Source organism: Zalophus californianus, chromosome 6, assembly GCF_009762305.2.
Source record: "Zalophus californianus isolate mZalCal1 chromosome 6, mZalCal1.pri.v2, whole genome shotgun sequence".
NCBI classification, from domain to species: domain Eukaryota; kingdom Metazoa; phylum Chordata; class Mammalia; order Carnivora; family Otariidae; genus Zalophus; species Zalophus californianus.
This window is the reverse complement of record NC_045600.1, coordinates 31701407-31845585: the sequence shown is the minus strand read 5'-3', so window position 1 is coordinate 31845585 and position 144179 is coordinate 31701407. Positions and strand designations below refer to the sequence as shown.

The window sequence follows — 144179 nt, the reverse complement described above, 5'->3', positions numbered from 1 at the left end:
TGTGTCAAAAGTCATAAAAAAAAAAGTCCATAACTGGGGAACCTGGGTGGCTCAGTCAGTCGAGCGTCCAACTCTTGGTTTTGGCTTGGGTCATGGTCCCAGGTTGTGAGATCGAGTGCTGCATGGGGTTGTGCTGGGCATGCAACCTGCTTAAGATTCTCTCTCTCCCTCTCCCTCTGCCCCGCTCCTTGCTCTTTGTCTCTCTTTCTCTCAAATAAATAAATAAAATCTTAAAAAAAAATTTGGTCCTGTCACCCTATTGTGGGAATTTATCCCAGGAAAAGACCTCCCAGGCTCCCATCTTTCCTAGAAAGGGCCAAATTCATTCCCACATGAGACTTTTCCCTTGTTGTTTCCTCTGTGTTTCCCCAGATTCGCTTGTGGTTGGATGTCCATTCAGGTCTCAGCTCAAATGCCACCACCTCTGAGAGGCTGCCCATGGTCACCTGTCTAGACTTGCTCCCTCTCCTCACACAACCTCCTGGCACACATTAGGAATGCACATTTTAGTCCAGAGGATAAATGTCCACTTGTGAAACCAGCACCTGGTCTACTTAGGTAAGGGATGTTATTCAACTTACCTTGGAACCCTGGCAGCTACTTCTGCAAAGAAAGAGTTCTTGCTGGCTTTCAAGACTCTAAAAACCTGGCTGAGTGGGAAGTCAGGCCAGCCTGGGGCCAATCTGACTGTCATTTCTTCCAGCAATCTTTCAGATGCAGATACTGCAGGCAGGAAAGTTGCCTTCCCACTAATACGTTTTCCTTCTTGGCTTCTAAAACAAAGAAGAGGTAAAGAAAATTCAATGGGTGAGAGTCTCTGTCAAAATAACACATAGGCAACACTTAATTAAGATGAATAATTTCAGCACTCTCAAGTCAGACAATGGAAATATTAAGAGTTTCCACCAAAACATAAACTGGGCCAAGCGGGCGGGGTCTCCAGAAGTTTCCAAGAACATTTCCAGTTGGGGGAGTCAGGGAGCAGCTTCTTGCTTAGGGGCGGGGGCAGTTAACTAATGACTTGGTTATTTCACGCATTAAGCTTGCCGCCTGCGCATTTGTATTTCAGATGTGCCTTTTCTGGCAGACACCGATAACTGCCTGCCCAGGAGCCTTTCCAGCCCTCTCCTCCATTTTCTGCTTCCCGCTATGGACAGTGAAAAACCCCAAAATTCACTTTCCCAATCTCCCCAGCAGCTAAGGGTGACCCGTCTTTGCCCAATGAGAAACAAGGGGTCATCTGTTGTAAGGATCTAAGAACGTTTTCTCCCCGCTTGACAAAAGGAGAGAAGTCAAAAAACAAACTCCTCGCATTGGCCCTGCACCTCATTCCCAACTTTTGATCCCTGTCATGTGGGTGAATGATTCCAGGAGCTATGGCAGCCATCTTGCTACCATGAGGTGACCAGCCTAAGGATCAAAAAAAACCTCTAATAATGGTTTGTCCTCAATTACATCACAGGGGGTTGCTGAACCTACCCTGGATGTACCCTGGAATCTAACTCCCAAAATAAATTTCTTTACAGTTTAAGTTAGTTGTTCTCAAAGTTTGTGGTTAAGTTAGCATGTTAGAATCACCTGGGAAGGGCGCCTGAGTGGCTCAGTTGGTTAAGCAACTGCCTTCAGCTCAGGTCATGATCCCAGGGTCCTGGGATCGAATCCCACATCCGACTCCCTGCTCAGCAGGGAGCCTGCTTCTCCCTCTCCCTCCGCCTGCCACTCCCCCTGCTTGTGTTCTCTCTCATTGTCAAATAAATAAATAAAATCTTTAAGAAAAACATTTCCTTTAAAAAAAAAAAAAAAAAGAATAACCTGGGAAGTTTTTAAGATTCCTCATGCCCAAACCATAGCCCCTACCAGTAAAAAATCAGCATTTCTGGGAGGACTGCAGAAGGTAGGGTGGTACTCAGGCATCAGTACTTTAAAAAATCTGGTGATTCAAAGGTGTAGCAAATTTGAGACCCAATAGCATAAGCCAGTGTTTACGTGCTTACAAATCACCTGGGAATTCATTAAACTAAGACTGATTCGGTAGGTCTGAGCCTCGATATTTTTAGCAAGATCCCAGTTGATGTGGATACTGCTGGTTCAGGGACCATACTCTGAGTATGGAGCATCACTGTTACAGTGGCTGAAGGCATCCTAACTGGTACATCCTTTTTCTAGAGGCAAAAGTCCATCCTCATTATTTCACTGGTGTGGGTGGAGGGAAGCCCTCCGGGAATGGCGAGACAGCAGGAAGGGCCTCTCCCTGCCAGGGGTCTATTAGCCACTCTGTGTCACCAGGCCCCAGCCAGAGCTGATGGGTTCTTAAGTCAATGGCTCATCCAGTAGTAAGCAAAATCCTGGGCTGGAAGGCTGGCTGTTTGCTGGTGTCCTATCCTGGGTGCTGCCCCAGCCAGGCCAGCTCTTATGACCCACCCAGGCCTCTGCAGCCTTGGGCAAAAGGGCTCTAACTAAAGCTTCCCCTTTATTTGGGGAACTTCCTCCACTAGCCTCCATCTCAGCTCTGCCCCTGGCTGGTAATAAGGGGGTGCTGCTTAAGGTAGCATCTTTCTCTTTGGTCGCTAAAAGTCAGGCTTCCAAAAACAGTCAAGGTGAAATTTCAGGCCAGAGAGAAAGAGCCTTGGCAGAGGCCCTCCGTCCCCTTCAGAGTCGTCTGCATATTTACCTCTCCTTACCTCTTTCCTTCCAATCTCCAGGACGACATGCCAGCCTCCCGACTAACAGAACAGTCCCCGGGGTACTTCTGCAGCTCTGAAAGCTCTCAGCAAGGTCATCGGTGCCCACCACCCCGCCCCGGCTTTCTCCTTCTCCCTGCACTTCCGACTGGCTAGTCTACAGCTCCATTTCCCTGTTCCCTTGTGTAGCAAACACCCTCGAGGAGATCTGTCTGCCCTTCCATCTGTGTCTCCTGCTGTCCCACGCATGCCTGCGCTCAGTCTCCTGAGGCCTCAGTCCCCACCAGCCTGCTGAGGCTCTCTCGTCCAGGTCACCCATGGCCTCCAACGTGCCGGTCTAAAACGTTCTCCACTGTGAGCAGCTTTGGGCACAGGTTAGCCTGCCCCTTTCCTGCCGGCGTGCTTTCACTTGGTCAGCACGCCTCACCCACTTGGCTTCATCTTTCCTCTCTCGCTTCTCTTGTTCGGTCTCTCGGGCTGGTTCAGCCTCCTCTTGCGGACCTCCGTGGTAGAGGCCCGGCGCTCGGTGCTCTCTTCCCTGCTCCTCCCTTCTAAGTTTCTCCAGGGACCCCATCTCTCCCATAGCTGTCAGCTCCAACTGCAAGCCATGCCTGACCCCACCCCAGATCCGGACTCACGGCCTCCCATCACCAGCCGCACGCCAGTATCTCCCTGGGGGTGGTCAATGGGCACCTCAAGTGTCATGTCTCCCAAGCAGAATTCTTAATTTCCCTTCACCAGCCCCATTGACTTGGAAACTCAGGGGGCAAACTAGGAAACAGCCTTGCCTCCTCCTTCCTCACACCTGCCTCTGTCCCAGCATCGAATTCTCCTGTCAACTTTCCCAATAGTCGGCAGCTTTCAAATCCCTTGCTCCTTGCACCTCCCAAGCCAACCTGTGGCCTCCTGTCAGACACACAGCAAAAGCAGGGCTCCGTGGGCCACAGAGATGCAGCCCTGCCTACCTCTGCACCCCCATTTGCCGCCATACTCTCCTTCCCCACAGGGGAGCCGTGCGACCTCCTTGTCACGCCTCAAGTTCCTCAAGTTCCTTCTGGCCACAGGACCTCCTGCAATTCCCTCCCTCAAATCTGCTGGTCCCACTCCTTTCCCTCAGGCCTTTGTTCGGTGTCTTCTCTTCAGAGGCTTCCCTGGCACAGGAGCAGAAATAGCTTACCTTTCCACCCCAACCACTCTGTCTCTCCCCTTGTCTTGCTTCATCTTTTTTCCTGACGCCATTGACTTGATTGGATTCTGTACTGATGTGTTTGTAATGGTTTTGTTGTCTGTTCCCCTTCTTGTCTGTAAACCCCACCAGAGCAGGGCCTTATTTGCGTCGTTCACGGCTAACTTGAAGAGCCAAGCACAGTGCCTGGCCCACAGCAAGGGTTGAATGAATGAATGAACATGTATTGCCTTGGCCACTTGGCATATACTGTGAGGAAGGTGCCTCGGCTCAGGCTAATGCACCTAAGAGACCACATGTCTGCCTCAGAGCTGCTTCTGGAGTAGAAGCTGGGGCCCGTTCCCAGGATGGTCCTGTGGTCACCTGATCCATTGCTGCCGCCCCCGGGGTCAGCCTCCCAGGGATCCCTCAGTCAGCCCTGGGGGCCATTTGGTGGCCTTGGTCTCTTTCATTCGCAGTCCTGAGGCTCCGCAGGCCTGGGAGCAGTTGGGTCAGATCTGTGGCCTAGGCGCAGGAGCTCCCGGAGCTCTCCTGAGACTGAAAGCCACCCCCACACTTTCTCTGTCCTGCGTCCAGCTTCCCTGGGGGTTGGTGTGAGTTCCTGCACCGGTCCTTTCAGCCCAGGCTGAGAGGTTAGAGAAACCGACCTTGGAGGCTGCCCTAGGGTGAGCTGATTAGCCCCCGGAGCACATTAGAGGAAGTAAATAAATGGATGGATGGGTAGATGGATGGATGGATGGATGGATGAGTAAATTAGTAAAAGCTCCTCTTGCCTCTCTGTTTACCACCCTGGAAATTCTACCCTTAGAAATTCATCCTTGGGGCGCCTGGGTGGCTCAGTCGTTAAGCGTCTGCCTTCGGCTCAGGTCATGATCCCAGGGTCCTGGGATTGATCCCCGCATTGAGCTCCCTGCTCTGCGGGAAGCCTGCTTCTCCCTCTCGCACTCCCCCTGCTTGTGTTCCCTCTCTCGCTGTGTCTCTCTCTGTCAAATAAATAAATAAAATCTTTTAAAATTTTTTTAAAAATCAACTATACTTTAAAAAAAAAAAGAAATTCATTCTTTTGGGGCACCTGAGTGGCTTAATCAGTTAAGCATCTGCCTTCGGCTCAGGTCGTGGTCCCAGGGTCCTGGGATCGAGCCCTGCATCAGGCTTCTTGCTCATGCTCTCTCTAGCTCTCTCTCATGCACTCTCTCTCACAAATAAATAGATAAAATCTTTAAAAAAAAAAAGGAAAAATTTTTTTTTTTTTAGTCTCCACACCCAGCATGGGACCCAACATGGGGCTTAAATTCACAACGCTGAGATCAAGATCTGAGCTGAGATCAACCGTTGGACACTCAACCAACTGAGCCACTCAGGTTCTCCAGAAATTCATTCTTAAGGAATAAGAAGACTGTGGCTCTACCTCCTGCAAGAAGTCCCCCAGCCCCCACCCTCGTACCCTGCCTGGGCCCTCCCTCAGCAGAGGTGCCTCCTCATCCCTCCAGGGCCTCACCCCCTCCACCTCTACACCAAGCCAGGTACCCCTGGGGGCCGGACCTGCTTCTTCCTCACCGTGGTGTCCTTCAGAAGTTCCTCCACCTGGGGCGCCTGGGTGGCTCAGTTGGTTGAGCGACTGCCTTCGGCTCAGGTCATGATCCCGGAGTCCCCGGATCGAGTCCCACATGGGGCTCCCTGCTCAGCGGGGAGTCTGCTTCTCCCTCTGACCCTCTTCCCTCTCGTGCTTTCTGTCTCTCATTCTCTCTCTCTCAAATAAATAAATAGATGAAATCTTAAAAAAAAAAAAAGAATTTCCTCCACCTTACTGTGCAAATAAAATCATAAGAAAATAAGAAAAAAGAAATCCCTCAGGGATGGGTCAAAGGCATAGATTGATCTGGTTTGGGGCCTATGCCTGTAAGCTGTATTGTAAGCTAACACTCCTGTCTTCTAACACAAGGACCCTCAGGTGACACCGGCAGGGACTGTGTAAGCGACAAGGCTGCCTTGATTTGGCTGGTCTGGGGCACCCTGGGCCTCAGGACCTGAACGCCCTCTGCCTCCGCCCACCACTTCGCCCCCCCCCCACGGACTCTCCCACTCAGCCAGCCCGAGAACCACTGGCTTTTTGGGCAGGCTAATAGGCGCTGACTGGAACGAAGGCCCTGGGTACGTGGGCATCTCTCCGGACGGCCTGAGTCACTGAGCCGCGCCGCCAGCCGTGAACAATTCAGCCTGGAGAGCGCTTCTGAAGAAGCCCGGTGCCAGGCCCTTGCTGGTTGCTGGGGAAATGCAGAGAGCCATGGTCCCTCTCAGAGTTTCCAGTCACCGTAGAAGGTCAGAGCTCGGGAAGTAGCTCGACAGCCACGCTGGGCGCTGGTGATGAAGCGCAGGGTAAGGGGAGGAAGTGGCTGGGGGCGAGGGGCGCTGACCAGTGCCAGGCTGGCTCCAGCACTAACTATCTGCCGGCTGGCTCAGGCTGCTCGCGCCACCCCCAAACCTGCCGGGAGGGCCTGTTATGGGAGGGGAAGCAGGGTCCACAGAGTTGAAGGTTCTGGCCCTGAGCCCCGTGTGTCTTGACTGCTCTTCTGTCTCTGTCCAGATGCTATGTGGGAGCAAACAGAGAGCCCAGGGAGCCAGCCTCTGACATTGGACCCTGAGGGTCGGAGGGGTCTTGGAGGCTTGCTGCCCAGGGGTTAGGATCCCTCCATCAGCTGGGGAGTCAGGAGGAGCCCCAACGCCCTCAAGTCCCCTGTGTCCATGTGCCCCCGATCACCCAAGGTCCTGGCTCGCTCTGCCTGCTCTAAGAGCCCCGGATACTCTGGCCTTCCCTCCCCTACCAGACTGTGAGACCCATTAGGGGTGGGGGACAGGATTCCCGCTTCCCCACCTCTATTGTCCACCCCACCTCTCCGGGGCAGAGCAGACACCCAGCCAATCAGGCCCTGGGGGCTGTCGGTGTCACAAGACATCCGAGAGGGCCCAGGGGCTGCAAAGTTGGAGGTGGCCTTGGATTGGAGAGGCAGCATAGAGAAGCCAGGGGTCGACAGCCCAGCCCAGCCTAGCTGAGTGACCCTGCACTTAAGCTGTCTGTGCCTCAGTGTCCTCAGTTACAAACTGGAGAAATACACTGTTGCACCTACCTGCAGGCATTGCTGTGAGCAACGCTGCTGGGAGAGAGAGCGTGCAGAGCACCTGTACAGCTCAACACATTACCATCAAAGTACTGTCCTGTCACCGGTACTGACATCATGTTACCGTCAGTGGTGCCTAGTTCCCCGTCGGGCTCTGGGCCAGCCCCAGTTACAGACCTTGGACTTTGAGCTTGGGCTGCTTGCCTTGGGCTTCTTTGGTCTTTTTCTTAATCCTGGGGGTGGTCAGGTGTTGGGCTTGGTATCCACAAAGCCAGTGGTGCTCAGCCTTGGCTGCATGTTAGAACCCCCCGGCAACCTCGGAAAAATCCTGATGCTCCATTAAATAAAAATCTGTAGCAGTAGGAGCCAGGCATCAGTACTTTGTGAAGCTCCCCAGGAGATTCCAACCAGCAGCCGAAACTGAGACCCAGGGCTTGATGCTCATTTCTCATGCACCCGTGAGACAGTACTCCAACGGTTGGAGGCTGGTTTGGGGGTCAGACAAGTGTCTCTTGACCTACTAGCCACATAACCTTGGGCAAGTTCCTTAAGACTTCTCTGAGTCAACTTCCTCATGTATAAAACGGGGGGGGGGGGGCAGTATCAACCTCACAGGTAGGTTTTGAGGAATAGCATCAAGTTAAATAGGGTTCTGATACGTAATGGGAATTCAATATGTATTATTATTTATAGGCATAGCTCAAAGCTCCCCTCGTTGGTTGAGTATACCTTCCAACAGGCCCGAGAAGATGTTACCCACCCTCCCCACACACATACATTTTAAATTTTTCCCCCTGAAGCTGCATGAATCCAACTGGGACAGGACTTTCTCATTTGGAGTCTTCAAATCCCTGGGTTAGGAATGGGGAGAGGGTCCCCCACGCATTCACCCGGGAAAAGCTGCACAGCCTGATTGAAATGTTGTTTCCTTGCTTTGGGCTAAAATGATCTTATCTCATACTGATTGGAAGCCCTGGCAGTTAAATGCCCTTGATTAATTAAGATGCCAAAATAGATCAATGATTACCTCTTCCATGCATTTTTCCTCCACAAACCTCTCAAAAATGAGGATTTCTAGAGAAAAATCCTGGCCATAGGAGGGATCACTGGTAATGGCATGGTTAGGGACCCCTAGACAGGACAGGATCAATCAGAATGTGGTGGTTTCGCCAATCCATATCCAGGTGTTGGGGCTCAGGTTAAAACTAACATTCTGGGGGCGCCTGGGTGGCTCAGTCGTTGGGCGTCTGCCTTCGGCTCAGGTCATGATCTCAGGGTCCTGGGATCGAGCCCCGCATCGGGCTCCCTGCTCAGCAGGGAGTCTACTTCTCCCTCTCTCTCTGCTTTCCCCCTGCTTGTGCTCTCTCTCTCTGTCAAAAATAAATAAAATCTTCAAAAAAACAAAAAATAAACAAACAAAAACAATAGGATTCCTTTAAAAAAAAAAAAACTAACATTCTGTTCTGGCGGGAAGGGCTGATTTTTGTCCTCCGAGGAAGGGTCAGGAGGCCAGACCCACAGAACTTGTCTACCCTGCTAGGCCAGAACTAATGTCTGAGCTGAAGTGTGGGAGCTGAATTATAGGGAAACCGTCATGGTAGAGCCTCTGCCTTAACAGACATGATTACTATAATAGATGCCATCTCTGAGCTCCTACCATATACCAAGCATCTGACATACCTTCTCTTGCTAAGTTCTACCAACAGCCCTATGAATTAGATACTAATGTCCCCAGAGAGAATTTCTTCATTCATTCATTCAAAAATATTTATTGAGGGCGCCTGGGTGGCTCAGTCGTTAAGCGTCTGCCTTCGGCTCAGGTCATGATCCCAGGGTCCTGGGATCGAGTCCCACATCAGGCTCCCTGCTCCTTGGGAGCCTGCTTCTCCCTCTGCCTCTCTCTCTCTGTCTCTCATGAATAAATAAATAAAATCTTTAAAAAATATATTTATTGTGCTCTCACCATATACTCAGCTCTTTTTGGGGGCGAAAGCCAACACAGTCCCTGCCTCATGGAGTTTACAGTCTAGTGGGGGAGACTCTTATTACTTGGACAATACATAGATCAATGTATCAGAATCCTTTTGGCAATATGTCAGATTGAGCTATTTCAGGTTGCCTTTCCCTTGCTACCATCTGCTGCATAGAGCATGAGACAACACAGCTGAGCTCAAAAGAAAAGAAAATCCTCAGATTCCAGAGATAGTGCATGAACTCAAATCCAGAGTAAGGAATGGGAGCTCAGCCTATGATTCATGGGGTTTTGACTAGACAAAGGCTCTACGGCCTGGAGCCTGGCGTTCTAAGGCCCTTTTAGAGACAGGAGGTAGCCCCAGGCTGTCTGAGGCAGGAGAGCTGGAATTCATCCCCCTGAACTTATCCTTTTAAGGCTTGGAGCCTTAAAAAGAACCCTAGTCAGGGAAGGAGGAGGCTGGGAAAATTCTACCAACCTGACCTGCAGAAGGAGCAACACTTTCTCAGCATCCTGGGCTTGGGTGGGAGAAAAGTTCCTATGAAAGATGGAAGGTCCAGGCCTGACCCACATGGAAGACAGAGGTGGACTGCTCCCACTGCATCCCTATCCCTCGGCGTGCCACCAGTCCCAGGACTCTTGTGCCAAAAGTTAACATAAAAATTAGTTCAGAACTTAACACCCTGACCGAAGCAAACCCCAACGTACTCTGTAAGAACATTTTCACAATGTAGGGCTCACAAACATCCCATAGGAAAAGCAACTCCCGATGAAGATGAGTTCCCAGTCAAAATTACAAACCACACAGGGAAAGAAACTATCGATAAGAGATCATCAGTAAATACAAAAACAAAACAAGACAAAAAATGTGGAAGAATTCATCCTCTCAGAAATAGAAGTAATAGACAAATCTAAAAACAAAATAAACATTTTGAGTGATTATAAAGAATTTTTTAAAAGAAGGGTCACCTGGCTGGCTCAGTCGGTGGAGCTTACGACTCTTGATCTCGGGTTTGTGGGTTCAAGTCTCACATTGGACGTAGAGATTACTTAAAAATAAAATCTTAGGGCGCCTGGGTGGCTCAGTTGGTTAAGCGACTGCCTTCGGCTCAGGTCATGATCCTGGAGTCCCAGGATCGAGTCCTGCATCGGGCTCCCTGCTCAGCAGGGAGTCTGCTTCTCCCTCTGACCCTCTTCCTTCTCGTGCTTTCTATCTCTTATTCTCTCTCTCTCTCAAATAAATAAATAAAATCTTTAAAAAAAATAAAAAATAAAATAAAATCTTAAAAAAAAGAAAGAAAAGAAATAATGAGAGAACAGGATAAGAAAAAATTGATGGAAACCAAGCCAAATAGAAATTCTAGAAATGAAAAATACAGTTTTAATAAATTATTGACGAAAATTAATAGGTGAAACATCAGAATAAGACATTTAGCAAGTTGGGTTATACCTCTGGGAAAAAATCACTCTGCTAGTACACAGTGAGAAAATGAAGAGAAGAAAAATATGAGAGCAACCATGGCTGAGAGATATAGAGAAAGAAATGACAAAATCTAGCACACCTTACCCAGCATATCCAGGAGAATGAAGAGTGTATGGGAAGGGAGCAATATTTGAAGATGTAATGGCTGGGAATTGATAAACCCTCAATCTTCAGAGAACAAATACCCAGAGTCCCAAGAAAATAAACAACACAAATTCACACCTTGGGCACAGGGTGGAAAATCTGGAGAACAGGAAAGCCAAGCACATAGTATTGGATAGTATGGTAGTTCTGTGAAGGAGAGGTACCTGGTTCGAGGATAGCATGTAAGTATGGGGTGTGGAGGGAAGGGTGTGCTCATCTTCCCTAGGGGTCAAGGAAAATGTGATGATTAATTTTACATGTCAACTTGACTAGGCTGTGGTACCCAGCTATTTGGTCAAATGCTAGCCTAGATGTTGCTGTGAAGGTATTTTTTTAGATGTGATTAACAATCAGTGGGTTTTAAGTAGAGCAGACAGCCTTCCATGAGGTAGGTGGGTCTCATCCAATCAGCTGAAGGCCTTAAGAGCAAAGGCTGAGGTCTCAGAAGACGGGATTCTGCATCAAGACTGCAACATAGAAACCCAGCCTGCAGTCCCCGTGGAATATGGACTCAGGACTGCATCATGAATTCTTACCTGAATTTCCACTGTAAAAATCTCTGGTTTGGTAAGTTTGTCGTTTCTCTCCATTTTACAGGAACATAAATCCCTAACTATTAACCCCCTAGAGCGATTCTGTGTTCACTAAAGTTGGAGAACCACTAAGTGAGAGTATGGCAGGTGCCTAAGCAGAGGTCTGGGGCCTTCAGAATAACCATCCACCCTGAGTTGACCATGATCATGCTTGCTGCAGGATTTACTCCACTCTCTTCAGCGTGAAGCCTGACTTGTTCATGGATATGTTTGCTGCTCCAGAGTCTGAAGGAGACAGTGGGGGACTGAGTTCTAGAGCCAGTCTGAGGGGCCTGTGTACCTAACATGTCTGTCCTGGAAAACCTGGGGTGGTGACACATGACACAGGCCCCAGGCCCTCGGGGTACCAACCTGGCACCTCTACGGCCGAGGATTGGGGCTGGCTTTCTGAGAGCATATCTCTCAGAAAAGGAGAACAGGAGCTCCTGGGGCGCAGGCAGAGATCCAAATTTTAATATCTTTTGTTTCTAGCATTGTGTTCCTTAGCACTAAAAAGCTCAGTCTATAATGCAAGGGAATGGAGAATGAAGGGAAAGAGGAACCGCCTCATCTTCCACCTCTAAGAAGAGTCAAAGTACAGAAATCCTTTTGCATAAAGCTGACATGCAGCCAGAATGTGCCAGAATTATTGGAGTATTGATGTGCTTCCATTCTGCTTTGTAATTAGTCCCAGTCCCGAGCTTGCCCCACCTTAAGTGTCCCCAGTGCTCTGGCTGCCCCTGCCCTTCCCTGGAGACCCTCACCCTCAACCAGGACCTGCCCCAGCCCCTCAAGCTAAGTTAGCTCTGTTTGGTCACTGCCCTGGTGTGCCAGGAGCTGTGTGGAGTATCACCCCCGGCATGGGGTTTCTGTACCCGGATGGGAATGTGCCAAAGAACTGCTTAGCCAAGACCATGGGGGCTGACCCATATGAAAACAGCCACAGTGAAATCAGGAGACACTTAGCATTCTTGCCTCTCATGTCCAGGGAGCGGACCTGCGCCATAGTGGAAAAACCCTTGACCTTAGAGCCAGAAGACTTGGGTCCTGCTCTGGTTCTGAATATCCTAGCTGTGTGACCTTAGGCAATTTACCTAACCTCTCTGACCTCCTGAAAAATATCCCTTGCACAAGGTTGCCAGGGGGTTGAACATATTGAAACCTTGGGAGCTCGGTCCCTTGTCTCAAGGTCCTGAGCTAAATCCAGACCTATAAATATAGCAACAGAGATTCTGCCCCCGCCTGCTGGCTCCTGCTGTTCCCAGAAGTACTCTCAGTCTCTGGTGATGGTTACCAGGATGCTGGCTGTAACCAGGTGCTCCCTTGGCCAAGGACACTCTTCCCTCCTCCTCCGAGGGCCTGTGGATAACAAGCAGGGAAGTGACTGGAGGGGCTGCTGGCAACATGCCTTTTCTCTGCCCTGCATGGCTCCTGGTGAGTGGGGCTCATTGTTGGGGGGCAGAGGGGGGTGGTCACCCCCCACCAGGACTCATCATTATGTGGATTGTCTAGTCTTCCTCCAGCTCATCCCACCTAACACCCACCAGCCCCTACACCTCCAGACACACTCCGGAACAAGCAGCACGTTCAGACATACACTTGCATATTCACGCACACTCACACATACACCCCCACACACCTACACTCACCTACTACACCCTCACACTTACACACACATTCATACACATGCTCACACATGCACACGTACTCACACACACCTTCAGATGCACACATATACACACACCCTTACACCCATATTCCCAAGAACATGTAAAAAATGCAGTACATGAAATAATTTTAGGTTATTCATATATTTTCAAAAATCTTTAATAGTTAATGATTTATTTTAATATGTAATAGAGAAAAATGACAAGCCTATCAAACTGGGACTTCACAGCAATGATGGTTTATGACACAGCTAAAGAAGGTAGGGCAAGATTTAAGTGAAAGGGCATGAGTTGCTTTAAAGGAAACTGTTGAGTAGATCGGTGGCAAAGTTGCATGAATGATCCCCGAAGGCCCTCGGTTTGGGGAAACACGGTAAGAGTGGGAGTGGAGGGCTGGGGGCTCTGCATGGGGCATGTGGGGAGTGTCAACACCTCAAGATGCAGAGGAAGAATGCCAGCCATGGAGGGAGACTCAGGGACTCTTCTAGAAAGGGGGAGAAATTTATCAATTTTTTTCCTTTAGGTTTATTGCTTTCTGTACCCCATCTAAAAAATAACTTGCCTCCTCCAAGCTTGTGAAGATGGTCTCCTACATTTTCATTCAGGAGCTTTAGAGTTTTGGCTTTTATGTTTAGGTTTGTGATACATTTTGAACTAACTTTTGTGTATGGTAGGAGATAGGGGTCAAGGTTCGTTGTTTTCTACAAGAGTAACTTGTTGTTGGGGGCACTTGGGTGGCTCAGTCATTGAGCGTCTGCCTTCCACTCAGGTCATGATCCCGGGGTCCTGGGATCGAGCCCCGCATCGGGCTCCCTGCTCAGCGGGAAGCCTGCTTCTCCCTCTCCCGCTCCCCCTGCTTGTGTTCCCTCTCCGCTGTGTCTCTCTGTGTCAAATAAATAAATAAAAAATCTTAAAAAAAAAAGAGTAACTTGTTGTTCCAGAATGCTTTGTTGATAAAACTTTCTTGTACCCACTGAATTGCCTTGATGTCTTTTTCAAAATCAATAAACTAGATTTTGCATGGATCTGCTTCCGGACTCTCCTGTTATGTATTTGTGTAGTCTGCCAATACCACACTCTCTTGATCATCATAGTCTTATCATAAGTCTTCAAATCAGGCAGTGTGGAGTTCTACTAGTTTCTCTTCTTTTTAAAGTGATTTTTGGCTATTATTGGTCCTTTGCAATTTTTTAAAGATTTTATTTATTTATTTGAGAGAGAGCACAAGACCAAGCGTGAGCACGAGGAGGGGAGGAACAGAGGCAGAGGGAGAAGCAGGATTCCCTTGAGCGGGGCTCGATCCCAGGACCCTGGGACCCTGACCTGAGCCGAAGGCAGCTGCTTAACTGACTGAGCCACCCTGGGGCCCCGGTCCTTTACATTTCTATATAAATTTTAGAATCAGCTGTCCTGATGGGACTTTGCTTAGGATTGCGTTGAATCTATTGCAATGATTTTGAGGAACTCTGATGTCTTCACAATACTGATTCTTTCAATCCATGAATGGCATATCACACTACTTGTTTTGTTCTTTAGTTTCTCTCAGGAATGTGCTCTCATTTCCAGTGTACGGGGCATATATATCTTCCACTTAGATGATTCCCAGGTGTTTTATGCTATTATATATCATTCTATTAATATATGATACATGTATAATTACATATGTATATTAGATCGTATGCATCTTTTAAAGTAATCTCTGTGCCCAGTGTAGGGCTCGAACTCAGGATCCTGAAATCAAGAGTCGCATGCTCTACCGACCACGCCAGCCAGGTGCCCCAGCTTGTATGCATTTTTAAAATGACGTAAATGGCATCGTGCTGTGGATCTCATTCTGTTTCTTAAGTTTTACTCTCAGTCCTATATTTTCAGACCCATCCGTGTTGCTCTGTGCACATCTAGTTCATTATTCGCAGCGAGTGCATCACACTTCTGATTGATATTCTGCATTTGCCCCTTCAGCTTTACTCTCCACCTCTCTCCTTCCTGCTCCATGCCCTGGGTTCCCTTGCCCTCCAAATTCCCAGTGGCTTGGCCCATAGGGGCACAATCAGGAGAGAAGAGAGCAGGAAGAGAGAAGAGCAATGTCGGGGTACTTGCCTCACTCCTTGCTAGGCCACAGTTTGTCCTCAGCTGCGTTCCTCTCCCTAAGGCCGCAGCTTCTGTCAGGTGGCCCACCCTTAAAGCTACAGTTCTGGTTGATTTAGGTTGTTCTTGCCACTGGTCCCTCTTATTAGATCTTGGGGCTGTACCATTCCTTATTGGTCTCCCTGAGCCGTGCCCACGTCTTGTAACCAGTCTTTTCCTTAAATTGTCTTCATTCACCCCTCTCAAGCCTGCATCTGGTTCCTGCCGGGACCCAATTGATACAGTAATCAATGGTGGACATGGACCACACTTTACTTCTTCACCCCATTGAAATGGACCCTCAGATGCCTCTGGTTCTCCACCATCCATAAACACTGCTACACGGAACGGTTTCCTGCAGCCTTCTACCAACTTAGGCACCGGCTTGAGAATCCATTTAGGATACTTGCCAGGAGCATGTCCTAGGGAACCTTGGCCTCAATCGACCAGGCACTGTCTGGTTATGCTTCAGAACAGCAGCTGACCTGCTCACCAGAAGTTCATGGGCGTTCCTGCTTACCCACCTCCATACCAAAGCCAGGCATCACCTAGCTCTCCCATATTGCCAGTTGATTAGGTGTAAAAAGCGATCTCATTGTTCTTCTCATTTGCATTTCTCTGATTACTCATGAGTTTGAATATCTCTTCAGATGGTTTTTAGCCTTTGGGTTTCCTCTTTTGCAAATTTCCGGTGTATACTACTTTATCACTTTTCTTGGGAACTATTTAAATTCTTTTTTTTTTTTTAAGATTTTATTTATTTGACAGAGACACAATGAGAGAGGGAACACAAGCAGGGGGAGTGGGAGAGGGAGAAGCAGGCTTCCCGCTGAGCAGGGAGCCCGATGCGGGGCTCAATCCCAGGACCCCCGGATCATGACCTGAGCCAAAGGCAGACGCCCAACGACTGAGCCACGCAGGCGCCCCAGGAACTATTTAAAATGTAAGCACCATGCAGGCATCAGTAGGCAAGCTTGGCCTTTGGGCAGACTGTTTATAATCTTTATATGAGGCAAAGGTTTTCCTTGCCTTTCCTCCACGCTTTCCTCCCAGTGGACACCCCTCCCCTACTTTGCTGCCTAACCCTCTCCCCTGCTCCTCAGCATTGACCTTATCAGTACAGTGACTGGCTGAAAAGTCACTCCATCTCAGACACTCAGCATAGGAAATTGGCATCTAGACCTTGACTCACTAATTTATTCATTTAAATAAGCTGGACACTAGGCAAACCTCTGGGTTACAGATGCATGCCCTTGAGAAGCTCCTAGGTAAGTATAATCCAGTGAACTCATACTATGCAGGCAGACTGGGCTAGATATGGTAGGGACAGAGAGGTCATTGTGAGATAAAATATGTGAAATCATTCTGAATAATAAATAGAATCACTTGTATTTATTAAATCCTTAGAATGTGCCAGGCACCATGCCGACTGCTTTACATACATTATTTTGTCTGATCCTTACAACAACCCCAGAGCAGTGTTTCTCAAAGTGCAGTCTGCTGGCCTCTGGGGATCCCCAAGACCCTTGCAGGGGATCCCTCAAGATTAGGACCACTTGCATACTACTAAGATGTTATTTGCCTTCTTCACTGTATGGACATTTGCACTGATGGTACGAAAGCAATGGTGGGCCCAAGACGCTGATGTGTTAGCAGGAGTCAAGGCAGTGGCACCAAAGTCTACTAAGGGTCATGGCTTTCTCGCCACCACACATATGCGGAGTCCAGTTTCGCTGAGGAGTGTCCTTGACAAGGCAGTAAGAATTATTATCTTGTTAAATCTCCCCCTGAGTGCCTGGCTTTTGACTATTCTGTGTGACAAAATGAGAAGCACACAAAAAGCACTGTGATTGCCTTCCAAAGTACAGTAGCTGTCTCAAGGAAAAGTACCCGTGTTTTTGAGCTGTGACCCCAATTAGCCACCTGTTTCATGGAGCATCATTTTGACTTGAAAGAGAGTCTGACAGACAATCATGGTATTCATATTTGGATATTTGGCAGACATTTTCTCAAAAATAAACAAAATGAGCCTGCCACTTCAAAGAGAACAACAGTAAGAATTTTGGAAAACTTGTATCTGCCCCTGTGAACTTGACAGCTTCCTGATGCTTAAAGACTTTTCTGATGAAATTGGTGGTATTAGCCATGTGATTTTTTTTATGTTGATAACAAATGTGTCACCTTTTAGAAGATTTGCAATAAAACAATACTTTCCAAATGACAAATGCACGGAATTGCAAGATTGTGCATGGGTAAAAGATCCACTTAAAGTACAAGATAGACCCATGGATTTCAATGGGACAGACTATGAAAAGATTTTTGGATAGTTTCAGGTTGCACATTGCAGTTGACCTTTAAGAAATTCCCACTTGCTGATTTTTGGTATAATGTCAAAGAAGAATATCCACGATCATTTGAAAAGGCCACTCTAATACTCCTGCCTTTTCCAACTGCGTATCTGCGTGAGGTTGGATTGTCTTCATATACTTCAACCAAAAGTACATATCTCAGCAGACTGAATATAGAATAAATAATGAGAATCTAGCTATCTTGTATTAAAAAGATTTGCAAAAAATGTAAAAGAACATCGTTCTCATAAATATTTTTGTTTTGGAGAGCACCAATAACTTTTAAAATTAAAAACGTTAACATGCAACGGGTCGGCTATTGTTATATTTAAAGGAATAAATAAATATGTTTTAATTTCTCAGTTGTAATTTTTAATATGATACATATGGAAAAATAAAAGCATAGCTATAATAATAGAGTAAATTTGGGCGCCTGGGTGGCTCAGTTGGTTAAGCGACTGCCTTCGGCTCAGGTCATGATCCTGGAGTCCCTGGATCGAGTCCCGCATCGGGCTCCCTGCTCAGCGGGGAGTCTGCTTCTCCCTCTGACCCTCCCCCCATCTCACGTGCTTTCTCTCTCATTCTCTCTGTCTCTCAAATAAATAAATAAAATCTTTAAAAAAAAATAATGGAGTAAATTTTCGGATAAATAATTATTCAGCTATAACCTGCATAAATAAAGTTCTTTGTGGGTCCTGAGATCAAAACATCCGAGAACTGCTGCCTTAGAGGTGTTGTTTTTTTTTTTTTTTAAGACTTATTTATTTATTTATTGAGAGAGAGAGACAGAGAGAGAGAGAGACAGAGAGAGCACAAGCAGGGGTAGAGGCAGAGGGAGAGGGAGAAGCAGACTCCCGCTGAGCTGGGAGCCTGACATGGGGCTAGATCCCAGGATCCTGGGATCATGACCTAAGCTGAAGGCAGACGCTTAACCATCTGAGCCACCCAGGCGCCCCTTTAGAGGTGGTTATTAACCAAAATCTACGGATGAGGGGACTGAGGTTTAGAGGTCACACAGCCCACGGGAAGTGACGCCAGAATCCAAGCTTTGCTGACCCACGGCACAGGGCTGCCTTACAGTATGTCAGCAGACAAGGGAAACACCTCTCACAGCAGAGAAAGATCTACAAGGAGATTCTGTGGGTCCCAAAGAGACAGCAAGTACATCTGAATTGGGGTGAGGGGTCTGCGTAAGGAAGTAGGGAAAGCCTTTCAGAACAGGCGACGCCTGAGCTGGGATTTGAAAGACAGGTAGGATTTTGACAATTCAAAAATTATGAGAGACTCCGTGAATCAGTTTGTTTTATCTTAACAAAGTCCAGACTTGGGATCAATGAGGACAATCTGATGAACTCTGGCTATTGAAAGGTGTGATCGGAGTTCAAGAGTCACCGGCTCCCTCCATTTGTGTAGCCTCTGCCACTCCCTAATGAAGCACTTCTGCACGTATCATTTCATTTGATCTCTATAAAAGCTTTGGGTGGGAGGTTGGCAAGTGTCACTGTTCCCATTTTATAGAAAAGGAAACTGAGGCTCCAAAAGGTTAAGTAAGAAAGTGATCCCTGTAGTTAGTTAACTCCAGTGTGGAGACTGATGACTTAGGAGACAGGGGTGGGAGGAAATTGTGGTTATTGTACACCCTTTTGTCTTCTGACTTTTATACTGTGCATGGGCTAACGATTCAAGCAAACACATGAAATGGCTTTTATAAATGAGGTCACATAACTTTCCCAAGGTCACAGAGCTAATAAGTGGTAGAACCAGGATTCCAGCTCCAAGCATTGAGTTCCAGAACCACATCTTAACCATAATGCTTTCTGCCCTAAATAATGCTATTTTCCAGCTTTAAAAACTATGAAACATGGACAAAAATGGAAAATATTTTGATCATTATTAATAATAGAACTGGATAGAGGACTTTGTGAGAGGCTGAGACTGGGCCCGTCAGGAGCTGCTTTTGTCTAATCAATAATGGGAAGTCAGGCCAGTTAAAAGGGCAGGGGACACCATCCTTGGACACCAGGGAAGGACAGCTCCTCTTCAGCCCCATCCTGATCAGACACAAAAAGAGCGAGAGCAGGTGAGAGACAACTGACCGCTGAGACCTACCGGCGGGGAGGTGGGACTGCAGTTCACCAACTTACTAGCTGGTTCCCAAATCCAGATTCCCTTCTGTGCTTTTAACCACCCTCTGGACCTGACCACCCCCCCCTTTTTTTTTTGAGAGAGAGAGAGAGAGATCATGCTTGCTCATTAGTGGTGGGGGTGGGGTAGAGGGAGAGAATCTTTTTTTTTTGTTAAGATTTATTTATTGGGGCACCTGTGTGGATCAGTTGGTTAAGCAACTGCCTTCGGCTCAGGTCATCATCCCAGGGTCCTGGGATCAAGCCCCACATCAGGCTCCCTGCTCAGTGGGGAGCCTGTTTCTCCTTCTCCCGCTCCCCTGCTTGTGCTCTCTCTCTCACTCTCTCTCTGTCAAATAAATAAATAAAATCTTTAAAAAAAAGATTTATTTATTTGAGAGAGAGAGAGAGCACACGCCCGAGCAGGGGGAGGGGCAGAAGGAGAGGGAAAGGGGAAGCAGAGTCTGCTGAGTGGGGAGCTCATTCCCACAACCCTGACCCTCAACCCCGAGATCACAACCTGAGCTGAAACCAAGAATGGGACCCTCAACTAACTAAACCACCCAGGCACCCTGAGGGAGAGAATCTTAAGCAGGCTCCATGCTGAGTGTAGACCCTGATCTGGGGCTTGATCTCACAACCCCGAGATCACAACCTGAGCCGAAATCAGGAGTCTGATCCTTAACTGACTGAGCCACCCAGGCACCCCTATTAAAGATTTATTTATTTAAGTAATCTCTAAACCTAGCGTGGGCTCAAACTTATAATCCCGAGATCAAGAGTTTCATGCTGCACCAACTGAGCCAGCCAGATGCCCCTGGATCTGACTTTTTTTTTTTTTAAAGATTTATTTATTTATTTGAGAGAGAGAGAATGAGAGAGAGAGAGAGTACATGAGGGGGGGGGGGTCAGAGGGAGAAGCAGGCTCCTTTGCTGAGCAGGGAGCCCGATGTGGGACTCGATGCCGGGACTCGGGATCATGACCCAAGCCAAAGGCAGACGCTCTACCAACTGAGCCACCCAGGCGCCCTCTGACTTTTTTTTTTTTATGTTATGTTAATCACCATACATTACATCATTAGTTTTTGATGTAGTGTTCCATGATTCATTGTTTGCATATAACACCCAGTGCTCCATGCAGTACATGCCCTCTTTAATGCCATTTAAAAAAAAAGATTTTTTATTTTTAAGTAATCTCTGCACCCAACATGGGGTTTGAACTCATAACCCCAAGATCAAGAGTTGCAGACTCCACTGAATGAGCCAGCCGGACGCCCCTGGACCTGATTATTTTAACTTGTGACAGAGTAAATGGGTTTCTGCTCCTGGAAACTAAGCCAGTCTTGACTGAGTCCCTGCCGTAGGTAACTGCTGGGCCATTCACTTCGCTCTCCTGCTTGACACGCTCCTCCAGCTGGGATTGTTGCGACGGTCTCCTAGTTGGTCTTCCTATTTCAGACCTCGCCCCTTGGTTTCTTCTCCCTGCCGTGGCACACACAGGAGATTCTGTTAAAATGTCAACCGGGTCTTGTCATTCCTTTGCACAAAATGCTCTAGTGGCCCCATCTCACTCAGAGCAAAGGCCGAAACCCTTCCTGCGGATCGCAGGACCTGAGCAATCCGACCTCATCTCCCGCCACTCCTCCCCCGCCCAACAACAGCCACAGGGGCCTCCTTACTCCTCAAACACCAGCTGTCCTCCTGCCTCAGGGTCTTTACACTTGCTGTTCCCTCTGGCTGGGACGCTCTCACTCTAGAGGCCTGTGTGATTCACTCCCCTACCTCCTTAATCTTTACTAAAGCATCATCTTTTCAGTGAGGCCTTCTATAACTACCCTGGTTAAAAATGAACCTCCCGGGGCACCTGGGTGGCTCAGTCGGTTCAGCGTCTGCCTCCCTCAGGTCATGATCCGATCCCAGGGTTCTGGGATTGAGCCCCACATCGGGCTCCCTGCTTGGCGGGAAGCCTGCTTCTCCCTCTCCCACTCCCCCTGCTTGTGTTCCCTCTCTAGCTGTCTCTCTCTGTCAAATAAATAAGTAAAATCTTTAAGAAAAAAAAAAGAAAGAAAATTGAACCTCCCAACATTTGAAATCGCATTACTTGCTTTATGTTTTTTTTTTTAAAGATTTTATTTATTTATTTGAGAGAGAGAGAATGAGAGATAGAGAGCACGAGAGGGAAGAGGGTCAGAGGGAGAAGCAGACTCCCTGCTGAGCAGGGAGCCCGATGTGGGACTCGATCCCGGGACTCCAGGATCATGACCTGAGCTGAAGGCAGTCGCTTAACCAACTGAGCCACCCAGGCGCCCTTGTTTTATGTTTTTAATATAGCACAGAGTATCATGGAACATACCATAGAGTGTATGTTTATTCTAAGTCCTGCTTTACTATCACATAAACTCTATGAAGTTGGAGATTTTTGTCTGTTTTGTTCTTTGATGTACCTTAGTTATCTAGAGCAGTGACTGCTATATAGTGTGTGCTCAATCAATGTATGTTGAATTAATGCATTATCTCATTTAATCTTCACCACAACCAGGAGAGGAAGGTCCTGGCATCTCTCATAACCCATGGTTAAGTGGCTATGTACTTGTCGAATAAGCCCACAGAACTTGGCTTATTGGATCAGAAAACTTTCCCTATTGGTCACTTCAAGGAGGGGTGAAACTATGTCTCAAATGCAAATATGTCACCTGGATAGGTCATCATCAACATATCATCAGTCATCAACACCTTGGCAAAGATTCACTTTTAAACTATAATTCAACTTACTGGATTTTTTTTATGGATAAGCTAAGAGCTGTGAGAATTCCCAAAATGAAGCAGAAACATAGAGCTATTGAGGCAATAGTGGAGATACTATTGATTCATAAAAATAATCAGAAAGAAGGCAGGAAAATGAACAAAGAAAAGTAGAAAACAGGGGCGCCTGGCTCTCTCAGTCGGTAGAGCATGAAAATCTTGATCTCAGGGTTGTAAATTCAAGCCCCACACTGGGATAGAGATTACTTAAAAATAAAATCTTAAAAAAAATAATAAAAAAGAAGGGGCACCTGAGTGGCTCAGTAGGTTAAGTGTTCGACTCTTGATCTCAGGGTCTTGATCTCAGCTCAGGTCTTGATCTCAGGGTCTTGAGTTCAAGCCCCACAGTGGGCTCCAAGACGGGCATGGAACCTACTAAAAAAAAAAAAAAAAAGAAAGAAAAAGAAAAGTAGAAGACATGTAGTAAGATGATGATACATTTAACCCCAAGTGTATTGATATTTACATTAAGTAAAATAGTCTAAATATTCCACTTAAAAGGCAAAGATTGTCATTTTATTGAAAAAGAGGAAGAAATCCACTTTATTGTTTCTTTAAGTTTATTTACTTATTTTAGTAATCTCTACACCCAATGTGGGGGTCAAACTTACAACCCTGAGATCAAAAGCTCTAACTGACCTAGTCAGGCACCCTTAGAAGTCCACTTTAAATATAAAGATATAGATACATTAAAAGTGATACAATGGGAAAAGACATATCATACAAACACTAATCAAAAGAAAGCTGGATTGTGAAGATAGTTTTATGGGTGTATACACATATCAAAATTTATAACCAAATTGTATATTCTAAATATGTACAATATATTATATGTCAATTATGTCTCAACAAAACTGTTAAATTAAAATAAAACTTGGGGTGCCTGAGTGGCTCAGGCAGTTAAGCATCTGACTCTTGATTTTGGCTCAGGTCATGATCTCAGGGTTGTGAGACTGAGCCCCACATCCAGCTCTGTGTTGGGCATGGAGCCTGCTTAAGATTCTCTGTCTCTCTTCCTCTGCCTCTCCCTACCCCCTCTCTCCCTCTCAAATAAATAAATAAATAAATAAATCTTAAAGAAGAATGAACACTGAAGCATTTTTAAAAAAAATAAGCTCTATACCCAGCATGGGGCTTGAACTCATGACCCTCCAAGATCAAGAGTTGCACGCTTGGGCGCCTGGGTGGCTCAGTTGGTTAAGCAACTGCCTTTGGCTCAGGTCATGATCCTGGAGTCCCGGGATCGAGTCCTGCACCGGGCTCCCTGCTCAGCGGGGAGTCTGCTTCTCCCTCTGACCCTCCTCCCTCTCATGCTCTCTCTCCCATTCTCTCTTTCAGATAAATAAATACAATCTTTAAAAAAAATAAAAAAGAGTTGTATGCTCTACTGACTGAGCCAACCTGGTGCCCTGAAGCAATTATTTTAATATCAGAGTACACTTCAGAATAACAAATATTACCAGGGATAAAGACGGACCTTTCAAAATGATAATGGATCAATTCATCAAGAAGACATAACAATCCTAAATGTATATATACCTAATAATGGGGCTTCAAAACATATCAAAGGATAAAAGGGAGAAATTGGAAAATCCATAATTATAGCTAGAGATTTCAGTATTTTTCTCCGTAATAGAATAAATAAAAAATAAGAATATGGAATAACTTGATCTAATTGATATTTATAAAAACATATCAAAGGATAAAAGGGAGAAATTGGAAAATCCATAATTATAGCTAGAGGATTTCAATATTTTTCTCAGTAATAGAATAAATAAAAAATAAGAATATGGAATAACTTGATCTAATTGATATTTATAATACACACTTAAGAACAGCATTATATAAATTCCTTTTTAGTGCACATGAAACAGTCAACAAAACAGACCATATTCTGGGCCATAAAACAGTCAAATAAGTGTAAAGTGATTGAAGTCAATCAGAGTATATTCTCTGACCACAAGGGACTTCAACTAAAGACCAATTAGAAAGATTTCTGGGAAATTTGTCAAATATTTGGAAATTTAAAGAACACTTCTAAATAAACCTAGGGTCAAAAAACCCTAAACCACAAAAAATCCAAGGGACACTAGGAAATATTGTGAATTGAGTGAAAGTATAACATATCAGAATTTATGGGATACAGTTAATGCAATGCTTAAAATAAAACTCATAGTGGGGAGCCTGGCTGACTCATTTGGTAATACATGTGACTCCTGATCTCAGAGTCATGAATTCAAGCCCCATGTTGAGTACAGAGCTTACTTAAAAAAAAAAAAAAAAAGATTTGGATATGTCAATTATATCTCAATAAAACTGAAAAAAATTATAAAAACTCATAGCATCAGGCGCCTGGGTGGCTCAGTTGGTTGAGCGACTGCCTTCGGCTCAGGTCATGATCCTGGAGTCCCGGGATCGAGTCCCACATCGGGCTCCCTGCTCGGCGGGGAGTCTGCTTCTCCCTCTGACCCTCTTCCCTCTCGTGCTCTCTATCTCTCATTCTCTCTCTCTCAAATAAATAAATAAAATCTTTAAAAAAAAGAAGACCTTTATTCTAAAAAAAAAAAAACTCATAGCATCAAATGCTTATATTAAAAAAATTAAAGGATCTCAAATCAATAAACTAAGTTTGCACCTTAAGAAACTAGAAAAAGAAGAGCAAATTAAATTAGCCCAAGTAAAAAGAAGGAAACAATAATAATGTGGAGATTAATGAAACAGAAAATGAAACAACAGATTAATGAAACAAACAATAGAGAGAATTGATGAAATCAAAAGCTGGATCTTTGAAAAGATGAATAAAATCCATAAACATCTAGATAGCTGATCAAGAAAAAAGAAAGGAGACATAAATTATTTCTATAGGAGAGGTGCCTGGGTGACTCAGTCGGTTAAACATCTGCCTTTGGCTCAGGTCATGAACCCAGGTTTCTGGGATTGAGCCCCAGATCGTGCTCCTTACTCAGTGGGGAGCCTGCTTCTCCCTCTCCCTCTGCCCGCCGCTCCCCCTGCTGGTGCTCTCTCTGTCAAATAAATAAATAAAATCTTAAAAAATAATAATAAATAAATAAATCAATAAACCCTTCCTGCCAAAGTGCAAGACTTACATATTGAAAACCACAAAACAATGTAGAAAATAATTAAACAAGACCTAAATAAAATTGAAAGATATTCCATGTTCATTGATTGAGTTAATATTGTTAAGCTAGCAATACTCCTCAAATTGATCTACAGATTCAGTACAACCCTTGTCAAAATTCTATTGGCCTCTTTTGCAGAAATGAACAAGCTGATCCTAAAATTCATATGGAAATTCAAGGAACCCAGAATAACCAAAACAATTTTGAAAAGGAAGAAAAGGGGGTACCTGGGTGGCTCGGTAAGGAGTCTGCTTCCCTTCTGCCCCTCCCCCCACTCACCCTCTCTCTTTCTTTCTCTCTCAAATAAATAAATCTTAAAAAAAAAGAAAGAAAGAAAGAAAGAAAAGGAAGGACAAAGTTGGAAGACAAACACTTCATGATTCCAGAACTCACTACAAAACTATCATAATTAAAGCAATGTGGTATTGACAAAGGATAGACATGTCTATCAATGGAATAGAACTGACAATCCAAACATAAACTTATACCTCTATGATCAGTTGATTTTCTGTAAGGTTGTCAAAACCATTCAATGGGGGAGACACAGTCTTTATAACAAGTGGTGCTAACTGGATATGCACATTTAAAATAATGAAGTTGAATTCCTATGTCACACTATATTAAAAAGTTAGCTCAAACTAGATCAGAGATTTAAATGTAATAGGTAAAACTATAAAACTCTTAGATATAAATGCTTGTGACCTTAGCTTATGTAGTAGTTTCTCTAAGGTTTTTTTTTTAAAGATTTATTTATTTATTTTGAGAGAGAGTGAGAGCAAGCAGGAGGAGGGGCGGGGGAGAGGGAGAGAGAGAATCCCAACCTGACTCCCCACTGAGTAGGGAGCCTGACTCTGGCTCTATCCTACACCCCTGAGATCATGACCTGAGCTAAAATCAAGAGCCAAGGGCTCAACCAACTGAGCCACCCAGGCACCCCTGTGTAGTAGTTTCTTAATTATGATACTAAAAGCACAAGCAACCGAAAGGAAAAAATTGAATTAGATTATTATGCATCAAAGGACACTGTCAAAAACGTGGAATCGCAACCCACAGAATGGGATATTTACAAATCCTGTGTCTGATAAAGATCTCGTATCTAGAATACATAAAAAACACTTACAACTCAACAATAAAAAGACAACCCAATTTAAAAATGAGCAAAGGATTTGAATATACATTTCTCTAAAGAAGATATAAATATGGCTAATGTCATTAATCATTAAGGAAATGCAACTCCAAACCACAATGAGATACCACTTCACACACACTAGTATGACTATAATAAGAAAATGGAAAATAACAAGTGTTGGCAAGGACATGGAGAATTCAGGCACCTCATATATTGCTGTTGGGAGTATAAAATGGTGCAGTCTTTTTGAAAAACAGTCTGGCAGTTCCTCAAGAAGTTAAACAGAGTTACCATTTGAACTACCAATTCCGCTCCTACCCGAGAGAATTGAAAATACATGTTCACATGAAACTTGTACATGAATGTTCATAGTGGCACTATTTGTAATAGACAAAAAAATGGAAACAACCCAAGTGCCCATCCTGATAAATGGATAAACAAAATGTGGCATATCCATACAATGGAATATTATCCAGCAATAAAAATGAATGAAGTACTAATACATGATACACATAGATGGATCTTGAAAATATTATGCTAAGTGAAAGAAATCAGACACAAAAAGCCACATATTATAAAATACCCAGAGGGGCGCCTGGGTGGCTCAGTCGGTTAAGCGGCTGCCTTTGGCTCAGGTCATGATCCCAGGGTCCTGGGATCGAGCCCCATGTCTGGCTCCCTGCTCAGCAGAGAGCCTGCTTCTCCCTCTCCCTCTGCCTGCCACTCTGCCTACTTGTGCTCTCTATCTCTCTGTCAAATAAATAAATAAAATCTTTAAAAAAAAAAAATAAAATAAAATACCCAGAATAGGCTAATACATACAAACAGAAAGTAGAAGTGGATAAACAGAGGATTGGAGGGGGGGGGGGCGCCTGGGTGGCTCAGTCGTTAAGCAACTGCCTTCAGCTCAGGTCATGGTCCCAGGGTCCTGGGATCCAGCCCCGCATCGGGCTCCCTGCTCAGCGAGCAGCCTGCCTCTCCCTCTCCCACTCCCCCTGCCTGTGTTCACTCTCTTGCTGTGTCTCTCTCTGTCAAATAAATAAATAAAATCTTTTTAAAAAAAAATAGAGGACGGGGGAAAGAGGGAATTGGGAGGTATGAGGTTTCTTTTTAGGAAAATAAAAAAGTTCTGGAATTAGATAATGGTGACAATTGTACAATGTCGTGAATGTAGTAAAAACCACTGAATTATATACTTTAAGATGGTTAAAATGGTGAATTTTATGTTACATGGAATTTATCTCAATATAAAATTGATTTAAAAAAAAATCTTCCCACAAAGAAAACTCCAGGTCCAGACGGCTTCAGTAGCAAATCCTACCTAACATTTTTAAGGAAGTAATAAGATCAATTCCACACAAAGTCCCTCAGACAATGGAAGAAAAAGGGCCACTTCCAAGTTCATATCTTAAGGCAATACTACCCTGATATCCAAGTCAAACAAAAGATTTGATTAGAAGATTATAAGGAAATAAATTAATCCCTAAAGAACATAGACCCTTAACAAAATTTTAGCAAATCAAATCTAACAATAGATAGAAAGGGAAATGAGGCATGTCCAAATCAGGTTTATCCCAGGAATAAAATGTTTACCATTAAAAAATTAATCAATGTAATTCCCTATACTAGCACAATTTTTTAAAAAACCCCTACATGATCATCTCATTAGAGTCATAAAAATGTTGACAAAATTCAAAAGCCATTCAGTAAGCGAGAAAGAGAAGGGAATTTTCTTAACTTGATAAGGACATTTTTTTTTTCTTTTTTGGTGGGTGCCACAGTGTGGAGCCCAACACAGGGCTTGAACTCACGATCCTGAGATTAAGACCTGAGCTGAGAATAAGAGTCAGATGCTTAACCAACTGAGCCACCCAGATGCCTGGGTAAGGACATCTTTTAAAAAACCTTAGGATGCCTGGGTGGCTCAGTCGGTTAAGTGTCTGACTTCAGCTCAGGTCATGATCCCAGGGTCCTAGAATCAAGTCCCGCATCAGGTTCCTTGCTCAGTGGGAAGCCTGCTTCTCCCTCTGCCTGCCACTCCCCCCTGCTTGTGCGCTCTCTCTCTCTCTCTCTCTGACAAATGAATAAAATCTTTAAAACAAAACAAAAACCTTTAGCTAGGGGCACCTGTGTGGCTCAGTCGGTTAAGTGTCTGACTTTTGGTTTCAGCTCAGGTCATGATCTCATAGCTGTGAGATTGAGCCCCAGTACTTCCAGTACAATGTGGAAAAGTGGTGAATCAGACATTTTTGCCCTTTACCTGATCTTTGGAGAAGAGCATTCAGTCTTTCACCATTAAGTATTATGTTAGCTGAAGGTTTTTCTTTTTTTTTAAAAGATTTATTTATTTGAGAGAGAGAGAAAGAAAGTGAGTGGGGGAGGAGCAGAGGGAGAGAGTCTTCAAGTAGACACCCCGCTGAGGACGGAGTCCGACGGCGCAGGGCTCAACTTGGGGCTCGATCCCATGACCTATGAGATCACAGCCTGAGCTGAAACCAAGAATCAGATGCTCAGCTGACTGAGCCACCCAGGTGCCCCTTACTATGAAAATTTTATGAACACCCAATTAAATGGACAGATATACCATGTTTATGGACTGATGGACTCAATATTGTTAAGAAATCAATTCTCCTCAAATTAAGCTATTTGTTCAAAGCAATTCCAATAAAAATGCCAGTTGGCTTTGTTTGTTTGGAGAAATTGAGAAGCTGACTCTAAATTGTACATGGAAACAAAGTATGACGAATATTCAAAAGAATTTTATGAAAGAAGAGCAAATTTAGAGGACTTATATTATCTGATTTCAAGACTTATTACAGGGGCGCCTGGGTGGCTCAGTCGGTTAAGCATCTGCCTTCAGCTCAGGTCATGATCTCAGGTCCGCTTCCCTGCTCAGTGGGGAGTTTGCTTCTCCCTCTCTCTCTACCCCTCCCCCCTGCTTGTGCTCTCGCTCTCTCTCTCACTCTCTCTCTCTGACAAACATAAAATAAAATAAAATAGGGACACCTGGGTGGCTCAGTCGTTAAGCGTCTGCCTTCAGCTCAGGTCATGATCCCAGGGTCCTGGGATGGAGCCCCGCATCGGGCTCCCTGCTCAGCGGGAAGCCTGCTTCTCCCTCTCCCACTCCCCCTGCTTGTGTTCCCTCTCTCGCTGTGTCTCTGTCAAATAAATAAATAAAATCTTTTAAAAAATAAAATAAAATAAAAAGAAATGCAATTTTTTTTGTATATTGACTTTGTATCCTATGACCTTGCTAAAGTCACTTGTTAGTTTTGGCTAAGGAGATGGGCAGGCAGGACAGGCAGGAGAGTCGAGTGGGGGTCATGCATGGGGCTGCCTAATTTAGATCAGGTGGTCAGGGAGAGGTGACATTTGAATAGATTTGAAAAAGGCAGGGAAACAAGCTGTGGAGAGCCAGGCCTGGAGCTCTCTGAGAGAGGAGTTAGCTTCTCCCAAGGCTGCCCGGAATCTGTACTCACAACAGTGGTGGGAGCAGAAGCTGGGGGCTGAGCCCAGGTGTGCCCATCTGAAACAGCCTGAGGGAAGGGGCTTCTCTGGGGTGGGGTAATGCAGGCTGTACCTCTGAGCACCCAGACTGATGCTGGTAGTAGGCTGACTGCCTGGGGGAGCAAGTGCCTACTGTCTACTGTAGAGTGGTGCATGGAAAGTCACGTGTCACTTCCCTGGGGTGGCAAGGACACCGGCACCCTAGCTGGGGACCTAGGAGCCTCCCTAATGTCTACTGGGACACAGCTTGTGTCACAATATGGTCCTTTTATACACTCATTCAGTTATTTGTCATCTGCCTGTGTCATGATCTCCATAGGGACAGGCACACAAAAGCAAGCAAGTGACCCCAGTTTCCATGTTATGAGCAATCTGGCAAGCCCCCTCTCCTCCCCCTAACCCTGTGAGTCCCCTGGGATTCCTGGGGAGGAAGTAAAAATGGAGAGCCAGATGCCAGAGCACATAGGTGGTTCAGGCTCTGGGAAAAATACTTGAACAGGGGCTGATTCATAATTCTCATCCCACACAGTGAAACTGGAGACTACGCTGCATATTCTTTTTTCATGTAATTCTCACGACTGCCCTATAGGGTAGAGTATGCTATTGCCATTTCCCAGATGAGGAAGACCCAGCTCAGAGTTTAGGTAACTTCTCCAAGGTCCCACAGCTAATAGGTTGCACAGCTGCTCTCCAGTGCCCAGTGTCTTTCTTTCCAAGCTCATGCACACCTGCCAGGATGCTTGGGGGGCTGAGCTTTATTTTTATTTTTATTTTTATTTTTTTGGGGGGGGCTGAGCTTTAGAATGGGGTTTGCAGCCGTCGGTGTTTGTCACGGCAGTGGGGTGGGATGGTGAAGGTGAGCTCCGATAGGTGTCCTGAGGGGCTGTTGGCTCCTGTTAGACACCAGGAACCCTTGGATAGGAGAGGGGACTAGATTAGAACCTGCTTCACGCGTGGGCAGCCATCTTGCCCTAGAAACACTACTACTCTGAGGATCACACAAGGGCTGGCCAAAGACCCCAGACACAAGGGCAAATCCATTCAAATGGAGGAAGGATCCTGTGACAAAGGGAATCATCGGCCAAGGACCTAGCTTGGAGCATCTGATGACCTCGGGGGTGGGGGTGGGGTGGGGGAGGTGGGGGGGTACGGCACACCTAGTGAGTCATCAAACATAAAACACCTGGTGCTGCTGTGGCTAACTCATAGTAGGTTCTCAATCTCTGGTTGCTATTATTATAATAAAGACTTCATTTCCTTATGCAAAAATTGAATTGGAAGCAGAATTTCCTTCTGAGCTGAGACCCAGAGAGCTCTCCAGGGCGAGGGCTGTGGAAACCAGATGAAATTTTTTCCTAATGGGGGTTCTGTGGAAGCTCAGCAAGTAGTTCTATCAAATTAGCAGGCCCAGTGGACACGAGGGAGCAGATTTCTTCCTGAGCCTGGGCCTTGCTTTCCCTCGTCCCTTGGAAATCAGATTATGAGGAGGGCAGGGCCAGGGAGGAAACTGAACTAACACAATTACCAGTCCTGGCTTGTCCCCCTCAGCCTGGGAATTGGGCAGGGAGGAGAGGGAGAAGGGGGAGGAGGGGGAGGCAGAGCCTCTCTCAGGAAGCTGCAAATCCAAGGAAGTTGACAGGATGAAACTGTTCCTGCTGCAGGGTCCCGTCTCCACCATCCCATCCTGGGATTAGTTGTCTTCATCCCTACACTGTTCCCATGCAATGTCAATAAAAGGGGTTTCTGTCCTCCCTTGGAGATCAGTGCGGTCGTTCCTTTTATAGCTAGGATGCCATGTAGTCTTGGCTGGAATCTCCCTAGTGATGGTGTTTTATTACCTATCAAGGCCTTCTATTCCATTATTTATTCAAAAGCAGCCAACTCTAGGCAAGACCACTAATATCTGGTCTTAGATTTGCCACAAACTGGGCGTACAAACTTTGGCCCCAATTTTCCCATCTGTAAATGAAATATGTGGTCCTGTGGTGGGCATTGTGTTCATGTTCTCAATGTCCTTCCACCCTCTCCTGTTGTGAGGCAAGTTGTGATTTTCCAGGTGAGCTCTGACTTATCAAAGCTCATCAGCCCAGCACCATGCCTCTTGCCATCATGGCCTTAGGAGTTGTCATGAGCAATGCCCTGGCCGTGGTGGTCCAAAGAGAGAAACTGAGACTTATAGAAATAGCATTTTAAAATCACACAACTGGGGTGCCTGGCTGGCTCAGTCGGTAAAGTGTGCAACCCTTGATCTCGGGGTTGTAGGTTCAAGCCCCACACTGGGTGTAGAGATTACTTAAAAAAAAAAAAAAAAAAAAAAACTTTCAAAAAATAAAACTAATGCTGGCAAAGCCAGGAAGGAAAAACATGTCTTCTTAGAGTCACACTGTTGACTAATGATAAACTTATGGTTGGTTAACAGAACGCATAAGGCCCTGCATATGTCCCTTCTAACTTCCATTGTGAGAAAACTCTCTGTTGCAGTCTGGTTGTGTGAGCCACATTAGGCAGTAGAGGAAGGGATCTACGTGGAGCCAGTCAGTCCTGCTCTGGAATCAGCTTCGAGTCAGTTCCAGGGAGCCCTTGGCCGTTGCTGGGTTTTCAAGCCGGAACGCCAGAGGCAAATGTTTGCCATTTTAGGGCAGTGGCCCATGGGCAGGGTTAAGGTAGGTGAAGCTCACCCAATTCCAGTATGAAACCAGAAGCACAAAGAGGAAGGACCCAAGGGCAACCACGTGAGCATACTCTCCCTCTTCTGGTTTTCTTTTTTTCTTTTCTTTCCTTTTTTTTTAAATTTTATTTATTTATTTTAGAGGGAAAGAGCGCGCGCTCAAGCTGGGGGCAGGGCAGAGGGAGAGAGACTCCCAAGCAGACTCTGAGCTGAGTGTGGAGCCCAACACGGGGCTTGATCTCATGACCCTGAGATCATGGCCTGAGCTGAAATCAGGAGTCAGAAGTTTCATCGACTGAGCCACCCAGGCGCCCTGTTTTTCTTTTTAAATATATTTATTGAGGGGCGCCTGGCTGGCTCAGTCAGTGGAGCCTGCAACTCTTGATCTCGGGGTTGTAAGTTCGGGCCCCATGTTAGGTGTGGAGATGACTTAAAAATAAAATCTTGGGGCGCCCGGGTGGCTCAGTCGTTAAGTGTCTGCCTTTGGCTCAGGTCATGATCCCAGGGTCCTGTGATCGAGCCCCGCGTTGGGCTCCCTTAGGCTCCCCGCTTGGTGGGGAGACTGCTTCTCCCTCTCCCACTCCTCCTGTTTGTGCTCCCGCCCTTGCTCTCTCTGTCAAATAAATAAATAAAATCTTAAAAAAATAAAAATAAAATAAAATAAAATCTTTTAAAAAATTAAAAAATAATATCTTTACTGAGATAAAATTCACGTACCATGAAACTCACCCAATTTAAAGTGTACAGTGATTTTTAGTATATTTACTGAGCTGTACCATCACTACAATCTATGTTTAGAACATTTTCATCATCCAGCCCTAGGTAACCTTAACTTATTTTCTTTCTTCAGATTTGTCTATTCTAGATATTTCATATAAATGGAATCATACAATATGTGGGGTCTTTGGTGACTGGCTTGTTTCACTTAGCATGATATTTTCAAAGGTCATCCATGTTGTAGTGTGCATCCGTACTTCATTCCTGTTTATGGCCAAATAAGACTGCATTGTATGGATACACCACATTTTATTCACCCATTCACCAGTTGATGGACATCTGGGTTGTTTCCACTTTCTGGGTATTATGCAAAATTCTGCTATGAACATTTATCTACACGTTTTTGTGTGTCCCTCTCTTCTCTTGATTTATTCATGCATTCATCTCATTTTCCTTGCCCCACAGGTGACAGTTCCAGTGTATGTAATGTGTATCTTTTGTTTGATGTGTTCATGATAAATGCATATTCCTCTTGTGTGCATGCATTTTTAATTTGTGTACATGGTATGGTGTTACAGTTCTTATTCTGTTTTACTTTCTTCACTCAGCCTTGTGTTTTTAGGATCCACCTATGTTGCCATGAGTAGTACATCTGATCCATTACTTGCCAATGGCTGTGTGGCCCTCGGGGCTCGGCTGCTACCACATTTTTCACACCTACTCCCACAGGGACAAATACTTCCCTGGCACCACCCACAAACCCACAATAGACATCCTGGTACAGGTCCCCTTCAGGACCTTGGTGAAAATGACTAGAATATATACCCAGGGATGTACTGCTGGACAGAGAATACGTGCATACTTACTTTGAGTAGTGCCGGCGGGGAACAAGATCGAGGACACAAGGAGGGACAGAATTGCTTTCAGCCATGTTTCCCACAGAGACATAATAGCCAAGACATACAATTGCCATCCAACCTTGCAAAGCCCCAGGACACCAGTACTGAGATGTACCATGCCTACTGAAGAATAAAGGTAGACCTTCATTTCTCATATCTTTTTCTTTCATGTTGCATCACTTTGCTAAGTTTCTAACTTAATCCACTTAAATCTTCTGGTCTCATAAAGTAGGGTTGTTCTTTATCCCTTGTGGATTAAAATTCTGAAGGAAAACTACTGTCCTAAACACTTTGCTTTGTTCTTGGGGTACAAAGATCTTTGACCCTATGATGACCATTTTCTCATTTTGTAACTGGGGAAAAGGTGCTGGTGGGAACCGGCTCCTAAAATCCTGGCCAGCACTCAGGAGCACCAAGGAATGGGAAGAAAAGGGAGGATTCAAATGATCCACTGGCAATTTTTAGCTCTGATGTCAATGACTTCCTAGAGAGTGTTTAAAATCCTTACGGATAGTGGAACCTGAGAAATTTCTTCCATGGGGGAAGTTCCTACATTTTGGGACGATCAACCATTTGGGCAAGGTTCGGGGTTAACAGATCACTGAGCGTCAACTGAAGAGGAGTGGTTTCTTGGTGAAGTACTCACTCAGGGCTTACCTTACGGGCCTCCACCCAAGGCTGCCTCTTCTTACACAGCAGATGGACGTCATCAAAAGCCTTTTGCAACGAATCCGTTTGTATGTAATATGAATCCCTTTGTCCTCATTTTCGTTTCCTAAGTTTGGATTTCTTTCGATTGGCTTTTCTGAAAGTGAAGGCCATACTCCTGCTGGACAGACCAAAGCTCTCTGGAGTCCCAGCAAGCCCCTGGGAAGGGACACAGTGGCTGTGAGGGCCTCCTGCTTCCTCCACCTGTTGCCACTTCTCCCCTCACCAGCTGCTGGCTTTCTTTTTCTTTTCTTTTCTTTCTTTTTTTTTTTTTAAGATTTTATTTATTTATTTGACAGAGAGAGACACAGCGAGGGAGGGAACACAAGCAGGGGGAGCGGGAGAGGGAGAAGCCGGCTCCCCGCTGAGCAGGGAGCCCGACGCGGGGCTCGATCCCAGGACCCCGGGACCATGACCCGAGCCGAAGGCAGACGCTCAACGACTGAGCCACCCAGGCGCCCCAGCTGTTGGCTTTCAAACTCTACCTCTGGGGAGCCGCTTCTGTCGCTGGCTTTACCCTGAAGTATTTAGGACAAAAAGAGAACCCAGCATTTCCCGACACTGAGTTTTATTTCCAGGGTCAAGTTCTTGTAAAGGCCGAGAGGGAATAGATAGGAGAGAGTGACATCTTTGGAGAAGTCACCAGGACTCCCTACTTCCACTTGTCCTCAACGTCGTGCTTAACACGAGCATCAAGGACATGGGGCCAAAGGTCAGCAGGTCACTGGACCTGAGAGGAGACACGATTATGATGACAGCGGTAGCAGGTCTCCTTACCCAAAGCCTGCTGCATGCTGGACATGGTGTTAGGGGCTGTGCGCCAGCTTCCGCGGACCTGAACAATAGCATTGCAAGGTAAGCCTCATCTCAACTTTGCATATGAAGAAATTCAGGGTCAGAAGCGTTAAGTGACCTGGCCCATGTCACAAAGCAAAGTTTACCGAGGTCTCTCTGGTGTTACTTTCCACTTCCCCAGGGCTACTTTGGACCCCCACTTTCCACCCCTCCTGGGCCCCCATCTCTCCCTGACTCACTACTTCTGCTATTCTAAGGCGACTGGGCTCTGACTCAGCATGAGGGAAGGAGGTTTCTTGGCACCAGGAAGGGACACAGGGCTCAGGAGACAGTTTACAGATGGAATAAAGCTTGTTAGTTCCCTCTCTATTGGGACTGAGGAGAAGCAGCAGCTGGAGAGAAATGCCCAGACGTGGGCAGGAAGGGGCTAAGTGGGGGCCTGGTCACGAGAAAGCAGGGCCAACGCAGACGCCGCTTCTCAGTCTTGCCCTCTGACCCCACGTCCCCTGGAGCTCGCCCTTGAAGGAGGCAGACCGAACATCAGAAGCCGCCTGGGAAACCGGGCAACTGAGCCTGTCCTAGGCCTTGAAGTCACACTGGGGACCAAGAGGAAGAAAGTCGATGTGACTGTGGGGCTCAGCAGGTGTCACGGATTTGCGCTGGGCTCAAGTTTTCCCTCTGAATTCCCGCTTCCTCCCCACCGGCGATGCCATGACCTGGGCTCTCAGCCTGGCTGGCCATGGGGCTGGCTGGCCCCGTCAGGAAAGGGGAAAGGAAGGAAGACCGGGTAAGGGAATGGGCAGAGCTCTGGGGCAAGAGCCCACAGAGCACTTGGCATGGGAGCAGGGGGAGAATAAAGGAGCAGAACTGTGGGCCTCAAATGTCTCCCTTTCTGGACCTGGAGCTCCACCTGATGGAGCCTGTAGGACTGTGGTGTACAGCTGAGCAGGTAGCGCCCCCCAGAGCCCCGGGAGGGGCTATTCATACAGAGGGCAGCGAAGGGCAGCCCGCAGGGATAGGCAGGAGCATAGGCAGGAGCATAGGCAGGAGCATAGGCAGGAGCATAGGCAGGGTCTTGCCTTCCGGGTGCCTAGAAGATCGTCTTAAGAGGCTTCCCATCATTCCAGATCTTGAAGGTGGGCACCCTGGAGCTTGAGCACCACCCAGGAGTTAAAGAGGCTGTTACTTATCGTGGGGTCAGGTGTCCCCAGCAAGGACCTGGACAGAGATCCCTTTCCTTTTTTTTTTAAAGAATTTATTTTTAAGTAATCTCTCCACCCAGTGTGGGGCTTGAACGCACAAGCCCGAGATCAAGGGTTGCATGCTCTACCAACTGAGCCAGCCCGGTGCCCCCAGAGATCCCCTTCCTGACTGCCGAGGCCTTGTTCCTGGCCCCACGGGCACCCAAGGCTGATGTGGCAGAGTCTTTGATCTATTACTACATCAGCAATCACAAGAGCCAATCCCACTTAAAAACAAAATCTAAATGATCTTGCTGGACACAAACAAGCTGATTGTCTTGAAGGAAGACAGAGCTTGGCCTCCTGCGCCTGCTACCCCAACCACTCCAGTCTATCTCGTAAGTTTGACTTCTTTCTGAAGGAGACCCCAGAGGCACAGTCACCTCGGTCCTCTGCCTTTTCAGGCTCCCATCCATCCTCCTGATTCCCCCTTGCCCCTGTTGTCTAGTGCACCAACATCAGGATCAGCCCAGCCAACCCTTTTCCCTCCCTTCCAAGTGGAATCCAAGGACTTGCTTTTTCCTGAGTTCTTCATTTTACTCGTTAACATGAGGAATGAAGAGGTAAAAGCAGTGTAGGTGTTTAGCAGGCAGGGGGTCCAAACCCCACTCCTCACGGATATCTCAAGCATACTTGCTGGTCTTAAGGGGAAGGATGGTTGCTGCCTGGACCCCGAATCAAGGGAGGAGAGGTAATTGAGTGAGGCTGATGTAGCTGCTGAGGGACTCAACTGGCCTCACAAGGAATACCCTAATTCAACAGGAGCCCACACCTGGGACATCCCCACGGGTCTCTCCACAGAAGCACAAGCTGGGGGAGCTGCAGGATTTGGGCCCGACCTGAGCAGAAGGACAAGCTTGCGTTTATGCCATGCCTTGCCCCACAGTCAGACAGACTCGGAATGAGGCAGCGTCTCCACCAGCCCTTCCCAGGAAGGCAAAGCTTGGCAGCTCCTGCCCAGGGAGTTCCAATCTGCTGCTTGGGGAACAAAATGCAGGAGTTTCCTTTGGGCAGGAAAGTTTAACACAGGAATAAAGATAAAGGGATCTGAGCTGTAAGCTGCTTCTCCCAGCTCCTTTCGGAAAAAGATCTCACCAGGATCTGACAGCTAAGAAGAGCACAGTGATTTGAACCAGTCTTCCTGGGCCTGCAACTGGGCAGATACCATTTAAAATTTGTTCCATCCTCTTCTGGTCCTGGAGTGCTTACAACTTGAAAGGGTCTGCTTCTATTCTTAAGTCCCTGCATACCTCAAACCTCACAACATCAGCTCCCACCCTCTGGTTCTTTTTATCTTTTCCTCCAGTCACCCAGCATGTTTATTGCTTCTCTCTGAAAGTCTTCCAAGGGATTTATTGACATCTCCAGAGGCTGAAATGTCAGGGCAGCATTCAGCAATCCGGGATGGGTCAGAGTTGCTGAATGGTGCAGGGATAGGTCGCGTCAGTCTGAGTTTAAGGGACCTTGTGTTCATTTTCTGGGGGTGAGGGTGGTCCGGGCTAAGCCGACCTGGCTTTTCCTTTGCACCAGGCCCTTCTCTCCTCACTGTGCCTCCTTGCCAGCCATTTTCAATGCCTGCTGTTGCTGCATATTGTAATCAGAGCCTGGAGTCACGCTGGGTGAGGGTGAGATCAAGGTAAGCTCCTCTGCCCAACCAAAAAAACCACTTTAGGAACAGCAAGATGTCAGGAGACTGCTAGCCTCAGAGGCCAGGCCAAGCCATTTTCTAATACGAGGAGACTGAAATGTATGATGCAGCTAACCACCCCCACCTCCTTCAGGACAAGGTCAAAAGGGCTAATTTAGGCCTGAACACTTCCATGCCCTCCCAGTCTCCCCCACCCTGGTTCTGGCTTCTCTTCTGGAGAATGTGTTCTATTTGAAAAGCTTTTTCCCCCAAGTATAATTCCATTGCCTCTTTCCACCAGCAATTCAAACCTCTCCCGTCTCATGTTTCTCTGCCTGTCCTCTCCAAGTGCCACGAGTATGCTCTTAGATCCCTATTCCAGATCTGTCCTGAGGGTTTAGTGGGCTGGGACCCAACTCTGACCCTTTCACCCCTTGGCCTAACCAGACCACTGTTGGCTTTGTTATGGCTTAGCTTCTTCTTGAATCAGATGTTACAGAATATTACACACACACACACACACACACACACACACACACGCACGCACGAAACAATCCTGCATGGAAAACTCTGGTCAAAACTTTTCCTTGGCACACACACAGAGCATTTCCATGGCTTGCCACTTTCCTGATTCTCTAGGGCTGGTCCAATGCCAGATTGGGGAATTTCACCTCTGCAGTCTAGAGACAAGTTTGCTGTCCCAGCTCCTGAGGTCTGGGTCATCTCCAGTACCACCATACTAAGACTACAGTTTCATGAAACCTGCCACTACCCCCCTCCTCGCCTGCAGATTTACTGTCGTGAGCAAGGAGATGTGAGGCTCCAGTCAGCCAGGCCTGCCCTTTTTTTCAAGCTCCCAGCTCACAGGCATAGTCTTTAGATCACTGGCTTCCCAAATTGGAAGTGATGTCCAAGGCCCTAGATTCTGCTTTAGGCAGGTCCATTTTAATGGGGATAATGTACTCTTTTCCTACGGTTTCAGATTAAGGTTTGCTAATAAATAGTAAATTCCTTCTCTGAGAGAGAAACTTACTTTCTATATTCCTTGGCAGACCCCATTTTATTTTATTTATTTTTTTAAAAAGATTTTATTTATTTATTTGAGAGAGAGAATGAGAGAGAGAGAGAGCACATGAGAGGAGGGAGGGTCAGAGGGAGAAGCAGACTCCCTGCTGAGCAGGGAGCCCGATGTGGGACTTGATCCTGGAACTCCAGGATCATGACCTGAGCCAAAAGCAGTCGCTTAACCAACTGAGCCACCCAGGTGCCCTGCAGACCCCATTTTAAAAAGTCTTCTACATGGTGTATACGTTGTTAGCAATAAGCAAGGCAAGCAAAAAAGAGAGGATGTATTCATGGTAGCAAACATTTTAGTGCTTTCTATGTATCTGGCACTGTTCTTTTTTTTTTTTTAAAGATTTATTTATTTATTTTGAGAGAGTGAGAATGAGAGAGAGAGAGAGAGAGCACATGAGGGGGGGGAGGGCCAGAGGGAGAAGCAGGTTCCTCGCTGAGCAGGGAGCCTGATGCGGGACTCGATCCCGGGACTCCAGGATCATGACCTGAGCCGAAAGGCAGTCGCTTAACCAACTGGGCCACCCAGGCACCCTATCTGGCACTGTTCTAAGCTATATTTATATTTGCTCATTTAATCCTCTAACGATATGCAGAGATAGGCACTCTCCCCTTTTTATAGGTGAGTGGCTTCAGGCCTGAGCAGTTGTACACCTGCTAAAGAACTCGGCTCACCGACTGGTTCTGGTAGACATGACAGGGATGTCTCAGGAATGGGAACGCCACAAGATGGGACCTAGAGAGGCCATGGAATTGAAGGAATCCAATTTTAGAGTTGTGAGGGGCCTCAAGAGTTTGAGTGACTTGCCCAAGGCTCATGTAGCTATTCCACTGAAGAATTAGTATAGAATCCACTTCTTTTGCTAGTTCAATGCCCTTTCCAGGCCAGGCACAGGTCACTCTTAGAAGGAAAAGAAGTTAGCCTTAACGATTTAAGGTAGGGTCTTGGAGAGGCTAGAAATGTTAGAAAACACTGACGTGAAAAGAAAGTAAGAGACGGTGGTAGGGATAGGTAGGCCCCAAATATCATCACTAACCAGTCTAGGCCTAGTCAAGATGTTTGTTGCCCTTTGAAAACCTATGCCATCTCCAACAGCCACACACTCACCTGTTTTTGGTACATGCGAGAGTATGCTGGTGTTCAGATCATTACTTCATGGAATTTATGCATTCTTGCAGAGAGAAGTTCTCTCAAACCAATCCTGCATGTTCACTGACTTCCATTATGTTTTTATTTTTTGAGATTTTTAAGTCATCTCTATGCCCAACAGGGGGCTCGAACTGATGGTCCTGAGATCAAGAGTGGCACTCCACCGACTGAGCCAGCCAGGCGCCCCTTGACTTCCATTACAAATTAAGGATTTTGCTTGGGGATTTTGGAGCATCTTGATGACCAAGTGTTTTACAGGCCAGTCCATGGCATGTTCGGTGCTAATTCTGTGGATCTGGAAAGCTGTTGAACTCACCTAGCATTTCATTTCTTCCATTGCAGCCTTCCCTCCCAGCTTCCCTAAGACCACAAAAACATCTCTCATGCCTAAGGATCCTGGGTTGGGATCCAGTTATCTCTCTGGTTTATTGCCTTTCTCCAGCCTTGGTGGGGGTACTAACAAAGCCAGAGAGAGGGAGACTTGCAAGCTAGCATTCTATACTTAAACTGGAATATTCCATTAGCTCATGGCTAATGAGCTCCAAAAAGGAGCTCATTTACCAACTTCAGTAATTTGAAATACTAGCTATCCCATTTCCCTACAGTGTGACTGTCTTGTCGACAAGCACTGCAGGACCCTTCTGCACAGCTCAGGTAAACCCTGTTGAGTGGAATAGAGCAACTCCTCCTGCTTGTCCCTGGCCACGTTAGCGCTGGCCCCAGGGAAGTTTCTCTTTGCCTCTGAGCCTCCGTTCTGAGATCCATCTTATCACCTTTGCACTAACAGTGAAATGCAATTAGTGTGTACATGGCTCAGATTTCTTTTCAGTTTTCTTCTGTTGCATGTGAAAAAATTCAAAATTACTTCCAAGCCACCTGAATTCATGTTCCTTCATTCCAGTATGAGCACTCACGCACAGGTGAGCACTTAGACTGAACTATCCCATCTGAGAGAACCGCACAGATTGTCCAAAGCCATCATCCTCTGTTGTAGGCAAGTCTGGACTCACTGAGCCTTACTTCACCTTAGTGCTTCAACCCTGGCCCACTGCCTTGCTTAGGTCATAAGGGGTGGATGGCCTTCCTCTGGAAGCATCTATTTTCCTCAAGAGTCTTGGTTGGCAAGAACTTTTCAGTTAATTGAAGGAGCTTTACAGGCAGGATATAAAAGATCTTTTCTTTCTTTTTTTTTTTTTTTCTCAAAGGAACACGTCTACAAAGCATGCTTGGGACAGGGCAGAAAACGCAACTTGATATTTGGAAACATCAAAAACTTTCTTTTGGGGCTGTTTGTAATGTCACTTCACTGTATCACTCCCTTAGCTCCAACTAATAAAAGGCTCAATTCCAGGATCTCACTATCCTGAGTCCACGTAAGCCTGGGAAAGGAGACCACGTAGATAACCCCCTCTGACCCTACGTTTCGTTGTCTAGATGTGACCTTTGTTCTATACCTAGAAGAGGCAATGACCACTGCCATGGATGTGGAATACCAGTTTTTCTTCTAGTCTTCAGAGTGGCTTTGAATCAAGTTTCAACTAGAAAGAATTAAAACAGGAAAGAAATTAAGGATCAGGTGTCTAAGCAACCAAGTCTTCCCTGGAAGAGAAGAGGAAGCCGTGAGAAGTGAGTAATAGGTTTATTTGCATATACACGAGAGAAGAGCTAGCATTGCTGGGAGTCACAAGAGGAGGGGCTTGGAGGAGATGAGGCTTCAGCAGAGGAAGGCACCTTGACAAACAAGGGACTCCTGGCTTAGTAAATCAAGCACAGTGGCAACCTTCTTTTGCCCCAAGCCAACTACTCTTTTAACTCATTTACTGCTGTCCTAGACACACAGGAATCACTTACAAAACCAGGCAGAAAATAAAGTGGAGAGAAACGGTTGTACCTTTCTGGACCAGCCACTTAAAAATTTATGTACAGGATGCAGGAAAAAAAAAAAACAACAACCATAAGAGGCACTTTCGAATAGTTCTTAATCTAATCAGTGCCATCTGTCCTGCTAGTAAAAATACCAACATGGAAAAATTCGGGGATCAAATGTGCTTCCAAAGTTGGGGCCTCAATTCACAAGGATTTTGGCAAAGGGATTCTAGAAGTGGTTCCTGCCAGGTTTCCAGGCCCAGGATCACAAGACAGGGGATTTCTGGAAAGGAGAGCGGAGTGGCTAGAGAGACAAGCAGTTCTCAGCCTCCTCTAGTGAGTATCTTGTGGGCTTCTTTCCTGGCCAGTTGAACCTGGGGCGCTGGGAAGAGTCTCTCGTTGCTAAAAAACGATCCTTCTTGAACACTGAAATTGAACCAGAATGAACTTTGATTTCTCTTTGGAGTACCCAAATGGGATTAAGGCTTTTAACATGAAAAGAGCAAGTTCTGCATTTGGAAACTGTAACCACCAAGTGGCTAGTTCCCAAGGGAACTTCTTTTTCTCCAGGAAAAGTGGACTGTCCTTAGAGAAATCAGAAGAGGCTAGCTGATTAGATTAAATAAAATAGAACAAAAAGATTAGGTAGGCTGACTAGGAAGGGGAAGAGAAACACACACTGAGTGAATATATCTTTTTTCTGTATATAAAGGATTAAAAAATTCCAATTTAATAAATTTTGGAAAAGCAAATGTAAAATGACTTGGGCTTATAAAACCAGAATTTACAATTATCTGTGAATAGTCAAAGACAAATCATAGAACCATTTTGATTACAAATCCAAAGTAATTCTAATGGTTACAGAATCACTCTCCCACTCCCCCCGAGAGATTACAGTTGTTAAATCATAAGCATCCCCACTGCTACTCACACTCCCTCATCTCCTCCTAAGACAGTGTTTTCACACCCAAGTCACATCATGCATACCAGGCACGTCTTTCCTTTCACAAAGCTTAGCCAGATGATGCCTCCTTTTGGTTTAGATCAAGAACCTTCCTTTTACAGATGATCCCTCTCCCCCCAGCGCCTAAACCCATCCAAGTCTTCATCCTCCACACGGTCCCCGTCCCAGCAGGCCAAGTCCTCCTCTAAGGGAGCGCTGGACCGAGAGGCCGCACCAGTCCACGTTCGGTCCTCTCCAAGCCGAGGCTGGCTGCACCCCACGTGGCCTAGCACCTTTGCACCCAAGAAAGTTACAGTGTGCTTCTTTCTCTCTTCCTCGTTCTTGCCACTACTCTGCCTTTTCATGACATCTGTGACGACGAGGTATCTGGTCCTTCCTAGGTCTTCCTGTCTTGTGCAACCCTTCATGCATAACTAAGTGACCGGCAGGACCACTGTGATGCTGAAAGTCTCTTGGTCTTTCTCCCTCTCCGTGAAATGGAGTCTCTTCTAGCAGCCAGGAGTCTTAAACCAGAGACTCCTCTCTGCCTCCTAACCCACCAACTCAACAGTAATCTGTTTCTTTCGAGATGCCGACTGCTCTGCAAGATCTAGTCAGGACACCACAGCCTCTGCTACATGCAAGCCTGCGGGAAGATGCCAGTTCCTTCGATTCTGACCAATCATTTTGGGTTGAATTAAATGAATATAGTACCACACCCTGCTCTTCACGACACTTCTTCATTAACAGACCTAGAACATCTGCTTCAGTAGTCTGAGCACAAAGCTCTTGAGGCTGTCTTTCCCCCTCCTCTCATCACTTGGGGCCAGGGAAGCTCCCGTTGGCCTTTACAGTGCCTCTTAGGAACTAGCACCTCAGCAGTTCGAGCGTTCCCCACAACCAGTCATAGTTTACGGCCTCCATGCGGAGTGTGGTGCAGCACTGCTCAGTCGGCCATGGGTGAAATTTATCAGGGGTCTGTGTCCTCTGGAATCTGATCTTACAGGCTAACCTCTCATTTGCATTAAAACCGCTCCACTTTCAGTACGTCCACATTCAATGCTCAATGAAGAAGTGCTACTGAGAGAAAACATGGACGATTTCCCTAAGAAAGGACCCATACTTTTCATTCCAGCACAGCCAATGGGCTGAGGGCCTGTTCCCACTCTCCCCTTCATTCTTTCAGCATAGATCCATGACTCGGTGGCAGCACAGCTGGAGCCAGCAGGCCCTCACCGTTAAGACCAGAACACCTACAGCATGTATACAAGGTGAGATGGCAAAAGATACAGATCCACAGATCCTTTCTCAGGGAGAACGGAAAGCCTCTGAGACAATGAGCTCACACGTGCCGGTGAACACACACAAGAACAAGTCAAACGTCTCAACAAGGATTTACTTTAACAAAACGCACAGGTACGCGATGCTCGAGTCTTACTAGAAAGGAGTCACTTGGATTTTTTTTCCCTTTCCTTACACAGCACAAGCCAACGGCCAGCTAAACATTCAGACCCATTACTGACGAGAAGACAGCAGCATCAGACACAAAATTTCAGGCCCTGGTTTTATGTGCCTTTAATACTTTTTTCCTTTCCTCTGTGTTCACTAAACAGGATTAAAAAATTTTTTGTAAAGCTACATTTCATAGCTTTTTGTTTTCCCTTTGTATTTATCATGTTTTTAATTTCTTCTCTGAGGAGGAATTCTCTGAATCTGTATCTTCCAATTCGACTCGGTGCCTTTTCAGGCCGCTATGGCCATGAACAGCCCTGCTGCTGTCTGTGTCTGGGGGGCCAGTGGCGTCCTCTCTTGTTCCAGCACTGGGGGTCTCACAGGCCATTTCAGACCCACAACAATCTTTGTGTAGGAGTGTCCCTGTCAGGGACAAGCTATCATGGTCAGTGTCCGAATGTCCTGGAGAAGAGCACACCACTGCCTCCAGCTCTCCAAAGTTCTGCCCGTTGTTATGGGGGTGAGGGGGGCGGGGGTGTAAGCGTCCATTGTTGTGGTTGGCACAGATGGTTTCGAGGCTCCTCTCCTCACTGTCATCAGACTGGGTCCTGGGACAGCTGCCAGACCCGCTGCTCAGAGTGGAGCCAGATGCCTTGGGGACAGGAGGAGAGGGCGGCTCCTCAGCCCGGCTGCTTAGGGCCTTGCTCAGGGCCTTCCCATTGAGCTTCTTGGTTTCAAAAGAGTGTTCTACAGAGCCACCATTGTTAGTGTCCTGTGAGGGGTCCTCCGGGGCCTCTGCCCAAGGGTGGCTGCTGTGCTCCTGGCCTGGGCCATTGCTGGGATTTCTAGCAGAAGTCCCTTCTTTGGAAGCATCCTTGCTGCGACCTTCAGGGGTCAGGTCCTGGTTCCGCGGGCCTACAGTCGAGCCGAGACAGGCTTCCTTACTGGAAGAAGGGGCTGGGCTGTCCTTGTGGCTGGTGCCCGCTCGCCCTTCATCGGCCTCCCCAGACACGAGCGAGCTCTCTCCATCTTTGTTACTGGAGTAGGAGATATAGGAGTAGCGGAGCCACTTGTAAGCTTTATAAATCTTTCGCTCGACCGACTCGATGTCAGAAGTTGGCGAGGCCCGGCTGGGCTGAATCTCCAGCGTGGAAGTGCTCCGCTCAGGGGAGGAGGGGGGAGAGGAGGAGAGGTCGTCCACTTTGATCTGGGGGTAATCATAGTTGTCTTCTCCGATGTAGGTGCTGGCGGGCTTGCTGGGGGGGGCGGGCCTCTCCTCTCGGGGCGCCTTCTGCCGGCGCCGCAGGGTATTGCGCTGCCGCATGGCCGTCCGGCGCTCGTTCAGCTCCTCCTCATCCTCCGAGCTGCTGGAGCTGCTGGAGCTGCTGGACTCCTCTTCAGGGCTGGGAGACCGCGGCCGGGGGAAGAGGTCTGTGTCCAGCTCCACCTCACAGGCGTTCTCTTCGGAATCGGACTCGTTGGAAAGGGCCAGGAGGCGTTTGTCCTGGTAGCGCCGCAGAGCAGACAGGCGCTGCTGGCGAGACGCGGCCTCCTCGCACGTGGGCGGCGGCGGCGGCGACGCCCCTGAGTTGGCGGTGGTGACCCGGAGGGGCCCCAGGTGGAAGGCGCTGTCGGCATTCTCGTCCACTGTGGGCGGAGGGGAGCGGGGCAGCGAGGCCGAGGACTCGGAGTCGGTGTAGCCCGAGCGCTCGCTGACCCCTGCGTGCAGCTGGAGGATGGTGCTCTCGCTGAGGTCGCTGTCGGAGTCAGAGCTCCAGCCTTCGATCTCGCGGCGCACCAGGGAGTCAAAGAAGGCCATCATCCGGGGGTCTTCCTGCACGGACTGGTTGGCGTAGTCATGTGACAGGCCACTCCCACTGTTCAGCACCAGGCTGATGTACTCTTCGTGGGTATAGAGGCAGCGGGAATCATCCTCAATCCGACCGTCTAGGTCTCCTGTACATCCTGGCTGCTTGTATGGGCTCCAGATCTGCACAGAAGGCAAAAACAAAACCAAGGAGGCCTGATTGGAAAGTACTCCAAAGCTGGTGGAGATAAAGAACACTAAGGCAGAGCTTCTCCAGGCCCTTTCTGTCATTCGGCCAGGACTTGCCAACCAGCTTTAAAAATACATTCTTTACCAGACTGGATTATGTGGGCCACATATGAAAACAGAGGCTTCGAGAGTCAGGTGTTGGAAAAAGCACCGTCTAGGCCATAGGATTAGCCTCGTGTCAGGAAACCTAAATCTTGTCTCTTGACCCAGGAGAGTCATACACCATCTCCCCTACGAGCCCCCTCCCCTTTAGCTACTCTGTGAGTAGCCTGGAAATTACAATGACCCCCTTCATAATCGTGAAGAATAGGGGATGACTTGAAGATTGGCCAATGTGTTCTAAACTCTCAGAAGACTGAAGCTGTGCACAGAGAGGTACCACTTTTCCAAAGTGAAAACAGACCCAGCAGTCAGTCCCCTGTGGTAGTTATCATTTCAGCCTATAACTCCACTTCTCCCCAACTGCAACATTTCTATTTTTAACTAATGGGAATTGCTTACTAGTGCTTGATAAGAATAGCCAACTGCCTACACTGCAGTTCCCTCTTGGACATGCAGGCAGTAGTTACCCAGGAAACTGGGTTCTCTTAACCAGGTTGCTGCTAACCTGCTCCCCAACTCTCCTGTTAGCTGCAGGAATAGGCAGGACACCTCCCCCCCCCCCCCAAGACCATGGCCCCATCCCTTAACGCTCCTCCACTCTATCATCAGAGACATGAGCTGAGAGCCAAAGGAACTAGGCAGAGCTAGGACTCAAACTCAGGTCGGCCTAACTGCTAAGGCCCAACTTTACAAGTGGAATAAGTTAGGCAAAAATCAAGTTCAAGGTAATTAAGCTGTCACTGCAGATGAGAACAATTAGCTTCACCTGACTACCAGACTGGTCCACAGAGCAGCACACAGATGCTCAGTTACATCAGCTGGTAGCCATGGCAACTCAGATGAAATTCCAGGCGATTTTCTTGCCTGACAGGCTGGTGTCTATCTTTAGATGGCACCCAACCCAGAAAACAGGGCTCCTCATTCTCTATCCTCTATCAAGACAATGGCTTTACTTCCCCAAAGCTATCCAAGGACAATTCACCTCCTTGTGAGCACTTATCTGAGGTCCCATCCTTCCCATGCTTTACTTGCAACTTCTGAGAGGTAGCACCTTTTTGGAGGATCTCCAGTTCAAAAGGGGCTGGAAAAACCTAGGTTAGCTCTCTTCATCAATTCCCAACTCAGATTCATTTCTCCTTCGACTTTCTTTGCCGCCCTCAACTCCTCAGGTGTTCTCCCCTCTCCATCCTCACTACCTGACCCAGTGGAGGTTTAAGGCAGTGGTTCTCACACTCAGGAGTGCACAGGGGTCACCTGGTGTTGACTCCTAAGCCCCACCCTTAGAGATTCTGATTCACTAAGTCACCAGCAGGTACTGGGGCTCTGCATTTTTAACAAGAGGGAGAGCAACTTTTTAAGAAACACTAGAATATAGTTAGAAAATAAGTAGCAGAAAATAAAGGATTTGTCTGAAGAGATTCTCAAATTCTATGTTTTGAGACATTTAGACATTGCCTTCAACAATAGGCTCAAGCTACAAATGACTATCTCTGCAAACAAATGTCCAAGGGAATAAAAGTTTGGTGGCTTAGAAAGGAAACTGAAGGGTCCCTCAGGAATTTTGGGGGGTCTTATCCTGTATTCCAGGCCAGATCTCTTACTCTCCCAGTTTAAAAATGGTAAAATTTTACTAACCATATCGTCTAATATGAAGATAAATCTATACGTGCTTCACAGAAACAAAGAATTTGCTAACAGAAGTACAAAATATTAATGGTGGGATGCTGGTCCAACTACGCAACAAGCCAGTTTCTAGGTTCTAATCTACCACCCAGCCCCTATGTCTTCACTTCAGGAATGAAAATCATTAACACTGAAGGTCAGCTTTTATTTGGGCTCTGGAATGTATTAAGCTGAAGGAGACATTCATTCCTGAAGCTTGGAGTAATGGAACAAAACGCTGGATCAGGAGGCAGGAGACTTGAGTGTGGGTTCCTACTCAGCTTGGGTTGACCTTGGATAAAGCTCAGCTCCCTGATCTAAACAGTGAATTAGATGGGTCTCATCCAATCCTAAGGTTCAGAGCAGAACAAAACCATCATCGCAGACAGCTGGTTTGCAGTCCTCCAGGGACTTGTGGCTCAGAGCTGCACGGGCAAGCAGAACAGGTAGGAACCCCAGCCCCACCGCTTCACAGGGCCCTGGGCAAATGACTTCACTCTTGAACACATCTTTTCTCATCTGTAGAAATGAGAATGATGAAAATACATAACCTATACCAAAGCACAGAAAAATGTGGTGCTTTCTCTTTCACTTGGCAGCTAAATACCTCAACCAGGAAGTTTTAGACCCATCCTCGAAGAGACTTTCGAACATCAGAAGTACTGACCGTCCCTATTATCTTAGTCCTCATCCTAAAAATAACAGTTTCGAAATATTTGTGAAAGTGTATTTCTTCGCACTGAAAGTCAACAACTCAGAAGTAAAGCACCAAAAACACAACCTCCTGTTGCTAACATGTTAAATGTGGCTAGGCAAGCCTCCTCTTGGGGCAAGGTTCATGGGAAGAGGAGGAGGGATAAGCAGATTTCTCTCCAAGCCCAGTGAAAAGTTTAGCTCGGGGCGGGGGGGGGGGGGGGGGGGGGGGGGGGACGGGGGGACGGACTGCTGAGGGGAAAAGATGCGGTTCAATTCTTATTCAAACACTGTCAAAATGGAAAGCAATTAAGTAGCAAGTGTTCTGATCCACACAGGTGCCCATGACATGCCTGACATAGCAGCTCTAAGCCCCCTCCTCTTTGTGCTGTTGTACTAAATTAGGAAATCTGACTACCTACCAAGAAAATCTACACTGATAGGGACCTAAATATTTAGGCTATTTAAGGGTTCTCCGCCCTCTCTAATCTGGCTTCTGAGACCTTCTGGGCCGACCTCCTGCCCACCTTCCAGCCTTATATCTTAGTCCTCCCCCCTTTTTTTTTTTTAAGATTTTATTTATTTATTTGACAGAGAGAGACACAGTGAGAGAGGGAACACAAGCAGGGGCAGTGGGAGAGGGAGAAGCAGGCTTCCCGCTGAGCAGGGAGCCTGATGCGGGGCTCGATCCCAGGACCCTGGGATCAGGACCTGAGCCGAAGGCAGACGCTTAATGACTGAGCCACCCAGGCGCCCCTTAGTCTTCCCTTCTTGTGCTCTTCCCTTTGGCCAAACATGATCATTTTCTGAACAGGTCCTACGCTTCACTGCTTCTGAGCAATTATTCGTTAAGTATAATGCCCGGAACACAGTAGGTGATCAATAAATATTTATTGATTCAACAAAATAACTAACTATCCATTGCCTCCACTTAGAATATTCCTCAAATCTTACTCCTTCCTTTTGCAGTCCTTATTCTTCAAATTCTAGCTCAAATGTTACCTGCCCGAGATTATCCCAGATGGGAAAAGATCTCTCCCTCTCCCAGAGCATTCTGTTTCCATCTCTTGTGTAGCTATTGCGCTTTTCATTGTATTTATCTCTTGTCTCTCTTACTGGGTGACCTGCATTACCTTTTTTTGCCTTTATGTTCCCCAGAGGGCCTAGCACAAATGGCACACATTAAGTACATCACAAACATGTAAATAAATGAATACTGGTCTTTTGAGAAAAAAATGTCAGCATTTGCCCTATCGTGCCCCTCCAGGCTTAACTATAAGTAACAAACCCCCTCTTTTGCTAAGCATGGACATTCGGGGGCGAGAGACCTGTTATGGGTGAGAAGACGCTGGCCCCGACCCCTTGGGATTCTTCTTCTCTGGACCAGGACGGCAGCAGTAAAGGACAAGGGAGAAGGTGGAGTGAAGTGGAGAGAAAAAAGGTCTCAGGCTGGGCTAGACCATTATGCTCTTTGAGTCATTGATCCTCCCAGAAATACAAGCAGGAAAGTGATGCTTATTACAATAGTCAGTTCAGGGGCACCTGGGTGGCTCAGTTGGTTAAGCGACTGCCTTCGGCTCAGGTCATGATCCTGGAGTCCCGGGATCGAGTCCCACATCGGGTTCCCTGCTCAGCGGGGAGTCTGCTTCTCCCTCTGACCCTCTTCCCTCTTGTGCTCTCTATCTCTCATTCTCTCTCTTTCTCAAATAAATAAATAAAATCTTTAAAAAAAAAACAACAAAACAATAGTCAGTTCAGGCACACGTAATTCACAAGGCACTCCAGGATGGCAAGTCCCTCTTAGCATCCTCACTTGACAGCTGGGGCGCAGACTCAAAGAACTGTTTAAGGGTACCAGCTGTACTGACTTTAGGTTTCAAATGGCTAAATGAGCCTCCTGGTGGGGCAGGGTTGAGACACCACTAGAACCTGGAAGCAGTGAGCTCCATAGTTCAGTCTGGATAACCTCCCAGAGAAAATATTTTCTTCTCTTATTCCTCTGAGAACTTGGCTAGTTTCCACACTATGACCTTTAGGTTAAGGACTCCAGTTGACTAAACAATAATTGGGGAGACTAAGTACAGAAGCATCCCAGAGTACACGGCCAAGCAGGAATCTCTCTATTAAAGGAGATGCCCAAGCAGAGCTCTCTGAAAAAGAGAATGACATCAACAGGCCTAGAGAGGACATGCTACTGTGCCAAGCCATTAGTCATAGGCCAAAGGAGAAGAGATGGCAATTCAAGGGATAGGGCCAATCCATGACTGTCCAGTGAAGGACAACTGAGATGACCACCTCCTGCAGAGACCTCTGGCTGCCTGCTGCCTTCTCACCAGCATGGGGAGGGTGAGAGGCCACTGGGAAGAACAAAGAACAGGGCTCTATCCTGACTTTACCACTAATTAGCTGTGTAATTAACCTCAGATGGGTAGTTTATAATTGAAATCTCACCATCTATTTAAAAAAAAAAAAAAAAGTCAGTAAAAATGATCTAGAAGTCCTGCTCCAGCTCTGTGGGAAAATGTGTGCAATCATGAAAGTCAGCCCTGATCCACAGGACCAATAAAACTTACATAAAGGAATTTGGAATGAGGACAAATAAAAATATTGACCCACCCTCCATCGTTACATTTCTGATAGCTTCCCTTGCCTCAGATACAACTTGGTTTAACTCTAGACGGAGGGAGGGTGGGAGGGAGGGAGGAAATGAAAACCACCAAATCATCACAAACCAATTTTTACCTTTTTCCTGATACCTTCCCTCAGGTTTTCAGTATCATTTTAGGGAAAAAAAGAATAGGAGTTTTAACTTTTAGGGGTGATTATCATCTATCCTTACTTAAAAATCAAGTTATCAGAGAATCCTAAAGGATTCATCATTTGCCCCAAACCTTCATTTACACAGATGTGGAAAAGGGTCACTAGCAACTGCAATGTGAGTGACAGGCAGCGGGCTGTCCTCCTGTGGACACAGGCCAGGCGGGGTCTCTCGGTTGCAGGCTCCAGATACATTCCTTGACCGGGTGAAGTTCATTCAGTCGATGTGCAATTAATGCAAGCGTTTAGCCTCGACCACAGCCACATGCAATGGTTTTTGATATGTTCTGCAACAATTTAGCTATGGTTCTGGCAGTCACTTAGGGATGTCTGTGCCATATTAGTACAGCAATTAATGCAAAGTACACACCGAGTAACGGAGGGGATGGCGGCTTCCAGATGAGGTTTGGAAAGCAGAACGCATCAGACTCAAGATCAAAGGCCATTGGAAATGTAGTGGCATACAAGTGGTGTCTAGTTTCAAAGCCTAGTGACTATTTTAAAAGTGGTCCTGAAAGGAGGGTTTTAAACCACTCTTTTAATATCAATTTTTCAATATTTTATATGTTAAAATAACTGAAAAAAATTTTTAAGTAATCTCTATGTGCAACGTGGGACTTGAACTCACGACCCTAAGATCAAGAGTCACATGCTGTACTGACTGAACTAGCCAGGCGCCCCAAAATAATTGAGAATTTTGATAGACCTTTAGTATGTTTTGGTATGAGGTCCTATATATATGGATCTAGTTTCTTCCAAATGAATTGTAATAATTTGTCTAAAGAACAGAAGGGGAAGGTGCCTCACCTTGATAATCTTTTCTACACCAGAAGAGCAGATCATGTAGGTGTGAGGGTTAAATCGGACCTGGTTAACAATAGACCGATGCCCTTTCAGCACCATGAAGGCTCCGTTGACCACCCTACCAATGCCACCTGGGAAGACAGAAGGAAACAAAAATCAAATGATGAAATGGATAAAAGTAAATAGGTTCCAGTAATGGCAGACAAACAGCTCTGAAGCAGAGCCAAGATTTTTATTAACTATGCCACCAGGAGAATGCTTAATCTTACAGATAAAGTTGCTATGGAAAGAGGGAAGATGAAATATTCTCTCAGCATATGTGCTCTTACCAAGAGCCTTTATTTAGCCTTTAAGCATTGCCCACGCCCACCCACTGCAATTCCATTGTCAATGAAGCCCCAGCCACTTAAAACATTTCGCAAGTTTTTGATCCCCAAGATAGAACCCAAGTGTTACCTTAGAAAAGGCCAGTCATGAGCAAAATAAGACTGAACTACTTGGGAACAGTTAGGCATCTGAGCCAGGGACATGCAGAACCAGAAGCATACAATTACTTACACGCACAAAAAAACCTCTGATCCATTTGCCCTTAATTTCTATGATGAAGGTTGCAAACAAACCAACACACAAAAGCCACTGGGAAAATAATGGAGAAAATCCTTTTGTTACCCTGACAGGAGGGAGAGCTAGGGATAAAGAAAGATTTGGGCCACTTTCCTGACAGGGAGAGCCCAAGTACTGAGAATCTGAATTAGAATAAGGGACTTAAAGACTAATTAAAATCAAGAGGCCACTAATAAAAAGTTATATTTTAAGGACCATCCTGTAGGCTTTCTTCTTCAGTGACTAAGAAAAGCACCAGATGCCTGGAATTTATAACACAAATTAAGATGTCATCATTTATAAACTTGGAATAATCTCAAAGTTTCAACTTCACTGGAAAGGGCATCACACACAGAACACATGCACCCATGTTCTGAACAAGGTTGCTTCTGAGCAACCATCAACAGCTCAGTACACATAGGCCAGCCTGTGTCCCCAGCCAACTGGTAACCTATGATGCATTCAGGTACAAACAAATAAGCGTTCATTTATCTAAGCAGAGAACACCATCTTAGCCACTACCAGGAGCACGGCGCCACTGGGCACAAAGTATCAGTAGGCAGTTTCTGCTCCACATGCCTCCACCCTACTCCCAATGCCACCTTGTTCAAACCTTCATTCCAGACATTTCTCATCTCAGTGTCTAGAGGGACAATGACTACCACAACATCCCTTCTCTAGAAATAATCTGGTTCTGGAGAAGGTGTCTTCTGCTTTTGGCCTCCTGACACAACTCCCCTTTCGACTCATGGAAGATATCCCTCTTGATTGCCATGTACATACACATCTTTTTTGACACAAGAGCTTTCAGATCTGCCAACTAGCACTAGGTGCTTACACTACTTGGTCAGTGACAAAAATGTTCTTTGCCTAATTTTTCCATCATATTTGATGTTATTTTTTAAAAGGTTTTATTGACTGACTGATTTGAAAGAGAGAGAGCGTGGGGGAGAAACAAAGGGAGATGGACAAGGAGACTCCACGCTGAGCACAGAGCCTGATGGGGGGGCTTGATCTCACGACCCTGAGATCATGACCTGAGCTGAAATCAAGAGTCGGAAGCTTAACTGACTGAGTCACTCAGGAGCCCCTGACATTACTAATATTTGAATTATCCAGGATGGATAACACACTTAAAGCTATTCATATCTCAACCTAGCATCATCAAGTTTGCTAATAAACCATAAAGGAGAATGACGAGGGCATAGAATTGATATGTTTTCATTGATCAGGAAAGGCTAGGGGCCCCTAGATGGTTCAGCAGGTTAAGCTTCTGGCTCTTGATTTTGGTTCAGGTCATGAACTCAGAGTCGTGAGATCGAGCCCTGTGCTGGTCTCTGCGCTGGGCATGGAGACTGCTTAAGAGTCTCTCTCTCTCTCCCTCTGCCTCTGCTCTTCCTCCTACCCCACCTGCGCTCTCTCACTAAAAATTAAAAATTTAAAAAATAAAAATAAAAATAAAAGGAAAGGTTAAGCACCAAAGTAGGCTGCCGTGATGGGAAACCCTAGGAAGCCTGAGTGCACTGGGTTCCTAGAGTGGAGTGGGAGGAAGGGAAGGTAACCTGAGCCTAGTCAAAATAAAAATAAATGAGAAAATTAAGGAAAAGAGATCCATGGGAATCTAAAACAGTTGTCTCCATACAGGGATCTTACCACCCTCCAAGGAGTTCCCTCGGGTATATATATTTTTTTCTATATAAGGTTGATTCAAAAAGTAGCATTCCCGGGGCGCCTGGGTGGCTCAGTCTGAGCCAAGCGACTGCCTTCGGCTCAGGTCATGATCCTGGAGTCCCGGGATCGAGTCCCGCAGCGGGCCCCCTGCTCGGCGGGGAGTCTGCTTCTCCCTCTGACCCTCCCCCCTCTCATGCGCTCTCTCTCTCTCTCTCTCATTCTCACTCTCTCAAAATAAATAAATAAATCTTAAAAAAAAAAAAAAGCAGCATTCCCACTCATGGGTCCCTTCTGAGCTCCCCGTTTCCTACTCCTACCCATACCTGCACTGGGGTAGTCACTAGCAAAGAAACTTCGGGTTAAATCTAGTAAAATCTCTTCTTTAATCCTATTGCCTCCAAGAAAAGTAATTTATGTGACTCAAGAGAGTTTGAGTGTCTTTTTCTTAGTCAAGTAAATGGCAGAGTCAAGATTTGAACCAGTCTTTTTGGCTATAATGCCCAATATCCTTTCCACTGTAACAGCGGCCTTTAAGAGATGAAAGGATTTGAATAGGGATGGAGTCTGAAGCTCATAAAATATTTTCTTTTTTTTTTTTTTTAAGATTTTATTTATTTATTTGACAGAGAGAGACAGAGCGAGAGAGGGAACACAAGCAGGGGGAGTGGGAGAGGGAGAAGCAGGCTTCCCGCGGAGCGGAGAGCCCGATGCGGGGCTCAATCCCAGGACCCTGGGATCCTGACCTGAGCTGAAGGCAGACGCCTAATGCCTGAGCCACCCAGGCGCCCCGCTCATAAAATATTTTGAAATATTTCTCGCAGTTATCATATGAGTTGGTTTTCTTTTTAAGCTCTCAACTTAAAAATGGGAAGGGGGAGATTCTATCCAATGGTATCCTGAGCACAAGTTCCACGGTATCACCACAGGACGTTTCATCACATTGCCAACACGGAATAGTTCATGAGAGCAGAACTGGCTCTCTTGCATACCAGAACTGGGGGTGCAATGCCTGAACTAAAGCAGGTGCTCAGTAAGCACTTGTTGAATGGACAGTGTTTCAGGAGAGGGCAATTCTAGAGTAAGTATTACCAAAGGAGGACAGATGGAGGGTCTCATGTCTTAAAGAATCAACTACCATAGAACTTAAGTTTATCAACCAAACTGACCTTTCTGTCAAAGGTTATTTGGAATACAATTACAATAACTTTTGGACCTGAAGAATAATCGAAGGATCTTAACATCTGTAAATTCAGACCATGGGAAAACGTTCTATTCTTCCATGCAATGTGACCTCATCTGGCTTCTCTTCATGGCAGCAACTTTATTTATTTATTTACTTTTTCTTTCAAATCATTTTAATAACCTGGCAACGATTCAAACTATGGAAAGAAGATTCAAACTTGTTCCCTTAAGAGGGATGCTACCACAATTGCTTCACACAAGCACGATCAAAGGCAACAATGAAACCAGATTCCCAAGAGAAGGCTTCAAGGCTCAGTTTGAAGAGCCTGGTTTCAGAAAGTCTCTGAGGGGTAGCAAAAGAGACATGAAATTTAAGGGACCCTCAGAAAGTGCAGTTGCTGGGTCATGAGCACCTTGAAGCATTTCTTGACGGTGATTTGGTGTCGAGAGTATTTGTCATCTGGGGAGAACCGAGCAGGATGAGTAGAGCAACTCTGCTATCCCATAGGGTCAAGCTTCTTCAGCGTATAGACCCAGTCTCCCTGCTCGTTGAGGTAATACTGGAGAAACACAACCACACTGAAGCCAGAAGTTCCAATTCCGCCCACGGTAACAATTTTAATACAGGTCTTTCCTCCTTCTTCCCACCCAAACTGATACCTAGGAAATCTGAAAAAGATACCTAGAAATTCCACAGACCCAAGAGACTGATAGTGAAAACAGGTACAGGAAGAATCATGGCCGCCATTTGTTTAAGGCATCCAAGGCTGTGTACACAGAATCAGAATAATAAATGGGCTTCAGGGAGGTTCAATAGTCCCTCTCCTGGTTTCCAGGTTTCAAATGATTGAATACAGCTCCTAGTGTACAGTTTACATACATCAATTATTAGAGAATACATTTTTATCAGTCCTGGAGATTTGTATAAACCAGATTTCTTCAATCAGAAATGGCTAAAGTCAAGATGCCAGTATCAGTAAAAACTTAGGGTCTCCCCTCTCCACTACCTAGCCAGACTGTGCCCATCAACAGCAGGATCAAGTTGGCAGGAGTCAGCCAGGGAATATTTTTTTCGAAGAACTACATAGGCTACAAAATCTACCTTCAGGATCATCTCTAAGACTGTGGTGAGGGGCCTGATGAGGATCAACCTCAACCCATGGTTACCTAGCTGAGTCAAGACCTAATCACTAATAATGGATACCAATGACTAAGACAGCACATACCTGGAAAACAACACCTTATTCGTTCCTGAGCTGTCATTTGTTTATCCATTTCTGTACAAACCAATGCTCATTTCTCTGAGCCATCTGCTCTGGCTGGCCCACCACACATTGGCATCATTTTGTAGTTTTTTGGGGTTTTTTTGTAAGTCAAGGCCAAAATTCCTGTTTCTCCATCCTTCCTTTGGTTCAGATGGGATGCAAGGGAGGTGAAAAAGGCTATAAATCCCCTTACCTATTCTACTGCAAGACCTTAGAAAAGGAGTGGGCCATCTCTTAAGATTCCAGTATCAGTGACTGATTCACTACCTAGGGAAACACAAGGGACTCAAAATACATCTAGCCTTACTCAGAACCCCAATAAACACCATTCCAAGATGCCAAGGCCAAGTGTCCCTCCAGAGAAGACAAAGGGCTAAGTGTATAGTCCTCATTTCCCTCCCCTTTCCTACCTATGCTCCCTTTTCTACAACATTCAGCCAGAGATTTGTCCCCTCAGGACTTTCAAGGGACTGGACACCACTCCCATTTCTTGACAACTTTAGTTATTTTTTTTTTTTTAAAGATTTTATTTATTTATTTGAGAGAGAGAATGAGATAGAGAGAGAGAGAGAGCATGAGAGGGGGGAGGGTCAGGGGGAGAAGCAGACTCCCTGCTGAGCAAGGAGTCCGATGCGGGACTCGATCCCGGGACTTCAGGATCATGACCTGAGCTGAAGGCAGCCGCTTAACCAACTGAGCCACCCAGGCGCCCAACTTTAGTTACTTTTGTTCCTTGTCAATTTTATTTGCTTCAACAAAATCCTCCAAGAATGACTATGCTTTCAGCTCAAAAAGTAAAAACAGCCTGGTAAAGTTTTCTCGATACTTTAGTCTAAGAGCAACTTATCAATCATGTTGGGAAGAGGTCCTCAATGGCACTTGGGGCTATAGCATAGGACACTTAGGTATTTTGTAATGAAATCAATCCCAAATCAACCCCAAATCAATCAACTGTATAAAATACCAGTATTAATTTTCCTGTCAGAGTTTTTGGATTTCCCCCCCTTCCATTAATTAATGGGTAGGACAAACACGTTTGTGAGAATGGGATGGGGAAATGGTGAGTAACACTGAGATTAGGGAGGGTGAAGTGTGAAAGTGGTAGTGAGGGACCAGATGACTGGAAGGGGCTGATGGAAGATAAGAAATTAAGATGGCAGGAGATAAATTTGCATTTCCAAGCAACATAGTACTGGCCATTATGAAGAGGGTAAATATCCTTGATCTTCCAAGATTTATGCTGATGTATCCAAGATAGTAATAACAAAGTTGGGCATATAAGAACTTAACAAATGATTGTTAAATTGAAATTAGTGGAGAACATTGTTCATTTTTTAAAGTTTTTTTTTTTTTTTAAGATTTTATTTATTTATTTGACAGAGAGAGACACAGCAAGAGAGGGAACACAAGCAGGGGGAGTGGGAGAGGGAGAAGCAGGCTCCCAGCTGAGAAGGGAGCCCGATGTGGGGCTCGATCCCAGGACCCTGGGATCATGACCTGAGCTGAAGGCAGACGCTTAACGACTGGGCCACCCAGGCGCTCCTGTTTTTTCTTAAAGTTTTAACTTCTTTTTTTAGTAATCTCTACACCCATCGTGGGGCTTGAACTCACGAACCTAGGATCAAGAGTTGCATGTTCTTCTGACTGAGCCAGCCAGGTGCCCCTAGAGAACATTGTTAATAGTATTTAAAACAAAACAAACGAAAAAAACCCCTTGGGTGCCCGGGTGGCTCAGTCAGTTAAGCGTCTGCCTGCGGCTCAGGTCATGATCTCAGGGTCCTGGATTTGAGCCCTACATCGGGCTCCCCCCTGCTCAGCAGGGAGCCTGCTTCTCCCTCTCCTCCCTGCTTGTGCTCTCTCACAATCACTCTCTCTCAAATAAATAAATAAAATCCTAAAAAACAAAACACAAAAACAAAAAAACCCTCAACCCTCAGGTAAAAATGACAGATTATGGTAAAGGAAATGCTTTTAGCATTTCATGGGAGAACCTTATCTGGTAGGCTCTAGGTTGGAATATCAAACAAAATTATGCAGAATGTATTAATAGGGCAAGATGATGAGCAAATATATAAAGAAGCAGTACCACTCTGTAGGGGTGGTACCACTCTGTAGGTGTGGGGGTGCAGAGAAGTTGAAAAAGGCGACAGTGGTTACTCAAATGATACAATGGAAATCAAATCTCTGTAATTACTCAGTGCTTCCCTAAGCAGGAAGACTTGGGCTTGGTGATGCTCACCAAAGAATCAACGGTTAAACTCAGTCCTCACACTACTTATCTGACCTATCAGCAAGATCCAACAGAGTTGCCCCCCCTTTCTTCACTGCCTTCCTAGGCTCACCCTCTCACGGTTTTTCTGTTACCTCACTGGTCACTCCTTGCTTTCCTTTTTGGCTGCTCTCCCCCCCCCTTTTTTTTTTAAGGTTTTATTTATTTATTTCACAGAGAGACAGACAGCGAGAGAGGGAACACAAGCAGAGGAAAGAGAGAGGCAGAGGGAGAAGCAGGCCTCCCGCGGAGCAGGGAGCCCCATGTGGGGCTCGATCCCAGGACCCTGGGACCATGACCTGAGCCCCCAGGCGCCCCTTTCCCTGACTCAACACTGGAATGACTTAGAGCTTAGTCTTTGCTTCCCTTCTCTTGACTAGTAATACTCACTTGCTTGGTGACCTCATCCAGCCTTGTGGCTTTAAATACTACCTATATGCAACCAAAACTCAAATTTTTATCTCTAGTCCAGAACTTCTCTTGAACTCCAGAATTTCATACCTCTATTATCCAAACTGTTCAACATCTATTTTCACCTGGATGTTTAAGAGACCTCTGAAACTCTACCTGCTCCTCCTCTGCCCCAGTCAAATCTATCAGGACATCCTGATCAGGATTTACCTTCAAAATACATCTAGCCTGAAACCTCTATTACCTCGGTTCAAGCCACCATCACCACTCGCCTGTAATACGGGAGACTCCTACTAGTTCTCCTCATTCCTATCTTTGGCAGCCCCACTCCCACCATCTATCCTCAACTCCGCAGCCAGAGTGACGCTGTTAAAATAAGTTAGATCATGTCCCTCCTCTGCTCAGAATTCTCTAATGGCTCCCCTGTTTCGCCCATGGTAACAGCCTACAAGAGACATCCCTTGGGCCCCACCTACCCCTATCCCCCCGCCCTTACTCTACTTGAACACGTTGATTTCCTTGTTATTTCTCAAACACACAAGGCACATTCTCACTTCAGAACTTTGCACAGGTTCTACCTAAAATGTTCTTCCCCCAGATTTCTGCATGGCTAACTCCCTCACCACTCTGAAGTTTTGCTCAAATGTGGTCTTCACCGAACATCCTATCTAAAAAATGGCATTTCCCTGACCCCCTAATACTACTTCCTATCCCCTTATTCCACTCTATTTTTTCCTTCTCCATAGCACTTCTAACCTTTTAAATGTAATATAATTTATTGTGTTTATTGTTTATTGTATGCTTCTGTTGGTAGAATGTAAGCTCGATGATGGCAGGGTCTTTTGCTCCTTTGCTATACATCCAAGCCTCTAGAACACTGCCTCGCATGCAGCAGGTTTTCAATGAGTGTTTGACACATGAATGAAAAGATGTGAGTGTATCTGACTATAGAATAAGTATACCGGACAAAATTCAATCTCCATTAGTGTGCCCCATCATCCATCGTGTGGATTCCTTCTGTCAAACTTCGATGTTTCTTCCACAGCATTTTTACCATAGTAAGAGCAGAGAAATAAAGGGGCTAAAATCCTACCTCTATCCTTCACAGTCCTCTGAAATGCTAATTCCATGAAAACTTTACTGATCCCCAAAACCTCTTTTTAAGCCTCCCTTAATTACCTTTTCTATGGGCTCTGGAACCCACTTTTAAATTTAGCATATGCATACACACATCCCATTTTCTTGTATTTCTTAGACTGGAAGTTCTTTGAGGGCAAGAAAGTGTTTATTCTTTCAGTCACCCACAGGGCTTTGCATAATGTCTTACGTTAGGATACTCAGTAAGCGAGCACATTGAAGTAAACCCCCTCATCAGCTTCTCTGGAACAAGGCTTGAAAGAGAAGGCTAAAGCTATTATCTACAAAATGACGTTCGGCAGGTACCTGTTGAGGCAATTAATCTATTTCATTCCTGACACCACTGGTAGAATTAAAAGGTTACTGCTCTGAGGGGCAAGGGACTACTTCTTTTCCTTGCTATATCTAAAAGAGTTGTCCAAATAACCTCAGTAATTCCAAAAGTCCCATGTGAACATTCTCTGGGTCTCTAAGTCTCAAACCATAAGAATTAAATCAGGGTAGTGAGGGGCGCCTGGGTGGCTCAGTTGGTTAAGCGTCTGCCTTCAGCTCAGGTCATGATCCCAGGGCCCTGGGATCGAGCCCCGCATCGTGTTCTTCTCTGCTCAGTGGGGAGCCTGCTTCCCCCTCTCCCTCTGCCGCTCTGCCCAATTGTGCTCTCTGTCAAATAAATAAATAAATAATCTTAAAAAAATTAAATCAGGGTAGTGACAATACAAAGAGCAGCGGCTGCTTCCTGGGGATCACATAACCACCTAAGAGTTAGAAAAAAAAAAGTCAGATGGGGACAGCCAATGCTGTCAGTAAAGCTCAAAGAACTCCACAGACAGCAATGCTTAACCGCACAAAAAAGTCAATTATACTAGTTCTTCTTTCATCATCTGTACCTCACATGTGTTTGCAACCAACTACTTGTGACCAATTAGAAACAGTTGTTCTTCCAGTCACAAGGGAGGAAAAAAAGCAGATGCCTAGGCCTAACCCACTGAGAGTGAAGGCATGTCTAGAAAGAGGAGAGACAGAGCACACACACACACACACATATGCAGGCCCGGGAACATGCATTTATTGCTGTCTCCCACCTACTCACTTGGCCTGCTGGCAGTGGGGGTGGTTGCGGGGCTCAATCCCAGGGCCCTGGGATCATGACCTGAGCTGAAGGCAGACGCTTAACCAACTGAGCCACCCAGGCTCCCCTCACTACCCTGATTTAATTTAATTTAATTTCACTGGGCAGTGAAAGTGTGTGTTTCCCCCTCTATTCAGGGAAACATCTGTCACCGAACATTCCCTCTCTTTAACTACTGATGAATCAAGAGCAGCTTTGATGTCACAACAACTCAAACAGCCATTCCTGAGGGCACCAGAGGAAGACAATGCCTTGGACTGTTAAGTTTTTCTGAGAAAAGTTAAAAGGGAGAAAGCTTTCTTCATGAGGAATAACAATCATTGTAGAGTAGCTACTGAATACCCTCAACAATATCCCTAAGAAAGTAGATATTATTACTATGGTTGTATTGTTTATATTGCTAATGTTCTTGTTTTACAGATGAAGAAATAAGTTTGGCAGATTAAACAATTTTTCCAAAGCCGAAACTAGAAGACAAATGGATCAGGAGTTTAAATGCAGGCCTCCCAACTCTATTACATTATGTTTCTTTCCATAAATAGTAAGGTCTTAGCATAGAAGTATATCTCAAGGGAAGCAAGTCTTATCTATAAAAACCCTAAAGTCCTTTCCAACAACAATTAGGGGAAAGGGAAGGAGAAGATTATATGAAGATTTTCCAGAGACACCCACCTCCACCACATGTTGCCAAATTCATTAGTTTCATACCTAAGTTACTAGGGAGCAAATGCTTTGCAAATTATGGCTCTGTGGACGCTGATCTTACTATACACAGCAGTAACAGTGTCTTACATTTGAAAACACACATTTTTCAGAAAGCTTCCGAGACTGTTAAGTCATTTCATGATATGAGGCACATTGGGAGGGGGAGAATTTTTACAGAAGAAACTAAAGCTCAGAGAACTGCTGTTACATAACCTGCCTAGAATCACTCAATCAGCTAGTCAGTGGCAGCACTGGACTTGAATCCAGGTATGATTTTAAGCCTAATGCTCTTTCCAATATACCACACTGGCTCTATACATAACTGCTGGTCTGTTTATCTTCAGAATCACCGCATTAAAACAGATGCTCTTCCTACATACTTCAGAGGTGTAAAACATTCTGATGGGCTTTTACTTTGCCACAGCAAAATTCCCAGTTCTATTCCTTTAATTTTTATTTTATTTTTTTTAAAGATTTTATTTATTTATTAGAGAGAGAGAGACACAGAGAGAGAGGGAACACAAGCAGGGGGAGTGGGAGAGGGAGAAGCAGGCTTCCCGCTGAGCAGGGAGCCGGATGTGAGGCTCGATCCCAGGACCCTGGGATCATGACCTGAGCCGAAGGCAGACACTTAACGACTGAGCCACCCAGGCGCCACTATTCCTTTAATTTTTAGAGAGGTTTTTAGAAAATGAGTTATTATTTGACACCAACTAAAAAACTGAGCCTAATCTTGCCTAATCTAGCAAGTTTTATGGTGGTTATTAGGTCTCACATCTCAAAATGATTTCCTCAGCCTACTGTAAAGCCCTACGCAAATTATTTAACCAATTTGCTAAGTCCATACTGTTTATATAATGAATGTATTCATTTGGAGTTTAGAACTGGAGTTCCCCTGTGACTTTTGGTCTTTCTGAACAGGAGAGTGGAGGAGAAAAGGCTATCCTTGCTTTTGGCTCACGTTCAGGACTGCTCTCCATGTAGTTCTTTCAGCATTTCGTATGTACTGTGAAGCACACAGCAGGTATGCAATAAATGCTGATGGCCCGTCGGACCATGAAGGCATAGAACAGCAAGGCAGCTTCCCCACATTAGCCTGCCTTAGTATCTCTGTGCAACTGGCACGCAGGCATGCACTGAGAGAGCGAGCTCAGCCTCGTCCCATATTTTGTTTAAATCAAAGAGGCGGTAGATTAGAGTAGGAATTTCCCCACAGAGTTTTCATCATCTAAGCATTCAAAGCTAGAACCCAAGGGTCGCATCTAGTCCTCATATGTTTGGCTTGCCGAACATTGCTGATTTTTATTTTTAAAATTATGAATTAATAGCCAACATTTAAATATAGAGAAGTTACATATAAAGATGAGAGGTGCTAAATATCCCTGAAGCCAGGTTTAAGGGTAGGGCCAAAACCAGGAGGAGTTAAAAGCCTGTATAAAGAGCAGTCATGCCATTGTGCTCCTCCTCTGAGCACATATGGCCAGGAAGCTGCCCATTCCCCACACAGGCAGAGACCTAGGGGTTGCAGCTGAAGTTGACCTAAAGAGGTTCTAGACTGGAGACACCAGGTGCAGTGGAGGGTGGGATTAAACAAAAATCTGTGCCCAGATCTGTGAAATTCACACCTCTATTTGGCTCTTAGAATCATGGCTCAACTGCCAGGCAAATACCCTCCAGATACTAGATCAAACATTCCCATTCTGGAAAGGCAGCTGATTTCAAGAAAGTCAACAGAGAATGTCCAAAACTGAAAATTCAAAGATAGCCTGAATTACAGGAAGAGAAAGGAACTGTCGCATTTTTAAAAAATAAGTTTTGTAATATATTAATTTGATTTAAAAATTATGTACCTGTATTATTTTGGTAACAGGAAGTACTTAATTATAAAAATAGTGGAAGTTATAAAAAAGAATAAAAAGAACAGAAAGAAAAAGGAAAGATATATGAACAAGGGAAAAGAAAAGAATGTGGGTGGGTTGTCAGAAGAGTGGAAGGAAGGCTGAATTCCCCAAATGAACCAAGGTTTATGAAAAATAATCCAAAAAGGTGCTAGTTACATGCAGAACAAGATGACGATCAAAGAGACAGACTTATTGTGATAGGCTGATGATGTAATGTTGAAGGGTAATACAGAGCAAACAAACCCCTCAATTACCAGTTAGGGAATCTAACAAGAAAGATAATCATAAGGTCCTGTTCTTGTCTTGTGTACAAAGAAACCCAAGCATCAAGTAAAAGATGGGGATCTAGGACCAACCACAGCCCATGTGGAAACCATGGGGGCTCCTAGTCAACTCCAAGTATGAGCAGATCATGGGTTCTGTGGCCTCCAAAAACAGCTTATGTGATCCTGAGTATACTTCCTGAAACACCCTGTAGCACACTTAATATCAAGAAGCCAAGATCTTCTCTGGTCTAGCCAGGCTACATCTGATGAGCTTATTTAGTTAATCCTTAAACAAAGGTAGAACAAATCCGGAGGACAGAAATCAGTTCAGCAAAGAAACTAACACCATTTCTTTGAGGAATTGCTAAACTGAAGGTTAGGGAGGAGGATGCTATCTCTGGAGAGGATCTAGAAGGGGACACTCTCAAGCAACACTCAACTACCGGGAAACAGAGTAAGACGTATGGAAGAACTTTCTAATCACTGGAGTTACCCTGGAGCAACAAGCACATCCTGGCATAGGTTTAAGTTATTCCTCAATAAAAGTGTACTTTAATATATGTAAGTTATAACTCAAGAAAAAAATTATTGTGGGGGTGAAGAGAAAATTTTATAGCCAAATACCCATGTAGTATCCATGGGATGAATGCCAGGATGTCATGTTTTCATCTTTATTTCGTTGAGAAAATTGTATTTCTATTGTGATTTATTCTTTGACCCATAATTATGTACTAATTTTTTTCTTCATTGAGGAATTTTAAAAAGATACAGAAAACAGCACAAAAAGTGGAGCTTAATAGTTTTTTAAGGTAAACACCCCTTAAAACCGACATCCAAGTCAAAAAATGGAATTTTTTTCTGGCCATTTTCATGTCCCATGTGCGTCATTCCAATTACAACCCTTTTCCTCCCCTGAAATCAACTATTATCCTGATCTCTATATTATCACCTCTCTGCATCTTTAATAATTTTATTTATCCAAGTGTACATTCCTAAACAGTTCTGCCTGGTTTTTATTTAATACGTCTTTTACATTTCTTGAACAATAGCCTTCCTCCTGTCCATCCTTTCCTTTTTTCATTAGAATGCATTTATTGGAGAAAATGGGCCCTTTGACCTATTGTTTCTGAAGTCTGGGTTTCGTGGACTGTATGCTCACAATGTAGTACAATATACTCCTCTGTCCTCTGTGCTTCCTGCAACTGAAAGATGGATCCTGAGGTTTTATTCAGAGTTGTTTTATTTGGCAAGCCTATCAGTAGTATTGTGTTCTTTTTATCAGGAGGCACATAATGTCTAATTGCCTTTCTTTTTAAGATGTTGGCACCTGTCACTACTCAGTATTTAGATGTATTAATTCATTGAGGGCTGCTGAGTGATTGCATTAAAATTCTATAATTTTTTTTAAAAGTGTCTTTATTAAACCTACATTTTTGGTAGATATTTTCGCTGGATATAGAATTCTAGGTTGGCAGGTTTTAATTTTCTAAGCACCTTAGAGATATCATTCTATTATATTCTGGCTTCCATAATTTGGCCATCTTATTGTTTGCTCATTATAGATGATTTGTGTATTTTCTCAGGCTGCTTTTGGGCTTTTTCTCATTACCTTTTGTCTCTAATAGTTTGACGTATGATGTGCCTAGGTGTATTATATTTATCCTGTTTGTGGTTACAGAGTTTCTTGAATCTGAGAATTAGTCTATTTCATTTGTTTTAGGAAATTCTTTTAGCTATTGTCTCCTCATATATTGCTTCTGCTTTATTTTCTCTTTCTTACCCTCCTGGGACTTCAATTTCATATATGCTAGATCATCTGCGCTCTACTTATCTCTTACACTGTTCTGCTCTTTCCATTCTCTGTTCACATTGTCCTTTGATAGCTTTTATTGACCTGCCTTCTATTCACCAAGCCTGTCCATTCACTGTAGGTTATACCCACCAAATAAATTTAGTTTTAGATATAGTTTTCAGTTTTAGAATGTCTACGTGATTGTTTTCTAAATAGATTCCAATTCTCCACTGAAATTCTCCATCTTTTTTTCTATTTTCTTTATTATATTTGTAATATTTGAAGTCCTTAGCTCTGTTAACTTCAATATATGGATAATATTGTGGGTTGGCTTCTATTGATTATTTTTTTCACTCTTGATTACTAGCCACATTTTCATGCCTCAGTATTTGTTATCATATGCTAGACACAGAATATAAAAGAACCATAGAGACCGCTACGGACTGAATTGTCTCCCCCAAAACATTCCTAATTCCCAATGTGACTGTATTTGGAGACAGGACCTTTAAGGAAGTAATTAAGGTTAAATGAAGTAATAATCCAATGAGACTGGTGTCCTCATAAGAAGAAGGGACACCAGTGATGTGTGTGCACAGAGAAAAGGTCATGTGAGCACACAGAGAGAAGAGGGTCATTTGCAAGCCAAGAGAGGCCTCAGGAGAAATCAAACTTGCCAGCACCTTGTTCTTGTATTTCTAAGCTCCAGAACTGTGAGAAGATACAATTTTGTTGTTTAAGTCACCCATTTTGTGGGATTTTGTTATTGCAGCCCTAGCTGACTGACACAGAGACTAAAGCTGATTTCCTCCATATGGCATTTACCCATTCTACTCTTGAGAACATAAAGGGGTTGACCATCCTCAATCTAATCAGAAGGAACTAGGTCAGCGCTGGGTTGCTTCTTTAGTAGGAATATGTCTACTTCTGGTTTCAGATGTCTCAAAGTTAAGACCTGGAGGGTGCTTGTTGCAGGTGCCTTTCTCTAAGTGGGGTCTGTGTCCTAAGCACCAGGAAATTACAGGATAGTTCACTCAGCCTTCCTGGTCCAGCCCATCCTTGACTGTAAGCCTCTTAGGCTTTTTTTTTTTTTTTTTAATCAATCTCTATGCCCAATGTGGGGCTTGAACTCACAACCCTAAGATCAAGCATTGCGTGCTCTACAGACTGAGTCAGTCAGGCGTCCCACTTCTTGGGCTTTCAGTGGAGAGTCTGACAAATCTCTGTTGTCCTCTGCTCTGAATGTTCTGTCCCTTGGAGATTTTAAGCTTAGTTCTTTATCCTTCTTCCCCTGGGCAGGTTCAAAATCTGGCAAAAGCTCCATGGAGCAGACCCCTCCCACGGGGGGGGCGGGGGGGTTTTGTCTCCAAAACGCTGTGTTAACGTGGGACCTGCATTCTGCCTCTCCAGCCCAGTCCCATAGCTCCCAGGACAACCCCAGCACTTAGCAAATGTCCTACAGGGAAGACTGGTCATGTGGTTGGGGCACCTCTAGATTCCGCTCTGTCCAATCAACCCATGTGGTCACTGCAAATTCTGATTTCTTCTGACCCCAGCTGTGGCAACCCAATCTGCAGCCTCCATGCAGAAGCCCCTAGAACAGACGATGGTCTGCACCTCCGAGCGGGCTAGAGGGGCTCTTCCGTCTTCAGAACTTGAGTTCTTCTAGCACACTTTGTTACCACAGCTCTCTGACACCTTTATGGTTTTTGTGATGTAACCACATTGTAGTTACTGCAGTGGGAGCCACCCACTGCATCCTCTGTGGGATCTGAAGTCCTACAAGTCCTTTTTTAATAGAAATTTTACATCGTTCTTTTTTCCTCCTTGAAATAATATTTCCGCATTACCTATCCCCCCCCCCAATTTTTTGGCACCTTGGAGGTTTTTATACCTCACAGCAATGCACCATATGCTAGGGTTCAAATGGTCAGAAATTTATGGAGTATTTTTGGTTTTCCGGGGTTTTTTTGTTTTTTTCTAAAGTGGAAGAAAGGTAAAGGGGAAGTGGGAAAGGAGAATGGGTACTTTCTTAGGAACACTGATTTTATGAAAGAATACATACAGAATTTGAGAATCTAGAACTGGAGTTCCTTTAAAGCAGCTGTGCATAGAAAACCCTTGGAAAGTCTGGGTGTCCATTTCCCAGTTTTAATATTGGAATCCTAAGGGGTGCCTGGGTGGCTCAGTTGGTTAAGCGACTGCCTTCAGCTCAGGTCATGATCCCAGGGTCCTGGGACTGAGCCCTGCATCGGGCTCCCTGCTCGGCGGGAAGCCTGCTTCTCCCTTTCCCACTCCCCCTGCTTGTGTTCCCTTTCTCGCTGTCTCTCTCTCTCTGTCTGTCAATTAAATAAATAAATACAATCTTTAAAAACTTTTTTAAAAAATATTGGAATCCTAAATCAGCTATCAGCTCCCTGCCAACCCAAAGACTGCACAGTCATCTATACTTAAAAAGTCAGCCCACAGTGGGCCATACCTTAAATCAGTACAAAAATAAGCTGGGAGAGGAAAAAAATCTATAATACTATTGCTAATTCTTCCCTATTCTCTCTTTATACAAACATGAAAAAGATTCCAGAGAACAGCCCCAGGGGAAGGGGGTTATCCACTTTCTATTTTAAAAATCAAATTGACTTAATAATTAAAAGCTTTTTAAGATCAGGTAGAAGATAAAATTAAGCCCAAGGATTAATTCTCAGATAATCAGTCTATAAGATTAGGGGGTAGGAAACGTAATAGTCTAGTGCTAAAATACCACTTTTGTTCAGCTAGACCGCTGCTGTCCCATCTGGTTGGGCTTCACAGGTAAGCTGCTTCACTCATGCTTTCCAAATTCCAGAAGGGGAAAAAGGCCTTTTGAAAATTGTTTAGTAACCAGACCACAGAAATAGGATAGTTACATCAAAAGTGGGCCTCAACAAGTTTTGAAAGGCAGATGTTTGGTAACAAATATTGTTAATTCAGCAACAGGCAAGCCAACAACTTCCCTAAACACTGAGCACTAGACGAATTTTATGTAATACACTTGGCACAGTCCTCTATTACTTTCCTAATGGCCATTTTCCAGTTTGATGCCATGTATCACCTGGAGCAGATGGTATATTGAGCTGTCCTGAGAATAAAAAATAGACATTTTTCTACCAGTAGGAAGCAACCAGTGTGAGACTCTACTGAGCACGTGAAGACACTATTATCAAGAATGAAGAATGATCCACGCTGTTTGAAAGCTGATGGCCTAGATCCAAATTTATGGAAAGCTGCAGGCATTTTTCAGAATACATCTAGAGAAAATGCTGAACTATTTCTTCCTAATTTCTTTGGTATCTGGGGTCAGCCAAACCCCAAGGAGTAAACTTGTCCATCAATAAAGAAAGTTTCCCTTTAGTTAACATCATCAGGGAGGCCAAAGGAAAGGAAGAGACCCTAATAACTCTTTGTAGAAAAATAAACAAGAGGGGCGCCTGGGTGGCTCAGTCGTTCAGCGTCTGCCTTCGGCCCAGGTTATGATCCCAGGGTCCCGGGATCGAGCCCCACATCGGGCTCCCTGCTCGGCGGGAGGCCTGCTTCTCCCTCTCCCACTCCCCCTGCTTGTGTTCCCTCTCTCGCTGTGTCTCTCTCTGTCAAAGAAATAAATAAAATCTAATAAAAAAAAAAGAACCTTCAAATATATTTAAAAAAATAAAAATAAAAAAATAAACAAGAATCTGCAGATGGATAAAAAGGAAAAGCAAGATAAAAATATTCCAGGTATGAAACAGGAGAGAGGAAAATGGACATAATGGAGATCTATGAAGTCTAAAGAAAAATTCTTAGGAGAAAGAAATCTGAGCATCACTATATCAATAAGGGTCTGTATGAAGGTTATAGTGAAATCTGGCTTCTAATTTTTATGTTTAAATTTCCCTTGGTCATTTTTCTGATACACTTACTACATTAAAAGAGAAATATCATCCTCTATTTCTACAAATCAGTCCTTTCAGGGGTACAACATGCCAAAGGTCAATAGAGCCAACATTAGCAGTAGGTTCATACTACGGATATACTCACCTGCTTCTGGATCTGCAGGAATTCTCCACATGTACAGGTTAAAGTCATCAGAGCCTGAAAGGATATACTGTTGGGATAAAAAAAAAATACATATTTATTATTTATATCTTGATAGATTGATAAAATATCTACATCTATCTTCCTATTATATAAAGATTTTTTAAAATAAATGAGACAAATGGACATATATTCATAAGGCACCATGCACAGAAAATACCCTCCTTTAAAGTATTTGCCAATTAAAAGGTCCATTGGCTAAAATTCAGCAACAAAAACCAAACAACCTAATTCAAAAATGGGTAAAGGACTTAGACATTTCTCTAAAGAAAATATATAAATGCCTAATAAGCACATGTAAAGATGCTCAGCATCACTAATCATTAGGGAAATGAAAATCAAAATCATGGGGTGCCTGGGTGGCTCAGTTGTTAAGCGTCTGCCTTCGGCTCGGGTCATGATCCCAGGGTCCTGGGATTGAGCCCTGCATCAGAAGCCCTGCTCTACGGGAAGCCTGCTTCTCCCTCTCCCACTCCCCCTGCTTGTGTTCCCTCTCTCACTGTCTCTCTCTCTGTCAAATAAATAAAATCTTAAAAAAAAAAAATCAAAATCACAATGAGATAACATTTCACAGTCATTGGGATGGCTAATACCAAAAAACCAAAAACATAACAAAACAGAAAACAAGTGTTGGCAAGGATGTGGTGAAACTGAATCCCTGTGCATCACTGGTGAGAATATATAATGATGCAACCACTACGGAATACAGTATGGAGTTTCCTCAAAAAGTTAAACATAGAACTACCGTATAACCCAGCAATTCCACTCGTAGGTATATGTCAAAAAACTGCAAGCAGGAACTTGAGCTATCTGTACACCAATGTTCATAAAAGAATGCTTACAATAACCAAATGTGGATATAATCTAAATGTCCATCAATGGATGAATGGATAAATAAAATGTGGTATATACATACAACGGACTATTATTCAGCCTTAAAAAGGAAATTCTGACCCGTGTTACAATATGGATGAATCCTGAATGCATTATGCTAAATGAAATAAGCCAGATACAAAAAGACAAATATTGTATGGTTCAACTTATATGAGGTGCCTAGGGTAGTCAAATTCATAGAGACAGAAGGCAGAATGGTACTTGCCAAGGACTGGGGCCGGGGCGGGGGGCGGAGAAGGACTGGGGAGCTGCTGCTTAATGGGTATGGAGTTTCAGTTTAGGAGGATGAAAAAGTTCTGTAAATGGATGGTGGTGATGGTTATACAACAATCTGAATGTAGTTAATGCCACAGAACAGCACACTTAAAAATGATTATAATGAAAAGTTTTGTTATGTGTATGTATGTGTATATACATATACTTAAGATTTTTATTTTTTTTAATTTTTTATTGTTATGTTAATCACCATACATTACATCACATTACATCATTAGTTCTTGATGTAGTGTTCCATGATTCATTGTTTGAAGATTTTTATTATTGAAGCATAGTTGACATACAATGCTACGTTAGTTTCAGGTGTACAACATAATGATTTGACATTTCTACACATTATTCAATGCTCACCACAATAAGTGTAGTTACCATCTGTCACCATACACCATCACAGTATTATTGACTATAATCCCTATGCTATGCTTTGCATCTCCGTGACTTATTTATAACTGGAAGTTTGTGCCTTTTAATCCCCTTCACCTATTTCACCCATCTCCCCAACCCCCTTCCCTCTGGCAACCACCAATTTGTTCTCTGTATTTATAAGTCCATATCTGGGTTTTGTTTGTTTTGGTATTTAGATTACATACATAAGTGAAACGATATGATATTTGTCTTTCTCTGACTTATTTCACTTAACATAATACCCTCTAGGTTCATCCACACTGTTGCAAATGGCAAGATCTCATTTTTTTTTTATGGCTGACTCATATTCCATATATATATATATATATATATATATATACACCACATCTTCTTAATCCATTCACCTCTTGATGCACACTTGGGTTGCTTCCATAGCTTGGCTACCTCAGTAAACAATGCTGCAAAAACCACAGGCGTGCACATATCTTTTCAGATTAGTGTTTTCGTTTTCTTTGGGCAAATACCCAGTAATGGAATTACTGAATCATATGGTAGTTCTATTTTTAATTTTTCCAGGAGCCTCCATACAGTCTCCACAGTGATTGCTATGTTACATATATTTTATCTCAATTTTTCAAAAAAACCTTCTAATGCAGAACAAAAAATTAGGAGCTTCCCAGAGATCTTTTTTGCAAGTATAAGCATCCTGAATGTCTCTGCTATCAACCGACATCTTTGAACAGGAAGCCATCACCAATCCAGCCATGAGTTAGTGCTAGGGACATAAGCAATCCCCTTTATGTGGCAGCTTCAAACTACTTGATCTCAAATAGAACACTGAGCCAGACTGATTCTAATTAGGACTTATAAAAGCATTGCCTAACACTGTCTAACAGCAAATCACCAACCCCGACAGCTCATTTATTTGCAAAGATTAACAAAAGTGTATTACTTTAAGTTGAAGTCAGCACTACTTCCTTTTGATGTTATCTCCTTATTTCCCTAGAAAAAGAAAGGTCTACAGTTTTCTTCTTTTTTTTTTTGAGAGGCGAGGAAGGGAGGGGCAAACAGAGAGAGAATCTTAAGCAGGCCGCACGCCCAGCGCAGAGCCTAACGTGGGGCCCGATCTCACAACCCTGAGATCATGACTTGAGCCGAAATCAGGAGTTGGACACTTAACTGAGCCATCCAGACTACCAGGGCCTACAGTTTTCTAGAGAAAACTTTTTACTTAAAATTGTCACCGTGAACTATTCCAAAAACTGTTAAGTTCAACTTACACACAACTTCATGCCTAATGTAAATACTTTATAATAATTAAAAATCAATTCCCCAGTCTTCAAAATACTTGTAGGAACATGAGAGAGGAGGCAAAGAAAGACATATTTAAAGATAAAGAAAATGTTATCCACAGGGGTTAGGTGATTTAGCCCAGGGCACAGTGGAAAAAGAAATGGGTCCAATTTTCTCATCTGGTTGCTGTTATTGTCTGAATGTTTGTATTCCCCACCAAATATACATGTTGAAATCCTAATGCCCAATGTGATGGTATCAGGAGGTGGGGCCTTTGGGAGGTGATTAGGTCATAGGGTAGAGCCTTCATGAACAGAATTAGCAGTCTTAATAAGAGACTCAACAGAGGTCCCCAGGTGCCTTCCGCTCCGTGAGGACACAGAGAGAAGTCCACAGTCTGCAACTTGGAAGATGGCCTTCACCAGAACCCAACCATGCTGGTACCCTCATCTTGGACTTTCAGCTTCCAGAACTGTGAGAAAGAAATTATTGTAATTTATAAGACACCCAGTCTGCGCTATTTTGTTATAGCAGTCATAATAGACTAAGACACTCTCTGAAGCTCATTTAATTCTAAGATTCTATGCTTCCTCTGAAAAGGAATGGGGGAAATCAGATCAGAGCTAAAAGTCTCTAAGCTGCTGGCTCATGGTTACTTGACAAGTCACTACATAAATATGCTCAAGACAAGGAAACCCAAAGACTAATCCCATAAGACTTCAATTGAAAAGTTTCCTTAACAACATCAAAAAACAACTTGATTTTAAAAATGGGCAAATGACTTGAATAGACATTTCTCCAAAGAAAAAAATATGTAATGGTCATACACAAATGGCCAATAAACACATGAAAAGATGCTCAACATCACTAATCATTAGGGAAATGCATATCAAAACTACAATAAGATACTATCTCACACTTATTAGGATGGCTCATATCAAAAAAACCCAGCAAATAGTTCCTCAAAAAATTGAAAATAAAATTACCACACGATCCAGCAATTCCACTTCTAGGTAAATATCCAAAAGAATTGAAAAGAGGATCTGTAAGAGATATTTGTACACCTATGTTTATAGCAGCATTATCACACTAGTCAAGAGGTAGAAGCAACCCAAGTGTCTATCAACAGATGAATGTATTTAAAAAAATGTGGTATAGGGGCGCCTGGGTGGCTCAGATGGTTAAGCGTCTGCCTTCGGCTCAGGTCATGATCCCAGGGTCCTGGGATCAAGTCCCGCATCAGGCTCCCTGCTCAGTGGGGAGCCTGCTTCTCTCTCTCTCTCTCTCTCTCTCTCTCTCTCTCTGTCTCTCATGAATAAATAAATAAAATCTTTAAAAAAAAATGTGGTATATACATAAAATGAAATGTTAGTCAGCCTTTAAAAGGAAGGCAATTCTGACTTGTGCTACAACATGGATGAATCTTGAACATGCTAAGTGAAATAAGCCAATCACAAAAAGACAAATACTGTATGATTCCACTTATGAGGTATCTAGAGTAGTCACATTCATAGAGACAGAAAGTAGAATGGCAGTTGCCAAGGACTGGGAGGAGGGAGGAATGAGGAGGTGCTATTTAATGGGTATGGAGTTTCAGTTTGGGAAGATGAAAAACTTCTGGAGATGGATGGTAGAGATGGTTACATTATGATGTGAATATACTTAATACTACTAAAGTATACACCTTTTTAAAGTTTCCTTAAAACAAGAAGAAAAAAAGAAAAAGTGAATCCTCACTGCCCTGACTTTAGGATTCATCCAGTAACGCCCTATAGTTTATGATACCTTCCTCATAGGAAGTTAGGAAGCTGGAATTCAGGAACCCAAGGGCTTTCCTCTACTAACCAAGCACTTATGTGCCAGGTACTCTGGGACTCACGAAGACATGTAAGGTAACACCTGGGGTCCCAAGGAGCTTAAGGTAGAAAAGACACATGTAGGTACACAACTACTGTGCCAGGAAGCAGAAATTGCTAGGTGCCATTATGACAAGATGCCTGGTGATTCACAAAGAGGCAAAGCAAGATAGAGTGGAGCACTGAGCTGACCTTGGGTAAAGACGTGGAAAAGGTGAAAGGAAGGGGCAAAGGGAAAGTAATGGATGCTGTTTCAGCAGAAACAGGAAGCATGGCATAGCTCAGTCCTTGATACCCTGCTCATATCCCTCAAGCCTTACTGCTTCATATACTCGACCTCGTTGCCAACTGCCAGTATCGAAACCAAAGCCTAGGAGACTGCAGGCTGCTCTGGTGAATGAACACTTCTTGGAAGCAGCATTCAGCCAATGACTGATGGCAGTTGGTGTATCAATATTCCAGCTTTCTTGTTCCCAGGTGGAATAACTCTGAAGTGTGTGCTCAATACTCTCTCCTCTCAGGATCAAGCTCCAATTGCCCGCAGTTGTTGCTAGCTCACTAAATCACCCTTCCTTTCCCTACTTACTCCCCCAATCCTCTAGTATTTCTTGCATTTCCAAATTAACCATGTGTACCTGAAACTTGAACCCAAAATAAGACACATGGGGAGACAGAACATAGAGAACTATCCACTAATTATTTGTATATATAATATATATTTTATTACTCAACATCTCATTTCATGCTCTATGTTTAAAAGAGGCTATAAAACTTCATATAGAATTCCTGCCATCCTGCCCCCCATACCTTTCACAAACTAAACAAACAAAAAATAAGTATTAAAAAAAAGTGGAAAAAAAAGTGAGACAGGCTTGGCTTATCAAAGGTTTACTATTTCATAGTGAAGGATCAGCGCTTTCCTATTTGCTCAGCTCTTCAGCAGGGAAAGTCATGAAAAGGTAAAAGGGGACTCCCAGACAGAATGCTGACTCAGAAGACTGCCTTAGAAGGGAGAAAACTCCCACAGAGTAAAGGCCTTTGGAATTTAATATGACAGCTCCTAAAATATGTAGAAAATGCATATAATGTACAGGCTTCCCCTCAGGGATAAGGGCAATTCCTGACCCTCTCTTCCTCTTGGAACCATCACAAGGGAACAGCTTGGGATGATTTCCAAGGCGGGGGTCTTGACCCACTGCCGTCTAGTCAGACCGTTTAAGTGTTCACACACAATGGAATCACAAAACTGCCCTGGAATTCATTTATGGCATTTCATGGTTGTCTGCTGGGCCCCTTCCAGCGTTAAAAGTTGGCTGTCTGGGATACTGCTGACTGTGGGAGACTGAAATAAAAATGAGTTCATCCTTTATTCATTAAACAAATATTTATCCAATGTCTACTATGTGTTGGGCACTGTTCCAAGGAAAGAAATACAGAATTGATCAAAAAAAGATGCTGTCCCTGCCCTCATGAAGCTTCTTATATTTTACTGGGTGGGGAGAGAAAAAATTACATGCACTTGTAATGTGAGAGGACAGTGGGTAGAGGGAAAAAAGTTAAGAATATATATGTGTGTCTGAGGGTGATAAGTATTATAAAGAAAAAATAAATAAGAGATTAGGACATATATAGGGTGCTGGGGGTTGCCTGTTTCTGTTTTACATAGACTGATCACATAAGGCCTCTCTGATAACATGGCATTTTGAGCAGAGCTCAAATGAGGGAACAAGTTGTATGACTATCTGGGAAAAGAGTACTCCAGGAGAGGGGACAGAGTTCTGGGCTAATTTAAAATATAAGATAGCCAAAAGAGCTCTTTCTTTTTTTTTTTTTTTTTTTAAGCTTTGCAAAAACACAGATTATTTCAAGCAGGCTGAGTGCAGAGATACGTTTAACATCAGCAGAGCAGTTGTAAATGTTCCCCTCTTCTAAGGGTGTATTGGAAGGGCCCATCTCCTCCTAGAGTCAGGCTGGAGCCTCCAACTGAGCCCCTGCTAATAGATAGTGCTCAAGAGGACAATTGGGGCACTGCTAGTCTTGACCGGCCTTCTCACAGGTATTTAAATATTTGCTGTGGGATGCAAGGAAAAATGAGCAAGAGAACAAAGACCAATCACTACCAAAAGAAACCCAAACTGCATAACTATATCCAAATTTAGAAACACGGTAATTATTTAAATTAACCAGAAAATTGAACTTCACCTCAAGTGGTGAAACTGAAGGTACAGGTTTCTCTCTCTTTCTTTTCCCTTTTATGTTGAGATCTAATTTCAAATAGTCTCTGCATATTTTTACCCAGGGAATCTGGTGTTGAATCTGAGGCTGACCTGGAGTAAAGACTTCTGCCCTAGATAACAGAATGGTTCAGCAGCAGATAACCCTTTAAAAGTAAGTAAGCTATAGAAACGTAACAGAAAAAATGTTTGCCCCAAATTCCCACATTAACATTTTTACTCCCTTTTATGATAGAGGACTTCACAAGCAAAATTCATGTTTAAAACACCACCATGAAAAAAAAAAGATTGCTGTTCAGTTCTAGAAAAGCCAAAACTAAACAAAGTGATATTAAGTTTATGGCCAACTGTGACATGAATATAAAGAATTACCTTCTCTTAGGTCTTTTCTTTGACTTTATTCTAAACAGTGTGGGGGGTAAATGACAAATTAAAAACTCACTTCAAACGAATTTTTTATCTTCTATCCTGAGATGAATAGGGCAGGGCTCCAAAGAAGGAGAAAGATATTTTAGATAGTCTATTATCTAGGCAATTAAAGCCCCATTTCCCAAAATGCTCTAGATTGTTGGGGGGGAGGAGGGAGTGGGAGACCCACAGGCTAGTTCAGATCAGAGAGTGGGAGACGTACTTAATTTTAATTTGGCTTTGTGAGTAAGATGGGTGACACCACTGCAAAAATGAACATTAAGTTGTGTGGATTCATATCATCCACAATCCTTCCCAGCTGGCCACAAAGGTTAAAGGCTGGCCACACTCTGACCCATCTCACTGTTCATTCATTCTATAGTTACTCATCTTGATGCAGCATAGTTGTTCTAAGCAGAGTTAACCTGAGGCCAGTGCATTTTATTTAATCCACTGTCAGTATGGAATATTAACTTGGTCAAGCACAGAGACTCAACAGCTGTTCTTCTCAATAGATTTTAAGAAGGAACCACCCCATCAACATGAAAAAAGATGACTGCATTCGTACTCTGTCACTGTCTCATTTGCCCACATATCCTTGTCAATCCATTAACCTTTATGGAAAACAGCCATTCACCTAACACTTCCTACTCTCTGGTAGGCTGCTGCAGTGCCCAGCATCCCCTCCAGGAACTCCTGCCCCTTTCATCTCTTAGCATTCTCCAATTACACAAGCTCTGAGAAAGACCTTTTTCTATTTGCAAAGGCATTTTGTTAGCTGAATACCCAGAGAAGTCCATGCCTCTAAATATAGAGACCACCTTTATAAAAGTCACCCAAGTCACAAGAAATTTTCAATAACCTGAAGGTTCAAAGAGGAATCTAAGCATGGCCTGGCCTGCCACAGCAAAACTGCCTACTATTTAGAAGCTTCTTAGAAGAAAATAGAAGAAAAAAACAAGGAAGAAAAACACAAGCAAAAAAGAAACCAAACCCAAATTTATTAGCCATCTTCTAGCAAAGCAATTATTTTTCTTTCCCTAATACCTTTATTTAAACGTGTTACAGATAACCCTACCAACAATATTCTAAGGCCTCACCAGGCTTAGAAACATAAACAGAAACTGCCCTCTTCTTCCCACCCAAAATCCATATTAAAAAGAGGAAAATGTTCTAGACAGCAGGAGGGACAGGCCATCACCTGATATGCTTCAAGAATAACCCATTAATGTCTTAACAGGCCTTTTGCTAACAGAGAAATCTCTTTCTGCTCCACTTCTAAGTGTATATATACTTATGTGTGTGTGCCTGTGTGTTTGCACAGCATGGCATATTTCCAAGCATTTGTTGATAAAGGGAACATATCAATCAGTTACTATTCATTGAGTACTGATCAACTTACAGTTTTCTCCAAGGCTCCTTCCATAGTAATTGATTAATTAGTCTCTAGTAAATGGCATGCCTGTCTAATTAACTGTATTGACTAGGATAGAAAAACCAGATGGCTCTTCTAGCCTAGATTAGTAACAGCAGAGAGACTGATATTTAAATCTTACTTCTCCCTGACCTTTTGCCAGAAAGGGGAAAAAAATGTAATTGAACAATTTCGTGATGTGCTCTTTCAAAGACCATTTCCAGAAAAAGGTTTGCAACTGGTATATAATATTCATATCATTTACACCCAGTACCTGCCACAAATGCCATCCAAAGCAATCAGGCAATTTTGCTTTGGAAATGGCCAAAGCCATAGGTTTACTTTATCTTATTTGTGGTAGCAGAAATAGAATTCCCTTGGCTCCCAACAAAAAACCACAAATATGCATACCCATAAGACTACCACTATTTTCGCTCATGTGAAGTTATATGACTCTTGCTTCTTTGGACCACTTGCCATTTCAGCTCCATTAGGCTCCTGGAATTCTTTGGTTTATTAAAATAACCAAGCAGGAAAAATTCTATTAATAAAGAAACGTTCCATAAAGACAGCCAATAATAGTCAAATAATCAGTAGGGAAGAAATGTAAAAATGCTCTAAATCTCCAATAGCTCCTCGTAACAAAGTAGCCTGCATTACTTAAAGATAATTTTTATTTGGCAAAACTCTTTTGGAAAGCTGGGCAAGATGCCAGCAATCAACCCAATGGCCTTCAGCACTGATCTCTCCTCTGTGGCCCTCCGCTGCTGTATGTGGGGCCTGCGCAGGGGAGAGAGGGCATCACTCATTTCAGTCTGCATATGAGTATTTACACTCTTCATTCAAGCAGGGGTCTCCAACCACTCAGAGGAAGAAACATTACTTTCCTTTTGCTCCAAAGTTATAAGACACCCGAAAAAGAGGCAAATCTCTCAGGAAGATAGGGCAGGTAGAGCCGGAAAGGTTATACTTTGTTTCCTTCATGAATATCTACCGGCAATTTCCTAGTAGAGTCCAGCCTCCGAGCCAGGAACTATACATTAAAGGAAAAGTGTCATGTTGTGTCACCAGATCACATCAATTCCTTTTGTTCCTAAGAAGAAATCAGCTCACCTGTGTTCCTTTCTCAGCTAAACACTTATAAACCAGACCATATATAGCAGGCCTACTATACTCCAGAACCTTTTAAGCTTTCTAAGCTCTAAAACTGCATCAGTAAATGGACTAAAAGATCTAATCCATGGGTAAAATCTTTTTTTTTAAGATTTTATTTATTTATTTATTTATTAGAGAGAGTGAGAGAGAGAGAGAGAAACAGCATGAGAGGGGAGAGGGTCAGAGGGAGAAGCAGGTTCCCTGCTGAGCCGGGAGCCTGATGCGGGACTCGATCCCAGGACTCTGGGATCATGACCTGAGCCGAAGGCAGTCGCTTAACCAACTGAGCCACCCAGGTGCCCTCCATGTGTAAAATCTTAATTCAGGATTTCTAACACCCGAAACCTCTAGGTTTCAGGAATTCCACAAACTCTTCAATTTTATATGCAAAATGATGTGCATATGTACATTTTCCTGAAATAAGTGTTCATACCTTTTAGATTTTCAAAAAGGTTCAGGATTCAAAGAGAGTTAGACATGGCTGATTTAATAAGTTATTTTCATGCTACATTCTCTCTATAAAATAAAAGCCTCTAAATAATTCACCTAAATAATATATACAACAAGGAATTCCTCTTCCTCATTAGCCCAGGGCAGATGCTACCGACACTTGCTCTGTAGAACCCAGCAGGCGGCATGTCTATGAGGAAGAGAAGAGAGCACGATCACAAGCCAGAGACTGAGTCTAGTCTTCCTTCTGTGACCGAAGACATCTGCGGTTTCAAACACTGTAGGCTTCAGCTTTGCATTGGGGTGAAATCTGTCACTGGGAGGATTCAACATGAAATGAAAGTGCTTCAGAAGCTAAAGGGCTAAAAATATACAAGACAGAAAAGAAAGATGAGGAGAAGAAAATATTAGCCTCAAGTCACAAAGCAAGTCAAAGGATGGACTCCAAGAGTGTGCCTTTATTTCAGATAAAGGAGAACATATGGCATGCCATGCCCCCAGGGAGCTTAAGCTGGGCTACATAGAGTTATAAAAAGAGCAAAGTTATAACTTTGCGTGCTTCACTGGCCCGGAGCACACTTACTGGTGAATGCCAGCACCTCTGCTATACCCATATAACGTCAGCACAGAAAGGCTGAGTGATGATGTAATGTCTGGGGCCAGGCCACGTATTCAAGGCCATTTTGTTGAACTCACAGGGAACAAGTCAGCTCTTCTCTCCAGGGGATAAGTTAGGATGATTTCATTCTCATGATTTTGGGGGCCCTGCCATCTACCAAGTTTAAAAGAAAGACCTGTGTAAGTGATCCCAGTACTCAGACACTCGAATGCTCAGCCCTTTCGAAAAAACGTTATCATACTTTCCCTTTCCTTCCCCATCCCATTTTCAGCAAGAGGTAGGAACTTACAAGGCCAGGCTTTAGGTAAGACTAAAGCAAAAGAAGATTTAAAAACTACCACACCAAGGACGCCTGGGTGGCTCAGTGGGTTAAGCATCTACCTTCGGCTCAGGTCATGATCCCGGGGTCCTGGGATCGAGCCTGCTTCTCCCTCTGCCTGTGTGCTTGCTCTCATGCGCGCACATGCGCTCTCTGACAAATAAATTAAAAAAATCTAAAAAAAAAAAACAAACACACTGTCCAATTTCCAGGCTACATATACCTGTTAGCCTGAAAGACTTACTTCCCAGAAGCCTGAGCTCTGCTGGACTGTCACAATCTAGGGCAAGAACCATTTAAGGAATTGTGAGAGAAAGGGAACAAAAGCTGAGTGCTGCCTTCCAAGTGTGTGCCAGAAGAGCAAGCAGGTGGAAAATTGGCCTTCTTTTTTAACCCTGTTAAGAGACTGGCTCACTGAGTATGCAGAGGGGAGTGTGAAACTTGGGAGACAGAATGTACCCAGTCAGGCTTCAGGGAGAAAAGGAAAAACAAAAAATCCAAGCATGATGGTGATAGCAAGGAGGAGAGCCCTTGGATTCAGGCAGCCTCCAGAGGAAGGAGTGCTATTTTACCGCAAGATTTTTTTTTTTTTAAGGTTTTATTTATTTCAGAGACAGAAAGCATAAGCGGAAGAGACAGGCGAAGGGAGAAGGAGCAGCAGACCCCCACTGAGCAGGGAGCCCGATGCGGGGCTCAATCCCAGAACCCCAAGATCATGACCTGAGCTGAAGGCAGACGCTTAACTGACTGAGGCACCCAGGTGCCCCAACTGCAAGATTCCTTACCATAATTTAAGACTAGAAGGTAGGCTGGTTAAAAAAAAATAAAGTTCAAGGCTGTATTTGGCTTAATTGTTTCTGTTGCTATTCAGCCAATCTGATGTCACTTATGCCATTTTATCTGATGACATAAGTTATTAAACTTGAATAATAAAAAGATTATACTAAAAATAAACGATGTATTTTTGGCCAAAAATAGGGAAGAGAGATTGTACATAGGGCTTTCAATGAAAATCTTGGGGCCCCTGGCTGGCTCAGTCTGAAGAATGTGTGACTCTTGATCTCAGGGTCGGGAGTTCGAACTCCACATTGGGTGTAGAGATTACTTTAAATAAACTAAAAAAAAAACCCTTAAGAAAAGAAGAAAATTTCAAAGAGGTTATTATCTAGCAGTCATGTGTCTTTTTTTTTTAAAGATTTTATTCATTCATTTATGAGAGACAGAGAGAGAGAGAGAGAGGCAGAGGGAGAAGCAGGCTCCCAAGGAGCAGGGAGCCCGATGCGGGACCCAATCCCAGGACTCCGGGATCATGACCTGAGCCGAAGGCAGACGCCCAACCATCTGAGCCACCCAGGCACCCTCATGTGTCTTTTTTTTTTTTAAAAAAAGATTTTATTTATTTGAATAAATAAAGACAGAGATAGAGAATGAGCATGAGCCGGGGGGGAGGAGCGGAAGGCAGAAGGAGAGGGAGAAGCAGACTCCCCACTGAGCACAGAGTGGCAGTCATATGTCCACCACAGCCTCTGGCACACAGTAGATGCTCAGTAAGTATCTGCTTTCTTATTTTAAAAGATGGGAGGAGAGGGAGGCATAAGTAAGGGTCCAGTAGGAGACAGGAAAAAGGAACTTGTCTCCAATCACCTATGAATTAGTGACAGACCAAGAAACTAAACATGAGAGAAAAATATCCTGCTGAAGCACGGAGGTTTCAAACTGGTGGCTCTTAATGCAGAATAGGTATGATGTACAGATTTATTTTATCCATACAATAAGGTATTAATTTGTTGTTATATTAAAAAAAAAAATCAGGAGATTTTACACTAAAATCTTGATTTCTGGATTCCCTTGAAAAAACCCAGAGACCCTTATGGCAACAATGGCTGAAGCTGAGCCAAAGCTTCATTTAGATGTGATTCATTTATATTTAGATGGGGTGGGATCTCTATAGTTGGCCACAGTCACCACTATCCCCATTGATGATTTCTAACTCAGTTCACTCATTTTTGCTGCATGCCTTGCTTCTCCTGGCATCAAGCTATAGAGTGAAAAGGGCTGTAATGTGACTCTTGATCTTGGGGCTGTGAGTTTGAGCCCCCCCCACCACTGTTGGGTATAGAGATTACTTAAAAATAAAATCTTAAAGGGACGCCTGGGTGGCTCAGTCGTTAAGAGTCTGCCTTCAGCTCAGGTCATGGTTCCAGGATCCTGGGATCGAGCCCCGCATAGGCTCCCTGCTCAGCGGGAAGCCTGCTTCTCCCTCTCCCACTCCCCCTGCTGGTGTTCCCTCTCTCGCTGTGTCTCTGTCAAATAAATAAATAAAAATTAAAAAACAAACAAACAAACAATAATGCCTGCCCCCTTTCTTCCTCTTTAAAAAAAAAAAAATCTTAAAAAGACAAAGAAAAGGCTCTACTGAGATCTCAAAAATCTGGGTTCCAGTCCTGGCTCAGCTACAAATATGTATATGTCTTGACTTATGTCCCCAACATCTCTGAGCCTAAGTTTTCTCATCTATAAAAGGAGGGTTATCCAAAATGATCTCTAATAGCTCTATAATTAGAATTCATCTACAGTGGTGGCGCTGAGCATAGGGGAGACACAAAGTAGGCTCAGCCTATTTCACACTCTATTCCCTGAGTCCAATTTCTTGAAATGTTAATTTCATTTTGAGGCTGAAGAAGTACCTAGTGAACCTAGGATAGTCTAAAAGGAAGTATAGGTTCTCTGGCACAGTATCTGGTCCATTTGTGTGAAAAGACTATCTCACTGTAATTAAAAGCCAGAAGACTGTCTCAGATAGATAGATCACTTAGTGTCTTTCTTGACCATGTTCATTCCTATTATGGAAATTCTCAGATTCCTCTCTGGGATGGTTATCCAGCCCATGACTAAATGAAGAGTTCCAGAGCACAGAGCCTGCAGCTGTGGGTGTTTTCAAAGTATACAAGAACAAGAGCAAATATAAAGACCAGTATAAGGAAAGAGTAGGCTTTGGAATTTGAAAGCAGCAAAAAAGATCCTGTCTGGACTAGTCAAAGACTATACATGTCAGTCGCGCAGATCATACTGTAACCGTGGCACCCGCTGCTTTAGCTCTGAGTGTGGAAAGTCAGAGCCGGTAAGTCACCTCTTAGAGACATGTTCCAGCAATGAGACAGTAAGTTTGACCTCCTGTACAGCACTTACAAAGTATAAGCTCAGTATTATTCTCACTGAAAATCTATTACTTAATTCATCCTCATAAAGCCCCTGGAAGCTGAGCAGGAGAAAATGGTACTTATCAATTCTAATTTATAGTTAGAGAAGCCTTAGGCCTAAAAAGCTAAAAAACCACACATTGACCAAAGTATTCAAGATTTGCTTCAACAAATATTTACTGTGCTCTCACTGTGTGCCAGGTATTAGAGACAAGCCAATGATGAATTCGCCACATTTCATTTCTTAGTCCCTAAGGAGTGAACAAAATAGCCTAACATAAATCTCTGTACTTCCTATTCCCTAGGTTATATACTTCTGATAATCTCTATGGGGACTATGAACAGACTTGAAAGACTTTTACCTCTGAAATCGATCCAAAGTTAGATTCAATGACTTTGCATCCTCCTTCACAGAAAACCATATATCCCAACCAAAAAACAATCTAGTTTGTCAGAGAGGATACAGTACCCACAGACTTTTCCCATAGGATAAAAAATCACACACAAGGGGTGCCTGGCTGGTTCAGTTGGAAGAGCATATGACTCTTGATCTCAGCAGGGTCATGAGTTCAAGCCCCATGTTGCGTGTAAAGATTACTTAAATATTTTTTTTAAAAAGACACATAATAAATTAGTCAAATCTGAATAGAAAAAAATGAAGAGCTATTCAATGTTTTTATCACTATATATAACCTTAAAGACAAAAACAACTACATCTTGTCAATGTATATAACCAGGACAATCACAAAATACCTACTCAGGTTCTGCCTGTAGCAATACCTGTCCCAGTGTATCTGGGCAAAATGGGTATTATAATCCCAGTCAGAGGTTCTCAATCAGGGGCAATTTTCCCCCAGGGGACATTTGGCAATGTCTAGAGATTTTTGGTTGTCTGGGGGATGACAGGGGAGACATCACTGGCATCTAGTGGGGACAGGCCAAGGATGCTACTACCTTGTAATGTATAAGAGAACCCCACAAAACAAAGAATTATTCAACCAAAATGTCGATAGTACAGAGATTAAGAAACCATGGTCTGGGTGTTCTACATATTGGCTAGAGGCCAATATTCTGGGACTTTTAAGGGCTCCATGTAGACAGGTTCTGGCTGATAATATAGGAACTGAAAGAAAATTAACATCTATTCTCCTTTACATCTTTCACTGTTCCCTCAGCCCCTGTGTTTCTGGTGATAAAGCCTAATAAACCATTACATTTAGTGCCTGTTTTTTATTGGTCATTGAAATAAGAATCACATGCATAAGAGAGTGACAGAAGATAGAAAAATTAACTTAAAAGCAAGGAAGAAAGGCAAGAAGGAAGAAACGAAGGAGGAAAGGGAGGGAGAGGCTTAGTTGTCATTTCCACATCTAAGTGAAACTAAATCAACCAATCTAAAGAGTAGACAATGATCTGTTCTGTTGTGAGTCTGATCATATCTAGAAACTGCTTCTTCCCACCCAAGAAATAAACAGCCTGTAAAAACTAAGTAATTTCAGGCATATGGCTTCTTCAAGGGGACATCGCTTATATAACTGAGGCCACCTAGTGGTTTCCAGTGTGGATCACAGCTAAGTAGGCCCTAGAACTCTGCCTTCAACATAAATTCTGAATTTAGATATACATTCTCTATTTACAAAAGGGACATCCCTAGCCTAGACAACTTAGAAGATATTTTCAGTTTCTTTAACATTTAACTCAATTCAACAAGCATTTATTGTGTTCCTACTGCATATACTAGTCTTTAAGCTCTGATGTTGGGGAGCATGTAGCAATTCCAGTCTAGGAAGAAAAACCCTAGGTTCTGCCTTCGAAGAGCAGGGTCTTCACAGGTTCCCCAAGAACTGTTTCTTTTATGTCCCTTGCCCACAAATAACTCTAAAAGAGGTGAGTACAGCATGTGAGAATTATGTTAAAGATGATGATGAGCCCAAAGAGAACACTAAGCATTAGCAAGAGACTAAGGTCTCTCTCTTTCCAATCTAGATGTGAAATAGCCTAATATTTGTTCTGTTTGAGAAGAAAAAAAAAAAAGCCTATGTGTTTATTTGATCAATGCTTCTTTGTATTTGTCTTTACTCAGCTTGATTACTAAGACCAGTCTAACTGGTTCACTCACTGACACCCACTTCAGAACTTCTATGGCCAAGACAGGTGCAAGAATGCCAAGCATGTTTTTAAACTGCCAGCTCTAAGTCAACATCAGTAGCTCAATTCCCAGTGAGACTGTGAAAAGGCTGGAAACACAGCTTGGGTTCTCCTTTCTAGTTGTGATGCTGGCAATAAAAAGTAAAAGAGTCAGCATCTGGCTTCCTCTCAAACAAAGCTGCTCAGCCCATCTCAACCAAGAAAAAGGTGCCATCCCAAGGGGCCATTCAGGATATATGTCTCTTGGATAGTACTTAGGGTGTTTCATTCATCATTGTGTTTTATTGATACACACAAAAAAAAGTCTCTCTTTTTTTTTGGCAGGCTAATTTTCCATGGACTCCCTCCTTTCTTTTGAAATGACACATTCTTAGAACTTTAAAGTCTGTTCACAAACCTGGGAAAGTTAGGTTGCTCAGAACTATACACTGGCCAGCCTTGGTTCATGGTGTGTGCCTCATATCACTCAATGGAAACTCTGAGGAAGAAACTCAATATTATGCTAGAATGTCCAGAGACACTGTGTGCCTCAACTGTTTCTACCTGACATGATGCTAAAGAGAAATAAAGACCAGCACAGAAGGAGCAATCTGAGAGGAAAGCATGAGTGTGGGATGCAGGAGACAGAGGGCACCTACCTGGTCACGATCCCCTGCAAAGCAGCAACTTTTCATGGTGCAAGAGTTGAAGTAACCCTGATTGTCAAACTGGAACACAGGCAGGCGGGAGTGGATGTCATAGAGCACAGGGGGCAGGCGACGCCTCAGGGCCAGGAGCTGGGTGCCGTTGCTGTTGAATCGCACGCTCATGGCACTCTGGAGGGATAGATTGCCACCATAGCGCAGGAGAGAACTGGAAGGCAGGAAGCATAGGGATTGGGCATGAGGCAGGCTGGACAAGAGTCTGCAAAATGACCACATTTACTTCTTCCCAAAATGTGTCCAGAATCTCCTGCCAGGCTTCTACAGCTGAAAGGTATTTCAGAAGGTAACAATGGGATAAGAATGGCTCCTTGATTTCATTAGAGCAAGTTATCTAACCTATCAGTTCCTCTTTTCAATCTCCAAAAGGTGAATTACCAGTAAATTTACAGGAAATAGAGAACAAAAGCATCATGAAAGAAAGGACATATTAAAATGATTAGTTTTTATTTCATTTGCCTGAGCTAACTACATAATCAAGTAGATACTCACCAAGTCCCTGTGAGGTGAGTCATGTCCACTCTAACTGGCTAATCATGGATGACATTTAAGGGATATATTTATCCTTGTATTAGAGATACAAAGCACCTTAGCAAGAAAAGCAGATACTTTACTGTTTATTCTAGGTCTATTTTATTTTATTATTTTATTTATTTGAGAGAGAGAATGAGAGAGACAGAGCACAAGAGCGGGGAGGGTCAGAGGGAGAAGCAGACTCCCTGCCAAGAAGGGAGGCCCCGACACTCGATCCTGGGACTCCAGAATCATGACCTGAGCAGAAGGCAGGCACTTAACCGACTGAGCCACCCAGGTGCCCCAGTATTTTTTTTTCTTTTAACAATAATCATTTTATTACTGGGGTGCCTGGGTGGCTCAGTCAGTTAAGCATCTGACTTCAGCTCAGGCCATGATCCCAGGGTCCTGGGACTGAGGCCCTTGTCAGGCTCCCCGCTCAGCGAGAAGCCTGCTTCTCCCTCTGCCCCTCCCCCACCTCATGCTCCTGTGCACTCTCTCTCTCAAATGAATAAATAAAATCTTTTAAAAAATCATTTTATTACTTAAGCATTTAATTTTGAATTTTTAATCTGTTAACAGAAACTTACTATATGGCATAACTAGACAGTAAATATTAAACAAAAAATTTCAATTAAATGCAGGGCAAGTAGTGTAACAATTAGAAAAGCAAGATGACTTGTTTTCCTGTACAATTCCCAACAAGGTTATATGTACTTTGGTTAATATATTCATCTATCTTCACTAGGGAGAGTGATATGCTCTGGTTCACCTACTATTCTTCTGTAGTCTCATAATATTCCTAACATTAAAAAAAAAAAACCTCACACAGTATGATTCCAAATAATTTCTTTTGATGACTCAGAAGATACTTTCAATTTTACAGTGAACCAGGAGGGCCATGAACATTAACAATTATATAGTACTAAGTAAAAAAAGGGCGTGTATCTATGTGTATCTTTCAATAATTAGTACCCTTGATTAGCTAGACTCTATTTTATTATGAAGGGATGAACTACTCACTGACCACATCATAACCACCTTCTTTTGTATTCTGGGTTCAATTCTTGGGGCACTGAATTACTGGTAGGAAAGTGAGGTTAAGTATATACATTGGGGGTGGTGCAGAAATTCATGTGACATCAAAACTACAAACACATTTTGCCTCACATAGACACTGTTGTCCTAATAATCCTAGTAGTTTTAGGAAAAAACAGTTTATAAATTCCAGGGAATCACAGAGCTGGAAAGGGCCTTGAGAGACCTAAATTAGAGCCTGGCAAATTTATCTGAACATTTTTACGGAAGAAGTTTTAATAGCATTTTACCAAGTGAAAACTTAAAAGAGCTATATACTACCACAAGAGATTTAATATTGAATGAAGACAACACATTTTCTTTTTTTGGCATGAGCGTGATGGGTAAGATTAAAAGGACAGGAAAGGAGATATCCCATGGGAAAAGGAGCCCCTGCAACCATGTACAAAGGCAGCTGCCAACCTGGCCTAGTCATCAAAACCATCTATACACCCACTAGCGCGGGTCAGTGCTGTGTCTTCCAGAGCAGTCTTCTCTCCAGAGGGAAGCAAGCTCTGGTACTGCAGCTCCACGCGGCAAGAAGGCTTGGGGCAAAACAGGCTTTAATCCTTTTAGGATTGAAAAGAGAGAAAAGACTTAGAAAACAGACCCTAGTACTCCAAACATCAAGGAGAAGGCTGGTAGCCCTGCAGGCCCCAAGTAATAATCTCTGCAAAGAAATGTTCTTATAATGGTCCTAAACAGAGGCCATGCTCACTCACATACAAAGAATGAATGATCGGGCTGTTAGAGTCCAGGCATTTCCTTTACAGGGTGCTCTAGCTGCCACAGGCATGTGGTGTTATCTAAACACTGAGCTCGAAAACAATGAGAGGCTTTCAATCCAACATCAGCATGGCATGTACAAATAAACCACCATCTGTAGGACTGGAGAGGAGCTGGGGGTGGAAACAAGACTCAACAAAAAGAAACTTGGCCAGCCCCACCAGTAACAGCAGCAGGGATTTGCATCAGCTCCAGCATCCCTGACAGGAAGGCTGGGGCCTCTGGCCAACGCCTGTTCTATCAGTTAACAGGAACTTCCTCTGCTGATTCTAGTCAGACCTGTAGAAGTCTATCCAGGACAGGCATCGAGCCCATCCCACCCCCACCAGAGCTCCCTGACCCATGTCTGCATTCTAGCCACTCTACAGAGGCCTGTTTGTGTGCTCTAGGAGAGTCACTAACTTCTCTTGCCTGTGCTTCTGGGCAGGGAACTCCTTTCTCTCACACAGAGGGTAGGTATGTAGAACTCGCTCCTGGAGTGTTTAGGGGTGCTAGCTAAAGAGCAGCAGCTGCTAAAATGGAATACTTCATGTTTGGGCACAAAATTCAATTCCTTCCAGAGGGCAGAATGATACCCGAAATCCAGAAAGTAAATTATGTTAACCATGATTTCTCAGCAGGGGTTCTACAGCTGGCTCTTCCTGATGCAAATGGTAAGGATGATCTAGTTCATTAGGAAGAAAAAGCTTAGAAGCAGTTTGCCCTCACAGTCAAGATATAAAGACTATGTCAAAGATGCTATAGTTTAAGATTCCAAATGTAATGTGCCTGAGAAATCATCTGGGACTCTTTAAAAATGTAGATCCACCCCCAGATATTCTAATTCAATCTGGGAAGTGGGCCCAGGAATCTGAATTTAACAACCCCAATTAATTCTGATGCATGTGACTTTTCTAACCACTTTGAGAAACATGGTTCCATTTTGGGATTTTGGGGGAGAGGAAGCAGGAAGAGAAGGGAGAGTGGGGCCAGGGGGAAAACAAGGTGGAGAGAAGGCGGATTATCAGAGGTTCAAAAAAAAACAACACAATACGGCACTTTTTACAGCCCCGTGTCTATTAGCAGAAAGGACTCTAATTCCTTTTAAAAAATCAGAGTTCCTCTCTACCAACAATGCCTGAAATGTCTTTTTCCTGTCATCAGTACATTCCCCAAAGGAGAAGTTTCTCACTTCCTCTTGGAGAACTGAGGGAAGACTGCCTCAATGTTTTGGAGATGATGGAGATTGAGGTCACTATCCCCACTCTTCAGAGAAATGGCCACTATTCGCACCCAGACAAGATGAGCAGTATCTTGAAAGAATGAGCAACAAGTTGAGTTCAACTCAAAATATCCCTATTTAGAAAAAGAAAAGCAATATATCTATTCCCAACCTATCTTCAACAAATGATTTGTCATAAAATGCAACAAGAATGGGGCAGGAGGTAATCCAAGGGTCAGCATGTAAAAGATCCAGGACGAAAAGCAAGAGAACCACAGAACAACAGGAAAATATTTCTCACTAGTGTGGTCTCCTGGATTTTTCCTTTTTTGCTCCCTCCCACCCCCAGTATTCAAATGGATTTCTTTATTGCTCTGGCAGAGTAAAAAGAACAATTTTAAAAGTACTTGGCCAAGGCTAAGGCCTTGGAATAGAAGAGAAACAGGCTAAGGCTGTTTCCAAGGAAAGTAACTGGGAGTATCATGTTCAACACAAGACAGGGCATTGATAATGTTTCCAAGATTAGATTCCACGAACCTAGATTTCCATAAATCCATGACTAAGTAATTCATCTGATGGTACCAACATGATTTACCAATGCCCACCAGCATACACTTCCTTACAGTTTCTAAGTGAAAGCTTCAATAACACCCATGAAATGCATGGTTATTCCAAATCACGGACATCAGACCTGGTATTGTACAACCAGAGTGGCAAAATCAAGGTCCTATATAGGTAGGGAGAAATTTCTTCCTCCCCTCCAGTTTCTGCTTTAGAATGGGATGACCTATAGGAATAAAGGACATTTTGTATTTGCACAACCCATAGACTATGACAAATCCTAGAGAACACTAGAATTAGGTAGAGAGCAAACAGGTTCAGGGAGTCACAGCCCACACCAATCCTATTTAAGTGTGTTCAGCATCCCAATAATCCCTTAACCATTTCTTTTATGTGAGTTGGCAGAAGAACCTGGGCTTTCTCTTTTGTTTTTTCTACACAATCCTCAGTTCCAAGATTGAGACTTCTTTAGAGGAAGCCAGAACTATTAGACCACTAGTATGAGAAAGATACATTGTGATCTGTGTCTAAACAAACTCACTTTCCTCAGAACATGATTTGCTGCCAAACCTCTCTGGCTTGAAATATAGATATAGGTTCAGTGTACCTGGTAAAATTTCCTTCCCTTCTTGAACACCCAGAAATTTAAGTTTGACTGAAGTTGGCAAAAGGGCTTGATAAATTTCTGATAAAGAGATCTTTGGATAGGGCCGCCTGGCTGGCTCAGTCAGTAGAGCAAGCAACTCTTGATCTTGTGGTTGTGGGTTTGAGCCCCACAGTGGGTATAGAGATTACTTCAAAATAAAATCTTTTAAAAAAGAAAGAGAAATCTTTATAGATGATCAAATGGCATATCTAGTCCTCCCACAAAGCAAGCGTGGATGGCAGGCATTGCAGTGTTTCTCATCATCTTCTTCCAGAACAGGGACATACCCAAAGTTGAAGTGATCTGGAATCTAAATTTTTGCAATTGGTCCAGAGATCCCGAAAGCCACACAGAACCAAACAAGATCTCAAAATAAATTAAGAGGCACTGTTATAACCATAAGATTTGTTCTAGGACACTCATGAATTTCCCTTAGAACTAAGGACTCAACATTTAGTCATCTCAATTCATCAAATGGCCTGGCTTACTCAGAATCCCCCTTCATCTCAAGCTGCAGAAAATAGAGAGGGGTTTCATAAGCAGCCATTTAATCTTCACCTTACAACTACTCCTGGTCCTACCTTCTGACAGATTTAACATTAGCATCAGCCCAGACCTCACAGTACATAAAACTGGAGAGGAAGAGTTTAATGAACAGTGGTTGGCAAGAGGGAGGAAAAAGCAAGGGGAAGAGGGAGACTGGGATGGCAGTTGCTACAGCAACGGTAACAGTGCTGCAGGAGAGGGTGGCAATATATGCAGGTAAACAGGCAGTCCCTGATGACAGGAGAGGAAACTTGGGTCGGTGCACTAACTGTGAGGGTGCAAGACCACAAAGCTGGAGGAATATTAAAGAGGAAAAAGGCAAAGTCTGGAAAAAATCCTAAGCCAAAGAGGGTCTGAAAACAAAAATCACAATTTGTTACCTTCTAGGAAGAACTCCTATGCAAACAGTTGAAAACAAGAGATGAGAGGGGTGCAAAGGAAAGGGAGAGAAGGCCAACCTGCTGACTGATGAGACGCGAAACAGGAAGCCAGCCTGTTTCTCATAGGAGCCGCTCGCTGAGAGGTATCCAAACACCAAAGTCCCTTCTAGTTGGCAGTAACAGGAGTGTCTTAGAATAATGGCTTTGAAACTTTTTTTATAGCAACCCTTTGTAAAGTACAATTTATACTGCATCCCAGTACATCCACATTTTTAACATAAATTCATTAAACAATACTTACCACCTACTACAATGCTATGCACTGATTTTCTATTCTGTATTTTTTTATTTAATAAATACTTGTAACCATCTAAATTGATTTCATGGCCTACAGAATTATTGAAAGAGCTTCCTACCTTAGCCTCCTTGCTTCCACTCTTGGCCCATGCTTCATTTATCCTGAATAACACAGCCAGAGGGATACTGAACCATGAGTCAGAACGCATCATTCCTTTGCTAAAGATCCTCCAGTGGCTCCCCATTTACTTCAAAGTAAAAACCAAATTCCTTAGGACACCAATAAAGCCCTAGACAACCACCTCCCCATCCCTGTATCTCTGACCCCACCTCTTAGCACTGTTCCTACCTTACTCTACCTTCAACCACATCATGCCTCCTTACTGATCCCAGAACAAGTCAAGCATGCTTCTGCTTGCTTGGGTTTGCATTTGCAGATCCTGCAGTCCAGAATGTTCCTCTCCAGATATGTCCATGACTCATTCACTTACCTCTTTATTCAAGTATCCTCCTCAATCAGGCCCTTTCTGATACCCTGTGCAAAAATGCAAGCTCCCCAACTGCCTGCTTTATTTTTCCCTAGTACATCAATCACCATCTTACCTACCATATATTTTTATGTATTTACTCTGTTTCTTATTTGTCTTTTCCCACTAGACTACTAGCATTTATATCTCTTCCCCATATATCCCAAGTGCTTAAATAGTGCCAGACACTTCATAGTCATTCAATAAATAGTTGCTGAATGAATGATCTAATGGATCATGAGAAGCAGTTTGAAAAACCCTGACTTTGCGGCGCCTGGGTGGCTCAGTTGCTTGGGCGACTGCCTTCGGCTCAGGTCATGATCCTGGAGTCCGGGGATCGAGTCCCGCATTGGGCTCCCTGCTCAGTGGGGAGTCTGCTTCTCCCTCTTCCGCTCCCCCCTCTTGTGCTCTCTCTCTCAAATAAATAAAATCTTTAAAAAAAAAAAATGAAAGAAAAACCTTGACTTTGAACATTAAAAAAGAAAATGGGCTCCACCACCCAATCTGAGAGGCAAGCCTCAAGGCAGCATAAAATTGGAGAAATAGCAAGAGGCAGAGCGCCTGGGGGCTCAATTGGTTAATCGTCTGCCTTCAGCTCAGGTTATGATCCCAGACACTGGGATCAAGTCCCACATCTGCTCCCTGCTCAGTGGAGTCTGCTTCTCCTGCCCCTTCCCCCTGCTTGTGTGTCCTCTCTCTCTCGATCTCAAATAAATAAAATATTTTAATAATTAATTAGTTAATTAATTAAAATAGCAAGAGGCTTGGAGATCATCTAAGTTGAAGTCCTCCTGGACAGGCAAAGAACCGACCCAACTTGCCAATGACCACCCAGGTTACCCTGTTTTTGTGTGACAACACCACACATTCTTCAAGTAAGTTAAATTCATCTACCTGCCAATAAGTGGCCAAAAGAAGGAAGAATTTAGCGGTTAGGAAGGTATCTTAATCATATCTTGTACTTTAAAGCGAGGTTCTAATATTTGCTGAACAAAAAGAAAATTAATAATTACATTTGGGGAAGTCAAGTTAAAGAAAACTCATCTGTCAGGTTTCAAAAAGTGGTGAATTCTACAGGTTTTGAATCTATGCCCTATGCTATTATATTTATGAATAGATAGTGATAACATTCAGACTGATGGATGTACGAAGACCAACAAGAAGATATATAAATTAGACCATAGGATTTAGGTAATTTTTATTTTTTATGCCTTTCATTTTATTTTTCTAAGTTTTTCTACAATAAACATGAATTTTTCCTGTAATCAGTAGAAAACGTTATTTTAAAATACCATCTCATACACAGATACTTTTATCTTTATTTTTTTTTAAGATTTTATTTATTTATTTGAGAGAGTGAGAGCGCACAAGCAAGGGGAGTGGCAGAGGGAGAGGGAGAAGCAGGGTCCCCGCTGAGAAGGGAGCCTGATGCGGGGCTTGATTCTAGGACCCCGAGATCTGGTAGATGCTTAACTGACTGAGCCACCCAGGTGCCCATACACAGATCCTTTTTAACTAGGGGACAGTTTGAGACAGCTTTTAACTAGGAAGACAGCTTTGAGAAAAGTACAAGAGTAGGGAATTTAAAGAGCCTCTTAATGAAAACTTCAAATAATATGCTGCCCCATAGCATTCTGGTACAGATGCTAAGTCTGAAATTAAATCATTACTTTAAGTTCAATGATAGTCCAACAAAAATTTTCAGAGTCCTCTGAAAACTGCAGTGTCCCTTACCATCTTTCTCAATGAGAGCAAATACCCCTCCTTTGATAGGTTTCTAAGTACTAAACAGCCTACCTTGGTTAGCACTGAACACAGTCATCAAGTTAGGTCTGAAACTACACTCAGTTTGGTTTCTTTCTACAGATCCACCATCCCACTTCCAAAGCACCCATAAATAAATGGCAAGGTCATATTATTAGAATAAAAAACAGATTCAAAACAAACTATTTTATGCAGAATCCAGAAACATTTGCAATGTCCTGGGAAGGTCTTCCACACATGGGTAAATTCATGAGTAAATGAAGCCAAAATGATTAGAGTGTACTGAGAAGTCTCTATCTAAAATATGTGACTCACAACAGATAAAATAAGTGGTCAAACCTGTTATCACAAAATAAAAAGTTCAAACTATGAAGAACTCACTGAAGGAATTATATCACAATAGATAACCTTGAAGGACCAACAAGCTCATTAAATTTAGTTTACAAAATGTTTGTGTGTAACACTGTATCATCTAATCCTTACAATAATTCTATGAGGTGGACAGTGGGGATAACATTATTCTCATTTGGAGGAAACCAAGGGCCTGAGCAGTTACATGATTTGGTCCTGAGCACACAATAGAAAAGCAGCAGATACAGGACCAGCCAAGTTTTTCTGCTTCTTAGCTCAACAAGATTTCACAGAGGGGTGCCTGGGTGGTGCAGTTGGTTAAGTGTCAGACTCTTGGTTTCGGCTCAGGTCATGATATCAGAATCGTGAGCTCGAGCCCCATGTGGGGCTCCGCGCTCAGCGCAGAGTCTGCCTGAGTTTCTCTCTCCCTCTCCCTCCGCGCCTCCCACCTCTCTCTCAAATAAATAAATAAATCTTAAAAATAAATAAATTGCAAGCATCATACAAGCCGGCCATATTAGAGAGATGGAAATAAAGCTTCCTTAATGTTGTAAAAAATAAATAAATAATAAATAAATAAATAAACTGCAAAACAAAAAACAAGATTTCACAGAATACATGGTGGAGATGGATTATTCCACCCAACCAAGAGAATAGCATCAGATGACAATGCATCAGGACCAGAAGGATTCATCTAAGTCATTCACTTCACATACTTTCCTATAGTTCATTAACTCATTTATTCATGCATGCATTTACTGAATAAACACTTACTGAATACCTGCTATTTTAGTACTGTACTAGGCCCATAGATTCAAAAATGAAATAAGATAAAGGAGACACCCTCAAGAACCAATTAGGGACAAGGAAACCAAAAGTTTCCTTCTATAACATGAATAGTGTGGTAATAAGGGGAACGTGTGCAATGAGAGACATAGGAAGAATATCTACCCTCCACTGGAGAAACAGGGGTGGGAATGGTTACAAACGACTTCCTACAAGAAAAATCTAAGCTAACTCAACAGAATGAGTCAGAGAGTTGACTCAAATTCTTAACTGGCAAAAGAAATGGGATAAATCCAGGTATATTAATATATGGGTAAATTTCCAACACATACTTACGAGTGAAAAACATACATGCATACAGAGACAATGCCATATGTTTTCTACGGGTACATATATAAGCATATAAAAGCAAAAAAAAGGGGGGTTCTGGAAGCATATACTACAAACTCCTAATACTCCTTACCCCCAGGGGAGGGGGCAGGGGACCAGGACTGCAAGAAGTAGTAGTCAGACGGGACTTCAGCTTTATTGAAAGTTTTAAAAGGAAAACGTTATTAAGACGGAGTTCGTATTTTTTTAACTTTTAATTTTGAAGTAATTACAGATTCAGAGGAAGTTGCAAAGAAACATACAAGAAGGTCCTTTGCACCCTTTATCCAGCCTCTCCCAGTGTTACCATCTTACATAACAACAGTATAATATTGGAAACAGGAAATTTACATTGGTACAATCTACAGAGCTTATTCAGATTTTGTCAGTTATACATGCACTCATTTGTGTGTGTGCATGTGTTTGTAGCTCTATGCAATTATATCACATGCACAGCTTCGTGTAACCACTACAATTAAAATACTTACGTGTACCATCATCACAAGACTCCCTCATGCTACCCTTGTATAGCCACATTCATCCCCACTTTATCCGCATTGCTAACACCCAGCAACCACAAATCTGTTTTCCATCTTTTCAAATATATTAGTTTGTGAATGTTATGTACATGGAATCATGCAGTATGTATCCTTTGAGACTGGTAAGTTCGTTTTTAATTAATAAAGGAACTACCGAACTATGTTCCAGAGTGGCTGTACTATTATACATTCCCACCAGCAATGTAGGAGTGATCCAATTTCTCCACATCTTCACTAGCACTACTTGTATTTTAAAAAGCCAAACTAAGAAGTCGGTCAATGTATTTTAAAACAAAAGGAGAGATAAAACTAGACATTTTTAGCTTCCTTATTGATATACCTAACACCATCTATGAAAACTTTTGTAACCGAAAAAAAAAACCAAAAAAACAAAACCACCCACAAAACCCTGAATCAGTTCAAGCCCCTAAATCTAAAACCAATTTATAGGAAAAAATGGGTCAGAAGGAACATGCTAAATGACAGTATAAAAATGCAATCACTATAATCTAAAATGTGAGAAATTCCATAAGATAAATAATACAGTTTCTTTAACAAATAGATTTGCAAGGAAAAAAAGTGAGAGGCAGGAATACTTACAGATTAAAAGAGACTCAGAAGCCATATTAACTAATTGCTTTGTATGAACCCTATCTAAACCCTGATTCATTTGTAGCATTCATGAATCAATTAAGAAGATTTTTTTAAGATTTTATTTTTAAGTAATCGCCACACCCAACGTGGGGCTCAAACTCATAATCCCAAAACCAAGAGTTACACGTTCTACCAAATGAACCAGCCACGCGCCCCAACAATTAAGGAAATTTAAATACTAATTAAATAGATGCAGTGATATTAAGAAGTTATTGGTATTTTTTAGGTGTGATAATATTGGGATTATGTTTTTTAAAAGAATTATCTTTTTATGGAAAGTAATTTGGCAGTTCCTCAAAAAGTTTGACATAGGATTACCATAAGATCCAGCAATTCACTCCTAGGTATATACCTGAAAGAACTGAAAACAGGTACTCCAAACAAATACTTATTCATGAATGTTAATAGTAGCACTATTCATAATACCAAAAAGTTTATACAACTCAAATGTGTGTCAATAGGTGATTAACAAAATGTGGTATATCCATACAATAGAATATTACCCGGCCATAAAAAGGAATGAAGTACTGATACACGCTACAATGTGGATGAATCTCAACAAACATGATGGTAAGTAAAATAAGCCAGACCAAAGGTCACATAATGTATGAAATATCTGGAACAGGTAAATCCATAGAGACAGAAAGCAGATCGATGGTAGCCAGAAGCTACCAAGAGAAAAGTATTCTGGGGAGTCATGGCATAAAGGGTATGAATTTTACTTTAGGATGATGAAAATGTTTTGGAACTAGATAGAGGTGGTGGTTGTAAAACATTGTGAATGTGCTACATGCTGCTGACTTTTTCACTTTAAAATGGTTAATTTTATGTGAATTTTACCTCAATTTAAAAAAGAATTATCTTTCAGAGATACATATTATTTACAGAGAAATGATATAATGTTATGGAAATCGATTCAAAATAATTGGGAAGGGAGGTCACAGATGAGGAATAAATGAAACAAGATTGTCCATGGGTTAATTACTGAAGCTGAGTGATAGGTATATTAGAATTCATTTTATTATTATTTAGATCTAAGATTTTTTTACCATAAAAAGTTTTTTTTTTAAAAAAGAGGAAAGTCAAGATTTGATTTTACAACAAGAAAGTCCACTTGATTTAGGGATCTGACATCACCTCCTTCTGAATAGCAAGACTTGAGGAATATTAAAGGAAGGAAATGGACTGGTACATGCTTCCAGAACTCCCATCCATTCACGAGACATTCCCCAGATGTTCTGAAGTCTTTTGTTATAAAAGGCACATTTGTGCTTTGTGCAAAGGAATGGACATGGGGAAGCTCTGATCTAAAGTCCAAGTCCAAAGACCATGGATCAGAATGAACACAAATAAATTCAACACGGACCTTTTAATAACCACAGCTCCCATCTTGCAGGATATGCAAAGTTGCTAAACCATCTGGAATATCTGTTGCAAATGGCAGATTCACAGGTCCTGCCTCAGGTCTTAACAATTCAATCTTTGGCTCTGTGCTGCTGGAAGGAGCATTTTAACAAGACTCCCAGGTGATTCTGCTGCCCTCTAAAGTTTGAGAACCTCTGGGTTAGGATACCAGGGCCCTGGTGTCTTCCAACGGACAAAGCTGATTCTAGAGCTCCACCTCCTGGCCTAGACAGCAACTTCACCAGAATCCCTGGTTTCCCCCACAGAACTCTGACAGGCAGTCAAAACCCAGCAAGAACCCTTCCAACCTTCCCTAGGAATTTACTCCTACAACATTTTGATCCATGACATTACACTCAAGGAATTAACAGGTCCAGAAAACATTACAGAAAGCTTGCTTTGAAAATACAGACTATTTGGGGATAAGTATAAAACTGCATTCATTCAATATTTACTGAAGGTACACAACAGTCTAAGTGCTGCGCTAGGCTCTGGAGATTAGAGATAAATAAAACATGGCCCTGTCCTTAAAAATCCATAGGAAAACATGACAGGTAATAATACAGATCAGGACAAGCACTTCATTTCCGAGAAGCAATTCCCAGGTACTGGGAAGGAAATAAAAAATATAATACTGGTCTAGCTGGAGATAAACCCTCATATTAAAAGATCACTAATGATGGCAAAAGCAGCAACTGAGCCAAGGAACATGCATGCCACAGACCGTAAGTACTTTACAGAGGCTCTGAATAGAGAGATCCCTTCCTGTAGAAGAGAAAGCTTCATTCATTGGCACATATTCTGTGCCCAAACTGCTAGGTGCTAGGGACACAGTAAGTAAAGGAAGTTTTTTTTTTTCCCTTCTTTTCAGAGTTACCATTCATTCATTCATTTATGTATGTATGTATGTATTTATTATGTTCAATTAGCCAGCATATAGTATATCATTAGTTTTTTTTATGTTCAGTTATCATTAGTTTTTGACATAGTGTTCAATGATTCATTAGTTGCGCATAACACCCGGTGCTTAAGAATACGTAACAGGGGGCACCTGGGTGGCTCAGTCGTTAAGCGTCTGCCTTCGGCTCAGGTCATGATCTCAGAGTCCTGGGATTGAGCCCTGAGTCGGGTTCCCTGCTCAGTGGGGAGTGCTTCTCCTTCTCCCTCTGCCCCTCTCCCCTGCTCGTTCGCGTGCACGCTCTTTCACTCTCTCTCAAATAAATAAAATCTTTAAAAAAAAAGTATGTAACAGGGAACAAGGATGCTTTTCCTGAAGAGTTACCATTTGACTGTGGACCTTGAAAGTAACTAAAACAACAACAAAAAAAAACAAACAAACAAACAACAACAACAAAAAAAAGAAGGGCGCCTGGGTGGCTCAGATGGTTAAGCATCTGCCTTCGGCTCAGGTCATGATCCCAGGGTCCTGGGATCGAGTCCCGCATCAGGCTCCCTGCTAGGCGGGGAGCCTGCTTCTCCCTCTGCCTCTGCCTCTCTCTCTCTCTCTCTCTCTCTGACTTTCATGAATAAATAAATAAAACAAAACAAAACAAAACAAAAAAAAAGAAAGTAACTAAAATTTGGATAGACAAAGAGAAGCAAGAAAATAAGAGAAATCCTCCTCTATGTCTGTTTGTATTTAGAAGAGAGTATAAGGGGAGAGAGTACAAGGGGAGAGAGAAGGGACACTGGCACCAGAGAAGGAGCAGATTGCTTGCTGAAAGAGTTATTTTATCCAGTAAAGTGGGTCATATATTCATTCTAAAAAATATTTTCTTAGAGCATCCGACATACAGGTTCTGGGGATATGGCCATGAACAAAGATAACAAGAATCCACTAAAGCTCCCAGGTAGGGGAATAGCAAGAGTGATGTTTAAGGATATGTGCTATATGGCAGAAGCAAGAGGCAAATTAAGAAGCCAGTGTAGCCAGCCCCTTCTGGAAATAGTGCTATGGGCCTGAGATGGAGCCAGGGCTTTCAGAACTGAAAACAGTGGCCAGGCACTAACACGTAGCAAGGCTGGGTATGACAGAGGGACAGAGACAGAAGAGGAAAATGGGACTCTGGGATTGGGCCAGGATGACTGTGGGAGTGACAGTGACATTGATAAAAACAAACAAGAAAAGAATACAGTTCTAGGGAGAAAACATGCGTTTATTACAGGTTTTGGTGGTTGGAACACTTATCTGAGTATGGTATATGTATGTAAAGATGGGTGAGTGGAGGAAGAAAGAAAAAAAAAAAGGAGTGGCTGACCATAAAGCATGTCCCGCAATTAGAGCTAATCATTTTGACAACTAAACTCCATGGTCCCCAGCTTTTCTCTTATAGTTTTCTACAATACTATCCAAACTACTGGGTCCTCCTGACTCTTCTCTCCCCCTCTTTTGTCCCTTCAAATCATTCCCTAAAGAAATGGTAATATTGCTACAACCACTGGAATCATAGGCAAGGCAAATACCCATGTGAAGATAATAGTGACCTTGGATTTTTTTTTAAAGATTTTATTTATTTATTTGAGAGAGAGAATGAGATAGAGAGAGAGAGAGAGAGCATGAGACGGGGAAGGGTCAGAGGGAGAAGCAGACTCCCCGCTGAGCAGGGAGCCCGACGCGGGACTCAATCCCAGGACTCCAGGATCATGACCTGAGCCGAAGGCAGTCACTTAACCGACTGAGCCACCCAGGCGCCCCTATGACCTTGGACTTTTTAAATGTATTTTAAATACATTAAATAGGGACGCCTGGGTGGCTCAGTCGGTTAAACGTCTGCCTTCCACTCAGGTCATGATCCCGGATTCCTGGGATCGAGTACCGCATCAGGTGCCCTGCTCAGCAGGGAGCCTGCTTCTCCCTCTACCTGCCACTCCCCCTTCTTGTGTGCCCTTGCTCTTGCTCTGACAAATAGATTTAATTTAAATAAATACATTATATATACTTTAAATAATATAGTAAAGTGCACTAATTCTAAGTATATAGCTCAATAATTTTTTTACTCAAGTATATATCCATGAAACTACCACCCAGATATAAAACCCCGGAAGCTTCACTCATGCCTCCCTAAGTCTATACCCTTCCCAAATGTCACCACTATTCTGACTTCTACAACCTGCCTGTTCCTGAACATCATACACTTTTGCATCTATCTGGCTGCTTTCATTCAACATTACGACTGAGATTCAGCCACATCCAAGTGTGTACCTATAGTTCATTCTTTTTATTTCTATGTGCTATTCCACTGTATGGCTATTCTGCAGTTTATTTATCCATTCTCCTTCGATGGTCATTCAGGTTGTTTCCAGCTCTTGGCTATTATGAATAAAGCATCTGTGAATATTACTGTACACATCTTTGGTGGAAGTCCGTACTCATTTCTCTTAGATATACCTAAGGGTCAGATTGCTGGGTCACGGAGTCACATGTTGAGTTTTAGCAGATGTTGACAAAGAGTTTTCCCAAGTGGTTGTAGCAATTTACCCTCACCTAAAATGTATGAGAATTTCAGTTGCTCCACACCCTTGTCAACACTTGGTACTATCAGTCTCTTTAATTTGAACCATTCAGGATGTATAGTGATAACTTATTGTGGTTTTAATTTGCACTGCCCTCAGGAGTAATGAAACTCAATACCTTTCAAATGTTTATTAGCTATTTGGTATATCTTCTTTTCAACATTTCTGCTTATTTTAAAAGTTTTCTTTTACTTACTGATTCATAGTTCTATTAGGATAGATTCTGTAGATGGGAATTTTTGTTCAATACATGTAGGATGAATAATTTTTTCCCAGATCATGGCTTGTCTTTTGGCTCGTCTTTTCACTTCACAGTGTCTTTGATGAACCAAAGTTCTTAATGTGAATGAAATCTAATTTATCATCTTTTTTCTTTCATGTAGAGTGCATTTTGGGTCATGTTTAAGAAATCTTTGTCTAGGGGCGCCTGGGTGGCTCAGTTGTTAAGCGTCTGCCTTGGGCTCAGGTCATGATCCCAGCATCCTGGGATCGAGCCCCACATCAGGCTCCCTGCTCAGTGGGAAGCCTGTTTCTCTCTCTCCCACTCTCCCTGCTTGTGTTCCCTCTCTCACTGTCTCTCTCTGTCAAATAAATAAATAAAATCTTTAAAAAAAAAGAAAGAAAGAAATCTTTGTCTACCCTAATGGCCTTGCATTCTGGTCTGGACAGCCTCATTCTTTAAAGTTTCAACAAGCATCAGAGCATGAGCAACTTTTCCAGCCTCTGAAGCTGTACCCTGAGCTCCATAATAGTATAAGCAACCCTCAAAATGCAATGTGGTGGAGATGGTCTGGTTTGCTCAGAAGGCAAGGATTTACACTTAATTTGGTCTCTACAGAAGAAGGATTGACAGAGGCCCTGCAAAACAGACATCTAACCTAGAGGCCCCCAAAGCCAGGTGAGGTCCTGAGAGCAATTCCTTTTTGATAGTAGGAATTTGCACTCATTGCCCATTTTCCGATGTGTCATTTACACACCATGTGAAAGCACCATCTTATAAGGTAAGTCTTTACAGAATTCCTGGCTTGCCCTAGTTTGATTGTTGAGTGGGAAAGAATCACTCTATTATCCTTGTCAAAGCAAGACACTATTACCTGTCACAGAACTAACAGTTTCTGACAGAAAGTGACAGAAATTAAAGATATGAGAAGGGAGAGAGGTGGTGAGTGAGCAGTCAGCTGAAACAGGGAATGAAAAGGGTGAGACAAGCTGAGTAACAGCAGGGGAATCTTTACTTTTTCTGAACTCCCTCGATGTTAGAGGATGGCAGATCTGAAACCTGTTCAGAGGCCACTGCACCAGTCCAAGCAAGACATTAACTGGGATGTTGGCAGTGACAAAGAACAGGATGGTTGTAAAAAGACATCAGGAGAAATAACCCGCATGAAAGGAATGGCACCTTATCCAAACATGCAATGTCTATTTGTGTATGTGAAGTTTTTTCTCTTACCCAGTTCACCCTATGGCCCACTCATTACCACTCTGATCCCTAAAGCAGACCTTTCAAACTCCAATGTCTATAGGGCCAGGCAAGTAATGGAAATGAAGGAAGCACCCCTGGATTAAGACATCAAGGAGTGGTGGAACACGTCTGGAAGGTGTGAGGAGGAACTCATGACATCTTCAGCTGACTGTTGCCATATGAGAAGAAAGATCCAATGATACCAGACCTTTTGACTTTTTCAAGAGGTGCTAGAAATTATGATTTTTCTGTGTAATTTCCCAAACACTATTAATGATGTAGGCCAAGCAAAATGTCTCTGTGGGTTGAATTTGACCTATGGGCAGCTAGTTTACAACCTCGGCTCTAAAGTTTTGGAGCAAAATAAATAGTATGTGCAGGTTTCCAGGATTAGAAGAGCAAGAAACTTGGAAAGCCAGCATGTAGACAGGGGCTGGACCAGGAGACATTGAAAAGGGGTTTAACTTTCAGAGGCAGAATGTCTAAAGGACTCAGACTTCAGAGTTGGACATACCTGCAATGGAAAAATTGGAGGAATTCTGACAAAGTTCTATTGCAAGGAAGCACAAATGAAAGAAAACTAGAATGTATAGGGGCCTGATCTGCTTTAAAAGAGGGGGTGGACATGATACACTCATACACACACAAGCTATTTCAACTCTCTGTGCCTTGATATCCTTATCATTAAAATAAAAATAGTAGAACCTACTTCATAGGGCTGTCATAAGGACCAAATAAGGAACTGTTCATATAATTGTCATTATCCCTTGCAAGTAATGCTTAATAAATGTTAGCTATTATTTATTATCATGAGGCACTGAGAGGTGAAGTGACTTACTTAAGATCACACGGCTATTAAGGTATACCGTGTAGCCAGTATGGATGTGTGTAGCCAGTATGATGGCTTTAGATCCTGCGCTCTATACCACCACGCTCTTCTGCCTCCCCTTACCTTGCTGGGATAGTTTCTTCAGCTGTACAATGAGGAAGTCAGATCAGATGATAACTAAAATCCCCTCTAGGGCTGACATTTTATTCTGCCAGCCAGCCCTCTAATCAACTTATTTCAGGGAAGGAGTGGGGCACACATGACCCACTCACACTCCTACAGACTACCAACCTAAAGTAGAGAGGTACAACTTAGGCTTGGGGTAGGCTCAAGAAACCATTTCAGCATGGAACAATCCATAGGTTAAGCCAGGAAGAAAAAAATCTTCCGTGTGAGGCCCCCTTATTGATCTATGAAGATTATATTTGTTTCTAGGACACCAGTAGGCCTCCTGAGTAGGCCCAGAATTCACTCATATGCCCAAGCTATTACAGGCTGAAAATTGCTTATAAGCCTGCTAAGGTACCACAGTAGGTTCTAAATCTAGAATCATTAGTACATTGAACAATTTTTTCCTCTTGGGGGCCAAAGGTATCTACAAGAACCTAGTAAAAACTCTCTCCCAATCCCTAGAAAAAACTGACATCCGTGCTCAGTCGAATACACAAACACACAATTTTACCTGCAATTTCAAGGGGTTCACAAATTTCCTAAAATATTTCTGTAGACTTTAAGTATCCCTTGGAACAGATCTACCTTGTTCCAGGGTTATCCTCCCAGGGGATTCAGAATTGCCCCAAGATCTAGATTGAGGTTTCTAGGTAGCCGTGTTCAGGAGACAAATCACCTATTGCAACTCAGCATAATCAATCCTGCATGGAAAAGACAAAGGGCCCCCTCTTCCTCTCCCACACCAGTTTATACTGAGAGAATTCCAACAGGAAAGATCTGTAATTTAATCCCCAAATGCCAACAGATGAAGAACAGGACCCCAAGAAGGTTTCATGCCCCTTGTCGGCTTCACTCCCATAGAACCACAAAGAACCTTAGAAGAGCTGAAGGAAACAGGTAAAAACATCCTAGTTCACTAAGCTCCTCCTTTCAGTCCAAGAAAGGAATCAGTCAGGATTATCAATTAACCTTATCAGATGACTTTTCTCCCATAGGGGCTTTGAAAACTACAGGTTACCAAAGAAACCATATAACCTCACCCATAATTAAAGACATCATCAAAACAGGAAGATAGGGCGCCTGGTGGCTCAGTGGGTTGAGCGAATGCCTTGGGCTCAGGTCATGGTCCCAGGGTCCCGGGATCGAGTCCCGAGTCCCGCGTCGGGCTCCCAGCTCAGCAGGGGGCCTGCTTCTCCCTCTGACCCTCTCCCCTCTCATGCTGTTTCTCCCTCGCTCGATCTCTAATAAATAAATAAAATCTTAAAAAAAAAAACCAAAAAACAGGAAGATAATATTTCCCCCACAAGACAGTATAAGTGTAGGCAAGGGTCTGGACAAATGTGTAGTCTCATGCATAGTTGGTAGGTTTGTAAATCAGTGTAGCCTTTTGTGGTGGCAAGACAATGTGACAATTTTTATCAAAAACATAAAAGCATACACCCTTTGATGCAATTTCCTACAGATATTTTTGCAAAGGTAGGCCAAGTGCTATGCAACCAAGCTCAGTATAGCACTGTTTATAATGCCCACTGGAAACAAGAAGTCCTGGCTATTGGATACACCATATAAATGGAATATCATGTAGCCATTAAAAGGATGTGCTAGAGGGGGCACCTGGCTGGCTCAGTCAGTGGGGCATATGACTCTTGATCTCAGGGTTTTGAGTTCAGGCCCCATGTGGGATGAAGAGATTACTCAAAAATGAAATCTTAAAAAAAAAGAAAAAAGAACATGCTAGATCTGTAAGTACTGATAGGAATAAAACTCCAATACATATTAATAAATAAATGGGGCGCCTGGGTGGCTCAGTTGGTTAGGCGACTGCCTTCGGCTCGGGTCATGGTCCTGGAGTCCCGGGATCGGGTCCCGCATTGGGCTCCCTGCTCGGCGGGGAGCCTGCTTCTCCCTCTGACCCTCCCCCCTCTCATGTACTCTTTTTCTCTCTCTCATTCTCAGTCTCTCAAAATAAATAAATAAACCTTTTAAAAAAAATAATTAAAAAAAGTAGTTGAAAATGGTGGGTATTAATCCATGGTTCCTTTAGCCTGAAGTTTTAAAGGATAGATGTACATGCTAGTATGTGCATTAAATTATGTTCCAATACATAAGAAACTATTCATTATAGTTACCTTTGGAGAGTGACTAGAGACCAAGAAGAAGAACCATACTGATGTACAAACATGTAAAAAATATAAGTAACATATAATCTGGAGATGAGATTTTTTTTTTTTTTCTTTCTTTTTTTTTTGGTTTGTTTCATTATACTTCTCTGGATATAAACCTTAAATCTGCATGGAGCACTGGGTGTTATATGCAAACAATGAAATCACGGAACATTACATCAAAAACTAATGATGTACTGTATGGAGACTAATATAATAAAAAATAAAATAAAATAAACCTTAAATCTAATAAATGTTACTTTAAAAATAAAACAATAGGGCACCAGGGCGGCTCAGTCGTTAAACGTCTGCCTTCGGCTCAGGTCATGATCCCAGGATCTTGGGATCGAGCCCCGCATTGGGCTCCCTGCTCCGCGGGAAGTCGGCTTCTCCCTCTCCCACTCCCCCTGCTTGTGTTCCCTCTCTCGCTATGTCTCTCCCTGTCAAATAAATAAAATCTTTAAAAATAATTAAATAAAAATAAAACAATCATCTCACTTAGATTTTTTTTTTTTTAAAGAAGCTATGTTTAGTGAGGAGATAAGTAGAAAGGGAAGGAAAGCCCAAATACAATACCCAGCAGGAAACTGCTGGGGGTAAATTAGGAGGAGAATTAAAACACTCACCCTCTCCTCTACTCTCAAGACACTGCTGACAGCATGCACTACTCAAGCTTTCCATTGGAAATGAGTAATAGCTCAGGGCTCCACTCCAGCCACTAGCTATTCACTACAATTTTAAGTATGGAAGGTAGTAGGTTGGGAGAAGGCTGGCATAGTTAGTCCAGTTCCTGCCCTTTGTAAAACGAATGAGGCAGAACAGCTGTTCTTAAAGAGTCTCGAGTGGCAGAGCATGTTAGAGCTGAACATTGGGAAACACAGGCAGGGAATGAGCCCCCTAAGCACACAGTACAAAGGCACAATAGGGACCCTGCCACTGTATACATTTCAGTAGGTTGGAAAAGCAAGGGCTGGGTGTATATGCACCAAAGGGCAGGAGAAATCTCTGCTGCCCTACAGAGCCTCAGGGGGCCCTGCTCAACAACAGGAGCACCCCTCTGGCCTATACAGATCTGCTGCAATAGTTCTAGATCCCTCTGACAGCCCCATGGAGAGAATTAGCTAGAACTAAAAATCACCAAGGAAGATAGCCTCTGTACCTAATTGCCCCTTTCATCTGAGACCCATGAAATAAATCATAACCTCGCTTACTTTCTATGATATACTTCTGCAATATTGCTTTACAAAGTAGGAAGTTACCTCCATGCAGAATATCCAGAACAGCCGACAATGCATGCAAGTCTTTTATAAAGCAAAGCTAGCTTTAAGTACAGGTGCCATAAAAAGTTGTCCCCCCACCATGGTATTTAGAGAACATGAAAAAGCCTCCTACTCAGCCCCATCCACACATTTCCTTTAATGATGCCTGAAATTCTCCCATTAGTGACTTGTACCATCAAAGATTGTCCTAAGTGTACTCTTTTAATAATGCAAACAGAAGGGAAAACATGTTAGGTCCCTAACACTGTATTTTTTTTTAAAGATTTTATTTATTTATTTGAGAGAGAGACAATGAGAGATGGAGAGCACAAGAGGGAAGAGGGTCAGAGGGAGAAGCAGACTCCCTGCCAAGCAGGGAGCCCGATGCGGGACTCGATCCCGGGACTCCAGGATCATGACCTGAGCCGAAAGCAGTCGCTTAACCAAATGAGTCACCCAGGCGCCCAGGTCCCTAACACTATAGTGCAGTGGCTCTTAACTTTTATTGTCTTAGCCACTGGTCTCTTTGAGAAACTGAAAAAAGCAAATAAACTCGCTTCATAGAAAAATGCACTTAGATGGGTACATAATATAATTTCCACACAATCTGGGGGATTCCCAGTTCTCCTGAAGCCACGCAGAAAACCCCTCCTGCCTGGAGTTAAGAATCAATGGTTCAGTGGCCACAAGTTTGACAAATTCTCCCCCTCCATCTCTTCCATCCCCCCTGCAAGAGCTCCCAGGCATCTGGGGAACCCTGGGTCTAAAGATAGAAGGCAGTACTGACGGGAGCCTCTCATCTATTTGCCTAGAATTGACTTATCTAGAGTCAGATTACAATTTATGACTCCCTCAGCAAGGAGTGTGGATTTTTCACACTGCCTGTCCCTTGGGGACAGGGCTCCCCTGGCTTCACAGGCACCAATATATGTTAGGAGATGGCCAATTGAGAGCAACAGCCAAACAGGTTCTCACAACCCTTGCTGGCTGATCACATTACCTGAGAGTTGAGGCAGGGGCAAGTTTTAACACCATATGAATAAAGGGGGCTCACCTCTGAGGTTTTCGAATATCCCAGAGTCCCACTCCTTCCTTTGAATTGGCTGTGGCCAATAACCTGGGCTCCACAGGGTTAAACATGACACTGTGAAAAGCTGATGGATAGTTTGCCAGGCAGAAGGGCTCTGTGAATAGAGAAATGACAATCAGCCCCATAGCTCATTCAGCGCCTCTGGGCCAGAGGCAGGCAAAGCAGGAATGTGACCCTGTAGAAACCATCCCTAGTAGCTGAAGCCCCAAAGCAGTGCATCATCCCATCAGTCAACCCTGCTCACAAGGACTAGCACACACTCTGTACACACCAAGTCTGAAAACAGCAACTCTAACACATATAAGCAAACTGGAAGCTATAATACTCAGAAACACTGAGTATTCTACCTCTTCAGATCCTGTGACAAAACGGAAATGGTCACAGGAACTAAGAAGGTAAGCTGTTTTACAGTAAGTAAGATTGAATTCCACATGAGCTGAAAAAATTCACAACCAATTACTGGTAGGATTATTGTACCTGAATCCAAATTTATTAGTTTTAGAAATTAGAAGTTTTAAAACTACACAAAGATTTAATGAAGACAAAGCAAAACAATGAGAAAATTGAAGGCAAGGAAAAACAACAGCACAGTCTTCCCTTCTCCTAAATTGCTCCTAAACTGAAGAGAAAATAGCCTCAGTCTAGAATTTTATGATTTCATTCCCCGAATTGGAATATTACCAAAAAAAAAAAAAAAAAAACGGGCACCTAACACTTGAACTCTTACATCCAGCCAGCTCCCAATCAACTTCACTTAGAAACCCTGCATCCCTCAGCCTATGTTAGCGGGCTCCAGGCAAGGAAGGAATCACTCTGCTACCCAGAAGGACATACTCTTGTGGAAAGTGTTTAGAAGCAACAGACAGAAAGCACACTCCCCAGTCTAGGATTTCCACGCGGGACACTGCACAGGCCTCTAGGCAGTCCAGACAGAGGAGGCTCTCACCTCCCCCAGCACATGGTGACTCAACCACAGCTGCTCCTTGCAGCTACCTTACCTGCCTAACCCCAAGAACAAGCTTTTCTTATAGCCTGAGTTTCTATGATGAGGCACAGGCCAGCACGTTAAATGCTCAGAATACAGAATAATAAAAAGATCCAGATCCTGTCAGACAAGACAGGCAGGAAAGTAATTCTGTGTACACGGGTATGATCGTGACAAAGCTGCACCAGAGGTGGGGGCCGGGAAGGCACTGAGGGTAATGCTGGAGAAAAGAGTCTTTGAACACAGGCAGAGTTACAGAGTAAACGCTCTATTCAGGAAACAAGGTGAAAAGATGCGTTTCCTGAAAAACTTCAGAGAAATTCAACAAAACAACTCTTCATTTTTACACTTCAGAAGCCCAAAGAGCACATCTGGAGGAGGAACTCACCTGGACAATCCCTCTTAAACAAAGCGTATCTGCCATCATTTTCAGTTTCTATACACATACCTAAAATTAGGACAGGAGCACAGAACGCCCCCGTTCTCCGTAAATAACCAAGAACTGTGCGTGTCAGCACCATACAGAGCTGACCCCTGGTAGCTACCCTCTACAATGAAGTACTGCATCTTCTATTCCTTGGGGCCGCTAAACACCATGGTACTGTGGTGTTTCCGACAAGTCCAGGGGTTTGTGGAGGGCTCACAAGCGGCTAGAGAAGGCCTGAGAAAGGTGCCTCACTTCTGGCTTAGGCGTAGGATGGGATGTCTAGAGACACACATCTATGCCCCACTGTGAGAGCTGCCTCTCCCTTTACATGTCTCCCACTCACATTAGTCACCCAGGTCATAAACGCCTCTGCAATGAGCCTGACATCAAACTCTCCAACACAGTCCAACAGCCCTTTGACCCTACCTCCATGGGGAGACTCCCGGATGTCCCAGATGAGAACCCGGCCATCATCTGAGGAGCTGGCAAAAATGTTGTCATTCACTGGGCTCACCGACAAGCCATATACCGCATCTTCATGAGCAAACACATCCAAGGTCTCACTGCTGAGAGAGAGAGAGCAGAAAGAGGCACACAGGCACACACATGCACACAAAGAGTGCAGAGTCCCAGCCCCAGAGTTCCTCACGTAGGACTCTCCCTCATTTCCAGTGCAAAGTCAATCGAGCAAAACCCAGAGGATATTGTATTTCCTTAAAAAGTAGGTACTCAACTTTCAGGTAAAAAATAAAAATTCTATTAGAAAAACTTTTTATAGATTTCATGGTGAGTTTGTTTTTTGCACTAAATGAGCACAGTTGAAAGTGACTTGATAGATGAGTTTAGTGTTTTCACTTCCTGCAGAATGTATCTGCTTCTGTAGATCTGGGGGTGGTGCCTGATTTCCAAAAACAAGGGAGCACTTCAAAGTAACCAGATCTGATTATCAGCAGGGGAAGAAGAGGGTCGATGTGGCTGTCTGGTATGTGAGCAAGAGCATGGCTCTAGAACCAGGTGGCCATGTTCAGATCCCAGCATCACCTGACCTTAAGTTACCTAACATCCCTAACACCTCAGCTTCCTCATCCACAATGAGACCAGAATAGTACTGCTTCATAAAATCATTGTGAGGGTGAAACTGATGAACACATGCAAAGCACTTAAAATAGTACCTGGCACACAAAGATTAGTTATTATTATGTTGTTGTTTCCTTCTCTTCCAACCTCTCCCTTTAAATTTTCACCTAAAAAGTGTGTAAGTTCATTCCAACTTTACAAATCCTTTTCTTTTTTTTTAAGCAAAACTTCATTTCAAAATTATTACAGAAATCTGTTTCAGAAAAGGACAGCGGGTTTCATGTTATTTCCTTCAAAAAACAACGACTACTTTGGTCTAAAGAGATATTTGCCTCTCTTCATATGAAAACCAGAGTCAGTCACCTTCACATACCAACAATCTATTTACCTTTCGACATCATGGAGGATAACTTGCTCATCATTTCCTGTAAGGGAGAAAAGTAGACATTTGATAATTCCTGCCAAGTGCTACCTGCTCATAGCATATGAAATCTTAAAGTTTTCAGAAAGCATATGAGCAAAGTCAATGTTAATATAAATTAGGAGTGTTAATTAGAAAAAGTTTTATAAAAATAATTTCAGAAGGATATAAAGAATTTTTGAAAGCCTAGTAGCAAACTAGATATAACATAAGTTTCCAAAATGAATTATTCGATGGAATATATATATAATATAAAAACAACAAAAACCTGTGGCCATTGAGAAAAAGAATAAAAAGAGTAAATGATCATGGGCGAATTAATTCATTCATCCAAGCTAGCTTTTTTTTTTTTTAAGCAAAACACTCAACTGTGAGACTCAGAATACAGATAATCTATGCCTCAGTTATTTTAACTATAAAATAGGGATAATAATTGTACCTACTTCGTAGGTCATTGAGAAGATAAGAGTACATTTGTAAAACCATTCAGATTAGGGCTGAGCACTTAGTAAGTCCCCAATAAATGTTTGCTACTAATCATATCCTTATCATCTCATAGCATTAAAATCTGATGATTTTGTGATTATAAGTGATGGGAAACTTTTTTCTCTTGCATTTTTCTTTATTCCATCAAAGAATCTAAAAATACATTCACAATATGTATAGTCCTGCTTTCAAAGGGTTTATGTAACCAAACATAAAAACCTGAATATGAAAAGACAAAAGTAAAAAAATTCCCACTCTACACTGAAAGCACAACCAACAGTCACTTAAAGAGAAAGTAATAGTAGCGGTAGAGATGTGGCCTGGGACATCTTAAACCCCTGGCTACAAACTCTATTGTGGGTGCGTAACAAGCAATTCAAACCCATACTAATGCCTTCTAGAAACAGGCACAGCGGAGGTGCTAGGGATACAAGAAGAGGAAGAAGATTCTGCCCGGCCCTCAAGGAACTCCCAGTTCATCTGCACCAACAACTAATAATGACAAAACGGGTTATCTTGTTGTAGCGAAATGCTCTATAATGGGGACACAGATAAAGGAGCAATTGTTTCCTTCAGGAGCAGGTTGAAAGTACATGGCAGAAAAGGAGAATGTTTTTATGGGGAAGAAGACATCTGAACAGAAACTCCAATAACTCAAAACTCTTACCAATGGAAGACTTAGGGGAACTGGTGGGGACTGGACAATTAATCATGACCCATGAAGGAACAGCAAGAGCAAACGATACGAGGACACCTGAGACAGCAAGTGGTTTAGTGGGCTAGGGTGCAAAATGCTGCGGAGGGAGATGAGGCTAGAGAGGCACACAGAGGTTCACGCTTTATCCTGTGGACACTGTGGGGCCAGAGGTTCACACAGGAAAACTTTATTTTTAAAAGAAAACTTGTGATAAATAAGGAGGAGGGTTAGAGACTGGTTGCAGAAATCACAAAGGCCACTGCAAAGATCAAAGATAAGGACCTGAACCAGGGCAGTGGGTATAGAAAGAGCGCAGAAACTAAAGGATGAACGAAGCTTTCAAGTCTGGTTGGTGAGTGACAAGATAGGTAAATGAAATAAAGGAAGGTTTGAGGATGACTTCAAGATTTCTGCTAGGCTGACCATGTGGAACTGCCATTCTTATAGTTAAACGTGCTTCAATATTAGCAGTTTCTTAAAGTTAAACCTAATAGCTTAAATCATTAGGTGGAATGCTGATAATAACTGAGAAAAATCCAGGGAACAGGAGGAGATATTTGTGCGGGGGAGAAGGACTAATAATTTTGGTTTTAGATCTGCTGCACTTAAGTTGCTTTTAGAACACATAGGAAGATATTCCATGGGAAAATCTGCAGTGCAGAAGAGACGTCAGGGCTAGAAATGTGGTGGTCAGAAAGGAGTCTGGCTGGTAGAAGACATCACCAAGAGGCCGGCTTGAGCATAAGCCATTCCAATTGTACCCTAACACAACATTTTTCAAACAGGAGCCATCCACGGATCAGGACATCAATTTGAATCACAACCTTTAAGATCTTTAAAAATGAAATAGAATTTTTTAAAAATCAGAATGTACCACACATAGTAATGTTAAGTACTATTTTAAATATGTGTGTGTTTCTGCATGCCGGATTGCAATGTAAAAAGTTTTCTACCGAAAAAGAAACGATGAGAGTGAAGGATCAAAAGAACAGAAGGAAGGAGGGGAGGAAGGACAGAGGAAGGAGGGGACGAAGGACAGAGGAAGGAGGGAAGGACAGAGGAAGGAGGGGACGAAGGACAGAGGAAGGAGGGAAGGACAGAGGAAGGAGGGGACGAAGGAGGGGAGGAAGGACAGAGGAAGGAGGGGAGGAAGGACAGAGGAAGGAGGGGAGGAAGGACAGAGGAAGGAGGGGAGGAAAGACAGAAGGAAGGAGGGAGGGAGGGAGGAACTGCTCTCATATACCTGTTCATATTTCTGCTGTAATGCAGAAAAGACAAGCTATGGAAAACCAGTAATTCTACAGCTCAGTGAAATAAAGGAAGAAAAACAAGGAGTTATTTTAGCACTCCTTTATCTAAAATCTCAGCCACAGTGAATTGCCCAAGGTAGAAATCTCCCTTCTTCTCACCTCCAGAGAATACTTTGGTGTTCCCACTGTTGAAAGCCAGGCAAAAAATGTTGGAATGGTGCTCTCCTTTCAGCTGTATGGGCTTGACTCTGGAGTGGATAGCTTGTTCCATGTGCCATAGCAGAACCCGGCGGTCATCTCCTCCTTGAGAGGGGAGTAAGAATCTAGGGTTAAGATGGCTGACACTTCAAGGCTGACACTCAGTTTTGCCAGCCTTGAATCCCATCCTTTCCAAAACTGCAACTCCCCAACACCGTACGATTCTGATGGTAAACCCAGGACTCTACCCCCTTAACCATCAGTAGACATGGTCTCTAAGCCACTCACTTTTCCCCAGGAAAACTTGAACAGACATATAGAAATGGAAAGGGATAAACACCGATATTGAAACCCTCAAAGCCACCCTATTCCTGACTTTCCAGATACTCTGTTGTTTAAACATTTCTTCACTTTGGGTGCCTGGGTGGCTCAGTCCATTAAGCGTCTGCCTTTGGCTCAGGGTCCTGGGATCAAGCCCTGCCCTGGGCTCCCTGCTCAGCAGAAAGCCTGCTTCTCTCTCTCCCTCTGCTGCTCCCCCTGTTGTGCTCTCTCTCTCTCTCCTCTCTCTCTGTCAAATAAATAAATAAAATTTTTTTAAATAAATATTTCTTTGCTTGCTACCTAAAATCCTTCTATAATACCCCCCTCACCATTTTTTGTCTAACAGAAGCTGAGTTGGGTTTCTAATGCTTGCAACCAAAGAACTCTATAGTAGTATTTCTAGCACACTAGATTTCTCTCCTTGAGGTGACCTCATTGACTAGGGAACAGCATGCAAATGACAACTAAGGAACTGCCTGCCACATCACCATCTACACAGGGCCTTGCTCTCCTGAAGCCCAGTCCAGCTCTTTCCTCTGCATAACTCACAACAGTCTGAATTAAATGAGCAGACCGTATATACCTATATATACCTAATGGCATTGTACTGCATGAGCCAGCTCCTAAAGAATGAGAGTATGTATATTCTATGTATTTTTTATATTTGCAGTTGTATTAAAAATGTCTGGAAGGAGGAATAACTTTTAATGTTAACAATGATTAACAGTGGTTACTATTTTCAGGGAATAGGATTAAAAGAGGGGGAAAGAACTTTTATTTGATATATTTGGCACTGGGGCGCCTCGGTGGCTCAGTCGTTAAGCGTCTGCCTTCGGCTCAGGTCATGATCCCGGCATCCTGGGATCGAGCCCCACATCAGGCTCCCTGCTCTGCGGGAAGCCTGCTTCTCCCTCTCCCGCTCCCCCTGCTTGTGTTCCCTCTCTCGCTATGTCTCTCTGTGTCAAATAAATAAAATCTTAAAAAAAAAACTGATATATTTGGCACTGATTTTTTTATAACACTGATTTTTTTATATTATTCTCCTAATAAAAATTTAAGTTACAAAAGGGGCAAAGGGGCGCCTGGGTGGCTCAGTCGTTAAGTGTCTGCCTTCGGCTCAGGTCATGATCCCAGTGTCCTGGGATTGAGCCCCGCATTGGGCTCCCAGCTCGGCCGGAAGCCTGCTTCTCCCTCTCCCACTCCCCCTGCTTGTGTTCCCTCTCTCGCTGTGTCTCTCTCTCTAATAAATAAATAATTTAAAAAAGGGGGGGCAAACACGAGCAGCAAACCACAGCAATCTCTATACCTCTTCTTCCCCTTGTCCATTCAACAGCCACAAATTATAGCACATCCATATGAGGGCATACCATGCAGCCATGAAATCAGTAAATCTCTAAGAACTAATTTGGAAAGATGCCCAAAGGTCTTTGTTAAGGGGAAATGTAAGGTGTAAAACAATATGTGTACCAAAATCCATTTTGTGTAAAACAAAATTTCAAAAAGCTCCATGACCAAAGGAACCTTGTCAATTTTGTATACTGCGGAGTCCCCAGCACCTAAATGAGTGCCCTCAAAGAGCAGACTTTGAATTAACATGTTCATATTTGCATATCTATGCTTATATTTGCCTATCTATATGGTTATAAAAGAAACTGTTTATAGTGGACACCACCTCCAGGTTAGAGTTGGGAAACTTTTTTTACTGTGGTAAAATACATATAACATGAAATTTACCATTCTAACCATTTTTAAGTATACAATTCAGTGGCATTCAGTATATTTGCACTGTCGTGCAACCATCACCACCATCCATCCCCAGAATCTTTACATCATCCCAAACTGAAACTCCGTACCCAATAAACAACAACTTCTCCCATCCCCAGTAACCACCACTCTACTTTCTGCCTAAATGAATTTAACTGTTCTACGTAACTCATATAAGTGGAACCATACAATAGTTGTCTTTTTTATTCACTTCACATATCATCATCAAAGATCATCCATATTGTAGCATGTTATCAGAATTCCATTCTTTCTTGAGGCTAAATAATATTCCACTATACACACACACCATATTTTGTTTATCCATTTATCAACTGATGGACACCTGGGTTGTTTCCACCTTTGGGCTATTGTGAATAATGTTGCTAACAACATGGATGTACAAGTATCTGTTCAAGTCCCTGCTTTTAATTCTTTTGGGTTTATACTACTGGGAAACTTTTATATTTTAATTTTTACTTTATACCTTCCTATAGTACTTTCCATAAACATATTTCCTTTTGTAATAATAAAAAAAAAATCAAAGAAGATAGAGCGACTAAGTCAAACTTATTCTCCCTCCCCTAGAAAGAAGTTGCCTTTGCTTCTTCAGTTTCTTCTTTCTTTCATTGTAGGTCAAAATCAAGTTCTATGTTCTCCTCCCCCTTCATTGTCTATGAAGCTGAACCCTTAAGTGTGGTCTAGTGTTCTGTGTTTATGATTTGCTTATTTCAACTATGAGTTCTCTGGCCTGGGATGGTTATCTAAATTCTGTATCTTGGGGCGCCTCGCTGGTTTAGTCAGTGGAGCACGCAACTCTTGATTTCAGGGTTGTGAGTTCAGGCCCCATGTTGGGTGTAGAGATTACTTAAAAATAAAATCTTAAGAAAAATTCTATATCTCTTTTAAGTTAAAGTCATAAAAATAAAGGTGTGGGTTTTTGTTGTTTTATTTTAATGAATAAGGACACAAAGGAATTTTTTAACCTATTAATAGATTTATACAGGCAGTGGGTACTTTAGTTCTGCATAGTTCTACTCTTACTGTTTTTCCCTCACACTGAGGCCGCAAGTCAGGGACCTATCATGGCTTTTGCTACTGTGTATCCTATATTACAGAAATATTTCTCTGTACCCATGTCTCTATCAAAAGCGTAAAATTAAAAAAAAAAAAGGCCCACGTTTCTTCTACTTACTCATGTTTCTAATCTAATCTCTCTGAGCCTGAGTTTCATCAAATATAAAATGGGGATCATAACAGTTCTACCCTCATGAGTTTTATAGATTATAAAGCCAAGTACAAGGGTTAGTAACTTACCATGGTCACACACAGTAAGTAATGTGGCTGAGCTAAGATTCAAAAGCAAGCAGTTAATACTCTATCGCCTCCATTCTTAACCACTATTCTAGGTTGCCTGCCTTACAGAACCAAAAATAAACCATAAATGACAAAGCAGTTCATCTAATGGACAATTGAAGGGATTCCCCACCTTGGTAACATAACTCAAAAATGTGTAGGTTAGAATAAAACAAGGGAGCCTAGGAATAAAAATAGAAGCTGAGTAAACTGAGAGACCAGGAACAGGGAGGGACCAGGAAAAGACTGCCTGAATAATTGAAAGATTCTAGCAATACACAAAACTTACAATGGCTTGGTATCCAAAATATATAAAGAATTCCTACAAATCAATTTTTAAAACCATTAGGAAAAAAGGCAAATATGACAATTCACAGAAGAGGAAATCCGAATAGCCACAAATATTACAGGGGATCTCAACCTCTAAATTAATCAGGGGAATGCATGTTATAATTTAAATACATTCTTACAAAGTGGCACAAAGAAATGTACAAGAATGTTCACTGCAACACTGTTTATAATAGCAAAAAGCAAACAAAGCTATAGACAACATAAATATTCACAAATATATAAATTAACAGTTCCACTGGAATACTAATACAAATTAAAACTAAACCAGAGAGAACACCATACAGCAGTTAAAATGAACCAGAAATATGTGTAACAACATGAATAAATCTTGAAAACCTAATGGTAAGTAATAAAGTTTCAGAAGGATATGTAAAAACCATTAAGTATATATTTTTAAATATACAAAGTAATAACATATATTGTTTGTAGATAAGCACATCTAGTAATGTTTATCTTCGATTAACTTCGATTGTATCTGTAAAGTTTTGTTTCTTTAAAAAAAGACTACAAGCAAATTTAACAAATTGTCAACATTTTGTCAAATCCAATTACTTTTTTGCTTTTTAATTAATTTTTTAAATTTCAGTAGATTTAACATACAGTATTATATTAGTTTCAGGTGTACAATATAGTGATTCAACAATTCTATACATTATTCAGTGCTCATCTCTCTTTTATGTTTTATGATATCAAGGAAATATTGTTACGTCTCTCTTATTTTAAGTAGGCTCTGGACTCAACTTAGGGCTTGATTTCACAATCCTAAGACCAAGAGTCACAGGCTCTATTAGCTGAGCCAGCTAGGTGCCCCAGTATTGTTATGTCTCTTAAGTATAATAATGGCATTGTGGTGCTGTTAAAAGGAAAAAAAAAGTGCTTATCAATGAGGGATGCATACTGAAATAGGTGAAATAGTATGTCTGGAATTCCCTTTAAAATATTCCAGAAAAAGGGGGTGCCTGGGTGGCTCAGTCGTTAAGTGTCCGCCTTTGGCTCAGGTCATGATCCTGAGGTCCTGGGATCGAGCCCCGCATCAGGCTGCCTGCTCGGCGGGAAGCCTGCTTCCCCCACTCCCAGTGCTTGTGTTCCTGCTCTCGCTATCTCTCTCTCTGTCAAATAAATAAATAAATCTTTAAAAAAAATAAAGAAAAAAAAAGGTAGGGGGAATAGGTAATCAATAAAATGTTGGTAATTATTATAGATGGGTATACTATACTTCTGTGAATGTTTGAACATTTCCATAAAACATTTTGGATTTTTAGAATGTTCATGATAGAGGGGTGCCTGGCTGGCTCAGTCAGAAGAGCATGTGACTCTTGATCGGGGTTGTGAGTTTGAGCCCCACATTGGATGTAGAGATTACTTAAATAAAACTCTTTAAAAAATGTTCTTGACAGAAAAAGAAAAATGAAAACAAGGCTCCCCAGGATGGGCTGGGATACTCATGGCAAGAAATATAGAACTGATGGCACTTCTATTTATTCACTCAGACCTATGCCAGGTAGCACAACCTCTCCTGAATTGAAGCAGCTTAAAAAAAAAAAAGTTTAATAAAAAAGAAAATATTATCTACACGTATGCACTTAAAGACATAACCATTCTCAGCTAAGGGTCTTCCCCCATCATCCAGACAGCATTATCTTTAGTGTTCACTGTAGACATTCATAGGATGATTTAATTTTGCCAAATAATGCTTAGTAATTTAAAATACATGGTTATTTGTAGAATGCCTCGGGATCATTTAAAATGATGTGTCCTTAGTATCTAACATGATGATGACAGCCCAAGCCCATAGGAGACTGGAATCACTGAGGCAGAAATTAGGCAATGGCAGGGCCTGCTTCTTCTACTTTGCCCTCGAGGTTAGTGTCAGAAGATGTAAGGTGCACCCCCCCATACACACACACACTCACACACACATTTCCTTAGGCAAGGTATTAAGAGTTCTGTGCAAAGACAACACTTTTCAACCATGTGTTGGCAAAAACCACAGTGGGTGCAAACTAGGTCATCACCTGAAATTGCTGAGCTGCTTTTAAGCCAGTAGAGGGAGCATAACAGCTGTGGCCAAATCTGACCCCACAAAGCAAAGAAGGGCTGGTGAAACAAGGATAAATCAATTCAGAACCTCAAAAAAACTGGATAGTTCTCTCTCTCTGTGAATCATCTAGTCAAATTCAAAAGAGCAGAGATGTATTGTATGTCTCCATGCAGCGAGATTGTCGGACCTACAACTAGTCCAAGTGAAGAGTTTGATCCTTTAAGCCGGCTCTGCAGGCCTGTCAGTTGGATGCGTCCATGGGGTTGGCCCCAGTCTCTCTAGGGCTCCTCTGGGGCAGCACAGGGACCTCATAGGAAAGAAGGCCTTTCTGCTTGGCACCAGGACCATACAAGGAACAAGCAGAGGACAAGGCTTGTAAGCCTGGTTTCCTCATGAACGATTGATTGCTCAAGCTTTAATTCATCTGAGACCTCCAAAGGAACATAGTTACTCTGATGCTGGTCATTTTGGGTTGATTTAATTCTGCACTAAACTCACCAACTCATCCCAAAATGTACTATAATCACACTGTGGCAGCAGTATTGTAGTTACAAAAAAAACTTTATATTTAAAAGAGTACTCTTAGGGCACCTGGGTGGCTCAGTCTGTTAAATGTCACCCTTCAGCTCAGGTCATGATCCCAGGGTCCTGAGATCAAGCCCCGTGTTGGGCTCCCTGCTCAGTGGAGAGCCTGCTTCTCCCTCACCCTCTGCCTGCCTCTCTGCCTACTTGTGCTATCTCCCTGTCAAATAAATAAATAAAATCTTTTAAATAAATAAATAAGTACTCTTTCAGGGTGCCTGGGTGGCTCAGTCAGTTTAAGCATCTGACTCTATCTCAGCTCAGATCTTGATCTCAGGGTCATGAGTTCGAGCCCTGTGTTGAGTTCTACACTGGCATGGAGCCTACTTTAAAAAAAATAAATAAAAAAGAATACTCTTTTCAAAGACTCCTGAGCTATAATATAAGCAAAAACTATACAAGCCCTCATAGCATACTGTAACAAAAGTAATTATTTAAAATTCTTCTTATTTTATAGCCCAGAAAAGCTGAGGCCCAGAAGGAAAAGAATTTGTTTTGGGCTTCCTCAGAAATTCAGCCAAACAAGAGGACGGGACTGAGAGAGCATTCCGAAACTCAGGACCAAATACACCTTCAGCACATTGTTTGAAGAGCAAGAGACAAAACCATTTAAAAGTCCATCGGTAGAAGTCGGGTTAAAATTACTGTTCAGTGAAATAAGCCAAACACAAAAGGACAAATACTGTATGATTCCACTTATATGAGGCATCTAGAAGTAGTCAAATTCATAGTGACATAAAGTAGATGGTGACTGCGAGGAGGGGCAATGGAGAGTTGTTGTTTAATGGGAAAAGAGTTTCAGTTTTGCAAGATGAAAAAGTCCTGGAAATGAATGGTGATGATGGTTGCATAACAATGTGAATGTACTTTATGCAACTGAACTGTATAGTTAAAAATAGTAAAAATGGTAAATTTTATATTTATGTTATGTATATTGTATATATATGTTATGTATATTTTACCACAATAAAAATGCAAAAAAGCTTATTGTTCATGTATGTACCATGTATTATGATACCAGGAAAAAAAAAGCATGAGGCACTTCTGTCTGTACTGACATGGAATAATCACAAAAACAAAAAAGCATTAAAAAAAGTTTTCTTCTTTTTTTCTACTTTCTTTTTAAAAATGGCAGAATGGGATTAGATCCAGGATTTTGGGTCCTACCAAAGGTGGTACTATAGAAGGCTACATGAAGTACAAGCTTTTGAAGAAAAGTGCCTAGATATCCTTGGGGTGAGTTATTCTACTTCTCGAACCTCAGTTTTATGATTCTAAGATGAAGAAAATACCAACTATCTTGCAGGGTTGTTGCGTGTATTGAGATACTACATGTAAAAACACTTACCCAGTGCATCATATATTAGGTATACATACCCCTCAAAATGTTCTAGTTTCTTGTACATATCATTCAGGAATTTGTCCTAATGTTTCCAACTCGTTTTAGGTAGCATAAGAGTATAAATAGCATGATACATTTTTTTAAGATTTTATTTTTAAGTAATCTCTACACCCAATATGGGGCTTGAACTCACAACCCCGAGATCAAGAGTCACATGCTCTACTGAGTCAGTCAGCACTCTGATACATTTTAATAAAAAAATACACAAATTCGTACATGGAAGGGTACAATCAAAATGTCTAACAGAGGTTACCTCTTGGGAATAGCAATTTTAGTTAATACCCTTTTATATTTTAGGGACGGACTCCTGGGTGGCTCAGTCGTTAAATGTCTGCCTTGGGCTCAGGTCATGATCTCAGGGTCCTGGGATGGAGTCCTGCATCGGGCTCCTTGCTCAGCAGGGAGTCTGCTTCTCCCTCTCCCTCTGCCACACCCCCTGCTCATGCTCTCTCTCTCAAATGAATATATAAAATCTTTTTTTAAAAAATACCCTTTCATATTGCTGCAGTTGTTTGGTTTTTTTTTTTTTTTTTTTAACTTACAAAGACTAAAGGAAAATTATTCAGCCTGGCTTAAATCTTTTTAGCCTATTTACTTCTTCTTTGCAGTGTATATAATCACCACTTTGTGAAGCCAAACTTTTTGTGTGGCCCATACCTCTCCTGAGTTCTAAGAGGCAGCATGAAGATATAGAGGCAGAGCCTGTGGGCCACACAGCCAGCCACTTCAGTGAATAGGAAATAAAGTCTATTTTGCTATTTTCCCAAAGATGAAAATAACTAGCATTATTATTAGTACAGAAATTCATTCACATACATCTTTGCTTGTGAGGTAAGGATTATATAAACCCTTTTTCCAGATGAGGATCAGAGAGACATAATGACTTGCTAATAACCCAAGGAGCTAGGCCTGGGGCCTAAAACCAAGTTGTATCCCTCTTACCAAAGTGGGGAGGCCAAAACACTCCTTAGAATTTTAAGTGACTCTGCCCTACCGCATTACACAGGAAAGAAAAGCATTTTCCATTTTGTCTCCAATTTATTTTTCCTAGACATGCCTAACATTTTGCTGGGGTTTTTTCTTAAGTCATTTTCAAGTGTAGAGCTTTGTGGCATTAAATACATTCACATTTTCACATTGTTATGCAACTATCACCACAACCCATCTCCAAAATTTTTCATCTTCACAAAATGAAATTCTGCACCCACTAAATAATAAATCTCCATTCCTGCCTCCCCCTGTCCTTGGCAAGCATGATTCTAACTCTAGAGACCCTATTTCTGTCTCTATGAGTTCAACTACTCTAAGTACTTCATATAAAGGGACTCATACAAAATTTGTCTATGATTAGCTTATTTCATCACAATGTCTTCAAGGTTCATCCATATTGTGGCATGTGACAGAATATCCTTTTTAAGGCTGAATAATATTTTTTCTTCCCCCAAAGATTTTATTTATTTGACAGAGACACAGCGAGAGAGGGAACACAAGCAGGCAGAGTGGGAGAGGGAGAAGCAGGCTTACCGTGGAGCAGGGAGCCCGATGCGGGGCACGAGGTCAAAAGCAGCTGCTTAACAACCGAGCCACCCAGGCGCCCCAAGGCTGAATAATATTCTACTTTATGTATATGCCACATTTTGTTTGTCCATTCATGCTCCCACCCTTTGGCTATAGTGAGTAATGCTATTATGAACATGAGTGTACAAATTATCTGCTCAATTCCCTGTCTTCAATTCTTTGGGGTTTATACCCAGAAATGAAATTCCTGGATTATATGGTAATTCTGTTTACTTTTCTGAGGAACTGCCATACTGTCTTCCACAGTGGCTGTGCCATCTTACATTCCCACCAACAGTGCACTTGAGACTTGCAATTTCTCCACATCCTCACCAACACCTGTTATTTTGTTTGTTTTGTCTTGTTTTTAAGTAACAGCTATCCTAATGGGCTTGAAATGTTTGTGGGTTTTTTTTTTAAGCTTTTATTTATTTGACAGAGAGAGAGCGAGAGCGAGAGCAGGAACACAAGCAGGGGAGTGGAAGAGGGAGAAGCGGGCTTCCTGCCGAGCAAGGAGCCCGATCTGGGACTCGATCCCAGGACCCCAGGATCATGACCTGAACCGAAGGCAGACACTTAATGACTGAGCCACCCAGGCGTCCCTGGGCTTGAAATGTTTGCTGGCCTTTTTGACCTTCAAATAATAGACCAAAATGACTCTCAAGTCCTTACTGATTATCTTGAAGCACATCATGCAATCTATTATTTTTCTTATTTTATTTTACATTTACCTACTCTGAAAGTCAGTACTTATCAGGGGCACCTGGGCGGCTCAGTCGGTTAAGTGTCGGACTCTCGGTTTCGGCTCAGGTCATTATCTCGGGGGTCATAAGACTGAGCCTTGGTTAGGCTCTGCTGGGTGTGGAGCCTGCTTGAGATTCTCTCTCTTCCTCTCCCTCTGCCCCTCCCCTCCCATGCGCTCACTCTCAAAAAAAAAAGTCAGTAGTCACTCTTCAGCTCACTCACTCCACCCAATGAGCTGCCTACAGTTTATCCTTACTGGTTTGGTGTTTCACCACCTGAATGAAATGATGTCATATATAAATTTGAGATATTTATATGCATACTCTCCTCAAATCGCTTACAAAACATTAAGAGCACTAATCTCCATTTACCCAAGCCTGCCACTTCTGTAATCAGACCTATTTTAGAGGTAGATGTAGCGTGAGGCAGCACAGCATTCAAAAACCACAGGTTTAGAATTCAAGTGCATCGGTTCAACTCTCAATGTTGATACCACTTACTAGCTGAGTGCCTTCAGGCAGGTTACTTAACCTCTCTCAATTGTATCCTCTCATCTGCAAAATTGAGAAAATAACTCTGTTTTATAGTATTATGTTAGGATTAATGAGATAGATCTGTGTGGAGGGCTTGGCCTATTGCCTGATACATAGTATGAGCTACAGAAATGTTAGCCAATTATATGCTGTTTGAACTCCAAAAACAGCTAACTTAGCTAAATTTACTCTGGGCCAGGGGCTATCCTAAGGGTTTTACATTTAGTGGCTCTTCTAATCCTTTTAACAATCTTATGAAGTAGGTATTGTTGCTATCCTTATTATCCAGATAAAACTACAGAAAAGCTAAATATCCTCAAGGTACACGGCAATCAAGAGTAGGAGTTGGGACCTGAATCCCAGCTCCTTACCATGATACAGTTCAGCCTCTCGAATACAACAGGGGCCAGGCCACAAAGCAAATGAGTGAAACCTGTCAAAGCAAAAGGCCGACTGGAGAAGAGACAACCCTTTTAAAAGAACAAGCCGCTACTCAGCTCCAGCCAGTTACTGCCACAGAGAAACGCAGCCTCAAGGTTGCCTGATCTTTGAATTTTTCAAGAAAAGCCAGCAACCTAAGCGGAAGGCTTTTTTCTTAAAGTTTTTATTTATTTAGAGCAAGAGAGAGAGTGTGTGCACATGTGTGCGTACAGGGGTGAGGAGGGGCAGAGGGTGAGAGGGAGAGAAAATCTCAAGCGTGACTCCCCTACTCATGACCCTGAGATCATGACCTGAGCCTAAACCAAGAGCCGGTTGTTTAACTGACTGCACCACCCAGGAGCTCCTACAGACGAAAGGATTTTAATGTAACATACTGAAAACTTCTCTGATAATGGTTTCAGATTCTACATTGCAACTAATCTTTAAGAAACTTCCACTTGTCGAGTTTTGATATAATCTCAAAGAATATGCACGGTTATCTGATAAGGCATTAAAATACTCTTCCCTTTTCTAATTATATACCTGTGTAAGGCTGAATTTTCTTCATCTTTGTCAGCTAAACCAATTATTTCACAACAGATTAAATGCAAATGCCTTCGTAATGTCTATTACGACACTGAAGAGTTGGAAGAGGTAATGTTACTTCTCTATTTTTTATTTTGGAAAATAGTTACTTTTTGTTAAGACATTATGTTAATATAAGGTTTATTATTTCTATTCTTAAATGAATTTTTTAAGCTTTATCAGTTTTAAATTCTAATACAATAAAAACCGATAAAAATGACCTACATAAACTGAAGTTCTTTGAGGTCTTCAATGACTTTTAAGAGGTCCTGAGACCAAAGAGTCTAAGAATTTTTTATTTAAGACAGTGGTTCTCAGGGCTCCTGGGTGGTTCAGTCGTTAAGCGTCTGCCTTCAGCTCAGGTCATGATCCCAGGGTTCTGGGATCTAGCCCCGCATTGGGCTCCCTGCTCAGCGGGAAGCCTGCTTCTCCCTCTCCCACTCCCCCTGCCTGTGTTCCCTCTCTCGCTGTGTCTCTGTCAAATAAATAAATAAAATCTTAATAAAATCTTAAAAAAAAAAAAAAAAAAGACAGTGGTTCTCACCCAGAGTGATCTCCTGCCTGGACCATTTGGCAGTATCTAGAGACATTTTTGGTCATCACAACAGGGAAGGTGCTACTGGCATATACTGGTTAGAGGCCATGGATGCTGCTAAACATGCTACAATGCACAGGAGAGCTCCTCATAACAAAGAATTACCCAGCCCCAAATGTCAATACTGTTGAGGTTGAGAAACCCTGCTTTTGAGAAATAGTCAATGGCATACCAAAAAAATGTTAATATTAAGAAAACAGCTACGGACGCCTGGGTGGCTCAGTTGGTTAAGCGACTGCCTTCGGCTCAGGTCATGATCCTGGAGTCCCGGGATCAAGTCCCACATCGGGCTCCCTGCTCAGCGGGGGGTCTGCTTCTCCCTCTGACCCTCTTCCCTCTCAGGCTCTCTGTCTCTCATTCTCTCTCTCACAAATAAATAAATAAAATCTTTTAAAAAAAATAAGAAAACAGCTACAAAACAGCAGAGATGACCTAATTCCAATTTCTTAAATTTTTTAAAAAAGATTTATTTGAGAGAGAGAGAGGGAGAGAGCGAGAGAACACAGCAGGAGGAGGGGCCGAGGGAGAGAATCTCAAGCAGACTCCCCAATGAGCAAGAAGCCTGACCTGGGGCTCCATCCCAGACCCTGAGATCATGATCTGAGCTGAAATCAAGAGGCAGACACTTAACTGATGGAGCCACCCAGGCACCCCCCAATTTTATTTTTAAACTATGTACACATGCATACAAAAAAAGGCTAAAATATGTCCCACGTGTCAAAAATGGTCATCCTGAGTACGTGGTATACTTCCTTTCTTTAAATATCTATTTTCTGAATTTCCTATAATTAATACATGATCTTTTTAAAAACTTATGAATAAGTAGGAAGCCTGTCTGCTAAGTGTCCTATTCTATTGACTTGCATGATTCAACAGGAAATTCTCAATAGTAAAGTATGGAATTAGTGAAATGTCAAAGAACAAAAGCTCTTCAAATAGAGCTAAGGGAACACTAAAAACAGATTCTTGGTTCTCAACAACAGTAAGGATTTACAAGGAAATTATTAAGATAGTATGATGCACTGTAAGATACTCCCAGACCACAGATCATGTCCAGTCTCACCTCTGCCATACAGAACGAACCTGGACAATATGCTCTCGTGATTATATCACAGGCACTCTCTTCATTTATTGAGTAGTTTCTGATTTTTTTGTTTTTTAAATAAGAACACTGCCTGCCTGACTTTTGTAAATTCCTTGCATAAGCAACATTAACAACATAACAAAGCTTTCTTTTCTCTTCTTGAGAAATTCTAAGAAGGTTGAACCAATGCAGGCCCAATGCTTTAGTTCTTTTAGGAAGGCACACAATACCCACCCACAAGCAGATATAAACAGAGATGTCAACCCTGAGACTCAAGGGCTGCTTGAAGCTGGTTGCCAAACATGTAAATTTCAGTTGTTTCTTGCCAGTATGTGGAAGGCAAAAACACATGCTTCAGTCATCTATGGCAGCTAGTGATATCTGTATAAACCATCAAACTTGGTTAAGACACCGATAAAAAGGGATGCCTGGGTGGCTCTGTCACCTTCAGCTCAGGTCCTGATCCCAGGGTCCTGGAATTGCGTCCTACATCAGGCTCCTTGCTCAACGGGGAGCCTGCTTCTCCCTCTGCCCTGCCGCTCCCCCTGCTTGTGCTCTCTCTCTCTCTCTCTGACAAATGAATAAAATCTTTAAAAAAAAAAATACCTATTAAAAAAATACACACAACAATCCTCAGAGGTTCCAATTATTCATTTGGCCTTAAGTAGTAACACAAAAGATACAATTGAAATTTAGATACAAGACTTGAATGGAAATTCAGAATGAGCGAAGTTGTGTAACAAGATTTTGACAGGCATCTAGGTTTGCAGAAAATTCCTCCTCCTGAGTAATGTTCTTGGAAGGAAACAGACTTTCCAAAGTAAGGGAAGTATAGTCAGACTAAGAATTAAAACTGGAGACAGCCAGAGTGACAGTCTGCCTCCAACCTGGAAAATCGCTACTGACTCATCTCTAAAATAATGGGCACTGCCAACTTAATCAAAACCACCATGTTCAGGGACAATGAAACTGCAGATAGAATGTAGTAGCAGAGGGGTGCCTGAGTGGCTCAGTCAGTTAAGTGTCTGACTCTTGATTTCAGCTCAGGTCATGATCTCAGGGTCTTGGGATTAAGCCCTGCGTTGGGTGGGCTCTGCACTCAGGAGGGAGTCAGCTTGAGGATTCTCTCTCTCCCTCTCTCTCTGCCTGCTCATGCATACAAACTCTAAAATAAATCTAAAAAAATAAATAAGGAAAGAATGTAGGGCAGAGGAAGCCAATGAAACTTTAACACTTTACTTGAGAGTAAAGTCCTTTAGAAACACAGAATCTCATGACTTTCCCTATTGAGAGACCAGATCAGAAGACCCCTGAGATTCAGATTTTAATCCTGACTGTACTACTTACTAGTTGTAAACTACTGAGCAAATCACTTTACTTCTTTGTTCCTCTGCGTCCCTATATGTAAAATTAAAAGCTTCAATTAGATGACCATTAGTCTTTTCCAGCAATAAAATTCTGATTCTACAGAGACAGAACGTTAATAGTGAACAGATCATAGTGACAATGGTGAAATCAGGACTCTAACCCAGATCTCTTAAACTTCCTTATTGATGTCATTTCACAACATGAAAGACATTCTAGAGGCTCATATACCTGAAAAACTACAATTCCTGAAAATCCTTCCCAGGGCCAATCTATACATTCGAGGGGCTAACTTTTACTCCAAATGTATTCTGGTACTGGACAGATACTCCATAACATGGAGTTTTAATAACATGGTTTTAGTATCAGTATCACACCCACATTTTGGATAAAAACACCTCAGGAAAAAAAAATCCCAACTCAGTGGGGAATCATTCCCCAAAACACCTTTCCTCAAAATCACCTGCAAAAAAACAACCCACAGGAAGACTTTTTAAAAAGGGGGAAGAATGTACAAGTGAACAGTAGAATAACTATAAGATGAAGTATATACAAAGGAAGGGGTAACTTACTAGGCTCTGGATGTAGCATTTTCTTAATGGTTTTGGCTGCCTCTCCTCCTTTCTAATAAGAAACAAAGGGACAAATGACTAGCCATTCTGCCTCTCAGACTCAATCCAGTACCTTAAAAGTGGCAGCTGAAAGACCTGACAGCAGAATGGAGACTTGGAGCGTTTCTCACCAGAGGCATTCAATGGTGAATAGGCGAGCTAAGAGAGTAGGGCTTTGGTTTTAGTTGAGTACTGGCCAGCTCAGGTGATTATGAGTAGGTGGCCATATAACTTATCATTCAGACTAGGACTTCTTTTTAAGAATGAAAGGAGTGTTAATAATTGTACTGGGACAATGGGGAAATTAGGATAGTCCCAAGCAAACCAGGATATACGGTGGCCTTGTTATAAAGAACCCCAGCCAGCAGCAAGGTAGGCAGGGGACCTACAGAGTGACCTTTTCAACCACGTAAGGTAATCTTACCTCGATGTATCAAGGGGTAGGAGCCCAGCAGAGGCAAAACAGAAGATGGGAATCAGTCTTTCCACCAACATCTCTCCTACTAGGATCTGTTATAAACCTATCAATTTCCTCAGATGCCATTTTCTCATCGATTCCTATATCCCCAGCCCTCCAGAGTATAACTTCCATTTTAAAATTGGTCCTAATAAGACAATAATACTCAGAGCACATGGACTTGACCTCCAGTGTATATCAACTCTGCATCCTGAGAGGTACATGATAGAATCTTGGGTATCAACACTGCTAAAGTGCAATGAGTGAGTAAGGTAGCAAGGAAAGTGTGACCCGTCAAGGTATGGGAAGAGCAGATAACAAAAGTGACAAACTGCTGTTGTCAAGTCTTTCCCTGAATTCCTGACTTAGGATAACTGACGTGAAGAGCAAGTGGAATCTAACCCTCCTTGTTAACCTAATCTGTGAATAACCTTGGAAAGGGAATGACTTCTTTTTTACAGAAACAGAGTGAAGTTGCTGGTGACAGAAGTAAATTTTATTTGTAAGAACACTATAATTCAAGCTCATTAAGGATTAAACAGGCTTATCATCTGGTCTAGGAGTCATACCTGCCTTTATGATATTGTGTCTGTGGCGAAGTACTTCCAAATGACTTATCAGTGCTTTCTGGGCGAATTATCCCGTGTTACATTGTTTAAACCTTCCAAAAAACACTTTATCATTATTCATCTATGTCCTTACGAGGAGACACCTACTTCTTTTGGCTGAAATCAGGCAAATGTACTCAACCAGCATGCTTTTAGCAGATATCAAACTCAAATTATAGGCTCAGTAAATAGTACGAGTCATGTATGTTGTTTGTACTTTTGGTTGGGCTAATGGAGAAAAGGAACCAAACTGGTAACCAGAATATACCCACTCCTAATTATACCTCACTAAAGCAGGTGAGTTCAACCCAGTGTGAAGTTACATGGTTTATATAAGCAAGTGTGGAACACGCAAAGTGTAAGGAAGAAGGAGACTTCAGATGACTCCCAAGACCAACATCCAGGTGATTTCTAGCACCAAGAGAGATCTGCTGGAGGGGTGAGTATGGTAGCTATGACCAGAACTATGCTTATTGGCTCAAAACCCACTGATCCATCCCCACAGCTATACCCCCTCCCTTCATTTACACAAAGCGGGTGGGGGAAGCAGGCAGCAAAGTATCAGAGTGATACCAGCAAGAGAAGAGAATGTAGGGGAAAGTCAGGTCCTACAAAATAGTCTAAAAATTTCAGAGCAGTCAGCAGCATGTCTCAGCTGCTCCAGCAGACCCAGGCTGCAAATCCAGCTCCATCGCAAACTACAGGAGCCTTGGAGGTCATTTAACTTCTCTAAGCCTCAGTTTCTTCATATATAAAATAAGGATAACAGCACTAACCCTACCTTAGGAAAGTTTCTTGTAAGTATTAAAAGTGGTCACATATATAAATGTGCCTGACATATTAAACACCCCCAAATAATATGTGATAAATGAATGACATGCTCAAAAATTAGCTATTTTTATTGTTTAACATTTATCTTTGTGAACAGCAATGTCTCAGTTGAACGTCAGGTGAGGCATTCCTATTTAATTTGGTGACCCTGGGGAGCACTGTAGATTTTTTGAGGGATCAGCTGCAAATGTGTGATCATGAGAGTTAAGTTTAGGAAACTTATGTTGGCAGTAATGACTAATAAGTATTAAAGCTGAAAAGAACAAAAATCTGGGAAGCAGCTACTGGAACCAAATTTTCTACAACGGCCAAGGTAATAATCTTTTTTCATCCCTAGAATTATATTTCACTTCATCTGAACCAGAAACAGTGAATTCCAATATCTATTCTTCCACCAATGCCCTACCTGTTCTCTGCATTTCAGAACCCTCAGCAGTCACTGATCAATGTCCTTTCTTGATTTTTTTAGCACTTAGTTATGACAATTAATACAAAACCTTCAAATGCCTGTGTCTTTCCCAACTATCGGTAACACTGGCTATTTTCCAAGTGGCAAATAAGACATATGTAAAGTGCTTAGCAGAGAGCCTGGCACACATTATAAGCTAAATAAATGATTAAACAAAATTCTTGCAGTTATTAAGATTAAAGAGGCACACATAGTATGTTCCTATTAAATATTTTTAATCAATAAATAAACATAAGATACTTTTGTGGAACAACTTAACTTTATTTACAGCAAAACACAAATATAATTTATCATCTAAGAGGAGCAACTAGAGTTGCACATGTGCTCAGAAATTGCTAATTTTTCCAGCTTTCAATTTTTAAAAAAGGAGATCCAGAAAAGGTGAATTACCCTATAAGAAAAGGGAAAGAAAAATATAAAAAGGCAACTTAGAAACAGAACATGCCTGGGAGCAATGGGCCCTACTTGGCCTGCTGACTGCCAAGGACTAACAAGGCAGCTCTGGGCAAGTCATCTTTCTACTTTTCCACTCCCTCGTCCATAAAATGAAGATCTTCCCTTCTCTCTGATTCAATGAGGAAGAAAGAAGATACAAAAAAGACTACGTAATGGAAGTATTTCCCAAGCTCAGTCAATCTCAATCAACTTTAGATTTCTGCCATATCCATGTAAACACATTTACCATTATTTTTCTTTAAATTGACTTTTAAAAATTTTAACCTCACCTTAAGCAATAAATTCATTAAAAATATTTTATACATGCTGGTTAACTTTTCCATATATAAAAATAAGTGTACTATTAAAATTTAAATATTTATTCAAAAATCACCTAAAATCAGCTTACATATCCACAAATAGTAACCTCACCCTTATAACTTAAAATCAAAATTTTAAACAGAGAATCAAGTAAAAAAGAAATGTAATTTCACATTCTCACAATAATCTGAGGTTAATCCTTACAGATTACTATTCAGTTCTTTAATTGTAAGAGACAATACTTAAAGTGTGGGGCACCAAAAATTGAAAACAGAATCGAATCTTCTTAACCTATGTCATCTTCATTTGAATTAGGATTTTAGTTCCTTTAATTTTAAAAGGCTTTAATTCTACCCTTGAGTATCTAAATTCAGACTAAAACAGTAATAAAAACAATTACTTCTTTCTAGAACCCATAAAAAAAAATTAAAATTAGGGCGCCTGGGTGGCTCAGATGGTTAAGCGTCTGCCTTCGGCTCAGGTCATGATCCCAGGGTCCTGGGATTGAGTCCCGCATCGGGCTCCCTGCTCCTTGGGAGCCTGCTTCTCCCTCTGCTTCTCTCTCTCTCTCTCTCTCCCTCTGTCTCTCATGAATAAATAAATAAAAATCTTAAAAATATATATATAAATAAATAAATAAAATCTTTAAAAAAATTAAAATTAAGTGCTGTTTATTAACAAATGGAAGTGCTCTTCACCTGGCTCAATGCATAAGATAAACTCATCTACTTCTTCTATTAAGTTACTTCTTAACTCACAATTCAGAAGACAGCATCCATCTGTGTTTCAAGTTTTACTGGTCAATAAAGTTTCGCTGATCTAAATGATTCCAACTGCACTTTACAACCAAATCTAACAATCATCAGTGAAAGAGTACACACTTTTGGTCACCAGGATCCATAACTGAGGGCCACTGCTTCTCTTAGGAACTCTTAGTAATGAAAAACACACTGGCATAAGTTAAGTCAGTGATGATCCTTTGAACAATACGGACAACTTTTTGCTGTGCTAATAATGTCTAATAAGACTGGCGGTCATCAGTTCTACCTCACAAGCTTATTCTAAAGTAGAAGTGACAAACCTGGGCATAATTCTAAATTTGCCAATCTTTGATAGGTATCAATTAGCTGACTGAAGAACAAGTGGGAAAAATAATGTGCATCTATAAATATCCATGTTACCTTATCCTTATGACACGATCTCTATAATTTATCATAGCAATGTCCTCCAAGGCCATCTCTATGAGCCTTCTTTCTTTCCCACTAAAACTCGTAAGCAAGAGGATTATTTGCTATAATAAGTACTGCAAACCCGAGAAAAATCAGGTATCTATTAAAGTATCATAAAGCAGAGGGGAAACATTTTTTAAAGGGTCATATGCACTATTACAGACGATAAGTAAATGTTCCTAAAATGCAAGCTTGGGGGCGTGGTTTATACCTGATAATATCATTTCTGTTCTTCTAATTGCCTCTGCTTTATAAACTATGCACTCAAAAACTATTTGTTGAACTAATTAACAGACCAAAGGATAAAATTTAACACCTTCACAGCAATGGATTATCAGTAAATAGAAAGGCCCAGAAGAAAATCCAATAACTGATTCCCTAATCACCTTATTGAAATGTATGTACTATGAAAGCTTTTTCAAGTCACAAAACTGCCCTACCACTAGCCATATTTTTCCTGATAAACTAACCACTGGACCAACAAATTCATTCCAATTAAACACCTGAGAAGTGCTAATGAGTTTAAGACTTTATTCCACTGGCTAAAGCCAAACACTTTACCTGTAGATAACATGCTCTTAGATGAATTTATTTACAAAAAAACTGATTCCAGGGCGCCTGGGTGGCTTAGTCGTTAAGGGTCTGCCTTCGGCTCGGGTCATGGTCCCCGGGTCCTGGGATTGAGCCCCACATCGGGCGCCCTGCTCAGCGGGAAGCCTGCTTCTCCCTCTCCCACTCCCCCTGCTTGTGTTCCCTCTCTCTCTGTGTCTCTTCGTCAAATAAATAAATAAAATCTTAAAAAAAAAAAACTGATTCCATAAAATTGATAGAACTAATGACTGGGAAACAGGAAATGATCATTATTAATAGGTTCAAGTTGAGAATATGGTTATTATCACAGCTATTATCTGATGCTTAAAAATACATCTTGATGACAATACTGGGGTTAAGCTTATTTACACAGCATTTTTAACAGTTCATCTAATTGAGAGCTTTCTCAATTTTTCACATTGTACTGTGCTATGTGCAAATAAATGTTAGATATCGAAAGTGTCAATCTCCTAAAAGCTTTTGGTGAGGTTCAACCTAAATAACAATACAAAGAGTTGCAGCAGTGGCAACCAGAGCAAAAGCAGGGGATAGGCCCTGGTGCTAAGAACTTGACAAGTGTTATTTCATGCAGTCCTCACCACAACCCTATGGGGTATTACTGCTTTTATTACATAGCTGAGGAAGTGGAGAGTGAGTGACTTAACAAAGGTAACCCAGTTATCAAGTAGTTGATATTCACCCCCAGGCAGCCTGACTCCAGAATTCATGCTATTAATCTCTACCTAACTTATGATAATCAATAAAGTCAAAGACTCACATGAAATAGAAATAGAACTAAACAGCTATCTCACTTATAAATATTATGACCAAGTAAATATAGTTAAATGCTTCTCCCCATTCACAACTCCTATTAACTAACACTTTGAAACAGTACAGTTACCGACACTATTTGAAAAGCTTTTGGGGGCGCCTGGGTGGCTCAGTCGATAAGCGTCTGCCTTCGGCTCAGGTCATGTTCCCAGGGTCCTGGGATCGAGCCCCCTGCATTGAGCCCCCACATCTGGCTTCCTGCTCAGCGGGAAGCCTGGTGTCTCTCTCTGTCAAATAAATAAAGTCTTAAAAAAAAAAAACCTTAAAAAAAAAAAAGCTTCTGAAGGTGCTTTTCCTACATTTAGTCATAAGCATCAAGAAAGAGATCATAAACTCTCAGTGAAACTCAAAACTTCGTACTAATGGGCTATTAATCTGCTAGCTCTACAGGTTCTAATATCAATTAGTCTTAAATATCAATTCAGGGAAAATATTATTAGATGCAACCAAAGACTTAAAGGGTAAACCCAGGATATACCCCAATATGTGTTCTAGCATACGTTCCTTGATGTTGGTAGAGCTCTTATGAGCAGTACTTCAACACACATTGTGCCTTCTCATTCCACATCAAAAAGTCACAAAACTATCCTGGCTGCCCCATTTGCACAGGTCTGTTACCAATACTGTAAGAACAAGTGTCGGCTAATAATATCACAAGTTATAAGTACCAAAGGGAAGGAAAACAAGCTCAGCTTTTCTCTGAGACCTGGCATTCTGTTCAGCACACAATCTAAACTTTACCTAATGTAGTTCTTAAAAAAAAAAAAAAAAGATTTTATTTATTTGTCAGAGAAAGAGAGCACACACGCGAGAGGGAACACAAGCAGGGGGAGTGGCAGGCAGAGGGAGAAGCAGGCTCCCGACTTAGCAAGGAGCCTGATGTGGGACCCGATCCCAGGACCCTGGGATCATGACCTGAGCCGGGGGCAGACGCTTAACTTACTGAGCCACCCAGGCGCCCCCTTAATTTAGTTCTCACAAGAGCCCTTCAGGTAAGTCCTGGTACATCAGGAAACAGACCCAGAGAGTAACCTGACTACAAGGTCACACATTAAATGACACAGCAGTGACCATGTGTGTATGCTGTACCACACTGCCTTACAGAATAGCACAGTAATGCCCTTTTCCGATCAACAATAAAGAAAAATACTTTTTAAGTTAAAAGTATTTTAATGTTTTAAAAAAAAATCCTCCCACTTGTTACTGTCACAGTCTTACTGCCCAGCAGAACACCTTTCTCCTTCCTATTTTCTCTGGCTTACTCTTAATATCTGCTGGCCTCATTGTGCCCTGGAAAAGGGGCCAGCTGTTAGAATGAAACAGCAATGATGTATTCTTAACAAATCCCATTTTATAAGGCCACAGGAATCATGCAAATATTTTTGCCCTAGGTATAAGGTAATTCTACCAAACAGCTTTGTGTCCGTTACAAGAAATGTGAGCCTGCCCAAACATTTAGGAAATGAAAACAGTGAACAAACTATGAATACACTATCATTTTAATCACCGCTTTCTAAAGTCTTTAACCAACCCAGACAAGATACAAGAACAACAGCAAAATGCATAAAGGTAATCTCAGTACCATCCCAGAATCTGGCCTCCCACCACATTTTTGTGAAACATTAGGGATAGACAGCATTAGCCTCAAAACCCTAAGAGCCTCTCCCCTCAGGTGTTAACTGCTAAAGAAGGACAATGATAGATAAGATGTAAACCTGACATTTTAAATAGTTTTAAATTGGGGAAGATTATTGAAGGACTTCCCAGAACAGTATTTAATCAGCTTTAACAAGTTAAGGTGTATTTATGACTCCCAGAGGGGGCTTCCTTATCTGAAGCAAACAGGAGGAACTTTCTGTTAGCATAAGTTGTACTGATAATGGAAGGTGAATAGCTAGAAAAGCTTTTAACCAAAAGTCTCTATGTTCAGGAAATAAGTAAGAAAAGCTAAGTATATCTGAGCTAAACTGGGGGTGGGGGGGTAGGGTCCTGCTGCACGGACTAGGAACAAGGACAGGAGTAGATAAAAAGGAAACAGGAAGGACTGAACTAGAGGAAGTGTGAGGGGAGGAAGGAGGAGGAAGGAGCAAAGAAGACTGAAACCCAGAAAGTAATGATGGAGATGGGCAACTCAGGCCTAGAAAAATAAGGAAATAAATGCCTAAAACCAGGAGGTTTGCTAGAGCCTGCCCTGTGGAAAGGACTCTCCTCTTCTACAGACTACAATTAAGTAAATTAACTGGCCAAGACTAGAGAAAATGGGGTTCATCTGAGACACAGGGGAAGGTCCTGCACAAGGACACCTTATTGAGTATGGAGGCAACATTTTAGTGTTTTTTTTTTTTAAGTGTTAACTTAAAATGGGTGAATTGTATGGCATGTGAACTATATATTAATAAATCTGGTATTTTTAAAAAGCGTTAAGCTGGGCAATGTATGACTGTACTCATGATTTAATTACCATGATTAGTTCAGGAATACCCCCTAAATTCCTTCACCCAGTAGGGAGAATTTCCTTGTGCCTGGGGACATCTCTGTTGGAAAACATCAGTCTGGAAAGGAGACTAGGGTATAATGAATACAGAAGAAAAAAAACGGTGAGTTCTTTAAAGAGATCTTCCCCATTTTTGCCCTTGGAATTTTTGGCAGTGTTGGGGAAGGAAGCTTTTGTTTGGGGTATGCCTTGAAGTAGAATATCAGATTTCTTCAGGGGATGATCTAGGGCCAAAATCTACCTAGTCAAAGAGAAAACGATCTAGGGTGGAAAAGTCAAGTCAGTTCTGGAGAAACCCCAGAAGGTTTATCGTGAAATGATCACACAAGTCTTATCTCTGCTACCCCTAAATTGGACTGTACGCCCGTGCCACTTCCGACTGTTACTCGCCAAGAAGAGGGATGCTTTGCCATGATCCCAGAAGTTTCTGGCCAGCTGCCCACTGACGTAAATTAGAAAACCATTCGGGGACCGGCCTGGGTGAAGCGAAGCGCCACGTCCAGCGCTGGGCTCCCGCTTCCTCCCTCTCGATGCAGGAAAAGGGACGGAGCGGGGTAGAAGGCGAGCGGTAACGCCAGATCAGCCGTCTTCGCCCTCCTCCCCTTAGCTCGCTTCCGGGGAGGCGCCCCCAGCGGACCCCATCCCCACTCGCCCGCCTGGGGCCCGAGACCCCCGGGAGAAGGGCGGCGGCGGCGAGCACCCCCACGGGCAGCAGGCGCACCTCCCCCGGGGCAGCTGTCGCCGCGGCCCGCCCGGCCCGGGCCTCCCCGGGAGCAATAGGCTATCGATTCAGCTGCCTGTCGCTAGGAGCCCCGGGAGAGCGAGGCCTACACCGCCCGGCCGGAGCCCCGGCCTCGATTTCGCCACTTTCCCCACACCAGAGGGGGAGCCCGGGGGCAGTCGAGCCCAGCTGGGCGGGAGGGAGGAGGAGGGGAGACCACCTGCAACGGCAGCGGCCGGCAAAGGGGGTAAGGCCGCGGGGCTGCAACCGACAAGTCTCCGGGGGTCGCCCACCCACCACCCCCCGCCTCACAAGTTACGCATTCAAGTTCAGGCCGGTGCCCCTTAGCCTCCAGAGTCCCCGGCATTGCCCACACCGTAAGAAAAACACGACGCGGAAGAGGCCACTACAGAGAAGGGAGATGGAGCTGGGCCCCTCAGGGCGCCGACGGGGGCGGCCAACAGCCACCCGCCCGGCTCCTCTCCTCGCTCACCCAGCCAGCCCCCCGAGTCGCGGGCCCCGACCCCTCGGCGGCCCGCCCTGTCACCGCCCGGCCCCCAGCCCCAAGGCCCCTTCTCCCGGACGCCGGCGCCAGGGACTCGAGCTCCCCCTGGCCTCCAGCGCGCCTCGGCCTCCTCCCCCTCCGAATCCCCAAAATGCCCTCCGCACCTTTTTAAAGTACATGGAGGAAGAGTTTCCCATCAAACTTTGTCAGGCGGTAATCTCGCCCCCCCCCCCCCCGACCCACAGTTCCAGGGCAGTCATCAGGAGAGATCACTTTGTACTTGGGATAAAGCGAATTAAGGACCTGTCAACCATTTTAGGTCGTTTTTTACAGAAGACATCCTCTCCTTCCCCTCCCTCCCCCTGCAAGGGTTTGAATTTGACACCAAACCTTCCCACCGCAGAAGGGGGGTTGAGGGGGGGGGCGGAGGGCAGAAGGAGGGTGGCGAGGGAGAGCGAAGGGGGAGGTTGGAAGGGGGCCGGGAGGCGCGGGGCGGGGAAGGGGGTTGATTTACCTGAGACCAGCCACTGGCCTCCATTGTTGGAGAATTCAATGGCATTGACACAGCCGAAGTGGCCGAGGAGGTCCTTCTTGTAGAGGTTTCTGCAGCCCCGCAGGCGTCTCCTCTGAAAGTCCTGAGTGAGCAGGGGGTCCCCATGCAAGCCCCGCTGGGACAAGAAGCCCACCACTGACCTCATGCTGCCCCCCAGGCCAGCTCTCCTCTTCATGCTGGAACCGCCGCCGCCGCCGTTCGCGCCGCCGCCCCTCCCTCGGCCTCACGCGCGGCCGCCGCTCTCCCCCCACCCAGCCCTCCCCCCGCGCTGCGATCCGGATGGTTCTTTAACCAGCCATGGCAGACGGAGCGAGGTGTGCAGACACTCGGTGGCGTTCGCGGCTTCCTGAGGGTCCGCTCCCTCCCTTTCCCCCCTAGGCTCCTCCCTCTCCTTCTCCGCCTCCTCCAGCAGCTGATTCTCAGCTGCGGCCGCGCTTCCGCGACGCGCGGCCCTTCCGCCGGCCGCCGGTGCCGGGAGAACGCGGGCGGCGGCTGCCCCTCCCCCGCCGCGGGCTGCTGGCCGGAAGAACGCGGGCGGCTGGCCTGGAGACCACGGGCGGCGGCGCGCCTTTCCCGCCGCAGCTCCTCCCGGCGGTGCGGCCCTGGAGCACCGCACTCTGTGAAGTTGAGGGCTCGTAACAATCGGAGCGGTAGCGGGGCTGCGGTCTCGCCTTCCTCCCCCGGCGGCCGGCTCTAGGTCGACTACCCGCTCTTTTTTTTTTTTTTTTTTTTTTTCCGGTGGGGAAAATGCAACCCCGGGGTGGCAGAGGGGTGGAGGACACGCTGTGGTCGCCCTCCCTCATCCCGGTTCGTCTCATCCTGGGGCCGCCCGAGCCCTGTCCAAGGGAAGGGAACCAGCAGTTAGGGCTGGACATAGGGCAAGGCCGCTTGGGGGTTTTATGAGTGCACCCGTCCCTACCCCCGCTAAGTAAATTTTTAATACTACTTCCTACACACACACACACACACCCCAGTTCAGTTCTCTCTCTCTCTCTCTCTCTCACACACACACACACACACCCCAGTTCAGTTCTCCCTTCCTACAGCCATTCAGTAAAAAGGCTAAACTGTTCCGTCTGGTAGATAGTAAGAGTGGTATATGGGAAGAGGGGGGGGGGTCTTCATAAGTAGTACGAAAATGACCCAAACTGAGTTGAGAAAGCTCTGAGAAAACAAAGTACTTCTGTCCATTATTTCCAGGTACATGCGCAAGATGCAAGAAGCTTTATCCGAAAATAGCAATATACGTTATTTAATTGGGTGCAGTGAGCTCCTCTTCAAGGTCTTGAGTGTGGAGCTCTGAGGCTGTACAGCTGTTAACCAGCAGCTGCGTTCCAGGCCAGAAGCATCTGCACTTCA

The 144179-nt window shown here is 43.2% G+C and overlaps 1 protein-coding gene across 4 annotated transcripts; it reads right to left on the bottom strand.

Moving 5' to 3' along the window:
• Window positions 1-45063: 45063 nt before the first annotated feature.
• On the bottom strand, window positions 45064-143115 carry DCAF5 (DDB1 and CUL4 associated factor 5). 4 transcript variants are annotated; one of them, XM_027570776.2, is made up of 9 exons: window positions 142782-143115; window positions 117429-117572; window positions 114804-114840; window positions 113765-113904; window positions 111891-112020; window positions 88977-89190; window positions 71650-71716; window positions 53275-53402; window positions 45064-47127 (listed from the first exon to the last, which is right to left on the bottom strand). In XM_027570776.2, the coding sequence occupies exons 1-9, from the start codon at window positions 142993-142995 to the stop codon at window positions 45358-45360; spliced, it is 2844 nt and encodes a 947-aa protein (XP_027426577.1). In that variant the 5' UTR covers window positions 142996-143115; the 3' UTR covers window positions 45064-45357. The 4 variants fall into 4 exon arrangements, with proteins under 4 accessions (XP_027426577.1, XP_027426578.1, XP_027426579.1 ...); XM_027570777.2 differs by having other exon boundaries at window positions 113765-113901; XM_027570778.2 differs by having other exon boundaries at window positions 142961-143070.
• Between the last annotated feature and the right edge of the window lie 1064 nt (window positions 143116-144179).

What these genes read in the sequence shown, in the direction of transcription:
- DCAF5 (XM_027570776.2), bottom strand. Translation starts at nt 142,995, where the DNA reads ATGAAGAGGAGAGCTGGCCTGGGGGGCAGCATGAGGTCAGTGGTGGGC. An exon ending in ATCCTCCATGATGTCGAAAG is followed by an intron (nt 113,905 to 114,803) that starts GTAAATAGATTG and finishes TCTCTCTCTCAG; the next exon opens with CAGTGAGACCTTGGATGTGT. An exon ending in GATATTCGAAAACCTCAGAG is followed by an intron (nt 89,191 to 111,890) that starts GTGAGCCCCCTT and finishes CCTGCCTTCCAG; the next exon opens with TTCTCTCCTGCGCTATGGTG.